The sequence below is a fragment of the Zophobas morio genome, unplaced genomic scaffold (assembly GCF_036711695.1).
Source record: "Zophobas morio isolate AGI-343-1 ecotype UQ-CSIRO unplaced genomic scaffold, CSIRO_AGI_Zmor_V1 ptg000058l, whole genome shotgun sequence".
Classification (NCBI taxonomy): Eukaryota; Metazoa; Arthropoda; class Insecta; order Coleoptera; family Tenebrionidae; genus Zophobas; species Zophobas morio.
Genome location: NW_026972163.1, coordinates 6595004 through 6705124, shown reverse-complemented (window position 1 = coordinate 6705124; position 110121 = coordinate 6595004). Strand labels below are relative to the sequence as shown.

Below are 110121 nucleotides of genomic sequence, written 5' to 3'. Positions count from 1 at the left end.
CTTGTTGTTGGGTAAGGTAGTAATTTTATCTACTGAAATGAGTTAACTGTTTTCGTGCTTTTGAATATATTCATTTTCCTATTTGTGCGTTGGTTTGTAAGTAGGTTTTACTCCCGTTGACCAACTTCCGCAATAATAATAATAATAAACAACATATGGTCAATATTATGCATACAAGATGGTAGGTGGCAATTTATGGATATATGGATAACAATGGTTGAGGTACAATATATGGTACCCCTCTCATATGTCACGGGGGTTTGTTCGATCAAATAAAACATAATTAAAATAATACAGTACATTTATTTACAAACATTTTATACGTGCAATCATTTATGAAGTATTACAAAAAGAGAACTAAAAATAAATCAATTGTGTGGCTTTTGTTGTTCTAGTGCGGTGTTTACAATATGTCTATAAAATAAAAAAAAATGGATTAGACTTTAATTGTGATTCTTGTATAGACCGAAAACTATAGCATTTGTATCGTCAAGTTTTATTTGGTTTTGTACAGAAATTTACTGATACTTGTCAGTCTTGTGATGTTTTCCTGAACAAGAAAATGGAGTAAAAACTTCATAATCGGTTACGGTAAAATTATAGTCGCCCATTAAAACGGCCGGTGATGCTCCATCCCCATCATAACTATGAGGCATATTGGAATAACTATCCATATTATTATTACAATTATTTGATATTAATAGATCTGCACCCGCTCCAAATATTGGCCCTGAACTGAATAATATTAATGTTATTAAAATATCGACACTTTTCTAGTTTACTTACTCAGGATGATAACAAATCGCAAAAGGTTTCTTGACCAAATGGAACTGTGTTGGTGGTAAGTCGTGATGATTACAAAGCGTAAAAAGGAAAGCTCGTTCAGAAGCCACGTAGTGACTTTTGCCGGGAGGTCGACCCCATGCAGCATCGCTGAAACCTCCACATATTTCTCCTCTAGGACCCTAGTAATATAAATAGTGAAGTAAATGAACCATCCACTAAATCAATATACAAGTAAATAAAATTCTGCATTGAAATTGCTTTGACTTTACAATTTATTTTTATAAAAGTAATTCCCTAAAATACTGTAACTCAGAGAGCATAGTGATTGCATGGGAGACCGAGCCCTCGTCGTTCGGCTCTAAGGTGTGTGCCTGCTTGCACACCCCACGCTATATAATTTTCACTTGACCAAATATGCTTTTGTCGCGTACGACGTTTTCATCCTTGAGTGATGTTAGTTTTTGGTAAAATGCATCTCCAAGTTCGACGTGTACTAATTCCTTTGAGATGTAATAAATTCTAGCGACCTGTGCCTCTTGAGTTGGTTCAGTTAACATACTGGAACAGAGAGGCGCCGCATACTTTATGCGTTAGTTGACGTGAATCACCACATAAAGTCGTGTCTACAAGAGCAGACTGGCCTCTCGCTTCCTATAGGGTGAAGGCTGCAGAACCTTCCAACCAAGCTGTTCCCGTTTTTCAGGACGGACTTTCTCCGTGACAATGGCACAAGAACTAGTCATGGGAATTCGTATCATACTACATCTGACCTTCGGCTGGCCACGTTCTCCGACTACTTTGGATAATTGCAAGTATCGTGCGGCAGCCTTCCTTGCAAGGAAAAACAATGATATGACTCCCAGGAACGACTTGGAGGGGTTTTACTCGTCACAGAATTATTCTGAAATTTACAACGAAAATTACCATCAAAATTTATATTAAGTTTTGCAAGACAAATATTGCTTATTTGGAAGGTAAAGTGAGCAATAAATTGTGTAGCCGTTCAAAACGTAAACACATGGTCATGTTTTAAATGTCTGCGAAATTTCTTGCGCACTTTACCATCAAATTATAGAATATTTTTCTTGCAAAATTTATGACATAAATATTGACAGTAATTTTCGGATTAATTCTGTGACTTGTTAAACGGCCCTTACTCACATAAGTCGCAGCATTTCTTTTCTTTTTACAGATAGAATTTAATTTTATTCATTTAACACTCATTCTATTTTCGTAGATAATTTGGAAATACACTGACCGGCAAAAAACGGCCACCCTGAAAAATTTCGCAAAACCACTTTTAACAATTATTAATTTAACTAGTGATCATTATTTTATTAAAGAACCATTCACTATTGACACATGTTGTACAAATTAGCAAAAAAAGAAGGCATGTAACCGCAGAATTAAATTTAATTTAACAAAATAACAGAAACAGACCAAGTACGATATTTTCTTAACAGCAATAAAGGGGGCTGTTATTGTAAACAGTGTTTTTCATCATTTGATTATGAGTTTGGGAGTTAATAAACGTTTTCACGTGAAAACAATGCCGTTAACTCTTACAGACGTCTCTCAAATTGTCGCTCTGATCGAGGATGGTCGTAGTAAGCGCTATGTATATTTTCAGGGTGGCCGTTTTTTTTTGCCGGTCAGTGTATATTGAATGACGGATTTCTGAAATATGGATAAGTATAAATTAATAATTGTAAGGTACTGTCTTACGTTTTAACCACTTTGTCTGATGTAGCGTAGTGTTCTGCAAAACGTTATTTACGTTATTTACGTTTTGCAGAACACTTTCAATTTTACTTTATAGCTATTATTATTAGTGCCTGGACGTAAATTTAGATCATTCTTCAACAAAAGTGAAATCGGTAAAACAAACGTTACTATGCAATTATAATAATCCAGCACGAAGGCTGGGTTCACTTCGCCCTCCACAAAAAAAGTTTAAGAGCATCATAATTTATACTAGAAATTTTGCAAGAAACATACTGTGTTTTCAAAAATTAAACAACCACCACCTGTTGAATTAAGTTGGTACCAAATAAAACTCCTCTAGGGCTTATTTTCAAACTGGCAAGTTGGTAATACAAAAAATTTCAAATGTGAAATTTCATGACAAAAATGTCAAAATAAAACATATTAAAACAACGTGTTTTTAATGAAAACCATGATCATCCTATCCTCAGTTTTTCTGACAGCCCATCTGGCAGAAAAAATGTCCCTACACAATGTTGTCGGTTGAGTTTTCGTCACAGACCAAACAAGTGTGGTCTGTGGTTTTCGTACTATGTTGCCGGTTGAGTGATCTTTTACTTTTTGAACGGATAAGATGTATATTCTATATTTTGATGGTAAAGTGCGCAAGAAATTGCATAGAGGTTTGAAACATGACCATTAGTGATATCTATTCGTGGTAATTTTCGTAGTAATACTACATGCAAACATACATTCCTACACAATTATAAACTTTACAGTTGTAGTTAAAAAAATCGTGTAATGAGAGAGTTCATCAGACATTAATTTAGTAAATTCGACGTTAAAAAAGGAGTAACTGTGCATTTTAAGTAGGCAGCGAATTTTTTATGGATGTTGTAGAGTGATAATGTTCAGTAAAGTTTTCGGGACTGGGGGTGCTGTCATTCGGCAACCACCCTGAAAACATGAGGAGTGCAATTGGTTTTTTTATTCATCTCCGTAACCGTGAGTTTAACGAAAAAAAATCTATTTTTATTCGTACCTTTCTAGCGTAACATTTATAAAAACAATGTTATAGACAGAAAAATATGAAAAATTAAAACTTTATTGCAATCATCTTAATCAATTTTTTACCACTGCAAAAACAAATGTGACGCAAGATGACCCCTCAAAATGAAAGATTGAAATGTCAAAAAGTTTTCATCCCTTATTTTTCATATTTTTTTGTTTGCAACTTTATGGAATATTAATGTTGCACCGAAAATTTGTTAATAAAAGTTTTTTTTGTCAGGATTACCGTTATACCGGGTGTCTGGAAAATGGCGGATTAATTCTCCGCTACGCTCTTAACAATCAATTGGTGGGTCTGGGAAAAATAGTAAAAAAAATCCTTCTCACATTTTGGTGGAGTTATAATGATTTTAAAATTGGTTCTTTTGCTACGTTTAACAACTAAACAACGCATTCATTATCACAATGACTATTTAATTAGCATTTCAGTTAGAATGCACAAAGATATGGCTGTGTTATTTTTGTAACAATTTGATAAAATTCCATTTGACAACAATGTTTGCCTGATATAAAGCGAAGGTGGATTTTCAGTCACCATCGTTACCTACTAAGAAATCAGAAAGTAAGCCGAAGGTATTCACGCATTAAGTGTGTGCTGTATTGCCAATTTTACTTTTATAAAATTACGTTTTCTTCGTAATCTACATCATAAATAAATAAATAAATAAATAAATCGGATCATGCATTACTTACATTCAATGTTCAGAGTGGTATAAATGTTATCCCAAAGAGAACGATAGTCAGGAAAACATTTCTCGACTTCAATAAAATCAATAAACTATTAGCTGAAATTGATTGGAAAACCAAGCTTATCTCAAATGCAGTTAAAGAAAACTGGCAAATATTTTGTGCAACTTTACTCAGTCTACAGATGGAGTGTTCGAATTATAAAACGTACATATCAAACCCGTCAAAACCTTGGATTAATAGTAACATATTTAATTTAATAAAACGGAAGAAAGCAATGTGGCAAAAATACAGAAGGACTAAATGAGCAGAAGATTACATATCACACAGGATTTTTTCGAACACACTAATCAAAGAAATCAAGAAAGCTAGAAATAACTATGAAGAAAGTATTGTAAGAAGCGAGAATCCTAAGGTAGTATTCAAATATATAAAACGCGCATTATCGTCGGTAAGAAAGGAATAGAGGTTAAATCGTCCAGATAACTCTAAAACCATGAGTGATAATGAAACTGCAAATTTGTTGGCAGAATTTTTCTCAGAATCATATAATAATATCAGTCATAAACTACCGTCACCTATTAAAAGTCATACAGATGGAACCCTTTCTGATATCACATTTGAGATTAATATGATCTCTAAAAAGTTAGAGTTGATTAAACCAACATCTTGTCCTGGACCAGACATGATATCCCCAGCTGTATTTAAACACTGCAGTCAATTACTTGCAATACCTTTACACTTATAATGGATCAGTCATATAAATTGTCAATACTACCAAACGACTGGAAAATCGCTCTTATACGGCCCATTTATAAAAGTGGTAATAGGTTTGATGTTAAAAACTATAGACCTAGCCTGACATCTCCAGTAGTTAAAATTATGGAAAGCATAATAGTCGATCAGCTAGACCTTTATCTGCAAAAATATGAATTACTTCCTAGGCAACAATTTGGGTTTATTAAAGGTAGACCTGTTGAGCAAAATCTGTTAACTTGCATTAACGATTGGTCAAAAGCTTTAGATAACTCTGAAACTGTTGATGTTGTCTACTTACATTTTTCAAAAGAATTCGATAAAGTGCTAATGAAACTAAATTCTTATGGTATTAGTGGAAAATTATTAAGATGGATAGAATGCTTCCTTACTAACAGAAAATTTTTTGTTAGAGTTGGAAATGGTTTCAGTGATATATTCGATGTATTAAGTGGAGTACCACAAGGGTCTGTCTTAGGGCCTTCTCTACACAGCCGATATACCTAAGTCAATAACTTCCTCCTGTGCAATGTATGCCGATGATATCAAAGTGTACAATCATATTTCTAATGCATCTGTTTTACAAAATGATATTAACGTTATCTTTGAATGGGGACAACAATGGGGTATTCCACTCAATAAATCTAAATGTAAAGTCCTTCGCATTGGTAAGGATAAATCGAACGCAAAGTATCAAATACAAGGTGAATGTCTATCGAGAGTCACAGATTTAGGAGTTCAAGTTCACAGAAATCTAACACGGACAAATCACATAATAAAACAAGTGAAAAAAGTTAATTTAAGAATGTACACTTTATATAAAACGTTTTCAAAAAAGAATATTTCTTTAATGGCAAAGATATTTAAAACATACGTTCGCCCAATCTTAGAATTTGCGAAGGTTGTTTGGTACCCAAATAGAATTCAGGATGTTGAAACTTATGAAAAAGTACAACGTAAGTTTACTAGATGGTGCTTTAGCGCTCGAAGACCCAATTATAACACATGCCTAAAACGTATGAAATTGATAACACTTTCAGATCGTAGACTAAGAGGGGACTTGATACATACATTTAAAATTTTGAAACTTGGAAAGGAAGGTCACCAAATTTTTCAGATTAGAGGATCCCAAAGATTAAGAGGGCATAGTTTGTCACTGTCCGTACCAAAATTTAAAGCCGACATTATGAAAAACTTTTTCCGGTTCGTGTAATAAAAACTTGGAATAGGTTACCTACGGAAGTAATAGATGTGGAAAATGTTAATTTGTTTAAGAATCGCATTGATAAGTTCTTTCAATGGTAATACAAGACACATTGATATTCTATTGAGTTATATAGTTCCAAAGGAACTCTACTCTATATTATAATATAATAATATTAATGTTTATTATCCAACAGATCCAGAGGATTTTTTTTATTATTTTTTTGGGACTCCCGAAACTCCCGTATACACCCTGACTTTGAAATAGGGGCGGAAAAAAAAATCCATTAAAGCTTACTGTAAATGAGGAAAATTGGCAGATTTCGTTTTTGAAATTGCTGCCTCAATTTCAAGAAAAAAATAAAACAAATTGAGTTCAATTTTCATGGGACGCCAATGATTATAATAATTTTTTTAACTTCCATAGTAACCTAACGATTTATGCTTTCCGAACGTAAGCTAAGGAAGTTTATCAAGTTACCTACGTTTTTTCCACCTTTAATTTCAAACCGTCAGTTTGACATAAATGAATTAATTTTCATTTTAAAATGGCAATGTACACAAATATTGAACGAACCGATATGGTTCTCATTTATGGTGAAGCACGAGGAAATGCTGAAGAAGCCAGGCGGATTTACATGGAACGTTTTCCCCAGCGGCTTGCTCCTGCTGCCGGGACATTTATAAAAAACGTTCAGCATCTGAGGGATCATGGAACTTTTAAGCCACAAACCCAAGATCGGGGACGTGTTAGGACCAGGCGGATCCTAGACGTGGAACCCCAAATTCTTCACACGGTTGAAGCTGAACCGGGTATTAGCACTAGGAGACTTGCGGTACGTCATGGTATTTCTCAGTTCATAGCGTGGCGAACATTAAAAGAACAGGGCTTACACCCGTACCACGTTCAGAAGGTGCAAGCGCTACAACCTGGTGATCCTGCGCGTCGGCAAGTGTTCTGTCGGTGGTTATTACACAAAGCTGAAGAACAACCAAATTTTGTAAATAATTTGTTAACAACTGACGAAGCAGGATTTACAAGAGATGGGGTGTTTAACATGCATAATACCCATGTTTGGGCTGATGAAAATCCTCACGCCATTTGGGAACACCGATTTCAACGAAAGTTTCACGTCAACGTATGGGCAGGACTTGTAGGTGGTCGTCTAATTGGACCTCACGTTTTACCACCTCGTTTAAATGGAGTTAGGTACTTACATTTTTTGGAAAATGTTCTGGTCGACCTTTTAGACGATATTCCCCTAGACGTAAGACAAAATGTGTGGTTTTTACATGATGGGGCACCCCCCCATAATGCTCGTGAAGTGCGGGATTGGCTTGACCATAATTACAACCAACGTTGGATTGGTCGCGGTGGTCCTGTTTTGTGGCCTGCCCGGTCACCAGATTTAAATCCTTGCGATTTCTATTTGTGGGGCCATTTGAAACAACTAGTTTACGCCACACCGGTCGACAGTGTCGAAGAATTAGTGGATAGAATAGAAAATGCTGCTCAAACTATTCGACAAAACCCCGCCGTTTTATCAAGGGTTCAAGAATCGCTGATTCGACGAGCTAGAGCATGTCTCGATAATAACGGTTTACATTTTGAACAGTTTCTTTAATGTTGTTTTATTTTTATTTTATTTTTTTCCTTTATTAAAAATTCGAGTTCAACTAAAATAACTGTTTACGAAGTTTTATTTCTATGAACTATTAGCAATAATTGCAGCAACAAGTTTTAACAATCAGGTTGCTATGCATATAATTTTTACCTGTAGGTTGTTGGTAAGGTAATTTTGTGCATATCAATGGCGCCGAGTGGGGTCAGGATTTTGGAGTTTTTACCTCTGCATTAAAATTAATAAAACAAAACGAAAACTTCTTCTACACATTTTCATGAAGCCGTGTTTTTTTTTTCCACCTCTATTTCAAAGTCACCCTGTATAACGTACTGAAGAGTTAATCCGCCATTTTTCAGACACGCGGTATAAAAAATTAATTGCACCCTTCTTTCCAAGGTCACGAAAACTCAGTTTCAGATTTATGACACCCCCGCCCCCAACGCCGCCTACCCAAAATGCACGGTCTCATGCCGAACCACCGTAACGTATGTCGCCAGTTGAAGTCACAAAAGACCCCAGCAGGACATTTCCATTTTTTTAAAGTCAATAATTTTTTTTATAAAATTGTTTAATAACTGTCACTGGTCAGTCAGTGACGGTGGTCTAATTAAATGAAAACCAAGAATTTACATAACATAGAAGGTCTTTAATGGTATCCCTTCTCTGATACCTACCCATATTTTGCGCTTAAAAAAATAATTAATTATCTGACATTCAAAATAAGTTTATAAGGGTATGGGCAAAGATCATTATTAACAACTAATTTATATTCGTTGTGTAGATGGAAAGTAAAATAAAAAATCGTTTCGGCTTTAAAATTGTTTATGTTACTTGATTGTTCTGCACTAGGTACTAGAATTGTTTACGTTTAAATTTCCCCAGATTTAATACGTAATTTTGAAGTTTACATTTATAATTTTAATAGAACTAATTAAATTACGGTTTACAGTATTCTGTGGCATACAATGTTTCTTAATTATTAAATAGTATTGAATTAGCAGTAGTACTGAGATTTTTCGTTGTTCTCTTACAGAAGTCTAGATTTCTTTGGAAAAAACTTGTAAATTGTATTGTTGATATACCTATTTATGATTTGTCTGTTTGGCTGTATCGAATTGTTTTACGTTTGACAATTCACGCATATAAATTTGATCAATAAAGTGGCTATGTTTAAGCGAACCTAACCAATCGCAGTCAGCCTACAAATTCTTGATGAGACGATATTCCACTTTTAGATTCTTGATAAGTGACAATATAACTGACAACATGCACACTGCAGAAAATTCGGCAATTAAAAATCAAAGTTAGCCGATAAAAATTTCCCGACCCACCGTGCTACCAACTAAATTCACTATTGCTTCTTAAACATTTTAGAGCAAAACTAAATTTTTCCGAGCTATTATAACCATTACATTTTAAATTCAAAACTTTCCACACGTCTCGTTTCTCTTATGACAGATTATGTACAAATGTCATCAATTAATGCCATTTTTGATATTAGGAATTGTTGTTGCATTATTTTGCTGAATACAACTCTTGCTCAGATTCTCTTCTGCAATACTTGTCGTGATCATACATATCCACTTGTTACCGTTTGCTTTGGAAAATCACACTCATCCCCTTCGTGCACTCGTGTGATTTTCGTCATAAACGGCAACTCGTTATGAATAACTGAATAAATTTCAGTTCTGTCCTCTTATAGGTCAGTATTTGGTGTAGTACCGTTTTCAATAGTAATATCATGAGTCCATGTCTTTGGGAAAAATTATCTGACTACTCGTATTATATACGACAATACATATACTATTATTATTCATTTTTCTTTGCAAAACCCGTGCTGATTGTTTCATAATATGTTATATTTTCCAAAAAAGTTTTGCAGATTCACTAAAAAGCAATATTCAAAAGAATTACGTTAACCACATAAATACAGTAAATTAGTTGAATAAATAATACTCTTAATAATTTCGACCCTTGTAATGCGCGCTTAAAAAATCTAATTCTCTAACATTTTTTAACAAAACTAAGCAGTTTTGAGTGTTTCTCTACGATTTTTTGTATAAAATATTTTTTGATTCTGCAAAATTAGTAAAGTCTTTGCCATTTTTATTGAAACATCACCTGTTGATTTTGATTCAAATTTGGCTAGATTGAGAACGTCTTTAGTTAGAAAATTGTCTGAATATAAACACTGCCAAATTTACGAGGTGATGTCTCAATAGAAATGGCAACGATTATACTAGGGCTTGCGTCAATTACCAGGCTTGGAATAGCTCGCGATCGCAACACTGTAGAGGAACTGAAAATCATGTCCTACTTGGATCCCAAAAAATCTTTTTTCCAAATATATTAATTGAAATAAGATTGGCATAATTACTTTTCAGTTGACGATAATATTTGACAAATGTAGTCAAAGTAGTAAAATTATAGTAAAAGTCTACATCTAAAAATTAAAAGTCAGAGATTCGAGGCACATCAGAACTTAGATTAGGCATCTCCATTTCGCAATATCTGAGTTCATTAATGTACCGCCGTTATTAGAGTTTTGATGAAAATGAAAAATACATTAGCAAAGCCCGTAAGTCTATTTATTCAAATGGAAATATAATTACACACAACTGAAAATTTCTCGGCCTCATTGAAATATCTCCAATTTTGTGATTTTAAAATTGTGGGGAGGGGGGTTGTTAAAAAATCGTTCGAACCATCACACTGTTATACTTTTTATATTTGTTTGTAAGTATAGTTTCGAAAATAGGCCTAATTAACTAAAATCCAGCAGTAATTTATGTCCTCGTAAATCAACTTTATCAAATAAAGCAACAAAATTATGGTTACCTAGTTTTAGAAGGTTACTGCACAATTTTCTAAATTACATGAAAAAAATTTAAATAAAACCTACTATAAAATATTTTTGGAAAATACCAACGTGAGGGAAAAGGAAGTGTAACGCACTTCCTTTTCCCTCTGCTTTATCAAATAAAGCAACAAAATTATGGTTACCTAGTTTTAGAAGGTTACTGCACAATTTTCTAAATTACATGAAAAAAATTTAAATAAAACCTACTATAAAATATTTTTGGAAAATACCAACGTGAGGGAAAAGGAAGTGCGTTAAAATATAGGCTTAATTTTAAAACTTTTACCAAAATGTATTTCGCAAAAGAGAGCATTGTGTAGTTTTTGAAAGTTTTAAGTTGTTTATCCACAATTCTCGCTATTCAGGGACACAAGATAGTTTTAATAGTGAATAAGGGCCACCAGATTTATTGGAACCTCCTTCGACGCCACAGTTTTTTTTTATCATTTTTAAATGCGAGATTGTATTTTGCACTCCAAGTACTTGTGCCAAACTGACAGTGACAAATGTAAGTTTTTCTTGTACCAACTTTGCTTGCTATCCACGACTGATTTTAAAAACTCGAAAATAGGCTGTGATTTTGAGTTCTAATGCAATGTTGCCATCACGAGCTGTTCCAAGCCTGGTAACTGACGTAAACGCCGACAATTTATCTATTATACCTGATAAGAAAATTCAAATTTTAATAATCTAATATTATTGGTGATTAAATAATGGTGTTTCGAATTTCAGTTATATGTTCTTACAGATCAGTATCTGGTGTAGTACGATTTTCAACAATAATATCCCAAGTGCATGTCAAATTGTCCACAATTTTTTTAGGAGACGATTTGATTTGCACGAGCGGATATTTTTTGTAGACTATTCTATTCCAATAAAATTAAAAGATTAACGTAATTTACACAAAAATGATGAAAAAGCAAATCTTTTTTGAATCTATATCTACGCAAATTTTTGCATGTCAACGTAAACAGTGAAAAGTAAAAATGCATTCCTGTCGGTTGGCGAAAGCTTCTTGAGTAAAATTGAATTGGAAATAAATAGTTGAAGTCCAATTAAAACTAAAAAATCAAAAGAATTTCCACAGAAGTAATTTGAACATTTTTGTGAAGCAAGAGGAAAGAAATACTGCATCGGAACTCGCTCTGATATTATACGATTTTGCTTTTAATATGAGACGATGTGATGGAACTGAATACGAAGAAAGCGTAATCTAGACTATGGAATACTGTCGCAAAAGGTCTGCAGTCTAATAGAAAAAATGTGGGGGTCGTCGTGTGTACAAGACAAAGAGTTAGAAGACAAAAGTTTCCTTAATTGTACACGTAATAATTGTACTTTTTAAAAGTGAAACGTAGCTTTTATAAATAAAAATTTGTAATCTTATATTTACCATTTTCAACGAAATGTCAAAGCTGATAATTTTGCACTGGTGTAAAATTATCGCTGAAACTCAATTCTTACTGGTGTCCTGCAGAAGTATTAAATGATTTAAATGGATCATTTTTTTAAAGGAAATACTCTGTAAATTACTCCTAAAAAAAAGCTGTAAATGTACGTTGTACGTATTGTCTCTGCTATTTGTGTGGAAAACAAAAGTTGATTTTGCTTAAAATTTAACAATAGATAACTAACAGTTTTTGGTTATTATGAACGGTTTTTAGTTAGAAAATTGCCTGAATATGAACATTTCCAAATTTACGATCAACAAATGGTGTATCACTAGAAATGGTAGAGTACAGATATATGTATGTAGTTCATTCAACTTTCAAGCTGTCTGTCATATTTGAGACTGCTTTTGATATGCGACTTTTACTACTCCTATTATTTTTGTAGCTTTTTGAGTCTTTTGTCAAAGTTTTGAGAAGCTGTTCTAATACAATAATAATAGAAAAGATAAAAAAACGCACCGCCACAAAAATTATATAATAGATATTCCATGGTATTTTGTTTTTTATAAAAAAAAATTATACTAATAAAATTTCTTGAAAGGATCGAATTATTATCAAAAAAAGTAGTTTGGTTGTTGTTTGTTTATAGAATTACTAGTATTTGTGATATATGAATCAAAATATATATTTATGGAACCAAGAACATTCTTTATATTTTCTAACTGATGGTACTTACAAGGACTATTACATATGTTGGTGAAATTCCATCACAGTGTCTGTGAAACGCTGATGCAGAATATCCATGACTACTAGCTCTAAACGTAAGGCGCCAACTTTGCTTTGGATTGCCAAACCAAGTATTTAAAACTCTCTGATAGTGACTCTTATCTTGCCCAAGAATTAACGAGCCTGGAAATAAATGAGGCGAAATTCGTGGACGTAGTCTTTGGTCCTCTGAACCTTCAGGATATTTGCTTGGCAATGCTGCATGTCGATACCTTTCGAGACTTAATTCCATGGGAACTGCCCCAGTGGGCTCTACTTCTTCTGCAAATACTTGACTATCTAGCAACATATTATCAGTTTACAAAAAATATATATATATATACACAAAAATTAGAACTAACCAATGAGAAGAAGTCGTACATGATTTATTACATGAGAGAGATGTTGACATACTCTAACTCTCTCTTCCTCCGTCCAGTGTGCTGTTGGCTGGGTTACACCTGCTTGATATTTGGCCCAGTTCAATATGGCTCGCCATACATCCTCCTCTTCTAAACAAAGCTGTAACGCAAAACAAATTAACCGTTGTTAACTAATTTGTCACTAACTCACATAATCTGAAGATATTAACTTTAGAACAGCTTCTTTCGACAAAGAGAGAAAGGAATTTGTTTTCACACACTCAGCAGCATTTTCGCCAATGTAACTTACACACCTCTCAACAAAACCAGCTGCTGCTTTACCTCCTACAAAATGTAAAGCTTCAAAAATATATCACACAGACATTCAATAATCTAAAGAAAATCAATGCATCTTCTCACCTCTACTGTTACTACACATATCACCTATTTTTTTTCGAAATTACTTCAATAAAACAAAAATTTAGTAAAATACGTTGTATTTATCAGCTTCCCTTACAACATAAGGTGTTAAGTTATTATAATGAATCTGCCTTTTAACAACAATTTGCATTTATAGCAGATTAAATTAAATTACAAACTTTGTTCTTAGAGAACAGCAAAAAATCACTAATTTCCCGCTTGAGGATTTACATTTTGAATTAGTGTTATGTTGTCGCCCTTGAGCATGATTCGTCCTAACTGTCTTCTGTTTTTGGTCTTCACATAGTATTCTTCTGCGTCATCCAAAACAAGATTCATATATTCATCGAACCCTACAATGTGTCCTTCGATTCTTAAATTGATATTTTCATATAACCATACTTGCACTCTTGATCGATTTTGTAAGTAACGAAAAATCAAATTGATGGGTTGAACCATTACTTTTTGAACTTTTTGAGGTTTGTATGCCATTTTCGTAATTCTTGAGTACACAAACTTAACCTCAATTATTTTCGAACACGAATCTGTTATAATACCACAATAAATAATGAAGCACGACGTATTAAACTTAATCAGTACTCACAAAATTTTAATTATTCTCTAACGTAATTTTTAAACAACTTTTAATAGTAATAACAATTATTCTGTTCCCCTCCTGATGCTCACGTTGTACGGCTTCGGCGGCTTAACACCGGCTACCGGCAGCCGGCAGACCGGCACCCACAACCAGCACCCACAGAACATCGGTACCCGCAATCCGCAATACTGACACAGATACTGACGTAATACCGGCATGAAGAAAAAACAGTTAACACGCAGTGTTGCCCGTTGGTTTAAAGGGAAATCTAAGTTTACAAGTTTTACACCCCACATTAAAAATAAACTTATCGCGTTACGAAAACGAAAAGTGCTCGTTTTCACGCTGACAAATTTAGAAAGAGTGCTGCGGCAATTTTTTTTTAATATTAGAGAATTACAGATTTTAAACCAATGCCACAGTATAGAGACTATTCAGTAGGGACAACTCGCTATTTTTAGCGACGCGTTTTCATGGGTGGTCGTTTGTCTTATGAACTTATTAGTTATTACACTATTTTTAATTCTTTTCCGAAAATTCTATGCACAAAGTTAGAAATAGGACTTATATTTAATAAAATATTTATGGGTTCTTTTTGAACTTATTTGTTATTTATTTTTTTTAGGAAACAAATCTTTTTATTTTATATGATGTATTTATTAAGTACCATATTTTGATAATCATTACAAAACTACAAGTATCCTGAGAAAGAATGTGTGAATTGTGCCAACAACAGACTTCTCTCTTTTCTTTTTGCGATTTACAATACATATTACGATTTGGTAGTGTGTTGTAAATTGCGTATACTAATCCATTTTTAAATTTTCAAACGAACTTTGATGCTTTTTAAATTGGCGAGCAAAAAATAGCAACGACCACCGATGACGACTTAAAATTTGTTGGGTCAGAAACATCAAAGTAGTTGTCCCTACTGAATAATCTCTATACCACAATATGATCATGATCCCTATATATGTTCTCTGCCTATACTGTGTCTATACCACAGTAGAGATAACAATCAGTAGAGACAGCTCGTGTCGGCGCCTTTGTTCTTTCTGACCCGAATTTTAAGCCATCATGGGTGGTCGTTGCCTAAATTATTCCTAGATGTCGCCACCCAATTTAAAAAGTATCACTTCATTTACAATTTCAAAAATTGATCCGTGTACGCAATTTATTGCAAACTGTGTAGTTTGCTCACATCGTATAATCGTGAATCGCAATAAGAAAAAAGAAAAGTCGATATTTAATTTATAAACACGATGATTTGTTACAGTTTTTATTTTATTACTTACACAATTTGACAATTCGCACATTCTTTCCCCGAATACTTGAGGTTTAATTATCATTGTAAAAATAATGTAATAAATTCATCTAAAAAGAAAGAGGTTTATTTAAGAAAAAATAAATCAAATAAAAATTAAATTACAAAAAGGAAAAAAGTTAATGCTGCCAAATTATTTTCTTTCTATTAATTTTTTCACCTTTGGCATTTGTAAATTTAAAGCTAGCATTTACAAATTTTAGTGCATAAAATAATCTCATCCTAGCATACAAAGCAAGCAAATAATCGTATGGAAAGTTTTGGCATGGATAAACAAATGTAGCTTGCTTATATAAATTTAAAAATTTCAACAAAGTAGTTGTTTGTAAAATTATATTTTCAAAATTTTCACTAAAAATTTGCTCTAATTCACAAATGTAAAAAAAAAGAAATTATCGTTTGGCATATATAATTTACCAAATAACTCGCAATTCTTCGTTTGGTAGGCTCTGAAATGTGAATATATGCTTCTGTTGTCTAAACTTTTATGTTCATTTGCATATTTTTCACATTCACTACAACTGTGTACTAATAAACATTCCGAATTAGGTAGCCACAGATATATCTAATTGCGTTTTGTTCAGCTGTGTGAAAGTGATAATCACAATCTTTTAAGGTGGTCTTCTGCATCGTGGTGACTGATTCTTCTTCATCAAAACGACGACCTACATACAACTTTAAAATTTCTTCCATATCAGGCTCGCAGTTTTGATTACCTGTGTTCGTTTCATCAAAATAATCTTGTATGATTAATTTTCTAAAAGCCATTTGAAATTGATTAGATGTGGGGTTAATAGAATTTCCATTTTGTTTCCTAATCCATCAAAAACAGTTTTCTAGTGCGTCTGTCTTGGCAAAGGCGTCTTATTAATGTATAGTCAAACCCATTTTACCTAACAACTTAACCCGTAAGCGTAATATCATATAAAGTAAAATTTTTATTTAAAAAAAAATATTACAAAAAAAATGCATATTTGTCCGCTCACATAAAGTGCAGGTAATTGGTATGGGTCGACGCAGGTAAGAATAATTAAGGAATTCATGAAACCGGAAGTCCATAGGGATTAAGCGAAAAAGGATATTTGACAAAATGTATGGCTTGGGTCATTTTTATCCACGCGCGACTGCTTATGGGTTAAGCAACGTTTCAAAATAAAACTCAAGATTGTGTAGGTCAAAAAATATATGATGAATAAAAAAATTGTTTATTGAGAGATGGTCTGCTTATATAATTTTTTGTTACGTGTAGTTTGTTTCTTATTATTTTTATATTTAATTTTACCACAACAACGGAATCATATATAATAAATTTTTATTATTTATTTCATAACCACCGTTGTTGTCCGTTTGCGACGACTTTTTAAACAAAAAGTGTGTTATGTTTACTATCTTTTCCAAGAATTCCAAACACGATGGAGAGAATAAGGCGCACAACAGGGATCCTGTATGAAAATTCATCGGACAAAGATTTTACCTTTTATTGTGAAAATTACATTTTTACACTATTTGTACAATTCTACCGGAAAAGCAGTCTTAAACAAGCAAAACCGGCAAAAATATTGTAACAAAACTGCCAAATTGACCAGTAAAGTAAGGTTAGAATTTAGAATGCGCGGCAGTTCATAATTCAAAAATTCTACTATGGGTTTCTTATGGGAGCTTGATTTTACAGACAAAATACGCCGCATAGGTAGAAATCTTAACTAGTTCATGCTACAAGAGATAAAGACTGTACAATTATCTTCCTGTTACTAAAGGTTTAACTACATAAAAAGCTTCTGTTAAAGATATATTGCAAATTAAAAACAACGCTATCCATCGAAGTAACGTACATCGTTTCTAACGTCTTGCGCATGAGTGAAACGGAAAATCCAGAAACACTTGGGAAAGAAAAAGAACGCGAATATTTTGCGGTACTAGTGACGTTTAGATCGTGAAAATCCCCAAAATATGACAGTTGATTTCGTATTTTCATCACAACAAACAATCATAATCACAATTTTTGGATGATATATTAGTTCTGTGATATTGATTCACATTAGGTTGTATGTATCTGTGGACTGGTTTTTTTGTATTTGTTATTAATAATGACAGAAAGACATGTGTTAACAATAGGGGCAATTGCCATTTTTTTTTGTTGGAGAAAATTCTTTACAGTCAAATAATGTAGCGAAAGTCAATTGGTATACTGAATCAAATGTGCTTGAAGAGTTTATTCGAGCTAGAATGCGAGAAGATTATGGTAAGTTAATGTATATTGATAAATTCTGTGCCAAGTAAAATTATGACGTATTTTGTTTTATTATGCATAGATATTCCTTAAGAGAGGCAACATGTGAAACCCCAAGAGGTGCATTTGTATATCACCATATGGCTACACCTGCCCTACACGGACGTTATAATGTATTGTGGACCAATAATAATTTGCGTGCTTGAGAGGTACATCTGAAGAAAAGTGAATCAGCTGAGGTCCGAGCTGTTGTCTCTGAAAATTCTTTTAATCCCCAAGTCAGCCTAAAAACAGCTAATGTTGAGGTACAACTTCATGAAAGCTTAGGACAAACTGATAGGAGCGAAGCACTGCTTTTGCTATTGGGTCCTGAACTAGAAAGATCTGAAGAAAATCTACTTCACAGTGTCGAAGAACTATTAGTGTCCGAGGACTATTTTATTGGCCCATCAAGAAAACAGTTTGTGGGTCAGTTTTTCACCAAAAGTGAATCAGATTTTGCATTAGGAAGTGCAATTTTTTATTGTAAAATACTTTTTTGATTTGAAATAAACTGTTCTTTAAATTGATTTTTTTTTAAATGGGTGTTTCAGACCCAATTCGCACTAAAATGAAAGTGATTTTTACTTGTACATGAAAGGTTTAATCAGGAATGCTAAGTTTTTCCTTTTCTAGCAAAAATGTGTGAAAAGAAAAAAGCTTGGGATTGATGATGATTCTTAAATCAAAACAAAATTTGGCAATTGATTGAAAACATTTGCAAATATGAGATCTCCTTTATGTATTATTTTAGATTCACAGCCGTATCTGTAGCATCTGAAAATCAAAGCCATTTATGTGGAGGGGGAAGTCAATGGCAGTATGAACCACTGTACGACATACGTTCGAGGCAAATGTAGTGGTAAAAGTTGAATTTAAATATTTATTAAATGCTACCGGTTCCGTTCATCTTTGGTATCAAGATCAACAGTAAAAATATCAGTCTTAATGGTACAGGTAGTGGGATATATAAGAAAATTACTTTAATGGTACAATTTAAGCGTTAAAGTGACGCCTCGATTTCACCCATAAGGATTACACGGGGAACTGAAATACGGGTCTCGTGTTATGAACTGAGTTCAAATTTCGCGCGTCATTCACTTTACTGGTCAATTGAATGACGCGCGAAATTTGAACTCAGTTCATAACACGAGACCCGTATTTCAGTTCCCCGTGTAATCCTTATGGGTGAAATCGAGGCGTCACTTTAACGCTTAAATTGTACCATTAAAGTAATTTTCTTATATATCCCACTACCTGTACCATTAAGACTGATATTTTTACTGTTGATCTTGATACCAAACATGAACGGAACCGGTAGTATTTAATAAATATTTAAATTCAACTTTTACCACTACATTTGCCTCGAACGTATGTCGTACAGTGGTTCATACTGCCATTGACTTCCCCCTCCACATAAATGGCTTTGATTTTCAGATGCTACAGATACGGCTGTGAATTTAAAATAATAAATACATAAAGGAGATCTCATATTTGCAAATGTTTTCAATCAATTGCCAAATTTTGATTTAAGAATCATCATCAATCCCAAGCTTTTTTCTTTTCACACATTTTTGCTAGAAAAGGAAAAACTTAGCATTCCTGATTAAACCTTTCATGTACAAGTAAAAATCACTCTCATTTTAGTACGAATTGGGTCTGAAACACCCATTAAAAAAAAGTCACAATTTAAAGAACAATTTATTTCAAAACAAAAAAAAAGTATTTTACAATAAAAAATTGCACTTCCTAATGCAAAATCTGATTCACTTTTGGTGAAAAACTGACCCACAAACTGTTTTCTTGATGGGCCATTAAAATAGTCCTCGGACACTAATAGTTCTTCGATACTGTGAAGTAGATTTTCTTCAGATCTTTCTAGTTCAGGGCCCAATAGCAAAAGCAGTGCTTCGCTCCTATCAGTTTGTCCTAAGCTTTCATGAAGTTGTACCTCAACATTAGCTGTTTTTAGGCTGACTTGGGGATTAAAAGAATTTTCAGAGACAACAGCTCGCACCTCAGCTGATTCACTTTTCTTCAGATGTACGTCTCAAGCACGCAAATTATTGGTCCACAATACATTATAACGTCCGTGTAGGGCAGGTGTAGCCATATGATGATATACAAATGCACCTCTTGGGGTTTCACATGTTGCCTCTCTTAAGGAATATCTATGCATAATAAAACAAAATACGTCATAATTTTACTTGACACAGAATTTATCAATATACATTAACTTACCATAATCTTTTCGCATTCTAGCTCGAATAAACTCTTCAAGCACATTTAATTCAGTATACCAATTGACTTTCGCTACACTATTTGACTGTAAAGAATTTTCTCCAACAAAAAAAATGGCAATTGCCCCTATTGTTAACACATGTCTTTCTGTCATTATTAATAACAAATACAAAAAAAACAGTCCACAGATACATACAACCCAATGTGAATCAATATCACAGAACTAATATATCATCCAAAAACTGTGATTATGATTGTTTGTTGTGATGAAAATACGAAATCAACTGTCATATTTTGGGGATTTTCACGATCTAAACGTCACTAGTACCGCAAAATATTCGCGTTCTTTTTCTTTCCCAAGTGTTTCTGGATTTTCCGTTTCACTCATGCGCAAGACGTTAGAAACGATGTACGTTACTTCGATGGATAGCGTTGTTTTTAATTTGCAATATATCTTTAACAGAAGCTTTTTATATAGTTAAACCTTTAGTAACAGGAAGATAATTGTACAGTCTTTATCGCTTGTAGCATGAACTAGTTAAGATTTCTACCTATGCGGCGTATTTTGTCTGTAAAATCAAGCTCCCATAAGAAACCCATAGTAGAATTTTTGAATTATGAACTGCCGCGCATTCTAAATTCTAACCTTACTTTACTGGTCAATTTCAAATATTTTAGACGTCAGTTGGGCGCCCTCATTCGGTCATAATGCGAACGACCACCCACGAAAACGGGTCACGAAAAACGGCGAGCTGTCTCTACTGATTGTTATCTCTACTGTGGTCTATACCATGCAGGAAAGAATATATTATATTCATACGTCCATGGTCTATCCTGTGCCGATGGGGCGTTATCAGACAACCAACAATTTTTCAGTAAAGTACAAATTTTTGAATTTTATTAATTGTTGATATTATTATTATTATTAATTGGTATTAATGACTGAAAAAGTCTGTTAAATTCCGAGGTTTTTTTGCTGCAATGCCGCTGCGCTAAAGATGTTAAAAAAATTGGTCGAAGGTTATTTCGACAGAACTTCCCTCGTTCCTGAAGGACAATACAACAAATCCAGCTTTTTCGAAAAATATTATAAGATTTAATCTTGCGAATTTTATTTTTTTATGATAACCCTTACAAATAAAAACAAATATATGTCTATAATGCTAAAAATAAAGGTAAAGAAGGGTTTGTTTTAGGCCATTTTTTCCATTGCAAAAGTTTGTGATGACGTCATCAACGTTTTTGCAAGGACACGTATATTAGTTTGTATAGATGCAATATAATACTAATAATAACAGTTCTGTTTTCCCAAATTTTCGGGAAAATGGGATGAGTCTTCTTGATTTAATTAATAAAATGTTGCCTCATTCATAATTTTTTTTTTGAGTCACCTGCATAAATAACTAAAAACTATGAGTGCATCGATACCGACCACTCAAGTATAGAGGCATAATAATGCATGTTTTCGAGAGCATTTATTAGGCAAAATTTTGAGATGACATCATCAATTTTTTTTTAGTGGTGGGGATGGTTAGCCAAATTTTGATTAGTGTTTGACCATAAACAGGACATTCTAATATACATACAAATTTGGTAACAATCGGTCCAGTATCCAAAATTTTGCTAATCATCCCCACCAACAATTTGATGACGTCATTTCAAAGAATTTATGTTTATTTGATTTATACTGTTATAGTTACAACAATTTACTTCTATACGTGGGGTGTACGAATCCGCTTTAAGTTTTTTCCTTAACCGTCCAAATTTTCGAAAAAACATATGCACAGTATAGTCCGTCGGCCGACTCTCTACTTTACGTTTTCTCGACCTTTCATGACACCTACAGTACGAAGAAATAGGTCTTCCGTTTCCGTTTGTCTGTCCGTCTGTCTGCAGTTCCGGATTTTTCTTAGACAGATAATCTCCGAAAGTATTGGGCCGATAGTTGTCAAATTTTGTATTTATATTAGGAATATCATGTAGATGGTAAAACGCTAACCAAAATTTGTCATCCCACCAATGTGAAGACGTCGCTTCAAAATTGTACATAGTAAACGGGTTTTAAATTGTATGAAATAACACAGTCCTACACAAGTAGTTTATGATTCCGTATTGAGTTTTTACCCGAAACGTCCAGATTTGTGGAAAAAAATATCAAAATTATGTGCTTATAAATAATTTTCCGATCAGGCTTCAGTCGCACCTCTGGTGCTACACACGACAGACGTGATTAAATTGTTTCGTTATTTTATTACTTCCCGAGCGTAAGCAAAGGAAGTAGTGTAATCGAGTCCGTCCGCCGACTCTCTGCTTTTACGTTTTTTCGATCTTTCATGACTCCTAGACGACGAAGAAATAGGTCTCCCGTTTCCGCTGTCTGTCCGTCTGTCCGTCTGTCAGTCTGCCGTCCCGGATTTTTATTAGACAGATAATCTCCGAAAGTACTGGATCGATTGTTGTGAAATTTTATGCTTATATTAGGAATATCATGTAGATAGTAAAACGTTAACCAAAATTTGTCTAATCATCCCCACCACTAATGCGATGACGTCACTTCAAAATTGTACATAGTAAATGAGTTTTAAATTGTATAAAATAACATAGTCCTACATATATAGTTTATGCCGAATTGAGTTTTTACCCGACACGTCCAGATTTTTGGAAAAAAAATCAAAATTATGAAACAACATTTTGCAATTTAATTTTGAATCTGCAAAACCGAATGCCTTGAAATCATGCAGATGGTTTATAGTTGTGATAAGCATGATAAATTTTTAATCAAAATATATTTACTTATCCCCTCCAAAAAATTGATGACGTCAGCTCAAAAGTTTGCCGAATAAATCCTATCTAAAATATACAAAATATTAAGTGTGTATAGTTGTGATTTATCATTCCATTCATATTTTTTGGATTTGCATATACAGGGTGACTCAAAAAAATTAATGAATGTGTGAATTTATTTTATTGATTTAATCAGGAACTTCAAAACCGAATCCTTTGAAATCTTGGAGATGTTTTAAAGTTATCATAGACATGGTAAATTTTTAGTCAAAATGTATTTGCTCATTCCCCACTAAAAAATTGATGCCGTCACCTCAAAATTTTGCTGAATAAATCCTATCTAAAATGTACAAAATATGATGAATCTCTTGTTGTGATTTATCATTCCATTCATATATTTTGGATTTGCATATACAGGGTGACAGGGAACTACAGAACCGAATGTTTTGAAATCTTACAGATGTTTTAAGGTTATAAAGAGCATAATATATTTTTAGTCAAAATATATTTGGTTATCTTCTCCAAAAAACTGATGACGTCAGCTCAAAAGTTTGCCGAATAAATCCTATCTAGAATATACAAAATATGATGAGTCTGTACTTGTAATTTATCATTCCATTCATATTTTTTGAATTTGCGTATACCGGGTGACTCAAAAAAAAAATGAATGCGTAAATTTATTTTACTGGTTTACTCAGGAATGCTTTGAAATCTACTGCGAAAAAAAAAAACATAATAGGCATGCAGTCGTCACGTTTCCGACAGCGAGGGAAGTACTGTCTAAACTCTTTAGACCAATTTTTTATTATAAATCAAGATTATATATATTGTGTTGAGCTCTCATCAGTGTACGTACGTACAATTTTTGTTAGTGAAATTTTCATGTGTATAGAGCGAATTATTATATAAAATTTACATATCGCACTGTGAGAGCAATAGTCACGTAACTCAAAAACAGCATATTTTGAGTAATGATGATTTAACATTCCCAAGTTTTTGTAATATTATTTGTGTTTTAAATACGAAATACTTAGGAATACATTATAGTCGTACTGTCAACCTATTATTAAGAGTGTTTTTTTGCCTTTAAACTAGAACCTTCTACTCGTTATAGAAAACAAGAAATTTTGACTTACGTGACTATTGCACTGGTATACAATGCCAAATATTTTGACTTGCGTGTTAATAAATTTAATACAAGAGCAAACTAGCAACACATTTTAATGAAAAGAATATAACAAAATACAAAACAATCACAATATTAATTCATTCAACATCTATTATGGCTAAAGTCTTATAAAATGAGTGATAATCTGATGTATTTAAATTCTTTTTACATAATAATTTAAAAAAATGTATTACGCTCCAATTAACTTTCCCATCTTTACCATTCAAAGAAAAATGTATTCCCATGTATTCGGTCAATTCTTTTATATTAAAAATATTCTTCTGCTCTACTTCATGAACTTTGGCTTTCCAGTTTTTCTTGCTAAAACTATTACTGGTATCCATAACTTACTAACTTCACTTTGGGATTGTTGTTCGCCTCTTGAACCTCTGGAGTGTATCATTAGGAGACTGAATAGTTATGGTTACGACATGTTTCGACTTTATTAATTAACGTCATAATCAGCTTATGTTTAACAAGCTAGTAACGTGGATATTAAAATTTATGAAAATTGATAAAATTAATAACGAAAATGCCCGAGATTTATACAAAATCTGAGGACGTTAATTAATAAAGTCGAAACATGTAACCATAACCATTCAGTCTCCTAATGATACACTCCAGGCGTTCAAGAGGCGGACAACAACCCCAAATTAAATAAAAACTTGAACAGAAAGGATCTCCAAAAATTTACTAACTTCATATTTGATTTAACTATATCAGAAGACATTAAAAGTGTAGTTGGAGAACTTTTCGAGCGCGCCAACTAATTTTGCCTGCCTTTAGTTATTACTAGAGCTGTGCGGTCGAAATTTATTTATCCCCACGATCCGTCCCATCAGGCCAGCAGTGCAGGCCGCTGCAGTCTTGCCTTCCTCGCTTCTCGCTTCCCATTGTGTATTATTTTTCATAATTCTCACCAATCGTTTTATTGTCAACGAGACCGACACTTGAACATTATTAAAATTATTATTCTTTTTATTTCGTGGATATGGATTCTAGAATCATCAACTGACTTTCAGTGAACATTATTTTTCGCGATACGTAACATCGGCTGCGAGCCACTGGTCTGCCGTAGTAGGGGTCGATTCGAAGCGTTTAAATTTCGACCGCCTAGCTCTAGTTATTACTAATCACTAGTGCTTTTAAGAGAAATCTTCTCAATTTGCTTGACCTTTGTACTCAGTCGCTGTTCCTTACCGTTGTCGACTTTTTTTGTATGCGAATATTTTTTTATAAAGTCACTGTGACCGACACCCTCAGTGTGAAAAAAATGCCCCTGTTATATGCAACTTCCTAAAATATGGGCACTATAAATTGTAGTTGTTAAAATGTTCCTGTAGAACCGCAGAAAATTGTGAACTATTGCCTATATAACAAACCCTATAAAATAGATTGTGTGAATATTTCATCAGGGGAGGCCACTCAAACCCGGTTTGACTTGGACATGCAAGAATTGTACCCAGTTGAGAAATGATATCAATGACTTGAAAACAAAAATGCTAACGCCGGACGCTGCATATTCACAGGCTAATTTACTTGATGTTGAAAATATAGTTCAGGAGGTTATCAGAAGTTATCTTTGGTCTCAAAAATGACAAGGATCTTAACACAAATAATTATCAACTGAAAGGTGGTAAAATTACGCTTCCAAAAAAATGAAAACGATTTAAAATTTATACGGTTGGGCAGATTCTTATAAACAAGAGTGTTGTCGTCCTGTGAAGGTATTTTTGTCTTCGACTGATAATATTACTGACATTTTGCGTAACTCTTTTCAGTTTACACTTATTCCTGATTCCAGCAATATTTCTATTTCTTTTGACCGAACACCAATGCAGCTTCTGGTTTATAAAGCTGTTAAAAATGAATTAACTAATCGCTTGGCCAATGGAGAGCTGAATCTTAAAATCAAATATAAAAATAGAATTCCTGTCAATGTCTCAACTTTAAACTAAACGCGCCCAACAAGAGTACCACCATCATTAATATTTAGCATCAAAATACAAGAGGTCTTCGATTTAAAACTCATGATTTTTATCTTGGCGTCTGTGAATCCTCCTATGATATTGTTATTGCTATTGAATCATGGTTAAATAACTACATTCAGGGTTATGAATTATTTCCTTCTTGTCATAATATTGTTCGAGTTGATAGACAATTTGATGTTGTTAACAAATCTGAATGTGGAGGTGCTGCAATTTGTCATATTTATAAAATATTATACAATGTTGTTGACGTTTCGAACATTTCTCAACTGGTAGATACTATTAATTGACGTATGTGAATGTCAATTGTCTATTAGAAATTTTTTCCTTGTTGTTTTGTATTCACCCCGAATTTATCATGTTATGACTATGAAATCTTTTTTGAAGCACTTATTAAAATATTTCTTGCTAACAAATCTGTCTTTTGCAGACTTTAATATAACATCTTATATTGACAAAAATACTACCTGTTCTAGAGCTAAATCTCTTATACCCTTATGCAGTTCTCTTGGTCTTGCGCAATTTAAAGGTACAATTAATACAAATAATAGAATTTTTTTAATAATGTCTAATTCGCATCACAATATTGAGGTTAATCGAGTTGATCAACCATTTATAACTGAGAACAACCATCACCCTGACTTGGCAAATTCAGTCCAAATCCCAGCCACTCTGAAATCACTTCCGTTTCCGCCTGCTCAGAATAAGCGATTCAACTTCAGGAAAGCGAATTTTATTACATTATACAATGATCTTTTGAACATGGACGGATGCTGTCTAGAAAGGCACTCTGAAGTAAACCAAGCACTTCACGCTTTTTATAATACTTATTCTATGCACCCAAAATTTTCAAGAGGCTAGAAAATTCGTTGCGTAAGAAAGTGACCTGCTAACAAGAGGAAACGGAATCAGACTGCGACTCGCTTGGAAAATAAAGTTGCACAAGTTAATAAGAATACTCATATGGGAGGGAGTTATGGGACAAATTGCTATTGCTAGACAAATAAATAATTGGTCATTTTTGGATTCTGCAACAGACGTTAATGAGGCACTTAGTCTATTTTATGACAATATTTATAAAAGTATTGATAAGTTTGTACCAAAAGTAAAATGTTACACTTCCAAATATCCCATTTGGTATACTCCTGACATAAAAGCAAACATCAAAATAAAGGAAAGACACAGAAATAAATGGAAGCGCACCAAAAATGAAAGCTATTTATTAGAATTCAATAGACTGCGAGGACTAATCAAAACGCAGATTGCACAAGCATATCAAGCCTTCACGTTACGATCTGAGAACTCATTACTAAGTCAACCAAAGGACTTTTGGCGGTTTATTCGTCTTAAAAATAAGGACACTAGAATTCCTGGAGTTATGAAACATAATAATGATTCATATGATGATCCTCAACAAATTGTAAATTTATTCGCTTCGGAATTCTCAAAAATCTTTGCAAGCTCGTCTTCCTATAAACCAGTAGATGTTCACTCGTATTTACCTCCGGTTATATTGAGTCGTGTTTCTGAAGAAGATGTTTTCAACTTTTTACGTAGACTCGCAAACAAGGAAACCTGTGGTGATGATATGTTGCCATCTTTTCTTATAAAAGACTGTAGATATGTATTTGCGCGTCCGTTGTCAAAAATTATAAATCTATCTCTACAAACGTCAACATTTCCTGAAATATGGAAGAGAGCTCGTATCGTACCAGTTTTAAAAAGCGGCAATAGGTCGGATGTAAAGAACTACAGGCCAATTGCGATATTATCCATCTTTAGTAAAGTTTATGAACAAATTCTATATGAAGTTATTTATAACAAAATTAGATCTTACATCTCTCCTTTTCAACATGGGTTTATGTCTTCTAGATCTACAGTCACCAATTTGTCATGTATAACTCAAGACATATGTAAATCTATTGATAGAAATACTCAGATAGACGTCATCTATGTGGACTTCTCAAAAGCGTTCGACAAAATCGATCATGATATACTTCTATCAAAACTAAGTGCATTTGGACTATGCCCGCAGCTTTTAAGATTAATGACATCCTATCTCTCAAACCGTTTAAATTATGTTCACTTTAATGGCTTCACATCTTACGAATTTGTATCAAAATCTGGAGTCCCTCAAGGATCAAACCTAGGGCCCCTTCTTTTCAACATATTTATTAATGACTTGATTATTTCATTTACGTGTAAGACTTTAGCATATGCAGATGATCTTAAGCTCTTTCATTCAATTGTCCATGATGAAGACATGTTATTGCTACAGGAGAACGTTAACATACTGTTTAAATGGTGTATCCAGAACAAACTTCCTCTTAATTATGACAAATGCTGCTTTGTGTCATACACAAGAAAAATCCACATAATTAACACACATTATGTACTTAACCACTATCAGTTAGAACGGAAAGAGACGATAAAAGACCTTGGTGTAATCTTTGACAAAAAGCTTACATTTACCAGTCACATTGATATGATTTGCAGATCAGCCAACAAATTACTTGGTTTTATTATGAGAACCTCTAAAACATTTCATGACAGTAACGTGATAAAAAGTTTGTATTATGCATTGGTTCTAAGCAAAATAGAGTATGCTTGCGTAGTCTGGTCTCCACTATATCACTGTTACGAACTTCAGTTGGAAAGGATTCAGAAAACTCTTCTTAAATACATATCATTTAAGACTAATGGAGTTTATCCTGGAAGAGGCACGGATTACACACTTTTGTTAGAAAAACATTCCTTTACATCACTGACAAAAAGACGTAATCAACAAGCAGTGAAATTTTTTTTCAAACTTCTTTCCAATTCTATTGATTGTCAAGACCTGTTAGGCGAAGTCTTCTTTTTAGTGCCAAGAATGGGTTCCCGTTTTTCCGTAAGCTTTTTTGTACCTAGGCCAAGGACCAACGTTCTCAGGAACTCCCCTGTTAGCAGAATGTCGCACCTTGCTAATTGTATTTAACTAGAGCATTTCACTACTGTTTTTCATTTTTCATTCTGTATATAATACTATGTATTATAATATATTATATATTTTTAGTTTTAGTTTTAGTTTAATAGCTTTAATTACGCTATTGTTCATTCCTAATAATTTATGTTGTCCTGTAATTGGAGTACCTCTGTTGGGCAATAAAGTTTATTATTATTATTATTATTATTATTATTATTATTATTAAATAAATTTCATCCTAACCGCTCTCACCATCTGCACCTGGAGCATGCACTTCGACCCACAAACCAACCGCAAAGATTGGATTTTTATAACTTTATAAGAAACCAAATGCAAATTAATCCCAATTTTATTGAGTGTGTTTTGTTCAATGATGAAGCCAAAGTCAGCAATTTATTGCAGTTGCATGACAGTCTTAAATTTATTGAATGTCTTTCGTTCACCTACCAGGCAATAAAAAAACACAATTTGCCCACAAAAATCTTCTCGTTATTATCGTACGAATGCATAGGTATTTTTCTGACACTGACGTTTCTATACACTTATATAAGCAAACTTTGATGCAATTCAGTTTTGAAACATTTTTTGTAATTCAGGCTCAAGTGGAATCGGTATTGTGGGTTGCCTATTTTAAAAACACAAATAGGTCATCTTAGCTGAATAACCCTGTATACATACAAAATTTGACAAGAATCGGTCGAGTGGTTTCGAAGATTACATCTCTAATAAACAACGCGCGGAATAATATCTCGTACGCTCGATCCATTGCTGCCGCGTCGATACTTTGATTACAAATATATTTTTCTTTTGGACTATACCAACATAATATAACCTTTCAAGATCACAAATCTGTAGTATTTTAAGTAATACAATAATATAGAAGTAGTTTTTTTACTAGCTGTAAACACTCCTAGAGACGCACTGGCTAGGACCTTGTGGACCAGATCAAAGCGTCCCCGTTACTCGCCGTAAAACACACCTTACTTCAACTGGGGGATTGCAGCACTGAGATAGCTTTCCGCGCACTGCTAATAAAAGTCGACACACGCTAGCAGACAGACAGACGGAAACGAGAAACTACTTTTTTCGTACTCTAGGGGTCATGAAACGTTGAAAAAACATAAAAGTGGTCATTCGTCCGATGGAATCGATTACTGAACTCCCTTAACAATCTTAGCATACACTCAGGAAGTAAAAATAAAATTCCCAAATTTAAGGGAACTTCGGTCTAAATAACTTTAGACCAGTTTGTACTCCCCGAACGTGAGCTAGGGAAGTATATAGTAATCGAGTTTATCAGGCGACTTGCCAGTTTTTTTTTTCGAAGATTCATGACCCCTAGAGTATGAAAAAAGTGATCACTCGTTCCCGTCTGTCTGTCTGTTTGTTTGTCTGCCCGTCTCTGTCAATTTTTATTGGACAGATAATCCCCAAAACTAATCCACAGATTGTTGTGAATTTTTTTATGTATATTAGGAATATCATGTACATGTATGGTAAAATGCTAATCACAATTTGGCTAATCATCCCCACCAACAATCTGATGACATCATCTCAAAACATTTTAGTTTAAAATGATTTCAATAATATACTTTCTATACTTGTTTACGAATCCGCCTTAAATTTTTTCCATGAATGTTCAAATTTTCGTCAAAAGTATAATAACATTTTACCACTAACACTAAAATCGCACATTTGATGGCAAACTTGGCAATTCCTTTTTTTTTGCACTGGTTACTAGCATTATCAATGTTGACGACGTAATAACAAAATTTTGTTGTGGAAAAACTCACTTAAAACACTCCACACCATGCTGCTTTGTTTTTTAACGCAATAAACATAACATAAACACTAGAAGTTAAGCATGTTACTACTTGTGCGTTCCCTTGGAATTTATGTCCCCACGGCGCAGGGGCTGCGGGGGTAATATTTATGTCTCTGGTTTTTACTTTAGAGGTTATCCCAAAACAAAAATTGCAAAATCAAATTTTATACATGGACTAAGGGTTATCAGAATGAGGAATGATTAGAATTTCAGTGTTATCGGTGGTCCAAAAAACTTTTTTTTCTTGTACATTGAAGAAGAACAATTATTCCTGACACGCCAAAACATTGACCTTATAATGTTGTGGCCGCCTGGAAGTAGGCAACCAGTTATACATACATAATGCAGCCACCGGATTGGCAGCTACAACGCGCAAGCCCAAAGAGGAAACGCCACGGTGGAAACGTAAAACAGACTCTCTTCTTCTCCGACCACTCACCGTGTGCAGACGTCCTCTCCTCTTCAAGACCTCCACGTGGACATACACATACAACCTTGGGCCGTGTTATCATTTTTGTAGTTGGTATTGTAAATAAACCTGTACTAAAACCGTTTCCGTTAGTAATTCGACGACAACAATTACAATTGGTGACCCCGACGTGATCGAAGAACTACGGGTACGAACATCCCGACGTGATCGAAGAACTACGGGTACGAACATGCCGACTGCCGAAGAACTGCAACAGCAACTCGAAAAACAGCAAGAAGCCATCCGGAAGCTAGAGCAAGAACTCGCCAATACTCGAGCAACCAAAACCACGCGAGATGAAGAGCTGCTCAAGAACCTCGACGAAGTAAAGGTCACATCGTCGAACTTGAAGCTACCGACATTTTGGCGACGCGATCCAGCGTTGTGGTTCGCACAGGTTGAAGCACAGTTTCACACCGCACGGATAACCTCGGACCAGACGAAGTATTGCACCGTGGTAGCGGCGCTAGACTGCAGCACACTCCAGCCAGTCACAGACATCGTAGCGAACCCACCAGACAAAGAGAGGTACGACACAATTAAGAAGAAACTGATAGCCGCCTACACCGACTCACAGGAGAAGCAGCTACGAAAGCTGATAAACGAGATGGAGCTAGGGGACCGACAACCATCCCAGTTATTCCGCGAAATGAAGGCACTCGCGGGGCAACAGATGAATAGCGAAGTCATAAAAACGCTCTGGCTACAGCGACTTCCACCACATGTCCAACTCGTGCTGTCTGCGAGCGAGGGAGTACCGCTGGAAAAGATGGCAGAAATCGCGGACAAATTGGCGGAAATACACAGAAGCAACGCTATGGCTTCCAGTATCAACGCGATAGGTGCCACCAGCGACACGACGCGGCAGAACACCATCGTACCAACGCAGGAAACTAACCTCATCACGGTAATTGCAGACCTCCAGAAACAGATGGCGGCCTTATCGGTAGCCGTAACTCACCTAAGCAACACGAGAGGGCGCAGTCCACAAGCACGGCAAAATGACAGCCGAAATCGGTCAAGGACACACAGCAGGCAACGCACGGATCAAAATGGCGTTTGTTATTACCACGCCAAGTTCGGTGTAAACGCCCGAAAGTGTTTCAAACCTTGCACGTTTGTACAGCCGGAAAACTAGAGGCGCCGTCGGGTATCGAGGCGGTACACGACGACGCGCGTCATCATCGTCTCTTCGTCACGGACCCCAAATCCGGTATCAGGTACCTACCTAGTCGATACCGGAGCAGAGGTCTCAGTCCTGCCGAAAACGTTTTCAGGTAAGGCTCAGTCACAGACACAAGATACACCCGCCCTATTTGCAGCGAACAACACACCCATCCGCACGTTCGGCCAGAAACTCATGGTGGTTGACTTGAAGCTACGCAGAACTTTTAAATGGGTTTTCATCCTCGCGGACGTCGAGAAACCAATAATAGGGGCCGATTTTCTCGAGTACTACCACCTCCTACCGGACCTGAGAAACCGGAAGCTGGTAGACCCCTTGACACATCTCTCTTCCCCTGGTTTCGTATTGGCCTGCTCCGTACCACGTATTACGACGGTGGCAAAAACCTCCAGCTACCACAACCTGCTGGCGGAATACCCGGAATTGACGAAAGCACCACGTCCGGGAAGTCAAATATCCAGCTCCGTAGTGCATCACATATACACAACAGGCCCTCCTGTAGCTGAAACACCACGCAGACTACCACCGGAGAAACTCAAGGCTGCCAAAGCTGAGATCCAGTACATGTTGGAGCAAGGTTGGTGTCGCCCCTCCAGCAGTCCATGGGCCAGCCCACTGCACCTAGTGCAGAAGAAGAATCCTGGGGAATGGCGTCCTTGTGGGGATTATCGGAGGCTGAACGGGGTAACAATCCCAGACAGATACCCCATACCACACATCCAGGACTTCTCGGCCAGACTAGAGGGAAAAACGGTGTTCTCCACGATAGATTTGGTACGTGCTTACCACCAAATTCGAGTGGCCGACGAGGACATCCCAAAAACTGCAGTGTGTACGCCATTCGGTTTATTTGAGTTCACAGTGATGACTTTTGGCCTACGCAATGCCGCGCAAACTTTTCAAAGACACCTCAATAATGTGCTCAACGATTTAGACTTTTGTTTCGCATATATAGACGATATTTTAGTTTTTTCCGCGAACCCAGAGGAGCATGTGCGACATTTAAAAACGCTGTTTGAAAGACTGAAGCAACACCAAATCGTGGTTAATGCAGCAAAGTGCGTGTTCGGGGCAAGTGAAGTGGAGTACCTAGGACATAGCATTTCGACTCACGGGACCCGTCCAGCAACCGCGAAAGTGACGGCGATAAGTGATTTTCCTAAGCCGCAAACTGTGAAGGACTTACGAAAGTTTCTCGGCATGGTCAACTTTTATCGTCGCTTCGTCAAAAATGCCGCATCTATCCAAGCACCGCTACATGTGTACCTGCGAAATTCAAAAAAGAATGACAAGACGCCGATCAGCTGGACCAATGAGGCGGAAGAAGCGTTCAGCCAGTGCAAGAGCGAGTTGTCGAGCGCTGCGCTGCTAGCACACCCTTCCGAGAACGCCTCATTAAGATTGACCACCGATGCTTCGGATACAGCCATGGGGGCTGTGTTGGAGCAGGAGGTTAAAGGCGACTGGCAACCCCTGGGATTTTTCTCAAAAAAGTTGACCAACACCCAACGAAGGTACAGCACGTACGACCGCGAACTGCTCGCGATATACGAAGCCATCAAATTCTTTCGCTACATGGTAGAAGCGAGAGTCTTCACGGTTAGAACGGACCACAAGCCTTTGATTTACGTGTTCAAACAGAACTCAGAGAAAGCTTCCCCGAGGCAGCTACGCCAACTCGACTTCATCAGTCAGTTCACTACGGAGATAGAACACATACCGGGCGAAAACAACATGGTGGCGGACACATTATCCCGAATCAGCGAAGTTCACACGGCAGCAGTGATCGACCCAGACGAACTCGCCTCCGCCCAAGAACAAGACCTGGAGTTGAGAAACCTGCTGAATTCCAGTACCAGTTTGAAACTCCAGAATCTCACACCCATGAATTCGGATACGGCGATCTGGTGCGACACAGCCACGGGGAGAATTCGCCCCTACATACCCCTCCACTTACGAAAAAGGGTATTTGACATGGTACATTCTAAATCACACCCAGGCGGCAAAGCCACATTCAAGGCGGTACATAAAAGTTTCGTGTGGCCATACATGGAACGCAACATAAAAAAATGGGCGCGCGAATGCCTTCCTTGCCAGCGGTCAAAGGTGAGTAGGCACACTAGAACACCCCTAAAACATTTTGAACTTACAGAATGCCGATTCGAACATGTACACATGGACATCGTTCGGCCATTACCACCATCACAGGGACACCGGTACTGCCTCACGATGACAGACAGGTTCACCCGATGGCCAGAAGTAATTCCCATGACGGACATGACGGCGGAGACGGTGGCGAAAACCTTTTACGCAACCTGGGTTGCGCGATTCGGTTGCCCCCACCGTATTACAACTGACCAAGGCCGGCAGTTCGAGGCCACACTGATGTCTGCCCTCACAGACCTCTTGGGCACTAAACGTTGCCGAACCACGCCATACCGACCACAGTGCAACGGGATGATCGAGAGGTGGCACAGAACGATCAAAGCCGCCATCATGTGCCACGAGACCAGCGACTGGTACGACATCCTACCTACGGTGCTGTTAGGTTTAAGGACAACGATCAAGGACGACCTTCAGTGTTCCCCAGCCGAGCTGACTTACGGCACGCAACTACGAATCCCGGGGGAATTTTTCTTCGCAAACGACGAGCCAGAAGTCGACCCCAGCAATTTCGTCGACAAGTTGAGGCTCCACATGCGCAACGTCCGACCAAGGCCAGCAACCCACCATGGCCACCACAAGACTTTTGTCCACCCAGAGCTGTCTGACTGTTCCCACATCTTCCTCAGAGATGACTCAGTCAGGAAGCCACTACAACCACCATACACCGGACCCCACCACGTATTACGACGTACAGACAAGGTGATAGTGATAAGCATGAATGGAAGAGAAACCACAGTGAGCCTGGACCGAGTAAAACCGGCTTTCATATCGGCAGAGTCCTGCACTCCGCCTCATGTGCAGCCCCCAACGCAACAGGTCCCGACAACACCTGCGTCGACGAGCACCACTACAAGGTCAGGAAGAACAGCCAGACCACCAGTGAAATTCCGCGACTACGAAACGTAGTCACTGGGAGGGGACTACTGTGGCCGCCTGGAAGTAGGCAACCAGTTATACATACATAATGCAGCCACCGGATTGGCAGCTACAACGCGCAAGCCCAAAGAGGAAACGCCACGGTGGAAACGTAAAACAGACTCTCTTCTTCTCCGACCACTCACCGTGTGCAGACGTCCTCTCCTCTTCAAGACCTCCACGTGGACATACACATACAACCTTGGGCCGTGTTATCATTTTTGTAGTTGGTATTGTAAATAAACCTGTACTAAAACCGTTTCCGTTAGTAATTCGACGACAACAATTACAATGTCATCAGTGGTCGGAAGTAATTCAATTACAAGTAACTCATTACTGTAATACAATTACTTTTGAATCAATGAACAATAGCAATGAATTACTTCAAAGAAATGCAATGAGTAATTGTAATGAATTAGTTTTTGTGAGGGATTCAATTACTTTTGCAATTGCTTTTAGCTCAAAAGTATTGTTTTGTCTTTCTGTACGAATCGTTTACCTGACCTGTTGGGATTATTATATACTATCCTCAAACATATTTGGCGTTTATGACTTCACACCAATTTGACTCCCATTATAATTCAATAGGCCGTCACAACCGGATGTCTTAAACCCGCTCACCGATACCTACCTGAAAAGACCTTTTCGACGTGCTGGGGACGGTCGAGACGCGAAGGACCGGACTCGAGTAATTTTGTTTGTTAAAATTTTCAAATTTCAAAATTTCCTTACAGAACATGATTTATACTTTGAAGAAAATTACACAAAGACACAATTATTAGAAGTGTTACACACTCGAAAATTTGAGAAACAATATAAAATAGATGCTATGGCGCGAGATCGTGGATTTAGGGTGATTAGACTTCCGCCGTACCATTGTATATTTAACCCCATCGAACTAATCTGGTCGCAAATGAAAAATAATATAAGAAGGAATAATATGGCACCAAAATTTAGTAGTGCAACAATTGACATAATTAGGGAAGAAGCTTCCAAAATAACTGCCGAAATGTGGGCCAATTGTGTACGACATTCCACAAAAGAAGAAGACCAGTACAGGGCACGGTTGATAACACCGTTAATTATTAATTTAGAAGAGTCGAGTGATGATGACAATGACTATTTCGATCAATAAATAAGCAGTAGTAGTTAATAAGTAAATAGTTGTGCTGTAATAAAAAATGATTGAGTACAAAGTTACTTTGTTTTTACTTAAAATAAAAAACTCGAAAGGCGCAGTTGTCGGTAAATGCAAAACTCAGTCCTGCCCTGTGCTTTTACCAGGAAAGGTCTTTTCAGGTAGGTATCGGTGAGCGGGTTTAAGACATCCGGTTGTGACGGCCTATTGAATTATAATGGGAGTCAAATTGGTGTGAAGTCATAAACGCCAAATATGTTTGAGGATAGTATACCTGCTTCGTCCACACAGAGGAAAGATTAACCCAGTAGGGAATTAAAATCTAAAGCGAGTTTAGCACATAATTTGTTAGGAAACCATGCTACATGAGCTCTTCAAATATCATTCTAGCGATTTTGAGATGTATTTTTCACTTTATGCTTTTGAGTGAAATTTACTTTAAAACGTTACTTAACAAAAAGAAAGAAAAACTACGTTGGCAAATGTTTTGTGTAATTTGTATACTATCCTCAAACATATTTGGCGTTTATGACTTCACACCAATTTGACTCCCATTATAATTCAATAGGCCGTCACAACCGGATGTCTTAAACCCGCTCACCAATACCTACCTGAAAAGACCTTTTCGACGTGCCAGGGACGGTCGAGACGCGAAGGACCGGACGCAGAGTAATTTTGTTTGTTAAAATTTTCAAATTTCAAAATTTCCTTACAGAACATGATTTATACTTTGAAGAAAATTACACAAAGACACAATTATTAGAAGTGTTACACACTCGAAAATTTGAAAAACAATATAAAATAGATGCTATGGCGCGAGATCGTGGATTTAGGGTGATTAGACTTCCGCCGTACCATTGTATATTTAACCCCATCGAACTAATCTGGTCGCAAATGAAAAATAATATAAGAGGGAATAATACGGCACCAAAATTTAGTAGTGCAACAATTGACATAATTAGGGAAGAAGCTTCCAAAATAACTGCCGAAATGTGGGCCAATTGTGTACGACATTCCACAAAAGAAGAAGACCAGTACAGGGCACGGTTGATAACACCGTTAATTATTAATTTAGAAGAGTCGAGTGATGATGACAGTGACTATTTCGATCAATAAATAAGCAGTAGTAGTTAATAAGTAAATAGTTGTGCTGTAATCAAAAATGATTGAGTACAAAGTTACTTTGTTTTTACTTAAAATAAAAAACTCGAAAGGCGCAGTTGTCGGTAAATGCAAAACTCAGTCCTGCCCTGTGCTTTTACCAGAAAAGGTCTTTTCAGGTAGGTATCGGTGAGCGGGTTTAAGACATCCGGTTGTGACGGCCTATTGAATTATAATGGGAGTCAAATTGGTGTGAAGTCATAAACGCCAAATATGTTTGAGGATAGTATAAAACTCAGTTTTTGCCAGTGGTGCATTTGTGAACTTTTTTACAAAATATAATAATCTCTTTCCACATCTTTTGGTATGACGCGTGTATTACTTGTACTTATTTTAAATTTGGTAGCCATCAAATTCCAAACATTTTTGATTAGGAATATATCAGAAGATTTTGGAGGGCAAGGGAGAAGATTGACTTCAACTTCTCCAAAACGGTCTAGAGTGACCCTAACAATGCGTGCTTGGGCATCTATAGTTGCACAAGCCGCTCCCCGAAAAACTGGAGATATCATCGTTCGTCTTCGCCTTTTCTTTATCCGACCATTGCTCATGCCCAAACAAAATCGGGATTCGTCAATAAAGACAACTTGATACCATTCTTCATTCCAGCGTAAGCTTTCTCGACACCACTCTGGCGTTTGTGAGCAACTGTGAGTCGTAACACAACCTGTAGCCAGTACGAAAGACTGGCTGTTGATGGTCTTATCACCGGTCTTCTTTCTTCTGAAAACCATTTGTCTACAATTGAACATGTAGTTGATAAATGCCTCCTCACAACTAACAGTTTTAGATGCCCCTCCTGACGTGCTGTTGCTTATGGCGGACGCCCTGGATATCTGGCTTGTTATGGTGTTCGTTCTTAGAACCAAACCTGATAACAGTTTGCCACAGATGATAAGGTCCTGTTTACTCGGGCTACAATTCAGCGGAACGATAATTCCTCTTCTCGAAAACCCACTATTGGATCTTTCTCAAAGTTTCAGAGTGGCCTAAAATTTAAACGCCGACTCACTCTAGGCCATGTGACAAACACGTCAAACACAATAACGTGCCGAAAATGGTCAAATGTGCCATACATACCATGATAACTTTTTCTTCAGCGTCCAAGAAAAATGTTTCGTTCTTAAAACTACTTGACCGATGCCATTCAAATTCTAATCAATTCTGACAACCCTTAGCTTATACATACAATTTTATTACAATAAAACCATGCCTTCTTAAAGGGACCAATTCCAAGTTGGCCGACGCAATCACCACTCTGCGCCACCGTTATGGTGCATTTTCAAATTCAAAAATTTCCATTAATGCAACGAGGGTGCAACAACGACATCTTACCTCTTTCGGTATTTTTTTTTTCGTTTCATCCTCACCTTCCCTATAATTTTCAAATAAAATAACAACAACACCCGCTAAACTAAAACTTTATAGACGACCGCCATTTTTCGAGATAAATTGCGCCAAATTGCGCTACCTACTCGAGGAGCCGCAACTCGATGGTGCAAATTGCAATGGAAAAATTCGACACAAGTGCGTTTGTTTATTTCGTCACCCCTAGCAACCAGCATTTGATAGCCAAATTAGCATTACAAAGTTGCGCTGTACCAGTGACTTGCGTCGGCGCAACTGGCCAACTTGGAATTGGCCCCTATGTGTTATTTTACTTTTGTCACTCAGTATATTTTCAATGGAGTTGAGATCTGCAACCAATCAAGGACGTTTACATTACGATCTTGTAGCCACGTCCTCCAGAATCCTAATGTAAACATCACTACTGAGCCTACTTTCCACATGTATCATTCTCCTGTCGACTAACTGCACAAATCAAGCTCATATATTTACGGACGATCGCCCGCTTTGTTCTATACTTTGAACATAGCCTGACTCATAACGAGTGTTTCGTGACTTCCGTGGTCTATATAAGCAGAATCATCCGTTATAGGCTGATTCGAACAGTTTTTCATCGGAGAATACTACCCTATTCGAAAATATTTCATCCCGTCCCAGGTGCTCTTACATGAAACCTATTCTCACATTCTTTAAAAAAGTCCATGAAATGGACTTCTTTAGCAGCCGCATTATTTCGCGGTTTAGTTTTTCTTAGGCGCCATTCTGCCGTTCTGACAGATAGCGTAAAATCAGTCAGTGATGCTGCTTCAACTACATTGGAAAAGCGATTGATTCCGACAACGTTGTCTAGAGTTTCGTAGTCTTCACGCGTTCCTCTCTCTAAGATGGGGAATTGGTTTTTACTTTATGATATCTCCCCAGATCACTTTAAAACTATTACTGAGTGATACATTTGTGGAAGTAAAGGAGGGCTATTGGCTAATATTTTCTTCAAATCGTCATATAGCGCCCATTTACTGTAAATAGGCTTTAAAAATCGTATTTTGAAATCAGCACTCGGCCCGATTTTTCGCGAAACGGTCCGTCTCAATTCGACGATCGCGTCTTGGATTAGTCATGGAAGATCAAAATGTCAAAGTCAACTTAGAAATCATTCTCGATTGTAACTCAGAAATCACTAAACAACTGTAATTGAATAATTCAATTTGAGTTGTTCAATGATTTCTGAGTGAAAATCGAGGAATCATTTCTAAATTGATTTTGACATTTCGATTTTCCACGGCTAAACTAAAAACGCGATCGTTTCGTGACAAATCGGACCGAACGTTAATTTACAAATACGATTTTTAAAGTCTTTTTTTCTACAATCGATATAGAAAGTAGGCATTTGACGCTTGGACTTGACAACGCAAAAGTCAAGTTTTCTGAGGAACGTCACTTTGTCGCTCACGCGCGACAAAATGTACAAAACGCTCTGTAATCCAATTAATCAAATATTCACTGGATCACTGGCCAGTTCATTACATAGCAACAGGTAAACAAACTTTGGTTTATACAAATTTTTGAGTTTTATGCTGTGGTTTGGTGAAAATGGAAGAAGACAATTTCTTGGGACGTTTTTAATTATTGTGCAAACTGTCTTGATTGTAGAAAAAATCTTGTGTGTATTACGAGCGCAAATTCATTGCCGATTTCGAGAGATTGCAGCGCTTCTTCGTCGCGCCGCAACTTTCTCTCTCAATCGGCAATGTATAATTTTACGCCCTTAATACACAAATAGCTATCACCACAGCTTTTTACAGTGAATGGGCGCTTTGCGATCTGAGGAGATATTGTAAAATAAAAACCAATTTTCTATATTAATTTCCTATGTCCAAACCTGGATACGGCAGCCTGCATTTTTATTTATTTATTGGTCTTACATGGGTTACTAGAACATCAAATGGCCAACAACCAATAATAAAATTAGTGAAATTTGAGCTTCGCAGCACTGGATCATAAATAACTATTTTTTTAGATATCAACATCAGTCAAAGTCAGTGACAATAATGCATAGGCTATATCATGTTCTTTTTGATATGAGAGGAAAAGCTTGGCGAACATTTTACGTTGCCTACTGTACTTCTTTGAAAGTTATTACAAAACATTAACTGAAGTCGTATACAAAAGATAGATAAACGGACACGCAACAGCAACAAAACAAGTGTAGACTTGTCCAATCTTTGAAGGTTTAGCCACTACATTTAAGTGTCAAAACAGAATGGTGCAATTGACAGATATGATGTGGATTTAAATTCCACTCCATTCCTTGATGCATAAGTGACATTATATTATTATTAACAGAGTAACCTAGGGTGTTAATATCACATTAAGTGCGACTAAACCCATGACTGTGTATAGCTTATTATAATACAAAAAATTCTTGTAAATTCTGACGCAAATGACATTTTTTGTGACTACGTTTTGTTTGTGTTTAGCGACATTTGATTTAATCACCGCTAAGAAAATTAGATGTGTATAGCTTATTATTATTAAGTATAATACAAAAATCTCTTGAAAATTTTAACGCAAATGACATTTTTTGTGATTACGTTTTGTTTGTGTTTAGCGACATTTTATTTAATCACCTGCTAAAAAAATTAGATAACCTACACTGTTTTTAAAAACTGTCTGATTAATATTTTTATTGAAAAATATGACGTTGTAACTGATTGTGTATGTCTTCTACATATGTCTACAAGTTGTGTATGTTTTAAGAATATATTTACCTGGAGATCGATTCTGTATATTCATTGCTGCTGCCAGAAAAGTACAAGCTGAAGCTACGGATAATGTGGACGTAACATGATCTTCACAGGCGTTACGTAACTCATCGACGCCAAGTTCTTGTGCGAGGGCTAACATTTCAAAAACACTGCTATCTTGTAGAAGTATCTGTTTAATTTCTTCATTGTCAGTTTAAAAGATAAAATTAAATATTCTGTGTTGTACCAACCTTTCCAGTATATATGTAGAGCAGAAATTGTTTAAATGTGTCAGGTGGTGCTTGAGGTAAACGTATAGGAGTTGGCGTTCCTGGAGTAGTTGGTGAAACCGAAGATCCTGGTATACGGCAAACCTCGCCACGTTTAGCTGTTTGAAAGCTTTTGCATCTGTAAAAACATTAGTGCGTTTGTAGGTCGAGCCAGTTTTTAAATACTTAATTAATGCTTTTATTAAAATTTGAATTACTGCTTGTCTATATGTCCCTATTTAAGAATTAAATTCCACACCGAGAAATAACAATACTGTAAAACCACATTTGAAAAATAAAAATTATTTCAACAACATAGTTTACCATCCATGTTTTCGGACATTTAGGAAGTTATTAATGGAATGCCACCTTTGCGTTAGTAGACGAAAAGGTTGGACTGTATAGTGCAGATAAAAAATAATTAATTTAAAAAAATTAGAATTTTCCAATGAGTGCTGGATGTTTGAATCATTTATAGACATTCTTTACATATACTCATATATATATTATGGAGGCATTTATAGGTTATGCTTACAAATAAGTTTGAATGTTACGCCGTTTTTGAGTTTATTTTGTCATGAATATCATCATTTTTGCATTTGTGTAATGATTTAACAACATTACTAAAGTTAGTATGACATTACTGAAAACACAACTTTTTCATGGTTTGCCTATAGGAGAGTCCTCATGGTATGGCAAGATGACGGATTAAACCATGAATAAGTTTAATAATAATAAACAAAAGCAAGGTAAATTCGTAAATCACAAGTACATGAGTGATGAGTGTATTATTTCGTACAATTTTGGTAATGGTGTTAGTGAGATGTTTGAGTGGCGACCTATGTGTTTACCCCCACCTGCCGAAAAATCGTACTTTCGCGCTATTTGGGGAAAACCAACCAGTGGACGGAAACAGCTACTTCCCGGACAAAAGCCCCGCCGGACACCTGTCTGCACTGGCGTCGCCACTTTCGCGGAAAACGCCCGCGTTCCTCTAAATTTGCAAAGTGTTTAATCACACCGGAGGCTAGACAACCTGTTGGGAAGCTGTAGACTGCAGTTTCGATCTTGTTGGATCTCATCCCATCGAGTTGTCTAGCATTCGGTGTGATTAAACACTTTGCAATTTTGGTAATGTTACTTAAGTATGCAATATAATGAGAGGAGGTTGGTGGGAATGATTAGCCAAATTTTGGTTAGCGTTTTACGTACTTTAAGCGAAAGCACCCTTATAAATCAAACTGGCTATCGTATAACTTAACTCAGTTCACATATACCTAGTAAAACTTTACAGCTCCCTTATGGCAACAATGAACAATAATAATCCTTGCGGTTCGGGTCCATTATAAGGGTGGTTTAAGCCGCTTAAGTCATAAAAGTTTTACAAGGTGTATGTAGAGTGAGTTTTGTATACTTCCTTAGCCTACGTGCGCGAAGTAAAAATTGATCTGAAACTTCAATTATAACTATTTAGACAGAACTTTCCTCCTCCGTGAAGTATAAGCGAACAAATACGGTTTCTTCGAAAAATTGTAAAACTGAATTTAACGAATTTTATTTTTATTTCCCCAGCGTAAGCTAAGGAATTATACTTAGTACTCGAGTGTATAGGACGACTTGACACTTTCATGTTTTTACGGCAGTTCATAATCCCTAGTGTAAACATACCTTTGTACTTAACATTCTTTTTTTCTGCATTTTTGTTGATAGTTGATTGTGGATGCGTGAATTTATTTTTTATGAAAATGTATTTGCCCATCCCCCCTAAAAAATTGATAACGTCACCTCAAAATATTGCTGAATCTTCTAAAATCTATCTTAAATGTGCAAAATATGATACTCGGAATTCGTCACTGCACTCATATTTTTTAGATTTGCTTATACAGGTGACTCAAAAAATTCAATTCAAAAATGCTGGATATATTTCATTGTATTTTAGGAGCGAGGGAAGTTCTATTGAAACAACTTTCGACCAATTTTTTAATTATTATTACATAATATGATGCATCAACCATTGCAATGAACGTCATATATAAAACTAAAGTGAGTTTCATGGAGGAATTCATGTGCTGCACTCAGCACCAACGAATGGATCAATTTATGCATTTATTTTGTTTAATTTGTCCTACAATAATAATCATCACACTCGATAAAATAACTCAATTTGAGTTGTTCAATGATTTCTGAGTGAGAATCGAAGAATGCTTTTAAATTCACTTTGACATTACGATTTTCCATGGCTAATCCAAAAACGCGATTGTCGAACTGAGACGGAACGTTTCGTGACATATCGGGTTGTGCACTAATTTCACAATACGATTTTTAAAGCCTTTTTGCAGTGAATGAGCCCGATGTAACGATTTGAAAAAAATACTCCCCGGCAGCCCTCCTTTACCTCTACAAATGCATCACTCAATAATAGCTTTAAAGTGATCTGGGAAGACATTATAGAATAAAAACCAATTTTCCATGTTAATTCTCTATGTCCAAACTTAGATGCGGCATCCTGTATAATACTTGACTTGGACTCCCGAATTCGCTACTTCTACTTTTTATATCCTATTTATTTGATAGAAAACTATTTGTTAGATACCGTAACATTGTCTCGGAACCATTTTGTCCGTTGTCCCACATCCGGTGTGCCGCAAGGGTCCAATCTGGGATCATTGCTGTTTTTATTATATATGTCAACGATGTAATTAACTCCTTATCTTTAAGAAATTACTATTCGCTGGCGATCTTAAGTTGTTCCTGATGGTAAATGAGCCTTGTGATTACGATATTTTACAAGAAAATTTAAACGCACTCTCTACATAGAGCGCATCAAATCGGCTATTTCTAAATAAAAGTAATTGTTTTATTGTGGCGTACAGTAGAAAAGAGAACATGATTGTTTATAACTACTCAATTGAGGAAACTCACCTGGCCAGATTGGATACAGAAAAATCTAGGTGTCACATTTGACAATAAATTTACTTTTAGGGATCATATTGCTGAATCTGTTGCGCAAGTCTATAAAATGTTCGGGGTCATCTAAAGGAGTTGTTCCGATTTTACACCCAAGCATTGCTCTCCCTGTACTATTCTCTAATGCGCTACCGGTTAGAATACGCAGCTATAATATGGTACCCCATTTATTCCATATAAGTATATGAATTTATTCGAGTCTGTACAGCGAAAATGTTTAAACTACGTGTCATTTACAATTGATGGTGTCTATCCCGTTCGAGGATCTGACCATAATGCCTTACTGAATAGATCATCTTTTGTGTCAAGATTCTTTATAATATATATTATCATTAACAAAATAGACTATCCATATCAATTAGGTAAAATTATGTTTTCTGTACCCAGATTATACAATAGAAATAGTTTTACTTTTTACTATGCACCAACAATAATTCTAATGTGTAGAAACTTTAACTTAATTTGTAACCAGTGCAGTGTGATATTAATGGCCATAATTTCGATCACAAAGACTTTAATTACCTATTTGGAGAATAAATAACGTTTTGCTTTTTGTATAGCTTATAGGTCTAAACTATATCTTATGTTTATTTATTTCCTATTTATTATTATATCTGCACTAGTGTTTTCTTATTTTTACTATTTCCTGTAATTGGGTGCCTACCCGTTGGGAATAAATACATATTATTATTAATATTATCAATGATATTATAATATTAATATTATTATATATTATTATTGCTTACATATTATTATATTAACTTCTAGGCATTCTCTTAGAAAAATAAAATGCGCAAAACCAAGTTTATAATTTTTCGAAAAATCAGGATACGTTTTATTGTGCTTCAGGGGCGAGGGAAGTTCTGTCGATACAACCTTCGACCATTATTTTTAATGAAAATATAAATATTTTTGTGCATGTTCGAGTCTTTCGGTTAGCTTCCTCGTTTTAGGTAAAAAAAATTTCAAAGAAGAATTTATACATACAATTTATCTTATTTAAAAGTAGAACTGGTGTTGGTACTTACCGAGCCATCAATATTACTCTGTGTGCAGATACACGTTCTTCTTCTCTTCCAAGAATAAAAACAATATCTGCCGAATCTGTATCTTCCGAAAGACGTTGTAGGTCATCTAATAATCGAGGTACACCTGCTAAAGCCTTATCAGCTGGAAGAGCCGCAGAATTAAATCCACCAACTCTTGATCCCATTTTGGTTGCGACTACGTAGACCTATAAAGCATACAAAAATTAAAATTTATTAATCAAATGTACGCTTTATACGCTATCTGTCTGTCCGGCGTTGTCTGTTGTCAAACATATTTTGTATGCCTATTAGGAATATCATATTTAAAAACGTTAACCAAAAGTTGGCTAATGATCCCCACCAACAATTTCATGACGTCATCTCAAAGTATTCTAGTTTAAAATGTATTAAATGTTATACAACAATATACTCCTATACTTGCGGTGTACGAATCTACTTTGATTTTTTCCCTGAAAGTCTTAATTTTAGAAAAAAAAAAATTGGTCCAAAGAGTTTAGACAGTACTTCCCTCGCTGTCGGAAACGTGACGACTACATGCCTATTATGCTTTTTTTTTTCGCAGTGGATTTCAAAGAATTCGGTTTTGTAGTTCCTGAGTAAATCAATAAAATAAATTTACGCATTCATGAATTTTTTTGAGTCACCCTGTATATGCAAATCAAAAAAATATCAATGGAGTGATAAATCACAAGTACAGACTCATCATATTATGTACAGTTTAGATAGGATTTATTCGGCAAACTTTCGAGCTGACGTCATCAATTTTTTGGAGGGGATAAGCAAACGTATTTTGACTAAACATTTATTATGCTCTTTATAACCTTAAAAATCTGCAAGATTTCAAAGCATTCGGTTTTGTAGTTCCTGATTAACTCAATAAAATAAATTCACGCATTCATTAATTTTTTGGGTCACTCTGTATATGCAAATCGAAAAAATTTGAATGGAATGATAAATCACAAGAAGAGACTCATCGTATTTTGTACTTTTAGATAGGATTTATGATTTATTCAGCAAAATTTTGTGGTGACGTCATAAATTTTTTAGGGGGGGACGACCAAAATACATTTTGATCAAAAATTTACCATGCCTATGATAATTTTAAAACATCTTCAAGATTTCCAAACATTCGGTTTTGTAGTTCCTGAGTAAATCAGTAAATCTGTATATGCAAAACTTAAAAATATGAATGGAGTGATAGATCACAAGTACAGACTCATCATATTTTGTACATTTTAGATATGATTTATTCGGCAAACTTTTGAGCTGACGTCATCAAGTTTTTGGAGGGGATATATAAATATTTTTTGACTAAAGATTTATGATGCTCTTTATAGCCTTAAAACATCTGCAACATTCCAAAGCATTCGCTTTTGCAGATTCAAAATTAGATTGCAAAATGTTGTTTTATAATTTTGATTTTTTTTCCAAAAATCTGGACGTTTCGGGTGAAAACTCAATTCGGAGTTGTAAACTACATGTGTAGGACTATGTTATTTTATACAATTTAAAACCCATTTACTATGTAAAATTTTCAAGTGACGTCATCGCATTAGTGGTGGGGATGATTAGACAAATTTTGGTTAGCGTTTTACCATCTACATGATATTCCTAATATAAGTACAAAATTTCACAACAATCGGTCCAGTACTTTCGGAGATTATCTGTCTAATAAAAATCCGGGACGGCAGACAGACGGACAGACGGACAGACAGACGGAAATGGCAGACCCATTTCTTCGTCTTCTAGGGGTCATGGAAAAAATTTAATGAAAGCAGTAAATACATTCTGCGTTCCACTGCTAACATATTTTTTTGGAGTCATTAAATGGTCCAAAACTAATCTTGAAAATTTAAACATCGCAACAAGGAAAATCTTCACACAGTATAGAAGGCATCATCCAAAATCGTCCATTGAAAGATTCTCATTACCAAGACAGAATGGAGGAAGGGGTTTCCAGAACCTAGAAAACTTATATCAGAGACAAATCTCAGATCTGAAGAAGTATTTCTTGAAACGAGCAGAAAAAAATGAAATGTTTCGCACCATCACAAGGGCAGATTTGAACCACACACCCTTAAATCTGTCGAACACCGAAGAAATCCACACCCCCCACACAATAGACAAAATAATAAGTGGGCTAAAACAAAAACAACTACATGGAAAATTCTACAAAGACTTAGAAGAAGCTCATGTCAACAAGAAGATGTCATTGATTTGGTGAAAAAATCAAGTTTGTATGCCGAATCAGAAGGATTTGTGTTTGCTATTCAAGACCAAGTAATCAATACCAAGAATTACAGAAAATATATCATCAAAGATCCGAGTATAAGAAACGACTGCTGTCGCCTCTGCAAAGCAAAACCTGAAACGATCCAGCACATAATCTCCTCCTGCAACATCCTGGCACAAACTGACTACAAAGCTAGACACGACAACGCAGCCAAAATCATTCACAAAGAATTAGTAACACTTACGAACTTAATCGAAGATACGACACCCTATTACACTTACATTCCATCTCCGTTCCTTGAAAATAACAAATACAAATTATACTGGGATCGCACGATACTTACAGACTTAAACATTACAGCTAACAGACCAGACATCATACTTACAAAAAAAAAAAAACACACGAACGAAGCCATTCTCATTGACATTGCTATTCCTAACACAAACAACATTATTCAAACATACCACACCAAGATTTCAAAATATCTACAATTATCGATAGAAATGAAATCCATGTTGAATCTTAAAAAAAAATCAATTGAGAATTTAAAGATTTTGCATTTGAATGATTCAATATAATTGTCAAAATTCAAAAAGCTGTTTTGTTAGGAACATGTCATATTGTTCGTAAGTTTCTCGAATAGTCTGATAATGTCAGTCAGATTAGATTAGCACCAGTAGGTTAGAGTAGTGTAGGTCACTTTCCAAGTGATGCGCGGATAAATGATCGGTAGTTACGCTAGACTTTTGGGGATGGGGTGAGATTAGAGAATAATAGCAGACTAATTTGTATGCTGTAATTCTAGAATCTCGAAAGTTGTTTTGTTAATCTAATCAATGCATATCATTACTTAGTCTTAGTACCCGTAATGATAGAAGTCTTGCCTGAATGCCGGTCATTTCCGGGTCAGTGGTGGGTCTTATTAATAATATTCAAAACATTTTGTTCGATTGTGACTTAATTAATAATTTTATTCCTCAGTTTAGAGGCGACAAACTTATTATTCAAATGAAATTAATTTCTACGTGACATTCTTCAGATGTATAAACATAAACTCTTCATGTTGTTGCTATTGCTGAGAGACCATTTTTACGTATTGAGCGCAAACTAAGGAACTATAGTATTCAAGTCTATCGGAAGAATTGATACTTTCATAATTATTTTCTCGACGTTTTATTACCCCCTAGAGAAATTTTTGCAGTCCTTTGAAAAATGTTTGCATTTCCTAGACCTAGACAAGTTATAATTAAGAAAATGTACAACACAACCTCGAATTTCGAAATAAAATGCACTGTTTTCTTTAATGAGTGCAAGTCTAAGCAATAAAAAAGTCTGAACCATCGCACAGTGAACCGATCATTGTTGTTCGTAGAAAATGTCGTTTATTTAGTTTAGTTTCTCTGTTTTACTCTCACGTGTGCAGTCGCGAGAAACGTCATTGCTATTTGTGTTAAATTACGAGTACTTATAAATGCTTTTCATTCAGCTGCATCGCTGTTACTATACACGGCGGACCTGATTAAATTGTTTCCTTATTTTATTGATTAAATCAAAATTCAAGAATGACTCACTCACATTAGCTGGATTTGATGTACTGTACTGTAAAATAGTGGCGGCTGGTCAGGGGCGGCAAGGTCGGCCATGCCGTACCAGTCATTTTAAAATATGTATGTACTTAGTAAGGGTTGAAATTAGAAAATAAAAAAATTGGTCTAAAGAGTTTAGACAGTACTTCCCTCGCTGTCGGAAAATTCACGACTGGATGCCTATTGTGTTTTTTTTCTCATTACATTTTTGTAATGGGAATTTAAAAAAAAATTGCGATGACGTCATCAACATTTTTGAAAGAACACGTATATCAGTTGGGATAGATGTAGTGTAATACTAAATATAATAAAATTATTGTATTCCCAAATTTTCGGGAAAATGAATTGGGTCGTTTTGAATATTGATTTGTAATAATCAATAAAATAACAAAACAATTTACTCACGTATACGGCGCCGGCGTGTACTAGGAGAGGCAACTGAAAATCGTATAGTCGTCTAGTCTAGAGATTTTTATTGCTTCGACTTCCGCTTATTATATAAAACATTGGGTGTTATTTTAATTTTTGACGGTATAATTCACAATTGGTTGATTATAAACATGTCTATACCACATTCGCGGAACCTAGTCAGCCCACAAAACAAATGCACGTCTGTAATGTTAAAGTAAATGTAAATAAGCGTGCTACGCTTATGTTTCAACCGAGTTTTTACTTTACAAAATTTTGTGTCTACCAAATTGGGTTAATTATAAGTGTTGCCTTTAATTTAATCAATAAAATAAATTGACTTCATAATTTTTTTTGAGCCACCTCTTAAGCAAATCGAAAAAATATGAATGGAATGATAAATCACAAGTACAAACTCATCATATTCTTTGCATTTTAGATAGGATTTATTCAGCAAAATTTAGGGGTGACGTCATCAATTTTTTTTAGGGGGGATGAACAAATACATTATGAACAAAAGTTTACCATGCTTATGATAACTTTAAAATATCTCCAAGATTTGAAAGCATTCGGTTTTGTAATTCTTGATTAAATCGATAAAATAAATTCACGCATTCATTAATTTTTTTGAGTCACCCTGTATATGCAAATCCAAAAATATGAATGGAATGATAAATCACAAGTACAGACTCATCATATTTTGCACATTTTAGATAGGATTTATTCAGCAAAATTTTGGGGTGACGTCATCAATTTTTTAGGGGGGATGAGCAAATACCTTTTGATAAAAAATTTACCATGCTTATAATAACTTTAAAACATCTCCAAGATTTCAAAGCATTCGGTTCTGTAATTCCTGATTAAATAATAAAATAAATTCATGCATTCATTAATTTTTTTTAGTCACCTTTATATGCAAATCCAAAAAATATGAATGGAATGATAAATCACAAGTACAGACTCATCATATTTTTAACATTTTAGATAGGATTTATTCACCAAATTTTAGGGTGACGTCATCAATTTTTTTAGGGAGGATGAGCAAATAAATTATGATAAAAAATTTACCATGCTTATGATAACTTTAAAACATCTCCAAGATTTCACAGCATTCGGTTCTGTAATTCCTGATTAAATCAATAAAATAAATTGACGCATTCATTAATTTTTTTGAGTCACCCTGTATATCAGGGGCGGCTCATGACTTGAAAAGTTGATGAGGCAAACACAAAACGCTCCAAAATATAAATAATGCAAGATTACTTAAATATTTTCTACTTAGTTAAATAAACAAATTTGTAAACTCATTTAACTGTCCACCAAGAACCAACGTGAAGGTGTAAGGAACTCTTGCAAGGAAAGGATGGGAATGATAGGACAAAAGGAAAGGAAAACGTGGTCAGAAAAAACTAATATAACTTCTAACAAAAAACAAAATTAAAATAAACTTTAAAGAAAACATACAGAAAAAAATCAAATACAACATGAAATAAAATAAATCTAGTTTGATTTATAACAAAAAACAAAACGAAAAAAATATAAAATATAAATACTCTGGATTTATTTTAAATTTTTTTATAGATCAATTAACGATTTACTCAAATCTGGAACTGGTCGTTTTAATTCCTTAACTACATACAATTTATTATCATACGTGAGAGTAGAAAAAACAGAACTGTCATTGTCATTTAACGTTAGTAGAGAAAAATTTTAAGATTTACTCGGAATCTTAAATAACGATTACCGAAATCAAATTATGACAAGCATAAAGCACTAATGCGACACACGCAAACGTGGGCACTTTTAAGACAAAATTCTGTTACCGAAATTTTGAATCAATTTATACACACACAGATTTGTGGCAAAACAATCAACGGCCTAATTTTGAATATTTCTGCCAATGCAGGCTGCAGTGTAATCGCACGTTCTCCGCGCACAAATATTGTTGTCCATCTCTTTTGCAAGCACGGAAATGAGGCTAGCCTCAATTTTGTCTTTTTTCAACTCATACCGCTTATGAGTGTATTGCAGGTTGCTTGCCTATTAACGACATCATTTCTGGGTCTGCTGTAGAGGCAAGCTTCGAGTCTGCCTCATTCGCGTCACAAAATACATGTTGTGTGGAGTATTGAAGCACGCTGTTTAATTAAGGCAGCAACGTGTACCTGCCGAGATAAAAATAAGAATATAATTTTCCATATTTGTTTTTAAAATTTTAGAAAAAAGACACAAATTATTGGCCGAAATGTGTCGGTAAAAAATAATAAAAATCCTAATAAGGCGTAAAATTCATTGGTGAGGCACTGCCTCACCTGCCTCATAGGACAAGCCGCCCCTACTGTATATGCAAATCGAAAAAATTTGAATGGAATGATAAATCACAAGAAGAGACTCACCATATTTGGTACATTTTAGATAGGATTTATTCAGGAAAATTTTGGAGTGACGTCATCAATTTTTTAGGGGTGAAGAGCAAATACATTTTGATAAAAAATTTACCATGCTTCTGATAACTTTAAAACATCTCCGTGATTTCAAAGCATTCGGTTCTGTAATTCCTGAGTAAATCAATAAAATAAATTGACGCATTCATTAATTTTTTTGAGTCACCCTGTATATGCAAATCGAAAAAATTTGAATGGAATGATAAATCACAAGAAGGGGCTCACCATATTTTGTACATTTTAGATAGGATTTATTCAGCAAAATTTTGTGGTGACGTCATAAATTTTTTAGGGGGGACGACCAAATACATTTTGATCAAAAATTTACCATGCTTATGATAATTTTAAAACATCTTCAAGATTTCAAAGCATTCGGTTTTGTAGTTCCTGAGTAAATCAGTAAAATAAATTTTGCGCATTTATTAATTTTTTGAGTCACCCTGTATATGCAAATCCAAAAAATATGAATGGAGTGATAAATTACAAGTACAGACTCATCAAATTTTGTACATTTTAGATAGGATTTATTCGGCAAGCTTTTGAGCTGACGTCATCAAGTTTTTGGAGGGGATAACCAAATATATTTTGACTAAAGATTTATGATGCTCTTTAGAGCCTTAAAACATCTGCAACATTTCAAAACATTCGGGTTAGCAGATTCAAAATTAAATTGCAAAATGTTGTTTTACAATTTTGATTTTTTTTCCAAAAATCTGGACGTTTCGGGTAAAAACCCAATTCGGAGTCGTAAACTACATGTATAGGACTATGTTATTTTATACAATTTAAGACCCATTTACTATGTACAATTTTGAAGTGACGTCATCGCATTAGTGGTGGGGATGACTAGACAAATTTTGGTTAGCGTTTTACCATCTACATGATATTCCTAATATAAGTACAAAATTTCATAACAATCGGTCCAGTACTTTCGGAGATTATCTGTCTAATAAAAATCCGGGACGCAGATAGACGGACAGATGGACAGACGGACAGACAGACGGAAATGGGAGACCTATTTTTTCGTCTTCTAGGGGTCATGAATGATCGAGAAAACGTAAAAGTAGAGTGTCGGCCGACGGACTCGATTACAATACTTCCTTTGCTTACGCTCGGGAAGTAAAAAGAAACAAAGTTTGAACATACTAAAAAAATATTTTTCTGAATCCCATTACGTAGGTAGTAGGTACAAATTAAAGCATTTGTTGCTAATTTTAAATGCTGTTAAATACGCTTTGCAAAGCTCTTTGCTTTCGACCTAATATCCGCTCACTATTTCATCGTTGTCTTTGTCAGCGACACTGTAAAGAAACGTGTGGCGGTACATCCGGCGAGATTTCGGCACGCCGTACCCAGAAATGCATTATGCTCTATGTTTCGACTTAGTACCCGCTTACGATTTCATCGTTCTCTTTGTCGACTACACTGTTCATGGAGCGGATTCCGCGGAACGTATTTATGTTGCGCCAGGTCCGGCGAACTCCTACATCGTTGTACCCAGAAATGCGAAATTAGTTTTTAAAACGCTTAATATTTAAGATAGCTAACAAAATTACAAAACAATAACGGCTTCGATGTTCTTCAGTCAAGGGCGGCTTGTCCTATGAGGCAGGTGAGGCAGTGCCTCACCAATGAATTTTGCGCCTTACTAGAATTTTTACTATTTTTTAACGACACATTTCGGCCAATAATTTGTCTTTTTTCTAAAATTTTAAAAATAAATATGGAAAATTATATTCTTATTTTTATCTCAGTAGGTACTCGTTGCTCCCTTAATTAAACAGCGCGCTGAAACACTCGACACAACATGTATTTTGTGACGCGAATGAGGCAAACTCGAAGCTTGCCTCTACAGCAAATATAGAAATCATATCGTTAATAGGTAAGCAACCTGCAATACACTCATAAGCGGTATGAGTTGAAAAAAGACAAAATTGAGGCTAGCCTCATTTCCGTCCTTGCAAAAGAGATGGACAACAATATTTGCGCGCGGAGAACGTGCGGTTACAATGCAGTCTGCATTTGCAGAAGTATTCAAAATTAGGCCGTTGATTGTTTTGCCACAAATCTGTGTGTGTATAAATTGATTCAAAATTTCGGTAACAGAATTTTGTCTTAAAAGTGCCTACGTTTGCGTGTGTCGCGTTAGTGCTTTGTGCTTGTCATAATTTGATTTCGGTAATCGATATTTAAGATTACGAGTAAATCGGAATTTTTCTCTACTAACGTTAAATGACAATAGCAGTTCTGTTTTTTCTACTTTTACGTATGATGATAAATTGTATGTAGTTAAGGAATTAAAACGGCCGGTTCTTGATTTGAGTAAATCGTTAATTGATCTATAAAAAAGTTTAAAATAAATCCAGAGTATTTATGTTTTATATGTTTTTCGTTTTGTTTTTTGTAATAAATCAAATTAGGTTTATTTTATGTTGTATTTGATTTTTTTCGATATGTTTTCTTTAAAGTTTATTTTAATTTTGTTTTTTTTTTAAGTTATATTAGTTTTTTCTGACCACGTTTCCCTTTCCTTTTGTCCTGTCATTCCCATCCTTTCCTTACAAGAGTTCCTTACACCTTCACGTTGATTCTTGGTGGACAGTTAAATGAGTTTACAAATTTGTTTATTTGACTAAGTAGAAAATATTTAAGTAATCTTGATTTATTTATATTTTGGAGCGTTTTGTGCTTTGCCTCATCAACTTTTCAAGTCATGAGCCGAGAGCCGCCCCTGTCTTCAGTGCTTGCTTACTTTTTTTTTATAATAATTGTTCATTTAATACATTTTCCTATGGAGTAATAAACGAAAAAAATTACATTAAATTATCTAAAATTTTATTGTTCGTACATAACTTTGCTTAAACATAAATGCGTTTTTTTCTGAATTTTTAGCATCTAAGCGTGGTGCCTTGACGAGTAGAGGAGCGGGAAAACACCCTGATATGGACTTGGGGAAGGTATATACAATGGGCCCAAAGGCGAGGCCTACGTGCCGGCTGGCTATAGTCAGCCCCCATAATTAAGAATCCAGAATCCAGCATCTAAGCGTTTTCAGATATTTCAGAAATGAATTTCATGTTTTAAATCAAATTAATTTTAATTCGATTATTATTCATTTAATTTATCTGACAATTTGCCATACCTATACATTTTTGAAAAATTAAATGTAAATGAAAATAGTTAACAGTCGGTACTTTTATTATTGCTTTAAACATTTTTTAATTGCATGTTGTTATTTAATTGACCAGTAAAGTAAGGTTAGAATTTAGAATGCGCGGCAGTTCATAATTCAAAAATTCTACTATGGGTTTCTTATGGGAGCTTGATTTTACAGACAAAATACGCCGCATATAAGGAATTCACGTTCGGTAGATGTAACTAGATTTGGTAACTTTTTTTTTTAAGCTGTGTAACTGCGGACATAATTGTTCTAGTGTATAATCTATTACTGGAATGTCAGAAAGTAGCTATCAAAAATGTGACATGTAAGTAAGTAAAGGTCAAATATCGAAAATGTGATGGTTTTGTGGTAATCTGGTGAATCTATTTTTGAACCAAGGAGAAAATCGCATCCCTCTAAAAGCCCAAAGAGCAACCCGCATGTAAAATTTTGAATCTTTTCCCTTCACTAGTTTTTTTAGGAGGACAAGCTTTGATGTCATCATCATGGATCCACAATTTCACCATGGATCCGTTCTGGTATATCCATGTCTCATTCAAGAAAATGAAAAGTAAATCTTCACCACAATCACGCAATTGGAGATAGGTACCGCCTTAGAAATTTGATTCTGGCAGCTATAACGTGTTTAAAATGTGAAAAACTTCGCCTTCGGAAACCTAAATTTATACGTGTATTATGTACAATTATTTTCAAAGCCAAGTGTTTTACCTCTTACAAAACAATAACGATTATATAAAACTTAAAAACCAATTGTAGAACGGAACCAACAAAGCATGCAGGTATATAAATCTCTGCAGTCGTCTTTCTGATTCTGATTATAATATTAACGGCACAAGCGCCGCTGTATCTGTATTATTTTAAAATTCGAAAAACACTCGACAACACTAGCGAACTTTACGGAGAATATTTCTGCCACCAGTTTAACTGTTTCCGTTTTACCCAATTTTTTGAAAACCACGAAATATTTCTTGTTTCTTTTCCTTTAAAATGAGCTTTCTCGTGATTACTTTTATGGAAACTGTTTCCACGCTGTATTTAAGGATTTTCTAGAAACGAAGCGTGTTGAAATTAGAAAAACTTCGTTTTTTTCCACACAATTCGGATTTGACATTTGAATTAGAAAATTAGACAGTTGATGCCAATCTTAAATTTCTAGTGATCTTAAGATTGCAACTTAACCACAGAAAAGTTTCTGTCAGTTACTTCTACCGAACGTGAATGCTTATTAGGTAGAAATCTTAACTAGTTCATGCTACAAGCGATAAAGACTGTACAATTATCTTCCTGTTACTAAAGGTTTAACTATATAAAAAGCTTCTGTTAAAGATATATTGCAAATTAAAAACAACGCTATCCATCGAAGTAACGTACATCGTTTCTAACGTCTTGCGCATGAGTGAAACGGAAAATCCAGAAACACTTAGGAAAGAAAAAGAACGCGAATATTTTGCGGTACTAGTGACGTTTAGATCGTGAAAATCCCCAAAATATGACAGTTGATTTCGTATTTTCATCACAACAATCATAATCACAATTTTTGGATGATATATTAGTTCTGTGATATTGATTCACATTGGGTTGTATGTATCTGTGGACTAGTTTTTTTGTATTTGTTATTAATAATGACAGAAAGACATATGTTAACAATAGGGGCAATTGCCATTTTTTTTTGTTGGAGAAAATTCTTTACAGTCAAATAATGTAGCGAAAGTCAATTGGTATACTGAATTAAATGTGCTTGAAGAGTTTATTCGAGCTAGAATGCGAGAAGATTATGGTAAGTTAATGTATATTGATAAATTCTGTGTCAAGTAAAATTATGACGTATTTTGTTTTATTATGCATAGATATTCCTTAAGAGAGGCAACATGTGAAACCCCAAGAGGTGCATTTGTATATCATCATATGGCTACACCTGCCCTACACGGACGTTATAATGTATTGTGGACCAATAGTTTGCGTGCTTGAGACGTACATCTGAAGAAAAGTGAATCAGCTGAGGTCCGAGCTGTTGTCTCTGAAAATTCTTTTAATCCCCAAGTCAGCCTAAAAACAGCTAATGTTGAGGTACAACTTCATGAAAGCTTAGGACAAACTGATAGGAGCGAAGCACTGCTTTTGCTATTGGGCCCTGAACTAGAAAGATCTGAAGAAAATCTACTTCACAGTGTCGAAGAACTATTAGTGTCCGAGGACTATTTTAATGGCCCATCAAGAAAACAGTTTGTGGGTCAGTTTTTCACCAAAAGTGAATCAGATTTTGCATTAGGAAGTGCAATTTTTTATTGTAAAATACTTTTTTTTTGTTTTGAAATAAATTGTTCTTTAAATTGTGACTTTTTTTTAATGGGTGTTTCAGACCCAATTCGTACTAAAATGAGAGTGATTTTTACTTGTACATGAAAGGTTTAATCAGGAATGCTAAGTTTTTCCTTTTCTAGCAAAAATGTGTGAAAAGAAAAAAGCTTGGGATTGATGATGATTCTTAAATCAAAATTTGGCAATTGATTGAAAACATTTGCAAATATGAGATCTCCTTTATGTATTTATTATTTTAAATTCACAGCCGTATCTGTAGCATCTGAAAATCAAAGCCATTTATGTGGAGGGGGAAGTCAATGGCAGTATGAACCACTGTACGACATACGTTCGAGGCAAATGTAGTGGTAAAAGTTGAATTTAAATATTTATTAAATACTACCGGTTCCGTTCATGTTTGGTATCAAGATCAACAGTAAAAATATCAGTCTTAATGGTACAGGTAGTGGGATATATAAGAAAATTACTTTAATGGTACAATTTAAGCGTTAAAGTGACGCCTCGATTTCACCCATAAGGATTACACGGGGAACTGAAATACGGGTCTCGTGTTATGAACTGAGTTCAAATTTCGCGCGTCATTCACTTTACTGGTCAATTATTATTATTTAATTGTGGAATGTCCGGGGTCGGCAAGCCGTAGCCCGTGGTCGACGCGGAACCCGAACCGCATCACAAAAATTTCTAACAGTCTCTTCCAACATCTTCGTTCACGCAGGACTTACTTACAGATTCCTCTATTGCCCAAATTCTTTCTTATACCCCAAACGGGATAAGTAATAATGTGAAATAAAATCTGATGTTCCATAAACAGCGTGTTTTGAACTAGTATTTAATACCCTTATAATCCTTTTGGCTGAAATTATTATGAACGGCTGTAATCTCGAGTACTCGTTTCGATAATTTAAATTCAGTCCATTCAGATTTTTTTTATGAAGTGGTTGGAGACTTATTGGTGAGTAAAAATATTTTTTTCGGTGGTTTTCAATTAATGATAATGGCAGAACAGGTAGAACTAAGGATTAATAGTGTTTGGAATCAAACTGACATTGTCAATTTCCTATAAAAACATTATTTTAACAAGTCAAAGTCGAAACATTCGAGATGTTTTTGTACATCCTGGAACGTAAAATGCCAGTGGTTAACGAGTAGCGGCCATACATTACGAAAATATATAACACAAAGGTGTACACTCAAAATATTTGGCCGACCCGAAATTTTGACTCACCAGCCGCCATTGCTGTAAAATAATCTTGGATCAATTTTTACTTCCGTAAATTGTAATGTGCATTTTTTAAATGGATTTTAATAATAAAATTATGATTAAAATGCTATAAAATACTTGGGCGTTTGTTTCATTTTCAGTTGATAAAAAATAGACATTTATTTTATTAGGTATTTAAGTGATACTTTATGTGACGGAGTATGGCTGATTAAACGCCGACTGATAGCGAGGCGAATTAAGTTTATACAAGTCACAACAGGTCACTCAATCTCCGAATGAAATATACTATTTTCCTCCCAACCGGCAATAATAGTTATGTATTATACAAGTGACAAAAATAAGCCAGTATAGGTGAGCGAGTGTAGTGTACATGAGCCATGAAGTGCGAGTGTTACACTGACTCACGAGCATTTTTGTCACGTGTATAATATTAAGTTTTCTCTTATACCTATTTATACTCCATCCAAAAATAATAAATTTCATATTAGGACATAATTTTGTGCAACAAGTACATATGTAGGGTATGTAGTTGGTAGGCGTTACTATGTTAGCACTGTAAACAGACAATTGTGAAGTTTGGAAAAAAGTGTCATTTTCACGTAAAAGTCGTAAAAGGTTTGTAAAAAAATAGAAATTCCTCAAGAAATTTGTCGACCGGCAGCAAATGTTGTGCAGAACTTGCTTCTACTGCTTCCAGATACTTCTAACGAGTTATATGACAGAGAGTAGCAAGAGATTTTATCAAGATTTAAGTTTTAGGGAAATACTGGACCCTTAGCAACCAGTTCCAACATTCCATTCAATGAAATACTGATTCATTTTAGCAACACCAAACAACGGTAATACTAGGTAGAATATAAACAGGAATAAGAGAAAATATGGTACTTTATTCCCCCGTTTTTGGTAATAAAGTGGTATTTTATTCCCTAAGAAATATAGTAAGAACAATGAAATACCAAATTTTATTCTTTCATTTCTGTTGCCAACGACTCGGACAGACAGACAGATGGAAACGGGAGACCTATTTCTTCGTATAGTAGGGGTCATTAAAGGTCGAGAAAACGTAAAAGTAGAGAGTCGGTCGACGGTCTCGATTACAATACATACTTCCTTCGCTTACGCTCGGGAAGTAAAAAGTTTGAAAATTTTGGTATGGTGTATCGTAGGAGACAGGTATTTGAGCTAAATGCCGTCCAGTACCTTAAGCGGCATGTCAGAACAAAACTTCGCAGAATAGAGGACAATGGACCACTAATTAGAGTAATATAAATAAAAGGTTACAAAAATGTTCGTGATTAAATAGTTTTGATATGTTGCTCCGATTTTTTAACGAATAAAAAAAGGGCCAAAAGATAAGTTACATACGTTATCAACACTATTTTATGTCCTTAGTTACCGGTGTGTTGTTTCACTATAAAGTATTTCGTTATCTGCCATTTTAACTGCTTGTGTTACAAAAGCTTTTCTGGTGGAATTTGCTTGTGGTAAGTTTTTAAAATAAATGTGGTCAACTGGAGGAATGAAAATCAACAAGTCCTGCATATAGTTGTCTGGGCTTTCAGGACGAACGATAAAAATACAAAGAATTATCACAATTTGGACTTGATTCATTTTTGCATTGAACGTTCTGAAAAATAATTCACTGCATAAAGACAATGTTCCCATAACATGGGTTAATATTTTAAATTTGGATTTTGTTAATTATAGAATTGAAAAGTATAGATCTTCGACAATTACTTGATAAGTGTAACTCGAAAATCATTATTTTTGGACTTGGTCTACTTTGGTTCTGAACCCCTCATATATAGATTTTTTTAACCAAAACTTTTCACTTTTCCGCACAATTTTTCAAACATTTTCTTTCATACAAATCTTGTCTTGAAAATTATATACACAACAAAAAAAGAATCAGCCAGTGATGCCCGTACATAGATTCGGCAACTGGTTTTAATTTATATACAGTGCATCTTTTTTAAAAGTGGCCATAGGGATTCCCATGTTAAATTTTATACCCCGTGTTAACTTATGTTTGATTGAGTAAAGATTTAGGGCCGGTTGCATAAACGCAAATCAAATTTAATCTCTGATTAAGAACAATAAATTGTAACTATGATAATAACAATCGTTACTATGGAGTTAATCAGAGATTAAATTTGATTTGCGTTTATGCAACCGGCCCTAAATCTTTACTCAAACATAAGTTAACACGGGGTATAAAATTTAACATGGGAATCCCTATGAAATTTTTACTGGATGTAATTTGGGTCATCTTTTGTCGATTTTATTAAAGGTTACGCTTTAAATTAAAGGATACTTCTTAAAAAAAATTAAATATTTCGGTATTTTTGACTGTAATATTGTAGGCAGTCATGTAAAAACAGACATTTACCTGACGTTTCTAAAATTTGATTGCTCGTTCGATTACTGGTTTTTAGTGACCGAAATTCGTCAATATACCGCAGTACACAATTAAAGAAAAAGTGGAAATGCTCACTGATGGATACATTAAAGGCTTATCGACAACAGAGAAATTGCACAAAATTTTGCTGCAGCATACCCACATCGTCCTATACCCGGCAAAAGCACAATTTAAAAATTGTGTGGCAATTTCAGTGAAATTTTCTTTTATTTCCTTCATTTATGTTTGAATTCCATCATTCTGTTTCTTTTCAAAAAACTGAAATATTAGGTATTTAATTGCTAAATTAAAATTATGATGTCAAAAATGACAAAATAAAGTGATAAGTCAAAACCTTCTATGATGTACCTACCAAAATTTTTTTATCAAAATAATTTTAATTTTTGTAAGAACAAATTAATAATTTACTGCAAAAAGTGGTAGTGAAAATTAAAGTAGAACCCTATGAACAGTATAACTTGATGTCTGCCAATAATCTTTTATTTCTTTACTTTATAGCCTTCCGCATTTCTTTTCAGAAAACTTATCAACTTTGAAAATTCACTGAAGTCCACATCAATAAGTAAATTTGATTTAATTTTCGAATGGTACGATCAGACAGTAGTTAGAAGTAATTCAGTTACCTACAAGTAATTCATCACTGTAATTCAATTCCTTTTCAAGTAATGAGTAATTGTAATGCATTACTTTTCAAAAAATGTAATGAGTAATTGCAACGAATTACTTTTTATGAGTAAATCAGTCACTTTTACAATTACTTTCTGCAATTACTTTTAACCCAAATACTCAAAAATATTGTTTTGTTTTTCTCTACGAATCGTTTACCTAACCTGCTGGGATTATTGTACCTGCTGGTTCGTCCCCACAAGGGGAAGAATAACCCAATAGGGAGTTAAAATCTAAAACGAGTTTACCACAGAATTTGTTACGAAACCAGGTAACCACAATATACATAAGCTGGTCATCATTTTAAAGGTAAAAGCTAAAGCATATTCCAGCATAGGGAAATACATATAAATTTCTGCCCAAGTTTTTGCCACAAGAATACGTCCGATTGTAATAAACTTCACACCGTTGAAATGAGCGTAAAAAACCCTACCCAGACTGCTTTTCCGTTTTTTAAATTTTGTTGTAAAAAAAAAACGACAACGCTTTAAAATTGTGATGAGTATGAGATTATCTGGTTTTCGGTTTTTATGGATTAATTTTAAATTTTCAAAAAAGTACATTAGTAGAAATTGTATTAAAAAATCCATTGCGCTTTACAGAAATAAAATATCTTAATCAATATTTATTGAGTAGATAGATAGATAGACAGATATATATTTGTGCAATATACCAAGCATTTTCACATGTCAAAGAGCAAACAAAAAAAAACGTAACCAGTATAATGTCATACTTGTATGTACGACTCAGCACTAGAAATCAGTGGCGTAACAATCAATCTGCGGGCCTGTGTTCTACAAGACTGTGGGGCCCCTAATGAACAGCGAAATAAAAATATTTAAAAATACGAGTATAATGAGTAAAGTATGAGTACATTGCAATTGGGGCTTACGTTTTATTGAAATAATTCTACCTGAAACACTGAATTAAAAAAACAAAATACAATAATTACCTGAATACATAAAATTAAAATATATACAATTACACATATTAGAAACTAGGCGACCCGGCAAACGTTGTTTTGGCATTTCTAGTGAATACTTTGGTAGTTAAATCAAAAATTAAATTAAAATAAATACATATAAATATAATTCAGTTAAATTATAAATTATACATAAAAATTTATCGTACGACAATGATTATATTCAATAGCCATTTTGCAACCCTATTGCGCATCTGTGGATGAAAGCAAAGATACTCATATCATTATTAAAAAATGGGGGTTGGTGGTAGGAGGGTGAAAATTTAGGGTTATATGTATTTTTTGATGCCAAATCTTAAAAAAATAAAAATAAAAAATGTTGTCTAAAAAATTAAAAAAAAAATTTTGGTGGGCCACCCTTATCACTTAGGGGTATAAAAAATAGTTTACTAGACCTACCGAATATATACAAAAAATTTCATAAAAATCAGTCAAGCCGTTTCGGACGAGTTTGGTTACAAACATTGTGACACCAGAATTTTATATTAGATTATTTTAGAACAAATTTCATTACCATAAAAAAGGTTATACCGAGTCGACCTTAAAAGGTAGACATATGCTGTCGCGGACTTTTTTTTAGAACTTTTAGAAGGGAACAATTCCATCATACATGATTTTTATGTAACTTTAACCGTTCAAGCAGCGTAACTGCCCATTCACAATGGACATAAGACATAAGAACGAGCGCATAACATAATTTACGTTTTTGGTTTGTGTCTGGCTTATGCTTATCTACGTTCACAGTGGACAGAGTGAACTCTGTAAGAATTGTTAAACTGCGCAAACGCAGAACGGAATTACTCCCGGCTAAACATAGAAACGGCTAACCTCAAACTGAGTCAAAAAAAATATCTAACCTACAATTTCATACGATATTCGAACTGGACAACTCGCAGTACAGAACAGACTCGCAGTGTGAAGCTTTGATTATAATTTATATAATATAATCAAAGGTGTGAAGTGCCAAGTGCCAACTGTCAAAGGGAATTCAATAGCAGCATTCAAAAGTCCCTAGATTTTAACATAATTTTATTAATTTTGACATAATTCGTGCACAAAGTTGAACTTATTTCAACAACACACAAGGATTACATAAAACGTTCATAAGCATAAGAATTACGTTCGTCCACTGTGAACAGGGGTACACGTTTTCCATCGTTTCAACTTTACGTATTTATGTAAGCTTTATGTACTTGTTATGCCTTATGTCACAGATTACATACCCTTACTGCCCATTCACAATGGACATAAGGCATAACAAGTACATAAAGTTTACATAAATACATAAAGTTGAAACGATGGAAAACGTGTACCCCTGTTCACAGTGGACGAACGTAATTCTTGTGCTTATGAACGTTTTATGTAATCCTTGTGTGCGTACACAAAGTTGAAACAAGTTCAACTTTGTGCACGATTTATGTCAAAATTATGTTAAAATCTAGGGACTTTTGAATGCTGCTATTGAATTCCCTTTGACAGTTGGCACTTGGCACTTCACACCTTTGATTAAATTATATAAATTATAATCAAAGCTTCACACTGCGAGTCTGTTCTGTACTGCGAGTTGTCAAGTTCGAATATCGTATGAAATTGTAGGTTAGATATTTTGATTGACTCAGTTTGAGGTTAGCGGTTTCTATGTTTAGCCAGGAGTTATTCCGTTCTGCGTTTGCGCAGTTTAACAATTCTTACAGAGTTCACTCTGTCCACTGTGAACGTAGATAAGCATAAGCCAGACACAAACCAAAAACGTAAATTATGTTATGCTCTCGTTCTTATGTCTTATGTCCATTGTGAATGGGCAGTTACGGGTATGTAATCTGTGCTTATGTCCATTGTGAATGGGCAGTAAGCAACGTAAGCTGTCAAAGGAGGAATCATTTTCCTGTTTTTCGGATATTTTTCATTTCTGCTCCGCTCCTATTGATCGTAGCGTGATATATAGTCTATAACCTTCTTCGATAAATGGACTATCCAACACAAAAAGAGTTTTTGAATTCGAACAGTAGTTTCTGAGATTAGCGCGTTCAACCAAACAGACTCTTCAGCTTTATAATATAAGTAAGTATAGAAGAATAGAAGTATAGATAAAAATGCCCATTTTTTTTTATCTCAAAATTGTTTTCTTCTTGCTTTCCAATGGGCACAAACTGATACAAAATTTGACACATCTAAGCTTCTGGCAATTTGATTTCCAATTGAGAGATTCAGTGAAGATAATCTGCATTGGCCCATTGTGTTTCTTAAAAAATGTTTAGTCATTTTTAATTTCGAAAAAGATCTTTCCGCTGAAGATATTGTAAGAAAAGTGAAACATGCTGTGATAATTTCAATGAAACTAGTGCAGGTAGGTCATTCTGTAATAATTTCCCAGTCCTGTTTTTTTTCTACTTACGAAATTAGTTGTAACATACATCAGAAATATTTTATTATTCCAAAAAAGCACCACAAGTACAAAATTAAAATAGTTTTGAAAATACGAAAGTTTTCATAAAACAACTGAAACTGAATTTTTTTCACGTCTTATTACAGCATGAAGTTTCACTGTAGATCTGAGGACAAAATTTAAGTGTTTTGTTGTCTTGTATCAAAAATTAGTCATACTTTTGTTGGATAAAGATTGGTAATGTACTACATGGGATGTTAGATTTGCCACAATGGGATTGCGGCACTGCGACAGGTTTATTAGAAAAAGATGCTGCTGCATTTTCGACCGCCGGTGGCGGTCGCTAAAACCCGAGTTTATTGAGTCTATGATATGGAGATGCCGCCAAAAGTCCAGCCCTTTGCAGCAAAAAATTCGTAAAAAGCAATGAACGATCGATCCTGGGATTACCCCACATTTTCGAATTTTTTATTTCGGGATGTAATTTGGGCAATAATATAAAAAAATCTAATAAAAAAAAAATGTTCGTGTGACCGGACCGGGCTCCTTGAAGCAGCGGGCCCGTGTTCCGTCGAACACACGGAACACCTGTAGTTACGCCACTGCTAGAAATACAACAGACCATGGACTGAAAGAAAAAGACGTTTTAGAAAGACGAAGACAAAAAATTAAACACAGGGACAGAATATTTAAAATTTGTAGTCAAACAAACTTTAGCCATTTTTCTGGTCCATTCAAATGTATATAGTTATATACAGGTAACCGATAGAGCCTGTCCTTTAAAACGCCTCATAATCCGACAATAAAATTTTATGAGAGTGTCCACCCTCTAAGGTTTTCTAAATTATCTGTAAGTCACAACGCCAAGTAGGAGGCAATTAAAGACAGACTTTTAAGTTTACATTATCTTGTAGCCCCCTTCTAAGTATTTAGGAACATTCTTCTTATTAAAAATTAAAATATTTGCGTCCGCAGATATTATCGGTGGACTAATATTTGCGACACATTTACACGTAGCCAATAAGATATTTTGAAATCTCCCACCAATGCAAATTTTTGTTTAAAAGTTATTGCAGTTGGCATCGAACTTTTATTTGTAGCTAGAGTGAAATGAAATTAGGCGCAAAAAAAATCAGCTCTTCAATTTTCGGTAAAATATGTAACATGTAGCCCTATACTACTAAACTGTTAGTTCGATGTTATATAATACGCGGCAAATAAATACTCCAGCTATTATGTAGGGTAAAGAGTACAGATCACGAAACCGATGCCATTATAGCCTTAGAAGAACAATTAGTCGATGCCGCAGATGAAGATTTGATAAAAACACATTTAAAGAATAAAAGGAGACAATTAGATCTACTGAATCAAAGTGCTGCTATGTCAGTTTGTCTTCTCCTCGGCATTGTAATGAACTTTATCAAAAGACACAGAATTATTTTCACAGTCAACCAAATCTGTAAATTTTGTCTTGAGAATTTTAAAATATTGGAAACCTCAAATTAAATTCTCGAATCACGCTAAAGTTTGAGGTTTTGTCGAAGTCAATAAATAGAATGGCAAATCGAAGTTAATGACAAACTTTCGCAAAGTGTACCTACCTAAATTCACTTTAACCAAGAGTTTTCCTAAAATACACGACGTTTTTTTTTACGAAAAAACAAAGAACGATTTCAAATGCAATATACTTTTCACAATCGCACGAAAGAAATGACGGAAGAAATAGTTTTGTATAGCACGTCAGTTAGACGATAGGTCCGTCATGAACGCCAACTATTGAAAATAATGCGAAGTGGCGATTCCCATACAAAATTGCCAATTTAGAATTTTTAGATTAGTCAGAGTTTGGTTTTTAACATTCTGAGGGCAAATCGATTTCACCCATGCCATTTCAGCTGTTCCAATTCAAAATGAAGATCATTTGCGCGGAAAGGATCATGGTGTCGTACAAGATATTCATAAAACACCCGAGATTCTAATTACACTACGTAGAAATTTTGAACGCAGTTAGTGCTGTGTGTGTAAGGTGGGCAGTTTGAGTACTTATTATAAGATACCTATTTATTTATTTTATTTTATTTATATTCGTTTAAAGATCGAATAATTACGCTCTATTTCCTTAAATTTTGCCATCATTAGTTGTTTGATCTCAGTGTTGTCATTACGACATAGTGTGATTTTTGTTTTGTTGCATTTAACTATGATTGCTAATTTAGAAACATTAATAAATTAATCAAAGTTGCTTACGGTATGTATAATATGTTGCCTACATGAACGGATTCAGGCGTGAACAAATAAAATAATCACTCTGTATTTATACAGGGTCACTCAAAAAAATTAATGAATGCGGCAATTTATGCAATTTATTGTATTGATTAAATCAAGAACGACTCAATGCACATTCCCGAAAATTTAGGAATACAGTACTGTTATTATTACTATTACATTGAATCTATCCAAATTGATAACGTGTCTTTGCAGTGATGATGACATGATCCCAAAATTTTGTAATTTTCTTTACCTTTATTTTAACATTACACGCATATTTTTATTTTAACTTATAAATTTATAAGGGTTATCATAAAAAATAAAATTCGCAAAATCAAATTTTATAATTTTTCGGAAAAGCTGGATTTATTGTATTGTGTTTCATGGGCGAGGGAAGATCTTGCGAAATCACTTTTGACCAATTTTTATTGTCAGATATGCATCAAGTTTTACGATTGTTAATTTTTTGTTGGTTATGTTATTCTTAATTTTATCAAGTCATAATCCTGTACTTTAAATTAGAATATTTACAGAATGCACTTACTATATTGTTTTATGTACACAATAAATTATCCGTGTCAACTTTTATAAGTTTTTTATTATTTCTTTTATTGTACTTATTGTAGTAGATTACATTTTAAATATTGAAAATTGATAACTTGGACGTAACATGATTTCGTACTTAATGCGCAATAAATCAGCGCACGTCTTTAATAAATGCCCCACTCTAACCAATAAAAAAATACCAACTTGCGAACTTACCGACTACTATTTTCACTTGCAATTTTATTGCAACATCACAACACCATTACAATCAAATTTTTAAGTTAAATAATTGTTTGGTATACGAAACCACGTGTCTTACACATGCTACAATGGTATCACCGATCACCGTCGTCATTTACAGCAGTTCTTTTCAAACACATTCCAGTGCTCTAGTCAGGTAAGCGTAGGTAAACTTTAATCTCTTGCACAGGTTCTGGAGTACACTGCCCTCATCTCGACGGTGTTGCCAAATGTGATTGTAGTACAAAAAAAATAATTACTTCTTTGTCCTTTGACATTATTGCTGCCAATTTTTAAATCTACGAAAAAAGGTGTATTTTTCTGAAAAATAAATAAAACTACAGAATAAGACAAAGTTTGATGTGTTTGTTATGTGGTATTTTGTTTTTACAACCTTTAAAGTAGTTTGACATCGCAAAGATTTTGTTACGAACACTATAATAATATGAAAACATACGTAGGTCCAGAAATATTAGTAAACATATGTCGAAACGTAGTTTTTTTTTATTAATGTTTGTTCTAAATAGCTTGACTTAAAATTATTAAAACTATAGTTATTATTTAATTAGTAAAATCTTAAACAATACGCAGATAAATTAGCTTCAGAAAAAACAGATTTTAGATTAGTGGCAAGAAAATCATAAATTAGCTCCAAAAGCATTACGAGTAGACGATTTGTGGCAAAAATATTTAACTTACGGGTGTCTAATTAAAAACTAGGTCAAGAGGGCTGCCTTCTTATTTATTGTTTTTTTTTTTCGTATGTCGTAGTGTTTATCATCGTGTTGGAGACAGTTGTCATCACGTTGTCATTTCGATGTCAAACTCAATTTAAAGGTTATTAATTCACGACAGTCGATGTAACAACCGGTTGAAAACTTTCAAAATTCACTTCGGAAACGACGTAAAGAAAACAACCAAAATCTGGGGACATAACGCTCTTGACCAGGTTTTTATTTAAACACCCAATACATATTTTCAACATAAATTAAAGCTTATAGTATAGTATAGGCAACCACAGTCTCAACATGGTGTTATTTTCTCTGCATATTCCGTGACTTTTTTTCAAACATCGTACCAAACTCCTAAAATTATCTTGCAGTTCTCGTTCCGTGTTTGCCACATAAGTTCATTCGAAACCGGATCATTATGGTGAAACTTTATATGTATGGTATGTTAGGAATAATAATAATTGATTTATTAACGGATTCATCATTACACAACATGTACGTAGTTACATTTTCAGTGCTGTACGCACTGAGCGTTTAAATATAAAACTAGACACATTAAAAAGGCTAATGTAACGGCGGTATTTATTTGCAAGTTCGACAGTCTCGGAACGATAGAGTTTGATGAATAATTTGTGCGATGAAATGGCATATCAAATAGAATCGGGTTTCTGACGTTCCGAGGTGGAACATGAAATGTCGTGTAGATGGTAAAATTCTAATCAAAATGTATCTAATCATCCCCACCGACAATGATTGCACAAAATCATCTCTAAAATTTACTATAGTAAATGTTATTTAAATTTTATAAAGTAAGATACTCCTGCACTTGTGATTTACGCATCCGTGTGGATTTTTTACCCTAAATGTCCATATCTTTGGAAAAAAAGTCAAAATTGTATAACAACATTTTGCAATTTAACTTTGAAACTATAAAACCAAATACTTGCAAGGGTTATAAGCATTGTAAATCGTTAATCACTGCATTCATATTTTCTAGATTTGCTTATACAGAGTGACTCAAAAAAAATGAATGAGTCAATTTATTTTATTGAATGAATCAAGAAGTGCAAAACTGAATACTTTGAAACCTAGCAGACATTTTAAAGTTATTGGAAGTACGGCAGATTGTTAGTCAAAACATATCCATTTATCCTCTCCTAAAACATTAATAATGTGATCTAAAAATTTTGCCGAATAATTCCTACCTAAAATATGTTAAATATTACGAACCTATACTTGTGGTTTAAGCATGCATTCATTTTTTTTTTTTTTTAGATTTAGTTATACAGCGCAACACAACAAACTTAATGAATAAGGTAATCTATATATTTTATTGATCAAATCGGGAACGACTCACCCCGATTTTCGAAAATTTGAATATACAGTACTACTATTATTATTGCTATTACACTGCACCCATTCAAATTGACATATGTCCTTGATGACGTCACAAAATTTTATTACGAAAAAATTCACTTGAAATACACGCGTATCATGTTTCTTTACCTGTACTTAAACAGTCCAGACATTTCTTTGTTTTAACTCATAGGGGTGATCGTAAAAAATGAATTACATATACAGGGCTATTCAGCTTAAATAAAAGAGCGAATAGGCAGCCCCACATACAGTATTGATTTATTCCTTGATTTATATTTCGTTTTCAAAAACACCATGAATCTAAATTGACGTTGTTTAATTGCTGTCCGTATTTGACAGATAGATTTTCATTATTTTGAAAGGTTAAAAAATGCCGAAATTTTCATTCACTAATGGTGAAAAAACATATATGATTCTAATTTACGGAGAATGTCGCAAAAACGCGTAGCTGCAAAAAGGCTATGTGCTGGACGGTACTCTACGCAGAATTCCAACAGAGAACAGAGCAGATTTTCAAAAGGCTAGAAAAATGTTTAATGCGAGATTGACTCTTTAGTAAACGACGAAGTGTTCGGTTTGCAACAAGTGTTGATAACAAAATAACAGTTTTGGCCAGCGTTGCCGTACATCCCCACATTCGTCAAAAGGCTGTTGCAGTGGAGGTCAGATCACGTCAGGTCAGGTCAGGGATAAGTGAGGCTTCTGTATGTAGAATTTTAAAGAGGAACTACGAGAGGTTGATTACCCTCGAATATTGCAGTTTTACCGATTTGTTAGAGAACAACTTGGCGATCTTGGATTTGTCGCATTAATCCTTGCCCTGCCAGAAACCCTGACTTGATCCCTGGATTATTTTTTGTGGGGAACTATTAAAGAAATTGAAGGCATGGATTAACTGCAAAGACAAATAATTGAAACGTGTGCATCAATTAGTCCAGCAGTGTTAGAACGTGTGAGGCACTCATTTATGGTTCGAGTAGAAGTAGTTATGTGAGCGGAACGGGGAACGCATAGAACATTTGTTATAGTTACTTTATTTTCTTAGTCATTCGTTTCGTTACATTTAATAAAAATTAAATCTTTAATGTAATGCGTTTTACTGAAACAAGTTGCCTCATGGATTAAATTTGAAATGTCATGTTATGTTTGAATTTGACATCGTAAATGAGATGAATCACTACAAGGACTTCTGTTCTTTTTTAAATTAAGAACTGAATCAAGGAATATGCGTCTAATGTATTTTGGGTTGCAGACCGGTTGTTCGGCTGAATGCTGAATGACCCTGTATAAAAATATTTTTGAGTTTAACTTTGAAACTGCAAGATCGAATGTTCTGGAATTTTGCAAACGGTCTAAGTTTATTGTAAATATGATAAATTGTTCAACAAATTTTTTTCGTGTAAGTTACTAACTGTGCCGTTTTAATTAATTAATCCTTTACTCTGCGTTGAGTGGATAAAATCAGTCAAATTACATTTTATTTTAACCATTGGTGCTTGTAAATCTGAACGTGCTAATCACGGTGCTAATAGTCGAATCCTTTCGAAATATAAATACATAAACTGTTAAGCATGCACTGAGAAATTAAGAGATCTACATTTTTTCCCGTTGGTTGCCTGCTTTAAATATCTTTGATATTGTCCACACTTGTATGGACAGCGCTTCCTTAGAATTTTTTCCGGAAGAAAGAAATCTATGCCTGGTTCACACCAAAATGTGTGTTCTGAACTAATGCGCAACATGTTCGTAACTCCTCTTCCGAACAGTTCGGAACGGGTTTTTTGCTTTTAGCCTGTACACACTGAGTTTTGTCGTGAGTACCTACTTCTAGCAAGTTCAAAACAACTTTTAAGAAAATTCGCCTCTATTCATGGGCGGTACTACGTTTCAAAATGTCCGAAAATTTGATTCTGTGCGTCACGTTTTTACTTCCCGAGCGTAAGCAAAGGAAGTATTGTAATCGAGTCCGTTGGCCGACTCTCTACTTTTACGTTTTCTCGATCTTTCATGACCCCTAGAAGACGAAGAAATAGGTCTCCCATTTCCGTCTGTCTGTCCGTCTGTCCGTCTGTCCGTCTGTCCGTCCGTCTGTCCGTCTGTCCGTCTGTCCGTCTGTTGTCCCGGATTTTTATTAGACAGATAATCTCCGAAAGTACTCGACCGATTGTTGTGAAATTTTGTACTTATATTAAGAATATCATGTAGATGGTAAAACGCTAACCAAAATTTGTCTAATCATCCCCACCACTAATGCGATGACGTCACTTCAAAATTGTACATAGTAAATGGGTTTTCAATTGTATAAAATAACATAGTCCTACACATGTAGTTTACAACTCTGAATCGACTTTTCACCCGAAACGTCCAGATTTTTGGAAAAAAAATCAAAATTATAAAACAACATTTTGAAATTTAATTTTTAATCTGCTAACCAGAATGCTTTGAAATGTTGCAGATGTTTTAAGGCTATAAAGAGCATCATAAATCTTTAGTCAAAAAATATTTGCTTATCCCCTCCAAAAACTTGATGACGTCAGCTCAAAAGTTTGTGGAATAAATCATATCTAAAATGTACAAAATATGATGAGTCTGTACTTGTGATCTATCACTCCATTCATATTTTTTGGATTTGCATATACAGGGTGACTCAAAAAAATTAATGAATGCGTAAATATATTTTATTGATTTAATCAGGAACTACAAAACCGAATGCTCTGAAATCTTGCAGATGTTTTAAGGTCATAAAGAGCATAATAAATGTTTAGTCAAAATATATTTGCTTATCCCCTCCAAAAACTTGATGACGTCAGCTCGAAAATTTGCCGAATAAATCATATCTAAAATGTACAAAATATGATCAGTCTGTACTTGTGATCTATCACTCCATTCATATCTTTTGGATTTGCATATACAGGGTGATTCAAGAAAATAAATGAAAGCGTAAATTTATTTTACTGATTTACTCAGGAACTACAAAACCGAATGCTTCGAAATCTTGAAGATATTTTAAAATTATCATAAGCATGGTAAATTTTTGATCAAAACGTATTTGGTCGTCCCCCCTAAAAAATTTATGATGTCACCACAAAATTTTGCTGAATAAATCCTATCTAAAATGTACAAAATATGGTGAGTCTCTTCTTGTGATTTATCATTCCATTCAAATTTTTTCGATTTGCATATACAGGGTGACTCAAAAAAATTAATGAATGCGTAAATTTATTTTATTGATTTAATCAGGAACTACAAAACCGAATGCTTTGAAATCTTGCAGATGTTGTAAGGTTATAAAGAGCATAATAAATTTTTAGTCAAAATATATTTGGTTATCTTCTACAAAAAACTGATGACGTCAGCTCAAAAGTTTGCCGAATAAATCGTATCTAAAATGTACAAAATATGATGAGTCTGTACTTGTGATTTATCATTCCATTCATATTTTTGGATTTGCATATGCAGGGTGACTGAAAAAAAATAATGAAGGCGTGAATTTATTTTATCGATTTAATCAGGAATTACAAAACCGAATGCTTTGAAATCTTGGGAATATTTTAAAGTTATTATAAGCATGGTAAACTTTTGTTCAAAATGTATTTGTTCATCCCTCCTAAAAAAATTGATGACGTCACCCTTAAATTTTGCTGAATAAATCCTATCTAAAATGCAAAAAATATGATGAGTTTGTACTTGTGATTTATCATTCCATTCATATTTTTTAGATTTTCTTAAGAGGTGGTTCAAAAAAATTAATGAAGTCAATTTATTTTATTGATTAAATTAAAGGCAACACTTATTATTAGTATTACACCCCAACCAACCCAATTTGGTAGACACAAAATTTGTTAAAGGAAAAACTCGGTTGAAACATAAGGGTAGCACGCTTATTTACATCGACTTTAACATTACAGACCTGCATTTGTTTTATGCGGTCACTTGGTTCCGCGAATGCGAAATAGACATGTTTATAATCAACCAATTGTGAATTTCACCGTCAAGAATTAAAATAAAACGCAATGTTTTATATAATAAGCGGAAGTCGAAGCAATAAAACCGATGGTCGTTTTGTTTACAGTTTCTCTGTTTGGCTCTTACGTATGCTGTTACGCTTGTCATCTTAAATTAAGAATGTTTATACATAAACGATTTTCAGTTGCCCCTCATATTACTAGACAGCGGATTTCTGTCGGGCTACGTCACGATTATAGGGGGGGGACGTGCTGGATTCCATAAATATAATTAACGATTTATTAATCAAACGGCTAAGTAAATGAGAACGGGAATTAACAGCAGAGTGCAACGAAACAACGTTATTCTAATCTCAAATAAACGAAGTGCAGTCCGCAACGGCAATGAATTCGCATCCCGTGCGAGCCGTACCGAGTTTGGCCTTGCCTAGCCCGACAGAAATCCGCTCTCTAGATATTACACACCGGCGCCGTATACGTGAGTAAATTGTTTCGTTATTTTATTGATTATAAGAAATCAATATTCAAAACGACCCAATTCATTTTCCCGAAAATTTGGGAACACAATAATTTTATTCTTAGTATTACACTACATCTATCCCAACTGATATACGTGTCCTTGCAAAAATGTTGATGACGTCATCACAATTTTTTTTTAAATTCCCACTACAAAAATGTAATGAGAAAAAAAAACATAATAGGCATGCAGTCGTCAAGTTTCCGACAGCGAGGGAAGTACTGTCTAAACTCTTTAGACCAATTTTTTATTTCTATTTCGGTTATTCATATCCTTGGTATTCCATAAAATGGGAAACTTTCGATAATTTATTTTCTGTCTGGTGATCTGATGTTGATTCACGTGAGGATTATCTTACGCAATTTCAGCTTCATTTTCTGGCGTTGTTATTCATCAATTTTTACTTCCCGAGCGTAAGCAAAGGAAGTATTGTAATCGAGTCCGTCGGCCGACTCTCTACTTTTACGTTTTCTCGATCTTTCATGACCCCTAGAAGACGAAGAAATAGGTCTCCCATTTCCGTCTGTCTGTCCGTCTGTCCGTCCGTCTGTCCGTCCGTCTGTCCGTCCGTCTGTCCGTCTGTCCGTCTGCCGTCCCGGATTTTTATTAGACAGATAATCTCCGAAAGTACTCGACCGATTGTTGTGAAATTTTGTACTTATATTAAGAATATCATGTAGATGGTAAAACGCTAACCAAAATTTGTCTAATCATCCCCACCACTAATGCGATGACGTCACTTCAAAATTGTACATAGTAAATGGGTTTTCAATTGTATAAAATAACATAGTCCTACACATGTAGTTTACAACTCTGAATCGACTTTTCACCCGAAACGTCCAGATTTTTGGAAAAAAAATCAAAATTATAAAACAACATTTTGAAATTTAATTTATAATCTGCTAACCAGAATGCTTTGAAATGTTGCAGATGTTTTAAGGCTATAAAGAGCATCATAAATCTTTAGTCAAAAAATATTTGCTTATCCCCTCCAAAAACTTGATGACGTCAGCTCAAAAGTTTGTGGAATAAATCATATCTAAAATGTACAAAATATGATGAGTCTGTACTTGTGATCTATCACTCCATTCATATTTTTTGGATTTGCATATACAGGGTGACTCAAAAAAATTAATGAATGCGTAAATATATTTTATTGATTTGATCAGGAACTACAAAACCGAATGCTCTGAAATCTTGCAGATGTTTTAAGGTCATAAAGAGCATAATAAATGTTTAGTCAAAATATATTTGCTTATCCCCTCCAAAAACTTGATGACGTCAGCTCGAAAGTTTGCCGAATAAATCATATCTAAAATGTACAAAATATGATGAGCCTGTACTTGTCATTTATCACTCCATTCATATTTTTTGGATTTGCATATACAGAGTGACTCAAAAAAATTAATGAATGCGTAAATATATTTTATTGATTTAATCAGGAACTACAAAACGGAATGCTCTGACATCTTGCAGATGTTTTAAGGTTATAAAGAGCATAATAAATGTTTAGTCAAAATATATTTGCTTATCCCCTCCAAAAACTTGATGACGTCAGCTCGAAAATTTGCCGAATAAATCATATCTAAAATGTACAAAATATGATCAGTCTGTACTTGTGATCTATCACTCCATTCATATTTTTTGGATTTGCATATACAGGGTGATTCAAGAAAATAAATGAAAGCGTAAATTTATTTTACTGATTTACTCAGGAACTACAAATCCGAATGGTTCGAAATCTTGAAGATATTTTAAAATTATCATAAGCATGGTAAATTTTTGATCAAAACGTATTTGGTCGTCCCCCCTAAAAAATTTATGATGTCACCACAAAATTTTGCTGAATAAATCCTATCTAAAATGTACAAAATATGGTGAGTCTCTTCTTGTGATTTATCATTCCATTCAAATTTTTTCGATTTGCATATACAGGGTGACTCAAAAAAATTAATGAATGCGTAAATTTATTTTATTGATTTAATCAGGAACTACAAAACCGAATGCTTTGAAATCTTGCAGATGTTGTAAGGTTATAAAGAGCATAATAAATTTTTAGTCAAAATATATTTGGTTATCTTCTACAAAAAACTGATGACGTCAGCTCAAAAGTTTGCCGAATAAATCGTATCTAAAATGTACAAAATATGATGAGTCTGTACTTGTGATTTATCATTCCATTCATATTTTTGGATTTGCATATGCAGGGTGACTGAAAAAAAATAATGAAGGCGTGAATTTATTTTATCGATTTAATCAGGAATTACAAAACCGAATGCTTTGAAATCTTGGGAATATTTTAAAGTTATTATAAGCATGGTAAACTTTTGTTCAAAATGTATTTGTTCATCCCTCCTAAAAAAATTGATGACGTCACCCTTAAATTTTGCTGAATAAATCCTATCTAAAATGCAAAAAATATGATGAGTTTGTACTTGTGATTTATCATTCCATTCATATTTTTTAGATTTTCTTAAGAGGTGGTTCAAAAAAATTAATGAAGTCAATTTATTTTATTGATTAAATTAAAGGCAACACTTATTATTAGTATTACACCCCAACCAACCCAATTTGGTAGACACAAAATTTGTTAAAGGAAAAACTCGGTTGAAACATAAGGGTAGCACGCTTATTTACATCGACTTTAACATTACAGACCTGCATTTGTTTTATGCGGTCACTTGGTTCCGCGAATGCGAAATAGACATGTTTATAATCAACCAATTGTGAATTTCACCGTCAAGAATTAAAATAAAACGCAATGTTTTATATAATAAGCGGAAGTCGAAGCAATAAAACCGATGGTCGTTTTGTTTACAGTTTCTCTGTTTGGCTCTTACGTATGCTGTTACGCTTGTCATCTTAAATTAAGAATGTTTATACATAAACGATTTTCAGTTGCCCCTCATATTACTAGACAGCGGATTTCTGTCGGGCTACGTCACGATTATAGGGGGGGGACGTGCTGGATTCCATAAATATAATTAACGATTTATTAATCAAACGGCTAAGTAAATGAGAACGGGAATTAACAGCAGAGTGCAACGAAACAACGTTATTCTAATCTCAAATAAACGAAGTGCAGTCCGCAACGGCAATGAATTCGCATCCCGTGCGAACCGTACCGAGTTTGGCCTTGCCTAGCCCGACAGAAATCCGCTCTCTAGATATTACACACCGGCGCCGTATACGTGAGTAAATTGTTTCGTTATTTTATTGATTATAAGAAATCAATATTCAAAACGACCCAATTCATTTTCCCGAAAATTTGGGAACACAATAATTTTATTCTTAGTATTACACTACATCTATCCCAACTGATATACGTGTCCTTGCAAAAATGTTGATGACGTCATCACAATTTTTTTTTAAATTCCCACTACAAAAATGTAATGAGAAAAAAAAACATAATAGGCATGCAGTCGTGAAGTTTCCGACAGCGAGGGAAGTACTGTCTAAACTCTTTAGACCAATTTTTTATTTCTATTTCGGTTATTCATATCCTTGGTATTCCATAAAATGGGAAACTTTCGATAATTTATTTTCTGTCTGGTGATCTGATGTTGATTCACGTGAGGATTATCTTACGCAATTTCAGCTTCATTTTCTGGCGTTGTTATTCATCAATTTTTACTTCCCGAGCGTAAGCAAAGGAAGTATTGTAATCGAGTCCGTCGGCCGACTCTCTACTTTTACGTTTTCTCGATCTTTCATGACCCCTAGAAGACGAAGAAATAGGTCTCCCATTTCCGTCTGTCTGTCCGTCTGTCCGTCCGTCTGTCCGTCCGTCTGTCCGTCCGTCTGTCCGTCTGTCCGTCTGCCGTCCCGGATTTTTATTAGACAGATAATCTCCGAAAGTACTCGACCGATTGTTGTGAAATTTTGTACTTATATTAAGAATATCATGTAGATGGTAAAACGCTAACCAAAATTTGTCTAATCATCCCCACCACTAATGCGATGACGTCACTTCAAAATTGTACATAGTAAATGGGTTTTCAATTGTATAAAATAACATAGTCCTACACATGTAGTTTACAACTCTGAATCGACTTTTCACCCGAAACGTCCAGATTTTTGGAAAAAAAATCAAAATTATAAAACAACATTTTGAAATTTAATTTATAATCTGCTAACCAGAATGCTTTGAAATGTTGCAGATGTTTTAAGGCTATAAAGAGCATCATAAATCTTTAGTCAAAAAATATTTGCTTATCCCCTCCAAAAACTTGATGACGTCAGCTCAAAAGTTTGTGGAATAAATCATATCTAAAATGTACAAAATATGATGAGTCTGTACTTGTGATCTATCACTCCATTCATATTTTTTGGATTTGCATATACAGGGTGACTCAAAAAAATTAATGAATGCGTAAATATATTTTATTGATTTGATCAGGAACTACAAAACCGAATGCTCTGAAATCTTGCAGATGTTTTAAGGTCATAAAGAGCATAATAAATGTTTAGTCAAAATATATTTGCTTATCCCCTCCAAAAACTTGATGACGTCAGCTCGAAAGTTTGCCGAATAAATCATATCTAAAATGTACAAAATATGATGAGCCTGTACTTGTCATTTATCACTCCATTCATATTTTTTGGATTTGCATATACAGAGTGACTCAAAAAAATTAATGAATGCGTAAATATATTTTATTGATTTAATCAGGAACTACAAAACGGAATGCTCTGACATCTTGCAGATGTTTTAAGGTTATAAAGAGCATAATAAATGTTTAGTCAAAATATATTTGCTTATCCCCTCCAAAAACTTGATGACGTCAGCTCGAAAATTTGCCGAATAAATCATATCTAAAATGTACAAAATATGATCAGTCTGTACTTGTGATCTATCACTCCATTCATATTTTTTGGATTTGCATATACAGGGTGATTCAAGAAAATAAATGAAAGCGTAAATTTATTTTACTGATTTACTCAGGAACTACAAATCCGAATGGTTCGAAATCTTGAAGATATTTTAAAATTATCATAAGCATGGTAAATTTTTGATCAAAACGTATTTGGTCGTCCCCCCTAAAAATTTTATGATGTCACCACAAAATTTTGCTGAATAAATCCTATCGAAAATGTACAAAATATGATGAGTCTGTACTTGTGATTTATCATTCCATTCATATTTTTGGATTTGCATATGCAGGGTGACTCAAAAAAATTAATGAAGCCGTGAATTTATTTTATCGATTTAATCAGGAATTACAAAACCGAATGTTTTGAAATCTTGGGAATATTTTAAAGTTATTATAAGCATGGTAAACTTTTGTTCAAAATGTATTTGTTCATCCCTCCTAAAAAAATTGATGACGTCACCCTTAAATTTTGCTGAATAAATCCTATCTAAAATGCAAAAAATATGATGAGTTTGTACTTGTGATTTATCATTCCATTCATATTTTTTAGATTTTCTTAAGAGGTGGTTCAAAAAAATTAATGAAGTCAATTTATTTTATTGATTAAATTAAAGGCAACACTTATTATTAGTATTACACCCCAACCAACCCAATTTGGTAGACACAAAATTTGTTAAAGGAAAAACTCGGTTGAAACATAAGGGTAGCACGCTTATTTAAATCGACTTTAACATTACAGACCTGCATTTGTTTTATGCGCTCACTTGGTTCCGCGAACGTGAAATAGACATGTTTATAATCAACCAATTGTGAATTTCACCGTCAAGAATTAAAATAAAACCCAATGTTTTATATAATAAGCGGAAGTCGAAGCAATAAAACCGATGGTCGTTTTGTTTACAGTTTCTCTGATTGACTCTCACGTATGCTGTTACGCCTGTCATCTTAAATTAAGAATGTTTATACATACACGATTTTCAGTTGCCTCTGATACGTATACGTGAGTAAATTGTTTCGTTATTTTATTGATTATTACAAATCAATATTCAAAACGACCCAATTCATTTTCCCGAAAATTTGAGAATATAATAATTTTATTCTTAGTATTACACTACATCTATCCCAACTGATATACGTGTCCTTGCAAAAATGTTGATGACGTCATCGCAATTTTTTTTTAAATTCCCACTACAAAAATGTAATGAGAAAAAAAACACAATAGGCATGCAGTCGTCAAGTTTCCGACAGCGAGGGAAGTACTGTCTAAACTCTTTAGACCAATTTTTTTTTTTAGAGTTTTCTAAATGTGTGATTAGAAGGTATTATAGGAATGGAACATTGCCTGGCATATAGACAAAAAAAAGACAAAGACGTCGCAATGTTCATCACAATTTACCAGAGCGCAGCATATCGGTTTTTTCGGAATTCGAAAACGAAAAATAATAATTGGACTGCTAAAATTGATTTGTCAAAATTTTTGGCGTAATCATTGTCATCTGCACATTTTTTATTATTTATCAAAAAAAAATTAACATGAAGTCATTTATAGAAATAAAATGTGTTGCCTGTCCAGAAATTTCCAGGCGTGAACAGATATAATAATCACATACATCGACGTTTCGCGACCCTTAAGAGTACGAAAAAATAAGTCTTTCGTTTTCGTCTCCGAAACTGCTGTACTTACCTATTGCTCTCAACAATTTGATAACGTCATCTCAAAGGATTTAGGACAATAATATACTTTTATTTATAGTTTTGGTGTACAAATCCGCTTTGAGTTTTCTTCGCGATATGTGGACGGGCGTTGTCGTGCATAAAGATGAAGTCCGGACCAAGGAAGGCTGCGTATGGTCCAACATGGTCCTCTAAATAGTCGATAATGTACCTCAAAGCTGCTACTCCTCCTCTTTCGATAATTACTAAATCTGTGCGAGCTTCTAATGATATGCTTCCCTAAATCATAACGTCTCCGCCTTCATAGGATGTTCCTTCGTCAAAGCAGCACTGCTCATAACGTACATTAGGTCTCCTCCAAACCCTTTCTCGCCTAACTGATGTTAGTTATGGGCCTGTTGCAGGTTTTCGAGATGAAACATTGTTTTCTCGTAGTCTTCTATAACTGTTCTTGCAGAGACAGTAGCAATCATGACATTTCTTAATCGTTGTGCCACCAAACTGGATGTAGTACGACAATCTCTCAAAACGAAAAGAAGCGTAAATCGATCTTTCCGCCTTATGGTACAGTTCTTTCGACCAGAACCTTGCCTCCTGTTATAAGAACCACTTCCCTGAAATTGTGTTAGTGCATCAGGCACAGTACTTTTTGCTAAATTTAAGACATCAGTAATCTAGCGTACACTACGGCCATCAACACGAAGAGCTACTACTTTTGTCAGTACTTCAAGGTTCATTACAAGCAAAACTTTTGTTTTGTTGGTAAATATGTAATGTATGTACAATACAATATTTTATTAAGGAAAAAAGCTAATGTTTATTGAAAACAAATACGATAAGCTTACGTGCGGTGATCACAGCGTTCATCCAACGTGTTGTTTTTCATATAGTTACATTGCCACCGACTCGCCCTGGTTACTTCTTCCTCAGGAAACTTTTGGTCGGCATAAATTCTTACATCAGAAAACCAACCGCTAGTATTTAACAAAACTTACTCACAGTCCTTTTTACCCGGCTCTCTTTTCATGGGACGTGCGTCCAAGTGCTGTACAGAACTATGGAATCGAGAAAATGCACCACCTACTCAAAACGAATTTCCGCCCACTCCCCGTAATCAGGAACGGGATATCCTTGGCGGTATCATAATTTATCCCGCTCCTCATTGGTGTTGGCAATAGCCCCAAAATAAACCACCTGACGTTTTATATTATTTAATAAAAAAAAAACAGGAAATACAAAATAACAAAGATCAAAATATTTAAGGCAAAAATTCAAGTTAGTAGGTGGACCATAAATTTCGCAAATTACTAATTAATAATAAAGACAATCCGATACCTAATCACTAATCAGTTACCTACAGACCTGACTATAGGGCTCCGAGTGCCCGTCCCCGTCTGGGTAAACAGTTAACAGCTCCAAGGGGCTTTTCGCGTCGTCGTACGGTTCGTGTTCCTCGAGCCGTCGAGACACGATAACTACGATTACGAAATAAACGCCATAAAAAAAATAGTCAAAGGCACGATGTGAAAGGTTATTTCGACAGAATTTCCCTCGTCCTTGAAGCATAGTCCTATATATTCCGCTTCTTTAAAAAATTATAAAATTTGATTTTACGATTTCAGTTTTGTGATAATCTCTAAAAACTAAAAACCGGCGGCGTAATTAACACCCCCGCAGCCCCTGGACTGCGGGCGGCAAATTCCAAGGGGCGTGGTCCGCACAACTGTGAACAACATGAAATAAATTTAAAGTGGTTAATCAGCGGGAAAAATGTGGATATTCTCAATTGCTCAGCACATACTTAACTTCAACTGTGTATATTTATACTTCGAAAAAATTCCTTTATTGGCACGTTCAGATTACAAGCATTTAAGCAGTGGTTAAAAGAAAATGAACTTTGATTGATTTTGCCTCCTCACACAGAGGAGAGGGCAGATTAATTATTTTATTTCATCATTTTACGTTGTTAAGTTGAGTCCAAGAAATGGCACATTTCACGTCAAGGCCGGAAAGCGTAGCTTAGGAACCCTCCCTAGAATGCTCGAAAAGAAAGTAAATTCATCGTTTTAACTCATTTTTATTGAAACAAATACAAAGACCTAAACTAAAAAAACATAAATAGACAATTTAAACTCTATAAATATTAATTGTAATGATCCAACTTGAGTTTTGTTCCACTCTAATGTTAGGCAGATTTTCTATGTTCACTGGTGTAGAAACTGTGCTTACAATAAAATCTTCATTATTTTGAAGCACTTGCACAAAAGTATTTGTTTTCGTACAAGGAATCACTACAACCTACTGAGTACCACTGTCCTGTACAGCTTCGCCTCATCTCTACATACCTATACAAAACTCACTTGACATACATCTTGTAAAACTTTTATGACTTAAGCGGCTTAAGCCAAACCACCCTGATAATGGATCCGAAACGCAAGTATTATTACTATCCATTGTTGCCATTATGGAGCCGTAAAGTTTTACGAGGTATATGTGAACTGAGTTAAGTTATACAATAGCAAGTTTGATTTATAAGGGTGCTTTGGTTTAAGCCGCTTAAGTCATAAAAGTATTACAAGGTATATGTCAAGTGAGTTTTGTATAAACTCATACTTTAATATGTCACTCCCGGATTTATAACGTATAACAATAACCACGCTTAGGTTTTTTCCTAAAAACACTCATAAATTTGATGAATAAATTTGTAAGATGACGGACAAATTTTGATTAAGATTTGACATGCTTACAATAACCTTTACATTTGCAAGATTTCACACCATTCGGTTTTTGCAATTTCAAAGTTAAATTGTAAAATATTGTCTAAAATTTTGATTTTTTTTTCCAAAAATCTGGATGCCAAGGACAACTCCACACGAATTCATAAATCACAGATGCAGGAACATGTTATTTAATAAACTTTAAAGAACAGCAGAATTGTAAGATGACTTCATCATTTTTACAGGAAGCCATAAACGAATAAATTTTGATCAACGATTTATCATGCTTCCTATAATTTTAAAACGTTTGTAGATTTCAGATCATTCGGTTGTGAGGATCATGGTGTTCTCCGGCTTTATTTTTATTGGGGGTCCACTTAGGCAACAGCTGGGTAGTTAACCCATGGAAGGGAAATTAGGGCGGACAACGAATTAGGAGACTTCTAGTAACTCTCTACCACGGTTGTAGAATAGATAGGTTTGTACACTAATGGCTTGGGATGGCGACGCTTCTTTTCGATCCCTATATCCATGGAAAGGACACATACAGCTAGCGCCTCTACCTTGTCGAGCGGAAATCATTCTAGTTATTTTGGGGATTTTCGTTTACATTGCTTTATGAACAATACAAAATTTGTAAATGACATTTGATCGGAGTCGATAAGTACGATTTCTTTTATTAATTACATCGGTTATAGACAGATGCCTATATAGTTCTGTGTCCCTAAAACGTCAAAAACCAGGCGACGCGATCGGCAATTGGCGTCGCTGACCAGGGATATGCAAATGTATGCTAGTGTATCAACCTATCTATTCTACAACCGTGCTCTCTACTAATAGTCTAGCTTAACCTAAGCCTACCTTTGCACACGTATGCGATGTGGTACCAATTCATGTCTCATATGCTAATAGCTAATAAATAACGCTCGGATCAACAAACAGACAAAGGTTTTTCTGAAGAGGTCAGGTTATTACAGACTACAGCGCACTCACGGGAGATATCAACAACACGTGGGAAAGACGTTTAAGGGTCAAAAACGTTGATCACCAGCTATGACCATGAACCATGGCGAAATCCCGTACAAAGAACTTATTTATTTTGCTCGGTTATGTTTACAGATCTATGTCGAATGGGCATTCACCTAGATGTTATGAGTTCCTTACTTTTTAATAATTCGTGTCTTTGCACGACGATCAACTACCTCCAAAAACTCGCTAAAAACGTCAGGCCACCTCTCTATCTCCTGTCGGAAATAAAGATGTTATTATTATTATTAATATTATTATTATTTCGTATAAAGTAAGCTAATTTGCTGGTAAGTGCATGTTGTACCAAGGTTAATGAAATGACAGGCAATTTGTTTTCTTTATTAACTCTGTTGTTGCAGTCTGTAAAACATTACATTTCAGTTTTCTTTTATATATTTGAATGTAGCGGTTTTATTCATTCCTCGCAATATGGCGCTTTGGATTCATCACTTCCCACCCGCACCTCACCACTTGCAGCATTAAATCTATATTTGACATCTTTGTTGAATATTTGGCTGTCTGTCTGAATAATCTCAAAAACTACTGTAGGTACGGATTGTAATTTGGTTTTCTCCAATAGATTGTGTTTCAACATTTTGGTGAACAATTTATTAAGGTTTTGTCTAAATTGTGTAAAAAAACAAAAAACCAAGCTTTAGACACAGTATAGAGATACTCGTAATGATATACTGTGCTTCGCACTACTGAATATGCAACACAGTGTTGCCAGAGTTAAATGATAAAACTCCACTACATGTCGTATTCCGCTACGTCTGGCAACACTGATGCAACACAGCAAACACATACTCAATCTCTGGGTTGCATATGTGTGTTAACCGTGCGATGCCGCTTTGCTAGTTAAACATAAAAGGAGAAGAATAAATAATCTACATGGATCTGCCACTGCAACATCCTGTTCTTCTTTGACTTTAAACTTTCTGATGTTTTTTAACTATTTGCATTGCATTGGCCTCAACCGTTTTCAAATACCCAAGTGTCATACATCACAAAGGGTCAATTTCATTGTAATTTTGCACATAATTATTCTTGTAACAATTGAATTATTGCATAAGCACTATGTTTCATGGTTCCAGTACTGTGGATGTTTTATAATTACACTAGCAGTTACCCGCAGCTCCGCTTGCGTGGATTTCCCAATTAGGACACATTATTTTTCATCCTCTGATTTATTTTTTGATTTAAATTTTATTATCCACCCACCATCCTTAGGTGGATGAAATAAGGACTGAAAGGTTGGAGTTAAGAGCCCCGTGAATTTTTAAATCGAGGAGGGGGGTGAAACAAAGCTATTTTATAACATAGGAGTATAATATAGCGCATGGTCATAGCAATTCCCATGTTAAATTTTATACTCCATGTTAACTTATGTTTGAGTAAAGATTCAAAGCTGAAATTTTTATTGGATATAATTTGGGTTATCTTTTGTCTATTTTATTAAAAGTCATGTTTCAAATTAAAGGATATTTCTTTGAAAAAGTTAAAATATTTGGATATTTTTGTCGCTAATGGCTGTAGGCAGCCATGTAAAAACAAACATTTACCTAACCTATCTAACTTGGTTGTAAATTTGATATTATTCTGTATTTAATAAACTTTCGTTGTGCCTATAAAAGTATGTCATAGCTAATCTCTCTGAGATAGTCTCTATTTTGTATGACTTCTTCACGTCTTACAGATTGAGGCAAACCATAGTACTCTAAACATTGTCTTCCTAAAGACAGCACCGTGGATGGAAATCAGACACTTGTTGTACAGTTCATTTATAATCTGAACATTCTCTTGACACTCTGACTGAACTTGACAAACCCAAAGCTTTGCATGATGACTGGTATGTGGAATAAACGACACTATCAATAGTTTTTAAATCCGAGAATTATGTTGACCCTCTGATTGCATGAAGAAGAGGATCAAGGTAGAAACATTCGGCGTTATTAGGGTGAACGGTGTACACTCTACCCAAAGCTTGATCTCTTTTGACTCCCGGCGCACCATCAACATTATTTTCACGTTTTCATCTCTCAAATTTGGTACTTTTCCACACATAGTATGAAGGTACTTCAACATAAAGAAGGATGTTTGCAAAATTATCCGTTTTGCAAAGCTCAAAAAATGATAGAAGAGTAGTTTTCTGTGAATTATTTACCTTTTCAGTTACATTATTAAAGTCGTTAGGATTAAAATAGACAGCAGGCCATTTTCCAAGTGCACTACAAGATGAAAAACCGCTGGAAATTGTTGCTAATATATCGACCACTTTTATATAATTTGACTTCATATCATTGTCATTATCAAGACCAAATAATCCTGGTTGGATCCTTTATTACCATATTTGCATATACCTATATTTAATAGATTTTACAGAGTTACAATACTCTATGTTGATATGAGCAGCAAAAGTTCAAGACAAAACTGGATTGTACGGTACCACCCATCTGTTATCTAGGGTTACACCATGGAATTCAACCGTGAATCCACCATCCGCGGGACCTCTTCGCCGGTATTGAGGGTAACTGTCATCGCCTGTTTGGGTTTCTTTCAGGAGAATTCAAGGAAATTTTTTGCTACAACTGCCTCCTTTCATACATGGGAACACAAAATTAGAATACTTGGGGAGAAATACTCTTACAATTCGTGACATAAAACCGACCCTAGACCGCGTTCGCGTCGCAGTAGCTTACCCGGTGACGTCGCGCCCTGCCTATTTCCATACAACTTCTTAAATTTCGAAAGCTTACGACTGATTTTTCCAATAATCCTACTACGTCTAATATGCGAAAAACATATTTAACTACTTATGTTAAACTTTGATTTTTAACCACTTTTGGATTAATACTTATCTTCTCCTGTTTCTCACATTTCCACCCAAATTATATCCCGTTGGGGATGAATATCAAAAAAAAAAATTAAAATCAGTCAGTCAAGACAAACAGTTTTACATGATTACCAAATTTCAAGTAACAAATGTGTTAGAGGGTATTAATACAACATTTCAAGTAAACATCGCCATGCAAATATTTTTTCTCATATAAACTTTGTCATCTCATTTGATCTTCTTAGGGGTAGAATCTCAAAAACAGCTGAAATACACGTTACATTATTTGTGTTGAAGAGCATTAATATCAAGTTCCACACAAAAATTTACAACAGAAATATTTTTCCCATACACAATTAGTTACCACTTTTCACCCCCTTAGGGGTTGAATCTTGGAAAATGCTGAAATACGTGTTTCATTATATGTGTTGAAGAGCATTAATAGCAAGTTCTACGTGAAAATGTACAACAGAAGTAGTTTTCCCGCACAAATTTAGCCACCACTTTTTACCCCCTTAGGGGTTGAATTTCGGAAAATGGTGAAATACGGGTTTCGTTATTTGTGTTGAAAAGCATTAATACCAAGTTTCACGTAAATATTAACAACAGAAGTGGTTAGAAAATAGTCTTCCTGTACAAACTTTACCACCCCTTTCCACCCTTTTAGGGGTGGAATTTCCCAAGTTCCTTCCTTAGTGGATGCTTACATCACAAAAGGAAACTACTGTCCAAAATTGATGTTCCTAGCTTCAGTAGTTTAGGCTCTGCGTTGATGAATCAGTCAGTCAGGACAAACAATTTTATATGTATAGATTAGTTACAGAGAAACGAACGCAAATGTCATAATTTTACTTCCCGCTTTAAAGGCATTGTAAGCATGGTAAATTTTCAATCAAAATAAATCTTTATTCCCTCCAAAAAATTGATGACGTTATCTAAAAATTCTGCCGAATAAATTCTACCCAAAGTGTGCAAAATATGATGAGTTCTTACTTGTGATTAACTACATTCATATTTTTTATTGATAAAATTAAGAACGAGTCACCCCATTTTCCCGAAAGTGTGAAAATACAAACGTTTTTATTTAATAAGAATTATAATAACGACATTCAAAACATTTTGTCGATTGTAGCTTACTATTTAATAGTTTTGATGCTCTGTTTTGGGAGGACGAACTTATTCAAATCAAATTAATTTGATTAATGACATTCTTCCTATGTATAAACATAAACTCTTTCAAGTTGTTTTCTTATCGAGGATAACCTAAGGACATACAGTAATGGAGTCCAAGGGGCAGTTTGGTACTTTCAAATTTTTTCGATGTTTCATAACCCCTAGACAAGGCCCGTAGCTGGGGGAGGCTAGGGGATGCTGAGCCTGAGATCTAGACAAGTTATAATTAACCAAATATGAATTACAACATCGAAAATCAAAATAGAATGTAGTGTTTTATTCAATAAGCCGAAATCAGAGCAATAACAAAGTCTGGACCGTCGGCGTTGTGATTCGGTTATTACAATTCGTAGAAAACATCTTTTAGTTTAGTTACTGTTTCACTCTCGCGTCTACAGGTTGATAAGTGTTATCGCTGTTTGTCTTAACTTACGAGTACCTACCTTAAATGATTTTCAGTTCAGTCTTCAGTCGCACCTCTCTTATTACATACGGCACACGTGATTAAATTGTTTCATTACTTTACTGATTATAATTCACTAGGTATTCAAGAATAAGAATAATGTAATACTTTTATTATTAGTATTACAATGCATCTATCCAAACTGATATATGCGTCCTTCCAAAAATGTAGATGACATCAACACAAAATTTTGTAATAGAAAAACTCACTTGTAACAAACGGTTAGCACGTTTCTTTACCTTTACTCACACATTAGCTACATATTTTTATTTTAGCTTATAATGGTTGCCATAAAAAACAAAAAAAATCGCAAAAATCAAATCTTTTAATGTTTAGAGAGAGCTGGATTTGACAAGCTGTACTTTATGGGCGAGCAATGTACTGTCGAGGTAATCTCCGACCAATTTTTTAAATCTGATTTAGAAAAAGATGTAGTTCCATTGAGATACTTTTTGATTTAGCAAAATGCGTAACTCCATGTGGATAAAGAAGCAATTGTTTTATTTTTGAAGTAGGCGGTGTGTTTTGTTCTGAATTATGTTAAATATAGACAATGTTGGTTTCTTATCTAAAATAGTATATTATTAGCCAAGGTTGCAAAGCCAAGGATTCTAGACCGAGCGCAAATTAAAACCCGAGACGTGCAGCGTCGAGGGCTCTAAAGCGCGAGGTTTACAAGTGGCTTTACAACCGTGGTTATATACTAGTTTTTAATTAATAAAATAGTTTTTTCACTAGCAGCCATAAAGCATGTGTATGTCGACTTGTTTAGAGGTAGCAAAGTTCAACTTTTGCGTCCACGGTTTAAAAAGAAGATTGAGGTTATGTAGGAAATACTTGATGTAATTATTTCTTAAAGTGAATAAATGTATCGAACTACCATTACTTGAGTACATGCCACGGTGTATAATAAGTTAGGTGTTCCGACGAGCGCGTGAAACGTGTCCCCAACTAGTTACAGATTTTGAGTGAGAGAAACAGAAGAGGGCGGCCATCATTTAATCGCACTGACGGGAAAGAGACGGGAGAAGTATTTGTCGGAATTAAAGCCATTTAGATCAAAAAATCATCAAAATTAATTATCCGTTGTATTAAAATAAAAACTTTAAACATTTTTAAAATAATAATTTATTTAAAAAGATGAATGTAAACTCGTTGTTAAAGATAGTTCTTTTCGCCTTCACACATATTATATTAGTTTCACTCACTTCTGTTCGTTTCACAAGACAACTAAAAAATATCCATTAACCATTATCTACTTTACTGTTTGAGAAATAAAAATTTACCATTATTACCTAGTCTGCAGTCGAGACTCTTTTCTTTTTTCTGCACATGCCTTGGTTGTTTTCTCTTGTTCCTGTTTATAAAATTGTTTAATTCGCATAATTGAGTAAAAATATATTGCCTTTGAAAATATTTCCAATCTATGCTCTTCACAAAAAAAAGGAAAGTAAATAGTCATAAATTTTTTTATTGCGAATAGCTCTTCAATTGTTGCATCGAATACATCCACAAAATCGATATATTTCATAAGTATCCCTTCCACCCATCGGAATATATTAAACATTAACGAATCTGCATGGTTTAACCACCCCCTGGATTTTGTACTAGTAAATTCAGATGTACTAGAACATTAATCTTCTTTGTTATACAGCCTGACTGTGAAATATGTGCAAAAAAAAAATGGGGAATAGCTCACGATACGAGTATGTCACTGTATAAAATTCACGGTCCTAAGTGGTAGCAGTGTCGAGAAAAAATTATTTGAAATTACATATAAATTGTTACACACGCCGCTGGTAGTGTTTCTTGACCTAAATCATTACTACAATGAATGGCACACAGCGACGAAGTTTAAGAACCAAAAAAATAGTGCAAAAAGACGATAAGGACAGTCGTGTATCAGTTACTTGCTGTAGCTGGGTGTGTTCGGTTGCATTTGACAATGGCGAATTTTACAAATTCAGAGCGTGCCGACATGGTAATGCTGTATGGGGTGGCGGCTGGGAACTCAAGCCTGGCCCGCGAATTGTGGATCGAACGCTTTCCAAATCGCGCGATTCCATGTGCGCGAACATTTACGTCAGTGGTACAGCATCTCCGAGATCATGGTACCTTCAACCTCAAACTCACGATCGTGGTCGTGATGGGACAGAAAGAAGAAATTGGATTTTCGGAGCTTGTAGTGCATCCTACATTAAAAGTACACGATCACAACCATACCATGTTGACAAAGTGCACGGTTTGTAGCCCGCTGATTGTCCACGTTGTGTAACTCACTTTTTGTCCGATGGAACTCCACATAGTCGTCAACAAGTACGATTTCAAGAGACGGTTTTCTAGAAACGTGTATTGGTTGGATGAAACAAACCTCTTGCGACGCTATGACGCTTGAATTGCTAGTCAAGGACAACATTTTCAACATTTCTTGTAAAAAGGTAGTAGCATTCTAAATTGCTCTTATTTCTGTTCAACAATGTAAAATCGTTGTGACAAGGACCAAATATCCGTCAGAATCAAAATTACCAAAAAACGTTCACACTGACCTTTAACGATGAATGAGTAAATGAATGAACGAATGATAAGCAGCAAAAAGTCGGTTTTACTTTTAATTGAAAGTGAAAGTGTTTAGGTCGTTTTTATTCGAACGTTTTTCCAACTCTGTTTACAAGGTGGATCAGTGCCTTCGTATCGAGGGTAGTTCATGGGGGTTTTGCCGCATTCGATTTTTAATTTATTTTTTCTATATTTCGGCTCTACTAGGGTGGGGGATGCCGTGGTTAAAATATTTGCATATATTTCGCAGTCACCCTGTATAACTGTTCACGGCAAATATTACATTTTGAAGTATTGTACAATTTTTTTGCGACAAATCCAGCTAAGTAATAAATGCTGTTGTCAACAATTTCAGTTGTAGTGACATCTTCAAATAGTTGTTCGTCTATTTCGTTAATCGGTGAATCTGTATCTAAAATATATTCAATTTTCATTTTTATTTTCTCAACATGATTTTTCCCGCATTCTGGATTTGTTTCAAAAACATTTTTGAAGTCATTAAATGATAACGAATTATTTGCATTACTATTTTCCTGCATCTGTGTGCAATTGCCAAATTTCGGAGGTTTTAATAATTTATAAACCGTTAACATTCGGTATAGCTGCAAAAAAGTTATAAATGTGGGATGTCCATTGGCACAATCTGCTAGTCGAATTGTGCCGAAAAATCTCTGCAAAAAATATTGTTTCTGTGGAATAAAGAAAAAATACATATCGCATTCAAAAACCCTCAGAAAATAAACATAAATTCTGTTTATTGTATGTTAAAACATAACACATAACCGATAAAAAGGGAGTAATTGTTTTAAGTAAAAATAAAATTCAACATAAAATGCCCACTAACTATTACTATAGCGACGACCAGTATTTTTTAGTTGCAAAGTGTTGTTCAAAAGCAGCAGTTCACTACTGCAATAAAAGTGCCATTCCAGTAATCTGTCTTTAGGTACCCGAAACACCGACACTTTTTCGGGATTACCATTGTATCCGCTAAAACAATTAGGCACAACACATTTTCTACTCATTTTTATTGATAAATAAAAAAAAAACAAGTAAGAAATCGCAGAGAAAACGTAGCAAAATCTGTCACACCTACAGAGGGAAAAATCCCGCCAAACGCTGCTAAACAGATCTAAGTGAGAGGTTACAGGCCGCCGCTGTCTGTCTCTCTCGACCGCTGCTCGTGAGTAAACCGGCGTCAAGTCGATGCACGGTGAATACGCTTCGTCGTAACCTTAGATCATATAATAAATAGATACCACCATGCCGTGTTCTTTCCCTAGCAGAGCCTGTGACGACATCCTCCTGTCACACATCTCTCTCGTGCATGGAGGGATTACAATGAAGCTATCCTTGCCTGATCACTATTTGAATTTTGCGCGCCTAAATTTTAGGAAGTATGTCTGAACTAACTTCGTACGAAAGATGTTGACAGCTTGATTTTATAAATAATTCACAGTAGATAATGAAAGGAATAGTAAATTATTGGGCAGCAATTGTGATCCTTTATGATTACATCACTTAAAATAGGATCTTTGTTCTAAATTCTAAAATTGTTTTCTGTACAACAACTCGAAAGAGAGGTTAGAAGAAACATCTGTCAAAAGCGATTTGTTGTGCTGGTGCGGTACAAGGATAGAAGTGAAATAGACATATACAGATGAAATGCATCTAACAAAGATGAAGATGTGGTGATCACACAAGGATAGCATTATACTACTCTTCTTGACGTAGAAAACGACAACAGATAGCTTCATGTCTAGTCACAGCTTTCAGTTTGAGTATTGGTATCTATTTATTATATGATCTAAGGTCGTAACACCTAACTTATTATACACCGTGATACATGCATGGTAGTTGGTAGATGGTGGAAGATAACATTAACAGAGGTAATGGAGATACGACAGCTAGCAAAATTCTACAAACTTCAGTGACGATATTTCTCTTTCTCTGAAAATAGACTAAAAGCACATTTTCTGAGGTCCCAACGATCTGCCTCTTTGAACACCAGTCTTTGTACTCTGCATAAACCTTCCTATAAACGCTTTTGGTTTATTTTTCCGACAATAGCTTTTCTTGCAAATTTTGCGCTTCCCCCCTTGGTTCTGGAGACGTGCATTGTTCAATTTCGATCACGTTCTGTACTGCAGACACTATTAAGAAAATTCATGAAATGCTGCTGTCATAAAAAATTTTCAAATGTCAAACAACAACAATAGTGTCACTTCACCAGCGACTACTATGATGTAAATTTTTGTGAATTTAAACATTTTTTTGTCAAAAATTGAAGGTTCATTTTTTCAATTTATTGTCTTTTACAGTTTCTACTCTGCTTCATGCCGTACGATATTTTTAAAATAATACATTCTGAGCCGACGTGAAAGGTCTACCAGTCTCCATAAAATGCAATGCAACATACATAACTATATTACCACGTTTGTATAGAGAGCACATAAAATTAATAAAGAAAAATTTAACTACCTATAAGCGCCTATTATACAGGGTCGCTAGAATGTAAGGAAACGACTACATACGAGGGTGGAGGGACAAGTACCGGGCCTCACATAGATGTGGGAACAATAAGATCAGTATAATGATGGCATTGGGTTGCTAAATTTAAAATGGGCCGAATCAGCGCAAATAATGAACCACGCAGTGGGCGCCCTGTTTAGGTGACCATGGCAGAAATTACAGAAAAAATTCATAAAATCGTCTTGGCTGATCGCAGAGTGACGGTGAGGGAGGTAGCAGAATCAGTAAGGATCACAACAGAACGTATACGAAATATTTTACATGAACACTTAAGAATGAGAAAGCTTTACGCCAGGTGGGTGCCGCGTTTGCTCGCTCCAAAACAAAATCAGTGTCGTAAGGATGTTTCGGTTGATTGTTTGGTACACTACAGGCGTAATCCAACTGAGTTTTTGCGTCGATTCATTACTGTCGATGAAACATTGGTGCGTCATTACACCCCCGAGACAAAACAGCAGTCGAGACAGTAGACCAAAAAAGAGAACCTGCTCCGAAGAAAACGAAGACAGTCGCATCGACCAGTAAGGTTATGGCCGCTATCTTTTGGGATGCGAGGGGAATAATTTTTATTGACTACCTTCAAAAGGGAAAACAGTTAATGAAGAATAATATGCCACACTACTACAACGTTTGCAATAGGAAATTAAAGCAAAACGGCTACATTTAGCGAAAAAAGTGCTGCATCGCAATGCACGAGTCCATACTTCAGTCATTGCGATGGTTAGAGTTCATGAATTAAAATTTGTTCCTCCACCCTTCCTACACACCACCAGATTTAGCCCCATCTCACTTCCACATTTTCCCAAACCTCAAAAAGTGGTTGGGTGGTAAGAGGTTTATGATAGCATTGAAGCAGTAAATAGTTATTTTGTAGATCTCTACAAATCGTTGTGTTACTGTGGTGTAACCGCTCTAGAAGATCGCTGGGTTAAGTCTATCGAGCTAAATGGAGATTATGTTGAGATATAAATAAAAATTAACCGACAAAAAATAGGGATTCCTGTTAAGGCCCGGCATTAATCACCCCACCCTCGTATCTTGAGAACAAATTGTACAAATCAACTGAAATTAGGTGTAGGGGTACAAGAAGTTGTGCTTTAATTATTCGTCAAAAAAATTTTTTTTATTTCTTTTGTTTTCCAGATACAAGGCCAAACTTGTTTTTTTTAATGGTATTACCATACAGGGTGACTGCGAAATATATGCAAATATTTTAACCACGGCATCCCCCATCCTAGTAGAGCCGAACTATAGAAAAAACAAATTAAAAATCGAATGGAGCAAAACCCCCATGAACCACCTTCGATACGAAGGCACTGAGCCACCTTGTAAACAGAGTTGGAAAAACGTTCGAATAAAAACGACCTAAACAATTTCAGTTTCAATTAAAAGTAAAACCGACTTTTTGCTGCTTATCATTCGTTCATTCATTTACTCATTCATCGTTAAAGGTCAGTGTAAAAGTTTTTTGGTAATTTTGATTCTGACGGATGTTTGGTCCTTGTCACAACGATTTTACATTGTTTATTGGAACAGAAATAAGAGCAACTTAGAATGCTACTACCTTTTTACAAGAAATGTTGAAAATGTTGTCCTTGACTAGCAATTCAAACGTCAGAGCGTCGCAAGAGGTTTGTTGATAGGTAAAAAAACACCGGAGTAGCGGCTGCCACTTTCACTTGTTGAAGCTCTTCGATTATTTCTGGACACTGTTGATTTCCGCAAACGAATTGTTTCATCCAACCAATACACGTTTCTAGAAAACCGTCTCTTGAAATCGTACTTGTTGACGACTATGTGGAGTTCCATCGGACAAAAAGTGAGTTACACAACGTGGACAATCAGCGGGCTACAAACCGTGCACTTTGTCAACATGGTATGGTTGTGACCGTGTACTTTTAATGCAGGATGCACTACAAGCTGCGAAAATCCAATTTCTTCTTTCTGTCCCATCACGACCACGATCGTGAGTTTGAGGTTGAAGGTACCATGATCTCGGAGATGCTGTACCACTGAAGCAAATGTTCACGCACACAAATTACCATATCGACACACTCTCCATTGGAAAACTGGACCATACACCGATTTCAACGACCGCTCGATAATGACTGGCCCTTTTCGTGTTTTTCACGTTGCGATTAAAAAAGTGCCTGATAAAGTTACTTTTTTGGTTCTTACTCCGAGTCCCCTGCCCACTCATTGCAGTAATTATGTAGGTCACGAAACATTACAATTTACATTTAATTTCAAATAATTTTTTCTAGACACTGCTACCACTTAGGACCGTGAATTTTTGCCAGTGACATAATCATATTGTGAGCTATTTCCCATTTTTTTTGCATGTATTTCGCAGTCAGCCTGTATAATTAATCCATTTTTTAAAAGAGCTTTTTCCGAATTCATTAAAATGGCAAAATAATAGATATTTACGATATGTGTATCGTAATGTAGAATTTTACGATACGCGATGGAAAAATTGTTCAACGAGCCGAAGGCGAGTTGGATAATCCATCAAGTATCGTAAAGAAACATTTCGATACAAATATTGTACAACGTTTTATTTACTTTCAATAATAATTTTCATAATAATTAACACAGATATTTTTGTAATTTTTTAAATTGTGTTTATAAATATAGATTTAAAGAGTGTTGCAAAAGCATTTATGATGTCAATTGGTGATTTAAGTTCCATCCGATCACTTTGCATTCTTGACAGGAATCCTTGTCTCTTTCTTCCGTGCGTTTATAAACCACCATAGTTTTTTTTTGGATTTCTAACTACATATTTCATTTTCAATCGATTGTAAATAGTCTTGATTAAGATCCACCACTGACCCGGAAATGACCGGCATTCAGGCAAGACTTCTATCATTACGGGTACTAAGACCAAGTAATGATATGCATTGATTAGATTAACAGAACAACTTTCGAGATTCTAGAATTACAGCATACAAATTAGTCTGCTATTATTCTCTAATCTCACCCCATCCCCAAAAGTCTAGCGTAACTTCCGACCATTTATCCGCACATCACTTGGAAAGTGACCTACACTACTCTGACCTTCTGGTGCTAATCTAATCTGACTGACATGATCAGACTGTTCGAGAAACTTACGAACAATATGACATGTTCCTAACAAAACAGCTTTTTGAATTTTGACAATTATTGAATCATTCAAATGCAAAATCTTTAAATTCTCAACTAAGCTATTTGGGACTACACCTACATTAGAGATAACTAAGGGTAGAATTGAAATTTTTTTAAGATTCAACATGGAATTCATTTCTATCGATAATAATTGTAGATATTTTGAAATCTTGGTGTGGTATGTTTGAATAATGTTGTTTGTGTTAGGAATAGCAATGTCAATGAGAATGGCTTCGTTCGTGTGTTTTTTGATAAGTATGATGTCTGGTCTGTTAGCTGTAATGTTTAAGTCTGTAAGTATTGTGCGATCCCAGTATAATTTGTATTTGTTATTTTCAACGAACGGAGATGATAAGTGTAATAGGGTGTCGTAGCTTCGATTAAGTTCATAAGTGTTGCTAATTCTTTGTGGATGATTTTGGCGGCGTTGTCGTGTCTAGCTTTGTAGTCAGTTTGTGCAAGGATACTGCAGGAAGAGATTATGTGCTGGATCGTTTCAGGTTTTGCTTTGCAGAGGCGACAGCAGTCGTTTCTTATGTTCGGATCTTTGATGATGTATTTTCTGTAATTCTTGGTATTGATTACTTGGTCTTGAATAGCAAACACAAATCCTTCTGTTTCGGCATACAAACTTGATTTTTTTAACCAAATCAATGACATCTTCTTATTGATAATCGTTATTTATACTATTGTCTTTTCCATTTTTATTGAAACACCACCTCTTGATTTTGCTTAAAATTTAGCAATTGGTAACAGTTTTCGGTTGATTGACAACGGCTTTTAGTTGGAAAATTGTCTGAATATGAACGTTGCCAAATTTACGATAAACAAGTGATGTTTCAATAGAAATGGCAAAGACTATAGATCTAAACAATTTTCTGTGAAAGTTAAATCGATCCATATAATATCGCAATTTCCTTAATTTGTACAATTTTAAATAATGTGTCTTACTTTTTATCAATTGCTTAGTAGTGTCAGAAAATCAAAAAGGAAAGAAAGATTTTTTTTGGAACTGTGGTCTGACAATAATTAAGAAGAACCTCGTAGAAATTATTACACGCTTGGTTTATGTCTCAGGAATTAATTGCACTATCCCAATTTATTTCAGAGATTAACTAATAAATAGAGAGCGGAAAATATGCAGCAAAATTTTGGGAAGTATGATCATATGATATGCATCAAATTTATGCAAATATGCAATAATTTTCTTAATATATGCAGATATATGCAGTTGCATATGCTACAAAAATTAAAAAAAAGCGTAATAACCGAACTAAATTTAATTACAAATTGCAAAAACAGGTTTCCCGTGCTTACCTTTTATTACAAAAAATACAGAAATCACGTTGCAAAGTGTTTAATTAGATCTCATTGACATTTTTTAAGATACTATTCTTATACTAAAAAGTAAATATAGGTAAACAGAATGAATTAAAAAATAGTAGTAATCGACTATTTAATTACTATTTTGGTAACAATTTATCTTTAAATATTTTTTGAAATATTCTAACAAAAAGTTTTTCCGGTGATTCTAAAGTATGTATTTGTAAATAGAAAAACTGCGTACTCCGTCCACAGATGTAAAAATGCTTACCGGATTAGAGTACGCGCGACAAAACATAGTTCCTTCTTGAAGAATAAGTTCAGGAAAAGGTTTAATCCATAAATTAATTTGAGTTATCTACATATTGACACACCTCTATCGCTTTAAATGCTTAAATGCAAACTCATGATGAAAAATAACACGATAACGTCCCTTCGACCACCATAAAACATACCATTAATACACTTAAGTAACGAACAAAATATTGGCAATGAAAAAGTAATTAGGACCCGAATTGACCTGGAAGGATGGCACACCAAGTGGTTCCTCCAAATTATCATAAAACCCAAACCTTTCCCAGTTATTTGAAGCTCAGGACAATATTTGCAATATGATTCATGAAATTTCGTCTTTATAGATAAATGCCGATAGAATGACAATTTTTTTTTTTCAAATTAGCACAAAAATTGATAACAATACAAAATATGCACCCGTTACGTGAAATATGCAGCAGAAGGCAAATATATGCAAATATGCAATTTTTTTTATAGCTGTATTAATTTTTAATTAGCATAATTCGTTCACATATTAAATATCAAGATTTATATGCAAATAATAACGGATATGCAAATTTCATAAAATCCGCTCTCTACGATAAAGACGAAATAAATCGGCTTTTTTAAAATTAAAGTTTGCAAGAATCAGCTTTTTTAAATCTTTTTGGTTGAAAAATATCGCATACATGATCAAATGATAACGCGGGATGATAAGCATATTCTAATACAAGTGGTAGATATGAATAGGAAACATTTTCATGTCCAATTTCAGGGCTACAGTGTATGAGATCGCACGTAAATATCTCTTAATTATTGTCATAATGGATTACTGCAAAAAATTTTGTACATGCTACATGCGGGAACAGTTTTGCTTGAATCGTGTGAAATCCACCGCTCGTCTGCAAAACAACTGTTCCCTCACTTGACATGTAAATTACAGTTTTTATAGAATTTATTTGGATTGCATTGACTGCATGAACAAAATTAGTAAGACAAATAGTATGTGGATTATTCATAACATCTAAATATTCTAAATGAGGAACGTTAAAATCACCAGCGTAAACACAAAAGTTGCGAATAAACTGGTAGATTCTAAAAAGTGGAACATATCATAAGTAAAAACAGGAGTTGAAGGGTGAATGTAAGTACAATTAGTTATTTATGCAACTAGTGAGTAAAGTGTATCTTTTTTTCACGAGAAGGAAAATTTGCCGCACGACCCGAGTGAAAAAAAGCTACTTTACTCAAGAGTTGCATACAAAATTTTTTTCACGTTCGTAACCAAACTCAACAACCACCAACTCCAAAAACTTTTTATTTTGGAACATAGATATTAAATGTAGCTGTATTTGCCGTCTTGACAATTTTTTTGGGGGTGCACGAGAAATCTTCATCGCTGTCCGATTCCATTGCGCGAGCACACAAATTACCACAAAACACCGAGAAAACTAATACAAATCACTTGTGTTGATGAATTTATCATAGCAAAGGCAGGCATACTGAATTTATTTATTAAAAACAAAAATTCAATGTCTTTAATACCTTCTTTACCACCTCTCTAATATTATTTGCACACCTTACAGTCGGACTTGCCATTAAAAAAATTGCCAAAAATTACCTACTTTGGTACCCGCCTAATCGTTTGGTAATTTGAATAAGCTACATTTTATAATTAAATGCAGAATGCAGTTTCTGATCTGACTGAATACAATTGAGTCGTGTCTGCGACGAATCATGCCGAGTGCTTTCGATTCCCAGGGTGGATTTGCCCATCTTAGAGCGAGAGCGCGTATCAAAGCTGTGTGGCTGTCTGAATCCGTCGTCTGAATTAAATAATAAAGAGTATATTTAACTTTTGTTGACTCTACAGTCAACGAAACATTCACTTTGTAAAACAAAAATGCATATGTAATATTAGAATAATACACATACATATGTCACATACGTACTTCAATAATAAATGCATTCCTACTTATTTTCATATCGTTATTCGGATGTTTAAATTTATAATTCATTATAAAGTTTACACGGTGTCATAATACAAGAATATGGTTATTACGAATTTTCATTTGATATGAAAAAGTATTTATTAATTATTATGGTGTCGCTCTTTTCTGTAACAATAGTATTCAAGAATTTTCGCGTAATCATTATTTTCCTTACCACCTTACCCATATTTCAATAGAATAATATAAATAATTCCCTTATAATTTTACAATACAAAAGGAGCAGAAAAATGGAAATTAAGTTATTGAATCCTTGAATCGAATATCAGAAATCCGACTCTGCAGCGTTTGAGAATTTTGAGATACACATTGACGGCAGGACGTCGTGCCCCGCTTGAAGCAAGAAAACGCGGATTTGCAGCAACGTGCGTTTCGAATTCTTTGCTCTCAGTTCCTGCACTCAATCCCGTACATAGAAAACCGAACATATGTCGTTGCTTACAATCAAGAGGGTGCACCAGGGTGGACTAGCCCATTCTCATGTGAACCGTATAACGGCGAGATCTGACGCACTTTTTGGCAACTGAAATTTCTCAGTTGCGGAAACTACGGGATGTAATGAAGATTGGCTTCAATGATGTTTATGACGATAATTATTTGTGTATAAATATGTATAAAAAAATTAAAAAAAGAAAAAAAAAACAATGTTTTACTTTGCATCGTAAACAATAAAATAGGATGGGCATTGCCCACCCTGCCCACCCCGAGGAGTCGCCACTAGGTGCACGAGATGCGGTACTCTCCGGCACCATTGTACTCTCAGTCAATCTCAAATGCAGAGGATTTCATCAACAGTATTCTGTTAAAAACACTGAAGAAATGATTAGCTTTTACGGAATTTTTTTAGCAGTTTTTAATTTATTGTTAGTCACTTAATTGATCAACATGAGAATGATAAATTAAATAAAGAAAAATTTTAAGTCCAGAACATGGTTTGAATTCCGTAACCCCAAACTTTTACTTTCATTTCCGCGAGTATAAACACACAATACGTACCAACCTTTGTATCTCGAATCTAGTGTCGAAACGAAAATATGGTTTTGCTTGTCACCAAGAACGTTGTTTGTGAGATTCTGACTTAGATCTAGAGAGAGACACCTTTATCTATATAAAACAGTAACCTTTATCCTTTATCTGTGATAGATTGAAGGCTTCCACGGTGGTTATCATTAATTAATACCTTTTGAAACAGACTTCTTAGGACAAGCTGTGATAGTTAAGTTCATTTTCCTCCAAATGATTTTCACATATCCGATACTTTTTATAAATTTTATTTTCGTCGCATTCCACAATATATGGGTTCTTACAAAAGGATTTCCATTTATGAAAACGTATGCAATCCTTTTTGGGATTTGGAAACCGGTGCCTTGGAGAATTCTTATTAAAACACTTAAAAACAGCACAATTGTACTTCGACATTTTTTTTTTTTATATCTACGTGACATCTTGACATTTTGACGTGATTTTTATTTAAATATGTGGTAACTCATTCATTATTGTTGACCCATGACCCATGGCCGATTCCATTAATCTCTAAAAAGATATGGCCGTTCCATTCGGTATTTTTTGACTAGCACGGAAAGTATGCCATGGAGTGACCATAAACTAGCGAATTCTAGTGATCCTTATGTGTATTAATTTTTAATTTATTGTAGATCTCTGTATTTACTGATTTGTGCGACAAGACCAGTAAACCATTCTAAACATTTAAGAATTAAATGGTATTTCAAAATTACATGGACGATGTTCAACGTTGACTGCAGAAATGAAAGGCCTATGATATGGGACGGCATAAGCAATTCTCAGTTTGCATAAGGATACTGTGTCACAAACAGATATTTATTCGGCTTCTGTCGCATTTTTGCCAACGAGGGAGATTAATAAAAAATTGGGTGACAAATTTCACTCTGGTGACTGTCACTTCCATTGTCAGATGGCACCACTATACGGACACTTTCAATTGTTTGGATAACCAATTCATAAATGCCGATTGGAACGGTCATATCTCTTTAGAGATTAATGGAGTTGGCCATGGTTGACCAAGGACATCCGAGGCATCTATCAAATTGGGGCTAAGCTCTGTAATATATGAATTATTATGCTTTCCATGATTTTACATTCTACAGGGCGCCGCATCTAAGATTGGACATAGAGAATTATCATGGGAAATTGGTTTTTATTTTATAATATCTCTCCAGATCACTTCAAAGCTAGTTATTGAGTGATGCATTTGTGGAGGTAAAAGAGGGCCATCGACCAGTATTTTTTTCAAATCGTTGCATTGCGTTCATTCAATTTAAAAAAGGCTTTATAAATCGTATTTTGAAATCAGCACTCGGTCGGATTTATTGCGAAACGTTCCATCCCAGTGCAACGATCCCGTCTTCGGATTAGCCAGGAAAAATCGAAACGTCAAAGTGAATTTAAAATTATTCTTCCATTCTCATTCAGAAATCAGGAAATCACTGAATAACACAAATTGAATTATTTTATCCAGTGTGATGATTATTGCAGGACAAATTATACGTAATAAATGCACAAATTGATCCATTTATTGGTGCTGGGTGCAGCACATGAATCGCTCCACGAAACTCCTGGTATGACCAGTAGGTATAGTGCTCCGCACAGGAAAACATGTGCGTCAAGAATATTTGACAACGCTGGCTGTATTTATTCAATTATCTAAAGTGTTAAATCATGTTGCGTCAAAAAATTGAACGTTTATTTTTTCAATTTATTGTCTTAAGGTTTCTACTAGTGAAAAAAAATAGTATATTAACCACGGTTGCAAAGCCACTTCTAGACCTCGCGCTTCAGAAACCTCGGCGCTGCGCGTCTCGGGTCCTAATTTGCGCTCGGTCTAGAATGCTTGGTTTTGCAACCTTGGCTAATAATATACTATTTAAGGCGAGGATGTGTATAAAATGCAATGTTAAAGGAAACTTTTAAATCGAAAAAATATTAATCGTCGCCCTGCAAACAAACAGGTTCCGAATGTTTTGGTTCCAAGAACAATCCCTAATTAGAAGTCAGAAAAAATGCAGTATTTCTCATTTTGATATTTACCTAATACCGTCGCGCGTCCTTTCCAAAAAATTTCGGGCAAATGACATTGATATAAAAGTTATATTTCTATTGCTTTCCACTGATCTATGAGAACCTGATTTGCTCATCTTGCCCGAAATTTTTTGGAAACGACTGTACGTCTATACAGATTTATTGACGGCATGTTTTATATTAATATTTTATTGTTTATTTTATTTCTTTATTTTAATTAGAGGTTGAGAAATTAATTTTCTCTTATACCTGCTTATATTCAGTCTGTTATTAGCATTGTTTGGCGTTGCTAAAATACATCAATATATCATCGAATAAGATACTGGTTTCAGTATCTTATCGAATGAGATACTGATTACTAATAGACCAGTATTTCATTGCTTTACGAATTTACTAATAAACCACTATTTATTATGAAAATGTACAACGCATTTATGAAATTCAAAAACTGATGCAGAACCAGTCAATGGTCCTTGAAGTTCAACGGAGTGGTTCTCCTTCGTCGCCGTTTCCACACCATTTTCCACAACATCACATGAAGACACACTGACAGAAGAATCTAATAGTATTTTTCGGACAATTTTTATCTTCTGTTCTAAAGAATCTTCCACGTAGCCTGTTGCAACTTTATCAGAGGACCATCCACCAAACCTTTTAAGCGTAGTCATGTCAGCTCCCTGGTCCGCCAAAATGGTTGCTGAAGATCGTCTTAGAGAATGACCCGTGTATTGTTCGGGGTTTTCAAGTTTCAGGTATTCGGCAATCACCTTAGGTATGCCATAGAAACCATTGATGCCTTCTCGCTGTACTGTACTTTTTCCATTGCGCATTCCTAAAAATACATAGGGATGTGTGACTTTCGATGATCGGAGAGTCGCATATTTTCTATATAACTCTACACCATTTACACAGCTTTTGGACAAAACCGTAAATACACGCTTCTGGTGAGTTTTTGTATGTGGAAGTGTAACAACCAGGGCATTTCCTTCTTCTCGGAATCTCGGATATTCGTTATCTGCATTTTGTGCATCTCCTCACTCCTGGAGGCTTCCGCCACTCCAAATGCAACAACAACCTACATTAAATCAATTAGTATTCCAAGTTTTAAAACATAAAAGCCTGTATGTACCTTCATCATGAGAAATTTTTCGTCAGGAGCTTCTTTCAAAAATTTCAAAATTTCCTCTCTCCTAAGTACTCTTGACTTCTTGGCTTCATAACCAACATGCTTCTTTTTTAAGAACGCTGTCTGCCGACAATAACTGTTGTGTTTACATTATCATAAGCTTTCAAGCTTCCTTTGAACCTAGACTATTGGGACCATAGGGTAGATGACTTGTATCTTTCCGCCAGTCAGAACAATTTTACAATTTTTTTTTTTTGTATTGATGAGGCTGATACGTGTTTAAACTCCATATTATTTTTAATAATAATGAAAACATTTTCAGAGTCTAAATAATATATTCGTAGTCACTGCTACACATGTTTCGGTACACAGTACCGTCTTCAGGCAGAAGAGAAACTGGGGTTTTTACAGAGCTATTCCTGAATTTATACCTGATTTAACAATAGTTTTACAAATTTATGTTAAGTAAGGGAGATTTGTTTATTTCGGTTTGGTCGTTCATTAGTGTATTAAATCTATTGTACCTATTTATTTCCAGACATTCTAACGCGTTTAATTTTGCGCCTTTATTTTCTATGTGTAAAATTTTGAATTCGTCGTTGAAATTATGCTGTTCTTGGATAAGGTGGTTCGCGTACGTAGAATTTGATTTTTTATTGACAAATGCTGATTTATGTTCTTTTATCCTTTCATCAAATTTTCTCCCTGTTTGTCCGATGTATACTAAGGGGCAGTCACTACAACTTAACATGTAAACTCCAGAATTCGATTTCTTAGGTGACTTGTCTTTACTATTGTTTATTAATTTATGTAAAGAATTGTTGGTATTTTTGCAGTTTTAATAGAAAGTTTTCCAAAATGAGTTATAATGTTATACTGATTGGTTTCTTTTCTGCCTGAAGACGGTACTGTGTACCGAAACACGTGTAGCAGTGACTACGAATATATTATTTAAACTCTGAAAGTTTTTTCATTATTATTAAAATTAATATTACTATTAACAAAAGTACAAAGGAAAATTAAAAACCTTAACTTGGTCTGCAAAATACGCCAATAACACTTCCTCACAAACAACGTCTGTTGACCTGTCCCTCATCCACTGCTTAAACAGCTGATATTCACGATCGTGTAGCTCTTTGGAAATATCAGGAAGCAAATTCTGCACCACACTTAATGCCTTTTTATGGATTTCTTTCGGAATTTCCATTATTTTTTCTTTGATAAAACTTGATGACAGTTTTTTTTAATTCCACAATTGTTTATTTACAGTGCTATCATTGTAACGAATATATTTACATTTTATGAAGGAAATTAAAGAATATAAGCAGGTATAAGAGAAACTTTAATATTATACACGTGACAAAAATGCCAGTATAGGCTCGTGAGTCAGTATAACACTTGCACTATCGTGCTCGTGTCATACATACTCACTCATCTATAGTGGCTTATTTTTGTCACTTGTGTAATACATAACTAATATTTATTTTAAATATTAAAAACAAAAAAACGCGGAGCCCTTGGGAAGGTTTCGCTGATCCTCGGGGGTCCGCGAACCACAGCCTGAAATGGTTGCTCTAAAGAATGTAACCGAGTATATCATGCCGTGCTAGTAAAAAAGACTGGGTCTTGTTGGATTATTATCCAAGGATGATATGACTAAAGGATAAATAATCATCGTTTTTGTAATACTCAGGTCTATCACAAGGTTCTGTGCTGGTCCTTTATTTCTGTATCACCTATATCAATGATTTAACATCATTCCATATCTGTTCAATGCAGATGACTTTACCGTCACATTGACTTCTGGGAAGATTCTGTGTTAAAATGGAGGAAGATATAAATGTAATCATAGAGTGGAAACCTGATTGATTTCACTACACACGATGTTTACAACAAAAACAATCGACAAAGAGTACCTACTTTTCGAAGATCAATGAAAAAAAGTAAAGCAAAAAACGTTATTAACGGCCGAAGCTGCGATAACAAAACACCACATACTGATCAGTTCGCTGATCAATTCATCGCTTTTGCCGGTGGGTTGTTTAAAAATAGGTTGGAAACGGTAACTGTGGACTTGTGGAGGGAACGAATGGGACACTTTCTCAGCACAGGAAATATAGGACATCATCTGTCCTTTTAATTCAAACCCCTGCAAAATTCCTAATTTAGATGCCTAACGGTGATCATCCAGTAAGGGGCTACTACTTGAGCGAGTCCAAATTTCATTGAAAATATACAGAATGATAAAAATACAGTTTGTTACTCAAAAACACAATCAAACACATCCTGAGCTACAACACTCAACACCTTCAACTGCTTTGCTAGGACTGGAACTTGACGAACTCTTCACAAAGATATGCACTTAGCAAGGGATTTACTGCTAATGAACATTAAACACCGTTACCAGGATCTTTATTCATAGGATTTCTACCATATGGAATAAAAACTCAAGATGTGATGACTTAACTTATATTCTTAGTGATCATTCACAAAGGGCATAAAGCATAAGGATGTCCTAAGCATTAATGCATACAAATTTATGTTTAGTGCTTTATACTTATATTCGTTCACGATGAGCATAATGCTTAAGACATCCTTGTGCTTTATGCCCATTGTGAATGAACACTTATGCTCAGTGTGAACGAATATAAGCATAGAGCACTAAACATAATTTTTTATGCATTAATGCTTAGGACATCCTTATGCTTTATGCCCATTGTGAATGATCACTTATAACTTATATTTATTTTGAAGTTTCATAACACTACCTGTTCAGAGTAAGTAGTGTAGAATAAAATATTTTTGCATTCATTAATTATTACTGTATAAAATGCGGCTCTAAATTTGGTTAGAGAATGAAGGACTATATTTCGCACAAGGAAGGTCACTTACCCCGGTTCCTTTGATCACAGTCTGGATGCGTTTGATGCAGTAGCCCACGTGGGATGATTTTGCGGGAAGCACGAACTTGCAGTGGTTGCGTATGCGAAAATTGTGGATGCGATGTACACTGTAACGCGTCGCGTGTAGCGTTCAGCGCGAGTTCTGACTCGCTTCTTCTTTTGGACGGTTTTTGTCAGAGTCCAAAAACGTTGAGGCAAAAAGAGACCTTCGCTTGTTTATAAGCCCGCGAATTTAATAAATGTAAAACTTAAAGAATATTAAGGATTGAAACCTTGGCATGATAAAATAATAAAGGAAAAATTATAACTTTACAATGCTACCTCCATTCTAATAAATTAAACAATTAGAAATTATACTAATAAATTTAAAGTTAAAGAAAAAAAAATAAAAATAAATGCGAAGACGGAACATTACCGCCCACCAAAAATCGCATGGATTTTTCGGGAAAATTACGTTTCTATTGGAAGAGGACAAATCTTCACAACGGGACCTCTGACAAATCCTGCTTTGGTCTTAATAGTAACGACTCGAATAATTCCATCATTTCCAGGATGTACTTCGGTTATACGACCAAGTCGCCAATGCAGGGGAGACATTACTTCATTTTTTATAACTACTAAAGTGCCTATGTTAATCGGTACAGAAGGGTTAAACCACTTGGATCGCTGATGTAAGGTATGAAGATATTCATTAGACCATCGGGACCAGAGGTCTTGAAACATCCTTTGAATAAGC

General features: G+C 34.8%; 2 protein-coding genes and 3 long non-coding RNA genes across 10 annotated transcripts; 2 read left to right on the top strand and 3 right to left on the bottom strand.

Moving 5' to 3' along the window:
- Positions 1–311: 311 nt before the first annotated feature.
- On the bottom strand, positions 312–109513 carry LOC135143086 (BTB/POZ domain-containing protein 19). 6 transcript variants are annotated; one of them, XM_064074930.1, is made up of 10 exons: positions 69806–69922; positions 69083–69427; positions 46183–46388; positions 42170–42326; positions 41943–42108; positions 13422–13555; positions 13211–13370; positions 12820–13148; positions 787–965; positions 312–735 (listed from the first exon to the last, which is right to left on the bottom strand). In XM_064074930.1, exons 3-10 carry the CDS (start codon positions 46365–46367, stop codon positions 519–521), a joined length of 1527 nt encoding a protein of 508 aa, XP_063931000.1. In that variant the 5' UTR covers positions 46368–46388; positions 69083–69427; positions 69806–69922; the 3' UTR covers positions 312–518. The 6 variants fall into 6 exon arrangements, with proteins under 6 accessions (XP_063931000.1, XP_063931002.1, XP_063931001.1 ...); XM_064074932.1 differs by lacking the exons at positions 69083–69427; positions 69806–69922 and adding an exon at positions 109375–109513; XM_064074931.1 differs by lacking the exons at positions 69083–69427; positions 69806–69922 and adding an exon at positions 85823–85934.
- Positions 13691–14555, bottom strand: Sme (Small ribonucleoprotein particle protein SmE). Its single transcript, XM_064074938.1, has 2 exons — positions 14235–14555; positions 13691–14175 (listed from the first exon to the last, which is right to left on the bottom strand). The coding sequence occupies exon 2, from the start codon at positions 14120–14122 to the stop codon at positions 13838–13840; it is 285 nt and encodes a 94-aa protein (XP_063931008.1). The 5' UTR covers positions 14123–14175; positions 14235–14555; the 3' UTR covers positions 13691–13837.
- On the top strand, positions 17293–18351 carry LOC135143268 (uncharacterized). Its single transcript, XR_010282723.1, has 2 exons — positions 17293–17794; positions 17865–18351. It is a non-coding gene; the product is annotated as an uncharacterized LOC135143268 (long non-coding RNA).
- On the bottom strand, positions 19504–20902 carry LOC135143185 (uncharacterized). The gene is made up of 2 exons (XR_010282711.1): positions 20063–20902; positions 19504–19992 (listed from the first exon to the last, which is right to left on the bottom strand). It is a non-coding gene; the product is annotated as an uncharacterized LOC135143185 (long non-coding RNA).
- LOC135143183 (uncharacterized) lies at positions 57296–58389 on the top strand. Its single transcript, XR_010282708.1, has 2 exons — positions 57296–57832; positions 57903–58389. It is a non-coding gene; the product is annotated as an uncharacterized LOC135143183 (long non-coding RNA).
- Positions 109514–110121: the final 608 nt, after the last annotated feature.

Coding starts and splice junctions, on each gene's coding strand:
- Sme (XM_064074938.1), bottom strand. CDS start 14,122: ATGGCATACAAACCTCAAAAAGTTCAAAAAGTAATGGTTCAACCCATC.
- LOC135143086 (XM_064074932.1), bottom strand. CDS start 46,367: ATGGGATCAAGAGTTGGTGGATTTAATTCTGCGGCTCTTCCAGCTGAT. Junction 42,327..46,182: donor AGAGTAATATTGATGGCTCG/GTAAGTACCAAC, acceptor ATGTTTTTACAG/ATGCAAAAGCTTTCAAACAG. Junction 13,371..13,421: donor AGTTAATATCTTCAGATTAT/GTGAGTTAGTGA, acceptor TTTGCGTTACAG/CTTTGTTTAGAAGAGGAGGA.